This window comes from Lethenteron reissneri, chromosome 65, assembly GCF_015708825.2.
Source record: "Lethenteron reissneri isolate LAM-NWPU_2019-01 chromosome 65, ASM1570882v1, whole genome shotgun sequence".
Lineage (NCBI taxonomy): Eukaryota > Metazoa > Chordata > Hyperoartia > Petromyzontiformes > Petromyzontidae > Lethenteron > Lethenteron reissneri.
Window position 1 is genome coordinate 7769413 of NC_083843.1, and position 127391 is coordinate 7896803.

General features: G+C 48.0%; 2 protein-coding genes across 2 annotated transcripts in view; one reads left to right on the forward strand and one right to left on the reverse strand.

Moving 5' to 3' along the window:
• Positions 1-20049: 20049 nt before the first annotated feature.
• LOC133359551 (E3 ubiquitin/ISG15 ligase TRIM25-like) lies at positions 20050-103126 on the reverse strand. The gene is made up of 6 exons (XM_061577990.1): positions 102358-103126; positions 101990-102085; positions 41886-42119; positions 38092-38114; positions 37587-37690; positions 20050-22106 (listed from the first exon to the last, which is right to left on the reverse strand). Exons 1-6 carry the CDS (start codon positions 102931-102933, stop codon positions 21562-21564), a joined length of 1578 nt encoding a protein of 525 aa, XP_061433974.1. The 5' UTR covers positions 102934-103126; the 3' UTR covers positions 20050-21561.
• A 23570-nt stretch (positions 103127-126696) lies between these two features.
• Positions 126697-127391, forward strand: part of LOC133359457 (choline/ethanolaminephosphotransferase 1-like) — a 20728-nt gene continuing 20033 nt past the window's right edge. Inside the window, exon 1 of the mRNA XM_061577873.1 lies at positions 126697-126828. Within this exon, the coding sequence (XP_061433857.1) occupies positions 126697-126828 (132 nt within the window). The remainder of the gene's footprint in view (positions 126829-127391) is intronic.

Consider the following 127391-nt stretch of genomic DNA (forward strand, 5'->3'; position numbering starts at 1 on the left):
CGGGGGATGCGTCTTGTGACCCCCAGCAAAGGGCAGCTGGGGTGCACGCACGGAGAAAACTGGCCACGTGTTCGCACGTTGGGCCGCCATTTTGCGCGCACGCGGGATATGGCGACGATGCGCTTTGCGCAAAGGGCCGCCATTTTGAGTGCGCGCGAGTTATTGCGAGAACGCGCTTGGCAAAGGGGGCCGCTATTTTGAGCGCGCGGGGAAAAACCTCGGTGGGGCAAATATTCCATCTTTTATGCCTGCCATTGTTGATTGGGTGATGCACGAGTTGTGGTCACATCGGCCTATGGCTGATGGCTGACCTGACAGCCCGGAGGCGAAACCTCCGTGGTATGTCTTAAACTAATGGGCCATGTGCTCATATGGCTCGGGGAGTCATGGTTCAGTTGTGCGGTGGCAGACTGAACCTGGTGTGCCGGGGGCTCACGGGATCTGGGTTAGGGTGTTATTGTCTCTATAAGAGAACATTGCCCCGTGGGGGGAGTCCATGGGGTCTGGCATTGCCGGGGGTGAACCTTCCCTGGGCTATAAAGCATCAGACTATACGAGGCTGGTGTGTGTCCATCGCTGATGGGATAGTAAGGGAGGAGCATGGCCGAGTTGCTGCTCATCCCCGAAATTGCACTAGCCGAGAGTATGGTCAGTGGATGTTGCTGTGGTTTGACGACCACGGTGGGGGTTAGGGCGAGTTAAACGTTACCGCTGGGGAGCGTGGCTCTCTCCACGCGAGGGTGTGCGACTGGGGGCTTTGCTGAGAGTGACCGTGGGTACATGCTGTGTACGTGCAATGTCTGTGCTGGTCCTCAAAGGAGGATTGCTGGTGGGCAAGAGCAGGAAATTTTGTTGTTGTTGTCACGTGTAAATAATATTGTGTTAAAATGTAAATACTGGGGCATCCATCGCGTCTATTTTGGGTATTTATGGGGGTTTTCTTAAGCGGGCCGGATTTACATCATCTCCACTACCCTGGGGCCGGGTGGCTGTCGTGTACGACATGTGGATGTGCGTTGTTGTGCTGTGCCTCAGGGGATTGGATTCTCCTTCTCGTCACAGATCTTCAGTGCCTGCCACACTGGGTGTTACCTGGTGTGCTAACTGGAGGACAGGCCGGTGTTCTGTTCCAGTTCCTGATACCTCCCCTTTCGTTACTTGTGTTGTTGTTCTTATAATCTCCGTTGTGGCTGGGGGACTCCTGATTGTGATGCCTTCGCCCGCATTATTTTGTTCTGTTTCAGCCGAGGACGGCTGGAATTTTCTCTACGGGGGAGGGTGGTGTAATGCGGGCGTAAATGGGCGGGGCGGATATGACGATCCGAGAGGGAGGAGTCAGGGTCACGTGGGGGAGAAGTTATAGCGGGGAGACAGGAAGCCATCTGGGTCAGTCGGGGGAGTGAAGAGTGGTGAACACGTTGGGTGGTCGCCGTGCCTCAGCCTGGTGGCTGAGGGGCTCATGACGGCGCCAGCCAGCGGGGTGGAAGAGAGAGTTGGGGATTGAGGTTGGAGATGGCGAGATCGCCACAGAGGCCACGCAGGGCTGAGGTTGGAGATGGCGAGATCGCCACAGAGGCCACGCAGGGCTGAGGTTGGAGATGGCGAGATCGCCACAGAGGCCACGCAGGGCTGAGGTTGGGAGGTGGCGAGATCGCCACACACGGAGGAACGGGGAGCAGCGGTGGAGCTGCTGTGAGAGCAGCCGGAGGGCTGCACCAAGAGCCTGCAGCGGAGCTGCAGGAGCGCGGAAGGCTACGGGAGCGAGGGCAGCTGTGGAGCTGCCAAGCAGAGAGTCTCAGGAGGAGAGCCGTGTGGGAAGAGAGAACGCGAACTTAAATAAAGGACACGGAGACAGAACCAGGGTCGAGTCCTTTATTACACTTTTTATAATCTACTAAGGATATTTTATTAATTATTTAATAATAATTGAATTGTGATTTAATGGTCCTAATTTGATAATAATTAAATAATTCCCTTTTACAAAGAGCCCATAAACAATTGCTCTTATGGTGATATGCATGGCGAGATGGAAATGAGTGAACATCACCCAATGAAAGAAGTGAGAAGGACATTTGAACATCACTAAAGGGAGAAAGCCATTTTAAACAGAGATGGCTTTAGTGGAGATGTGAAGATGAGCAGTGTCTCGGAAGTCCCCTTGACCTCGAAGGGGAACGAGTTGCAGAGTTTAGGTGCCGCGATTGCCAAGGCACCGTCACCCCCCACGTGTGTAGCCTAGAGACCGTGGGACGGTGAGGAATGCACAAGCTGAGGATCTTGACGATCATGATGGAATATTCGTGGCTGAAGGAGGTCATAGATGTAGGTAGGAGCGAGTCCATTTAAGGCGAGGGCCAGTCGGTTGGCGCTGCCTTTTTCACTTTTGTGTCATTGCCTCTTCCTTCTGCGAGGATCTGTGTTTACGCTTTGCAGTTCTTTCTTGGTCTCATTCTCTCCTTCGGAATATCTGCGAAACGGGTTTATTCCTGGTGGAGATGTTCTCCCTTGTGGATGGCGGCTGGTGAGTAGTGTGTGTGTGTGTTGAATAGTTTGTGTGGATGGTGAGTAGTGTGTCGATGGTGAGTAGTGTGTGGATGGTGAGTGGTGAATACAGTATTTTTTTTAAACCAAGGCTCACAGACAAGAACCAATGATTTTAAAATACTTTACACGGGGTTACAAACCTCACGAGGCACCCCATGGAATGTGCTCAGATGTTTAAGGAATGTAAAAACAAGCCCCACATCACACAAACCTGTCTAGATGTACCTGTAGATTCGCGCCGTTGACTTTAACCAGTGCCAACAATGGACTTTGGAAAAACATGATCACAATCGTAAAAACAAGTAAACCCGTAAAAACAAAGTTTTTCACTCTAAATCCTTTATATGCGTGGCGGCTAGAGTTGTCTCGTCCTTTGGCTTGAGATGGCTGCAATCTATGGGTCAGATGATTGTCTGCCAGTATTAAGCAATTGGTAATTAAATATTTAATTAGTTTTCCCTAAACAGTGTAAAATTTTGGAAAAAAAAATTCACGAAAATTAATTGTCACACACAACGAGTCTGTGTGGAAAATGTCAGCTCGATTGGATCACGGGAAGTGGGTTAAAAAACGAGCGAAAGATTTGCATGGTCCTAAGCAAGCAAGCGAACTTAATATAAAGGATTTAAAAATATATTCGCCTGTGGAGGACGCGGGGATCGATCCCGCGACCTTTGGCATGGGAAGCGAGGGCGATACTAACTGCGCTACTCCACCACGGCCTGTGGAGGGGTTACGCTCTGGGCTCTTGCACTGTGATGTTCAGCCAAAGCCATGAATGCGTTATATTTGAATATATGTAAAATAAATGTTTTTTGCCTAAAAAGTGTAAAATTTTGGGAATTTTTCACGAACAATAATTGTCTGGCACAACGAGTCTGTGTGGAAAATGTCAGCTCGATTGGATCACGGGAAGTGGGTTAAAAAACGACCGAAAGATTTGCACGGTCCTAAGCAAGCAAGCCAGCACGCGAACTTAATATAAAGGATTTAATTAATAACACATCCTGAGATGCGGGCTTTCGATTCCAAGCAGTCGCCTGTGATTAAACGCGGTTCTCCGGTGAAACGAGTTGATGGTTTAAGCCCTATTATCAATGCCAAGCATGAACACAAACGCATTCAGAGTTTGATTATTCGATTAATTTGGACCAAAGTCCAGCATTGTAGAGTCGTGGTTTGACAGCCGTGCGTCGAACATCGACAATGCAGCTGGGGTGGGTTGGTAATTGCTGCCTCCTGGTCGAGATGGGAACATTATTTGGCGATGCATCGTTGGCGGTGTTGTGCAGGTACAACTGTTGTATGTGTTGGAATTATGAAATTTTGATAAAAATAATAAAAATTAATAATTTTCCGAAAAATGCGCAAATCGCATAAATTATGTTAATGCGTGTATTAACATGCACAAATTATGATAATGTGTGTAATTATATGCACAAATTCTGATAATCACGGAGATAATCGTAGTAATGTATGCGGATGCTTGCGATTATGTTAATGTGTGCAGTTGTGATAATTAGGCTTGGTTTCGTTTATCCAGAGTTATATCAATCAGGATAACACGATTATCATCGATTAAACATTTACCGATTATCTTAGTGTGTTTATGTTATTTTAGGTCTCCAGTTTCAGATCTCATCACAGGATACAGTTATCAAGAATAAGATAGTTTTGCATGGACTTGGAAGGAACACTCGAGTCGCTTCTGTGATAACAATTTTATTCTAACAAGCATGTGACATTCTATCATGCAGGTCAAACATGCGTCAATAATTCATGAGCAAGATTATGCAATTGACGAAAATGGATAACTAAAAATACTTCTTCATTTGCGAGACTATGCATTTAACTCAATTGAATAACCAAACTCTTATGCATTTGCGAGATTATGCATTCGACTAATATGAATAACCAAAACTCTTATGCAATTACGAGATTATGCATTTGACTAAAATGAATGAATAAACACTTATGCATTTGCGAGAATATGCATTTGACTAAAATGAATGAATAAACACTTATGCATTTGCGAGACTATGCATTTAGCTAAATTGAATAACTCAAAACTCTTATGCATTTGCGAGATTATGCATTAACTAATATGAATGAATAAACAATTGTGCATTTGCGACATTATGCATTTAACGAACCGAATGACTAAAAACCCTCCTAACAATCGTAACTTCTACCTTTCCACCAGGCATCTCAGTAGTTCCCCAATGTATCGAGCACAACCGGCGACTGGCGGAGTTTTAAAACGGACATGCGACGATTTGTATGAAGGCAATAAAAGCAACTTATTATATCCCAGAGGCTAAAGTATATGTCAATAGATTCATCGGCAAGTATAAAATCCTTTTTAACGAAATGTTTGAGACAAGGGTGGGTGGATGCGTGTTGTGAGAGGGAGTATTGGCTCTGCTTTGATTAATTCCTCAGCGAGATTCTCTGACAAAAAAAACCGATTTGACAAGATATTCTCTCTCTATATATGGGTCGATTCGTAATGAGGATTCCGAGAGTTTGAGTTTGCCTCGACGAATCTATTGATCGCCTATGCGATGAACGGGACAAAAGAAAAAGGCAAGGAAAATAACCTCACTCTTATAACCGACGGACTCTTAATCACTCAATGGGCCGCGATTCCTCATGGCCAGCTGATGGTTCATGTAGTTGATAATCAGTCTTCTGATCATTGACTAGGGTTGATACGATGGTAAGGGTGAAATAGATAGGATAGTCTCACAGGTGAGTGGGGCGTCGATGCGTGTGTGTGTGGGTCTATTGGTGGGGGGAAGTTGTGGGTATGAACGACTTTCGGAGAAGAACCCTCTGGCTTGCGCAGCTGCAGTGAGCGGGTGAGTGGCTCGCTTTCCGACTCCTCCCTCGGCTGACCCCGTACGATGACTGACGGCGCGGGTAGGCGAGCACCTCGGCGTGGCGGCACGGCAAGGGAGCTGGGCTCGTACACTCGTGTGCAGCAGGTGAGCACCTCGGCGTGGCGGCACGACAAGGGGGTTGAGGCTCGTACACTCATGCGCGGCAGGCGAGCACCTCGGCGTGGCGGCACGGCAAGGGGGTTGAGGCTCGTACTCTCGTGTGCGGCAGGCGAGCACTTTGGCTTGGCGAAGCACGTCGCCACCCCGCGAGCCTCGTCCTTCTGGATGACGAGAGCTTCTTCGTTGGCGGTGACGAGAGAAGATGGGGCCGACGCCCCGTACGATCTGTGGTGGGGGCCTGAGCCCCTGACGATCTGAGTTGAATTGATTTTTCCCCGGCTTATATTGAAAAAAATCCACTCAGTCTTCCCGAGTTGTTCGAAGGCCATCATATATCTTTCTGTGGGTTGAACACATCTGCGTCCGTGTGTTTCGTGTGTCGTGTGCGTGTTTATTAGTAAAGACACAGCTGTGTAATCATTCTGGAAGGGGGGGTGGGGAATGTTATTTGCTCGCATGTGCAAATCTTGCTGTCCGTGCTGCGGGGAGACAAAGACGGCCGTGTTTAACTCAACGTGAGCACCCTCTCCTCTCTCCGCGTCTCTTGCGAGAGAAAACAAACAAAAAACAGAGCGAGAAGAAGCAGGCACCCCCGCGACCCCTCCTCGCGACCTTTCCTAACCCTCCAAGCATTCATGGGCCATCTGTTTGTGCTGCGGGGAGACAAAGACGGCCGTGCTTAACTCCAAAGCGCGAGCACCCTCTCCTCTCTCCGCGTCTCTTGCGAGAGAAAACAAACAGAAGAAAAAAAACAGATATCTTTGGAATGTCAGGCACCGATTCCCCCCTGTGACCTTTTTGCTCCCTCTTTGCTTGCCAGACCCCGCTGGAAGACAAAGGTGGCTGAGGAGATGTTTGCAATACATTTATGTGGTCCTGTGTGTTACATTTATTCTTGAATTATATTTTATGAGTTCCTTCGGTCTTAGTATCGTGGTTATCATTCGTCTATGTTTAATGAATATTCGTAATGATCCTCGTCACATTATTATTTTGGGGCTTCGCCAAGTTTAGTTTTTCAGAGATTGGTGTTTTATTCTGAGTTATATTTTAATGTCCTGAGGTTAAGTGTAACTGTTTCCACTTAAGCTTTCTGGAATTCGTACTCTTTAGTTTTTAGGAAGGTCGTGTAGGTAGGAAACATATACTAATAATAAAAATATTATTGTTTGTTGGTTAATTATCTTTGTTAAGTTTCTACTTTTCGGTAAGGAAAACGTTAAGAAAACGCGAGTTGCAACCGTTATTTACTCTGCACCTTATCTGTACAGCTCCAGATGTCTTAGGAGGCTAGTCCATACATCTTTTTGTCCATCTGGATGTCTATGACCTCTCTGTGACTGAATTCTTATCATTTTAACCGCCCTCCGTGTTTCATGGATTCCTGGTGTGCTTGTGAGGAGAAGTGAGTTGTTTTCATTGTTTAATTAAAAAATATATATATATTAAAAAATATATATATAATTTTTTTTTTGTTCTTAATAAAAAAAAGGGTATAGACACAACAATCCGCCCTTTTGAAAATTATCACGGGTCGATTTGGCCACTGGCGAATTTTCAAACAAAGTAAATGCCCTTTTTTTTGTGTTATGAATCCATAAGCCGCCCTCACTCTCGGCGGTTATTCCTTACCACGCGCGTATGTATCACAATCTTAACATGGTTACATTTGAATTGAGCAAAGAAAATAAAACAAAACGTTAAACATCGATATTACGTTACATCGGTTCTCATACATCATAACTACGGCGGATATGATTTTTTTTGTTTTTGTTAAATCCTGGGAAACGCTAGGTAGTGGTTCCAGCGGTTATTTCTTACAACGCGCGCGCAAGTATCACAGTCTTAACATGGTTATATTTGAAATAAGCTAAGAAAAGTAAGGAAGAGGGAGGAAAAAAAAAGTACATTCTACTTGCGGTTACTGTGGCTTCTGTCAGTTGACATGCCCTCCCCCCTTTCCTGTTTTTTTTTTTTTTAGGCCTTGGTTCCTCCTTTGTTCCTGGGCTCGAACGGTATGTGCTTTGTGCCTGCGATTAGTCTTTTAAGCTTGGCATTCATCTTGGACACGTGGTATGCTAGGGTTAGGATAGCCATGGCTAGTATGATCATTCCAGTTGCTCCGGTGATCCCCAGTCCCATCTGTTGATTCCGCTGGTGTCCGAATTCATCGGTTGCCCAGGTGAGGTCAGTTACGTTAATTTCTGAATCACTGATGGCTAGTCTCACGGTGTGGAATTCTTTGCTGTTTAATAGGTTCGACAGGGCGTTGCTTATTTCAAACTTGTGGCTCCTGAATATGTTTACTGTTTCTACATCTGCTTGATGTAGGCCTTTGTCTAAATTATATAATACTTTATCCCCTATGTGTACGAACGTTCCTTTTGGTACCGTGACGAGCACGACAGGGCTTGGTATCAGAACTTTCATGGTAACGGAATGTCGATCGGTGGAAATGGTTGCTGTATCCAGAGGCGTGCTGACTAGCCACTGGGCATCAGCTATCATGGCCACTGTTTCGGTTCTTTCTTTAGGTTTACTTAGTTTGAACTTGCAGGTCTCTCTGGAGCTTTGGGTCGCCAGGCCGCACATTATTTGAGCTGTATTGATTAGGAAGGGTTTGCCTAGGCAGAGCCAATTGACGTCTTTCATTATTTGGCACATGGTTAGGTCGGGCACTAGGTATTTAAGAGGGCTTTCTTCTTGGTAGGCTATTACGGAGGGTGTCTCCATCTTGGAGTAAATGTCATTTCTCCATGTACCCACGTTTAATACTGTTCGTAATCGGTATACCTGTTCGGGTTTGACTAGTGGCAAGTTTAACAGGAACGCCAGTTGTCTGGTTTGGGGGTTCACATATATAGGTGTGGCTGTACCCATGTTAAATGCAATTTGTACTTGTGTTGGACTGATTCTTTCTAGGGAGGCTGTTTGTAGCACGTTTTGTATCATCGTCGGAGTTACCAGATATGAGGGGATTTGACCTTGGATTAGATCACTGATGCTTCCGCTGATGCTACGCAATAAGTCCTGGATTACCCATTGGATTGGTTGTCGAAGATTTTCGTCGTCGTATAGTTCTCGAAGTGTACGCCCCAGTTCTTGGATGGTTAAGTTCAACATGGCTGAATGTAGGTTGACCAGAACTATGGTGTCTCTAAGGGTGGAACCCATTTCGATCAAGTTTTCTCGTTGGTGATGGATTTGTAGGCGGATTTGATGCATATCGAGCTGTAGGTTTTCGATGCCTTGCGTGAGGTGTCCAATTTTCACGGCGTTGGATATAGATACTCCTAATGTGATTAAGGAGCTAAAGCCGGACAGGACTCCGAAGGCCACTCCCAGGCCGATAGACCTCTTGGTCCGTGTGGTGTCGAACGTGGCGGGGGGAAGTATCATGGTTCTCTGTAATTGCTCCAGGATCGTTCTGATATTTAGTTCGCTGTATTTTAGGAAGCCATGGTACCAAATTCGGGTTTCTGCGGTGGCCGAGGATGGTAACTTCCCGAAATGTCTCTCTACTGTCATGGCAGGTTCTAATGAAACATAGACTTGTTGGGTTACTATTTTTGTTTCAGTTACTAGGAAACCGGAAGAGTCTCTCAGCATCACCCCGGATTCTGGTCCTGGCTTGAGTAGGTCTTGGCTGCCTTCTAGCTTGGCGATGCACGTTAGCAGGAGCATGAGCAGGAGGGCTGCCATTTCCTGGAAAACATTTATACGTGGTTTTAATGTGATATCCCCACTCCTTAGTTTCTTCCCCCCCTTATTGTACCGTTACATTTACTTCCCTGGTTCCATCTGCACAGGGTACAACTTGATTTGGTTGATGTGTACCCACTTGTATTGCTGCTCCCTCCCTGTCTTTGTAATTTTTAATTGGTACACGACTGGGGATATTTTGTCAACAATCTCGTATGGTCCTGTCCAGGAAGGGAGGAATTTCCTGCATTTTTGTTTTCTTTTCTCGTAATTGAGGTACAACACCTGATCTCCTAGCTGATATTCTGCATGGCTAGCTTTTTGGTCGTAGTATGCTTTGCTCCCTTGAGCCTCGGCTTGCAATTTGTCTCTGACCATCGCGAACGTGTTCTGTAGGTGGCTGTTCAATCCGGTTATGTATTCCGTCGGTGTCATTGCCGTAGTGACCTCGTCCTCCGCTGGAACGTATAGCAGGTGTACTGGAAGGGTCATCTGTCTTCCGGTCATGATCTCGAAGGGTGTCTTGCCTGTCGCCCGGTTGGGGGTGGCTCTAATGGCCATCAATACTAGGGGTAGTTTTGTGTCCCAGTCGCGTCCGGTAGTGGACACATATTTTTTTAGGAGGCTCACAATGGTCCTGTTGGCTCTTTCCACCTGTCCTGAGGATTGTGGGTGGTATGCGACATGTAGTTGTCTTTTTACTCCCAATGTCTTCCACACTTCTGCAATTACATCGGCTGTGAAGTGGCTTACTTTGTCAGAATCGATGGTTGACGGTAGGCCCCATCTACTGAATATCTGGTTGACCAGTAGGGTAGCTGTCGTCTCCGCGGTGTTGTTGGGGGCTGGTAAGCACTCCACCCACTTGGAAAAGGCACAGGTTACAGTCAGCATGTATTTGTTTCCTTTAGTTGATCTGTTGACAGGTCATATCCAGTCGATTTGTAGGTTAGACCAAGGGAAGTCTGTTCCCCTTTTCTGTAGGGGTGCTCGGTGTTGTGAGTTCGTTGGCTGGTATTTGCAACACACGAGGCAGTTGGACACATGCTTGTGTACGTCTTCACCCATTTTGGGCCAGTAGACCACCTGTCGCAACATCTGTCCTGTGTTCATCTCGCACCGATGTCCGCTACATGGTTCATCGTGGGCGTGTTGTAGCATTGTGTCCCGATATTGCGAAGGAATTACCCATCTGGTTTTTCCGTCTTTTTCGTTTGTGTATACCAGTAGCCCTTTCCGCATTGAAAATCTTCTGACTTGGTTATGCATGGTCTCGAGTTCCTTGTTGTTGTCCAGGTTGTCTGTCGTGATTGGTTTTCCTGTCGGATCCTGGATATGGTCGGCTAGCGTCTTTATTGTTTCGTCCTCTTGTTGCATCCTGATCAGGTCTTCGGGAGGCTGTGTATTGCTCAAGTGAGCTCTGGTCCCAGTTTCTGCTGAGTTCTTTCCGCTTCTTGTGACCAACCCTATAACGACAGAGTCCGAGTTCGTCGGCTCTTCTAGTCTGTTAGGTTTGGGTTGGTCTTCTAGCTTCCATGGGGTGCCTTCCAGGCTTCCTAGTTTTGCTAGGGCGTCTGCTCGGTCGTTCCCCGCCTTCTCCTGGCCTGGTATCTTGGAGTGCCCTTTTACTTTCCTCCAAAATATCTTCATGTCGTTCTGCTGGATCATAGTGTCTATGGCCTCGAACAGTTCTCGATGGTGGATCGGTCTATTCCTATGGTTCTTCATGCCATTTTTCCTCCATATGGGTAGGTGGTTTAGGAAGCTGTATTGTACGTAGTCAGAATCGGTGCACACCACCATGGTCTGTATCTTGTTATCGGCTGCCATTTGGAGGGCAATGTGTACCCCAGCCAGCTCTGCATACTGGTTTGACTTCGGTCCCAGCTGGAACCCCTCTTGGATGCCTGTGAGTGGTCCGGATTCCCACATGATTCCTGCTCCAGCGTGGAGCTTGTTTTCTTTCATTTTGGCGCATCCATCGATGTACACCCTTGGTATGTTGGCACATGTTTCTTTGTCAAAGGGAAGGTGCCGGCTGTCCTCGGGAGGTACCCCTACGTCATGTGCTCCTACGCTGTCTAGGGTGCAATCATGTAGATCGGCAAGTCCTTGGGCTACTGGGCTTTTCTTATTTTTCGCGTATTTTACTGTGATTGGTAAACCTTGGAGGGTCAGTGCCCAATTGGCTATTCGGCTGCTGGTCACGCGGCCCTCCCGAATCTTCTTGCTGTTGAGATATGCTAAGGATTCATGATTTGTTTCCAAGATGATCTTTTCCCCATTCATCAAGTTCCGAAAATGTTGTATAGCCCAGATGTTTCCGAATATTGCCTTCTCACATTCGGAGAACTTTGTCTCTACTCCCCTGAGTGCTTTACTGGCATAGGCAATAATTTGTTTCTCTGCCTCTGGTCTCTGGTACAGTACTGAGCTGATACTGTGGTCTGAGTAGGCAGTCTCTAGGTAGTATTCCTTTCCTTTCTCGGGATAGGCTAGGCAGGATGCTCTTGTGATCTGTTGTTTCAATTCTTTTTCTGCAGCTTCCTGTTCTGGTCCCCACTCCCATGGCTCGTCCTTTTGTAGTAGTTTGACTAAGGGTCGAGTGATCCCTGCATAGTCGTCCACGAACTGTCGGAGGTAGTTGCAGATTCCCAAGAAACTCCGGAGGGTCGGGACTGTGTTGGGCGACTTGAGTGTGAGGAGGGCTTCAATTCTGTTTGTTTGTGGTAGCAATCCCTCAGTGCCAATCTGAAACCCAAGATAGTCAACCCTTTTTCGTGCCCACTGCCCTTTTTGTATTGAGATTTTTGCTCCTGCTTCCTTTAGTTGTTCAAGGGTATGTTGGAGGCTCTTGAGATGTTCTTGCCATGAGGAGCCCTTGACTAGTATGTCGTCGACGTAGACGATGGTGCCTCGCTCTTTTGCGTCGCCCATCACCTTGTGTAGGAATATGTTGAAGTCTGCAGGTGAGTTCGAGTATCCGAACGGGCAGCGATTCCAAGTATACTGTATTCCGTCGAAGGTGAAGGCCAACTTGTATTGATCGGTTTCTTTTACTGGCATGGTCCAGAAGCCATTTGCTAGGTCCATTGTGGTGAGTACCTTTGCGCCTTTTATTTGGTTTAGACCGTGGTCGATTTCTGCCATTGGCCATCGAGATAGGGGAACTGTTTTATTGAGTTGCCGGTAGTCGATGGTGAGTCTCCATTTTCCCGTGGGTTTTAGTACTGGCCAAATGGGCGAGTTGTAGGTCGAGTTGCATTCCCGGATTATGTTCTTTTTGAGTAGGTTCTCCAGGGTTTCTTGGATCGATTCATAGGCGGCCAGTGGAATCTTGTATTGTTTCACGTATACCGCTGGTGCTCCCTCCAGTGTGGGAATGGATACCACATGTAGGTCGGTTTTGCCACAATCATAGGAGTCTTTGGAGAACAGGGAGTTGTATTTTTGGAGCAGTTGTCGTAGCTCGTCTCGTTGAGTGTCGCTCTCTAGGGCGTCTGCTGCTTCAATTTGTTGCTCTATTTGTTCTTCTATTGTAAGGACTCTTTTTTCTTGGTTTGGATCTAGGGCCTTCGTGGTTTCGGGCGGCTCAGTTTGGTGTTTTCTTTGTGTTAGTGGTGGTTGGATCGCCGTTGCTTCACTCGAAGGGGGTGAGCTCTTGCCCTTGGGCTCTCCCTTTGTTTCCTGTTCACTTGTTTGGCCACTAGTGGGCTGTCGATATTCTCTGGAGTGATGGTCCTTCGGAAAAACCGGCCGTAGGTCGGCTTCATTAAGGTCCTTTTCCCGTTCGTTGGTTATCAGTTGAGTGGTACGTATTTCAGCCGGAATCTTATTTTTGTCTTTGATTGTCGGTGGCAGGTCGTTGAGTTCTTGTGCTAGCACTTGGGTTCCTGTGGGGCTTCGTTCTTCTTCTTCGTCCTCTGGATCTCTAGGCCATTCCGGTATTGATTGTGCCCAGATTTGTCGGGATCCAAGGTTCACAATGGGTTTTAGCCGATTCAGTAGTTCGATCCCAATAATCAGCTCTTTTCCTGGGTATTGTACGACATATAGTGGATGGTTCATGTTGATCCCGTTGAACGTGAGCTTCATCATGACTTTGCCCAAAGGTCGCATGTGGGTCCCTTCGCATCCTGAATAGGTAAGCTTACTTGGCATCATCTGTAGTGCTTCATTTTTCCGCTGGAGGGCAGTCTGGAGTTCACCAAATAGGTGATCGGAAATCATTGATATTTCTGCTCCGGTATCACACAGGCCCTGGCTGGTCAGAGTGTCTTGCAGTCTTACTTCCAAGTGGACTCGTCCGCCCGGTCCTACAGGAATTAGTTCTCCCAGATGGTGACCTCTACCCTCGGGTATCACCTCAGTGGCTGCTTCGGGGTTTCTTGAGCTTCCGATGTTCACTTGGGCTATCTTTGCGTTGGGTGCGTCCTCTTCCTGCATGTGTTCTGTTGATGTCCTTGCCTTTGTTGTTTGCATGGGAGTCTTCCTGTTCTCTAGGGGTTCCCTTTCCATCCGGATGTGGTGAGCATATCGATTCCAGTTGGTTGGTGATGGTCTATGCTCTATGGCTAGTGGAGACGGCAGTGGGAGGCGGTATGGTGATTGGTTTGGTGGGCGTCGGCCTCCCCGGGGTTTGGGTGGTCCATCGTTCGCTCTCCACCCCCCGTGGTTGTTCCAGGATTCGCTTGTGTCGGCATTCCCTGGTGGTGGTTGTCGCGGGTGCCAGCTTACTCTTGCCTCGTCCCTAGATCCATTGTTCAGTGGTTGGCCGGTGGGTGTTGGTTCTTGTCGGTTTGGCGCCCTCTCCTGGGGTTTTCCATGTTCGTCCCGTGTGATGCTGCTGTTGTTTTCAGGGGGTTCGCTTCCCTCTAGGTCGAGGCTTTCTTTATCCTTGGTGACGATATGTGTTTTGATTATGTTGGTTGTCCTCCGGCCGTTCACCCAGGCCGTGTGGGCCTTGCTTTCTATCTGGCGTAGGGAGGCCGTTTCGGGGTCTAACATCATTCCTACTATTCTCATGATTTCTGGCCTCAGTGATAGGAAGAACATCACTTTTAATATTTTCCCTTCTTCCTGGGCGTTGTCTACATCGCCTGCGTAATATGCTCTCTTGAGTCGGAGGAGATAATCTCGTGGGTCTTCGTCTGCACGTTGCGTCATTAGTTTTGCCGCGTTCAACCCTTCAGATAGAGTGGAATATTCTCCAAATCTTTTAATTACTGCCTGGCTTAATTGTTTGAAATCGTTCTTGACTCTGTGTGGCAGGGAGGCTACCCATGGTCTGGCATGTTCATGTAAGCTTCTTGACAATAAGCATGCTTTTTCCTCTGACTTACCCAGACCCCGGATCTTAGCCTCCTGTCTTACAATAGCGATGTGAATGTGTATATCTCGATTCTTGTTCTGTGGATCAAAATAGGGAATCCTCACGAGCGCTTTGTCCATTAGCTTGAGGGTTTTACTGTTGAAAGAGTGTTGGTCATCATCGGTGGCGTCGGTTTCTGAGGAGTGCTCACTCGAGTCGTCTCTGCTATCACTGCTATCGCGTTTCCTTTGTCTGTGTCGTGGTTTCGCTTTATCTGACGAGTCGTGTCTGTCTCTTGGCTTGTTCTTGTGTTTCTTATGTTGGTCTCGTGACCCGTGTCTCTGTGTTGGCGTGCGTGGTCTTCTTGATTCGTGCCTGTGTGGTGAGCGTTTTTGAGCTCGGCCTTCACGCCGTCCACCATGGGTGTGGTGTCTGTTCGGCGAGGCGCTTATATTCCGATGTCCTAGCCTGGTATTTGATTTATGTTGGTGTCGTGCGTCGTGACTGTCGTAATCACTGTGGCTGTCATCTGTGGTGCGGGTCGGTTTTTTTTGTGGGTTTTGCGTGGCATGTGTTTCTCTGGTGAGCTGTCTGCACTATCTGGTTGGTCATGCTTGCGTAGTGCGCGTCCCTCTCGCGAGTGATCCCTGTTGGTGGTTCTACGTCGGTCGTGTGTGCATGTCGCGTGTGTTTCTGGCGAGCTGTCTGTACTACCCGGTTGGTCATATTTGCGCAGTGTGCGTCTTTGTGGTGAGTGATCTCTGTGGTTGGTTCTACGTTGGTCGTGTGTACGTGTCGCGCGTGTGTTTCTGGCGAGCTGTCTGCACTACCCGGTTGGTCATATTTGCGCAGTGTGCGTCTTTGTGGTGAGTGATCTCTGTGGTTGGTTCTACGTTGGTCGTGTGTACGTGTCGCGTGTGTTTCTGGCGAGCTGTCTGCACTACCCGGTTGGTCATATTTGCGCAGTGTGCGTCTTTGTGGTGAGTGATCTCTGTGGTTGGTTCTACGTTGGTCGTGTGTACGTGTCGCGTGTGTTTCTGGCGAGCTGTCTGCACTACCCGGTTGGTCATATTTGCGCAGTGTGCATCTGTGTGGTGAGTGATCCCTGTCTTTGAGTTGCTCGTGTTCTTTTTTCTCCGTTTTTATTTGTACTGCATATCTTGCCAATTTTTTCTTTATTTTTCCTTTCCCTCCAGCTTCGGGGTCGTCAGTCTCAATTTGTTTTGTCTGTATCTCTCCCTCCCTTCTCTCGAATTGTGAGGGGTATTCTTTGTGACGGATATTTTGATCGATACCCATACATTTTGTGTGATCTGTCCCAGGATTGCACCCCCGTGGGTCGAAGTGTGACAGGCTGGTGATCCCACTTGTGTGCTGTGTGTCAACATTTGTGGTTTTTGCCAATGTCTCTAGGTAGTATACCTGCTCATCCAGGAGGGCTTGGAGGCGTTCTACCTCGTTTTGCACGCTCCGTCTTTCATTTTTTTTCCTTTCATATCTTTCCTCATTCCAGGCTCTTTCTCGGTCTGTTTGTCGGAGGAGATACGAGTCTAATCTTGCTATTTCCGCAATTTTCACATCATGTTCGCTTTTGGCACATTTTATCAAATCCTTCAGAAGTGTTGCCCGGTGTATCTTAATGTCGTCGATACAGCTCCCTTCCCATACGTCTCTATGCTTATCCTGCTCTGTGGCAGTCCGGCCTGTGCGTTGCAGCACAATTTCCCGATAATCTTCCTCTAGTGAGTCCATCGTCCCTCGGGAGGGCTGATCCCCGTTATTGGGGTCACTCATTTGGGTGCCAGTCTTAGAACCTTGTGAGTCGGATTCCGTTTTCGTGGACTCGAGAATTAATCTTAGCCTTAACATTTCTCGTGTGGCATCAGCTGCCCTGACATTCTTTTTCAGAGTACTTATAAAACAATTGTATCAGAAAATGTAGTCAGTTTGACTCGAGTTATTCTGTTATTTTCCGATTCAGTGTGCGTACCTCTAACACCATTTATCACAGGATGCAATTGGTTCGATACGATATTATCTTAATTCCATTCTTTGTTTCAACCTGCTATTCTGGGTTTTAACCTCAGAGGGCGTTTTTTTTTGTTTTACGCCCGTTAACAATCACAATGCAATGTTTAGTCACGATATTCTGGTTAACACGTAGTGATTCATTCCTTCATCCATGCAAAACACTGTCTGCGAGAGATCCCGGACGAGCCACCCATTTTGTTGTATGTGTTGGAATTAAGAAATTTTGATAAAAATAATAAAAATTAATAATTTTCCGAAAAATGCGCAAATCGCATTAATTATGTTAATGTGTGTATTAACATGCATAAATTATGATAATGTGTGTAATTATATGCACACATTATGCTAATCACGGAGATAATCGTAGTAATTTATGCGGATGCTTGCGATTATGTTAATGTGTGCAGATGTGATAATTAGGCTTGGTTTCGTTTATCCAGAGTTATATCAATCAGGATAACACGATTATCATCGATTAAACATTTACCGATTATCTTAGTGTGTTTATGTTATTTTAGGTCTCCAGTTTCAGATCTCATCACAGGATACAGTTATCAAGAATAAGATAGTTTTGCATGGACTTGGAAGGAACACTCGAGTCGCTTCTGTGATAACAATTTTATTCTAACAAGCATGTGACATTCTATCATGCAGGTCAAACATGCGTCAATAATTCATGAGCAAGATTATGCAATTGACAAAAATGGATAACTAAAAATACTTCTTCATTTGCGAGACTATGCATTTAACTCAATTGAATAACCAAACTCTTATGCATTTGCGAGATTATGCATTCGACTAAAATGAATGAATAAAATGAATGAATAAACACTTATGCATTTGCGAGACTATGCATTTGACTAAAATGAATGAATAGACACTTATGCATTTGCGAGACTATGCATTTAGCTAAATTGAATAACTCAAAACTCTTATGCATTTGCGAGATTATGCATTAACTAATATGAATGAATAAACACTTGTGCATTTGCGACATTATGCATTTAACGAACCGAATGACTAAAAACCCTCCTAACAATCGTAACTTCTACCTTTCCACCAGGCATCTCAGTAGTTCCCCCATGTATCGAGCACAACCGGCGACTGGCGGAGTTTTAAAACGGACATGCGACGATTTGTATGAAGGCAATAAAAGCAACTTATTATATCCCAGAGGCGAAAGTATATGTCAATAGATTCATCGGCAAGTATAAAATCCTTTTTAACGAAATGTTTGAGACAAGGGTGGGTGGATGCGTGTTGTGAGAGGGAGTATCGGCTCTGCTTTGATTAATTCCTCAGCGAGATTCACTGACAAAGAAAACCGATTTGACAAGATATTCTCTATCTATATATGGGTCGATTCGTAATGACGATTCCGAGAGTTTGAGTTTGCCTCGACGAATCTATTGATCGCCTATGCGATGAACGGGACAAAGGAAAAAGCAAGGAAAATAACCTCACTCTTATAACCGACGGACTCTTAATCACTCGATGGGCCGCGATTCCTCATGGCCAGCTGATGGTTCATGTAGTTGATAATCAGTCTTCTGATAATTGACTAGGGTTGATACGATGGTAAGGGTGAAATAGATAGGATAGTCTCACAGGTGAGTGGGGCGTCGATGCGTGTGTGTGTGGGTCTATTGGTGGGGGGAAGTTGTGGGTACGAACGACTTTCGGAGAAGGACCCTCTGGCTTGCGCAGCTGCGGTGAGCGGGTGAGCGGCTCGCTTTCCGACTCCTCCCTCGGCTGACCCCGTACGATGACTGACGGCGCGGGTAGGCGAGCACCTCGGCGTGGCGGCACGGCAAGGGAGCTGGGCTCGTACACTCGTGTGCAGCAGGCGAGCACCTCGGCGTGGCGGCACGACAAGGGGGTTGAGGCTCGTACACTCGTGTGCGGCAGGCGAGCACCTCGGCGTGGCGGCACGGCAAGGGGGTTGAGGCTCGTACTCTCGTGTGCGGCAGGCGAGCACTTTGGCTTGGCGATGCACTTTGGCTTGGCGAAGCACGTCGCCACCCCGCGAGCCTCGTCCTTCTGGATGACGAGAGCTTCTTCATTGGCGGTGACGAGAGGAGATGGGGCCGACGCCCCGTACGATCTGTGGTGGGGGCCTGAGCCCCTGACGATCTGAGTTGAATGGATTTTTCCCCGGCTTATATTGAAAAAAATCCACTCAGTCTTCCCGAGTTGTTCGAAGGCCGTCATATATCTTTCTGTGGGTTGAACACATCTGCGTCCGTGTGTTTCGTGTGTCGTGTGCGTATTTATTAGTAAAGACACAGCTGTGTAATCATTCTGGAAGGGGGGGTGGGGAATGTTATTTGCTCGCGTGTGCAAATCTTGCTGTCCGTGCTGCGGGGAGACAAAGACGGCCGTGTTTAACTCAACGTGAGCACCCTCTCCTCTCTCCGCGTCTCTTGCGAGAGAAAACAAACAAAAAACAAAGCGAGAAGAAGCAGGCACCCCCGCGACCTCTCCTCGCGACCTTTCCTAACCCTCCAAGCATTCATGGGCCATCTGTTTGTGCTGCGGGAAGACAAAGACGGCCGTGCTTAACTCCAAAGCGCGAGCACCCTCTCCTCTCTCCGCGTCTCTTGCGAGAGAAAACAAACAGAATAAAAAAACAGATATCTTTGGAATGTCAGGCACCGATTCCCCCCTGTGACTTTTTTGCTCCCTCTTTGCTTGCCAGACCCCGCTGGAAGACAAAGGTGGCTGAGGAGATGTTTGCAATACATTTATGTGGTCCTGTGTGTTACATTTTTTCTTGAATTATATTTTATGAGTTCCTTCGGTCTTAGTATCGTGGTTATCATTCGTCTATGTTTAATGAATATTCGTAATGATCCTCGTCACATTATTATTTTGGGGCTTCGCCAAGTTTAGTTCTCCAGAGATTGGTGTTTTATTCTGAGTTATATTTTAATGTCCTGAGGTTAAGTGTAACTATGTTTCCACTTAAGCTTTCTGGAATTCGTACTCTTTAGTTTTTAGGAAGGTCGTGTAGGTAGGAAACATATACTAATAATAAAAATATTATTGTTTGTTGGTTAATTATCTTTGTTAAGTTTCTACTTTTCGGTAAGGAAAACGTTAAGAAAACGCGTGTTGCAACCGTTATTTACTCTGCACCTTATCTGTACAGCTCCAGATGTCTTGGGAGGCTAGTCCATACATCTTTTTGTCCATCTGGATGTCTATGACCTCTCTGTGACCGAATTCTTATCATTTTAACCGCCCTCCGTGTTTCATGGATTCCTGGTGTGCTTGTGAGAAGTGAGTTGTTTTCATTGTTTAATAAAAAAAATATATATAGATAAAAAATATATATATATATAATTAAAAAAAAATTTGAATTGTTCTTAATAAAAAAAAGGGTATAGACACAACACAACTAACACAACACATTTATAATAACCGTGTTACAAACCTCCGATAAGCACGGTTGGCTACGTATGGTGCGAAAGAAGTTCAACATGCATGCAACTATACAGCACTAATATACACTACACGACGACACATCATACACTACACTACACACCACACACGATACACTATTATACACTACACATTACACTAAACTACGATACACGACACCACTATACTACATTGACTACATTGACAACATACATACGTTCCGTAAAAAAACCCAATATATTCGGCCAGCATCAGGTGGAGAGATGTTATCTGTCTTGCTTCGTATTCATGAGTTCATGGGTTTAATACCGACCCTGACACCTGTATATTTGGAGTTTGCACGTTCTCCCCGTAGTCGCATGGAATTTTCTCCGGGTCCTCCGGTTTTTTCCTCCACATTTAGAAACATGCGTTTAGAGTATTAAATAATGTAGAGTTAAGTGCTGTTAGTGAGTTTCACCTATGAAGGCCAGCCTGGGAGAGACCTGCCTTTGGATTCCCAGGGGTAATGTTTACTCATTGCACCAGGTAGTAATTTGCGGCTGAGTGGACCTAGGGGAGACCCAAGACCGATTCATATAATCGCTATCAATGATGTTTGTAAACCGGTCATGGGCTTCCCCTAGGTCGACTCAGCCTCAAATTAGTTCCTGGTGCAGTGTGTAAACATCGCCACAGGGGAGACAAAGGCGGTCGTGCGTGGTGCTGGCCACCCACCCCCTCGTGTACCGTTCCGGCCTTCATAGGTGCTCGCTAACAGCACTTGCCCCAACAGTCTGTTCGTGCTATACGGGGGATCTTTGTATATCTGTGTGTATCTGTGTGTTTGTATCTGCGTGTGATAGTGTGTCTGTGTGTATGTATGTGAGTGTGTGTGTATATCTGTGTGCGTGTCTATTTAGCCTTCACAGACTGTTGGGGAAAGGGCTGCTCGTAGCAAGTAGCAGAGCCTGTGGCCAGCACCAAAACAAAAATAGACACAAAGACACACACAGACACAGTAACAAAGAAACACACACAGACAAAGGCATACAGACCAACCCACTACCCCAAAGAAAAATTTCCCCCGTGTAGCCTTAACAGACTGTAGGGGCAAGTGCTGTTTGTCAGTAGCACCTCTGAAGGCTGGCACTGTGGCACACGAGGGATCTGGTAACCAGCACAACGCCCGACCCGCCTTTCTCTCCCCAGTGGCGATGTTTGCACATCGCAGCAGGTACTCATTTGAGGCTCAGTCGACCTAGGGGAGAGCCTGGACCGATTGTGACAATCGTCACTGGTGCTGGTGAACCGGTCATGGGCCTCCCCTAGGTCTACTCAGCCTGAAGAGTTTATGGTACAGTGTGTAAACATCAACACTGGGGAGACAGAGGCGGCCGGGCGCGGTGTTGGCAACCCACCCCCTCGAGTGCCATGCCGGCCTTCATAGATGCTCGCTGACAGCACTTGCCCCAACAGCCTGTTTAGGCTGCACGGGGGATCTGTGTCTTTGGGTGCATGAGTCTGTACGTTGAGCCCGTTTCTCTGCGCTGCTCACATTCCGTGCTCTCAGGACGCACGACTCAGATCCAGAATCCTCACTGAGCTACCATCACCCCACACATACAGTGCGGGATAGAGCGGTTGACTAAACGAGCGGTGGACGGAGTGCAGCAGCTCCATGGAGTCTGCGCGGTAAAATGACAGCAGCCCCGCCTCCCAGTGCAGGTGACACCCGACTCTCCGGGGAGGATCCCTCACCGGCACTGAGGTCTCTACACCACCATGACGCACTGAGCAGTTGTTATCTATACGTAAAACCCAGGACGAGTCGTTGTGTCCCAGCAAGCACTCTTTACCACTCCCTTTCCGTGCGATCGTTCCGTACGCGACTCCAACCATACAGCTCCCCGTCGCACCCCCCAAGTCCACCTCCCAGTAGTGCTGACCCGACGAGAAGCTCTCGGAGCACAGGGCTTGTGACCAGGCATAAAAGCGGTGTGGGTGATTGGGGAGACCCTGGGAGACAGCGGTCCGCGTCACCGTCCTGAGGTCCCAGGAAATCTGAAGTTCGTTGTGGGCCGAGTTTGGGTCCAGAGTCGGTGAGCGTCCGTCTGCAGTAACGATAATCACAGTAGCAGTGGTAACAACAGTACCACTATATCAATAGCACTCGTACACTAACACACACAGACACTCCAACAGAGCAATTCATAATGAGCATTGTTATACTACGTTGTAATGCGTAGCTATCGGTGTGATGACATGTAACGGACACTTTGTCAATCCACTGCTGGATGAGGGCCACCCTACACCGTGCGGGTCGCGGGGGATATTTGACCATACTTCACCAGGCTGGTCACGCGCGTTGGCGAAGTCAGGTGGCGCAGCTGGCGAGAGCCAGAAGTACAGTACAGCGGTGCGTTTGTCTGCCCCGCCACCTGCTGCCCCGTCACGTGGCCCCGCAGCCTGTAGCACCTGCTAGGCAGGGTGGTGGCTGCCCCACCACGTGGCCGCGCAGCCTGTAGCACCTGCTAGGCAGGGTGGTGACTGCCCCGCCACGTGGCCCCGCAGCCTGTAGCACCTGCTAGGCAGGATGGTGGTGGCCGCCCGTGCGAGCCCTGCCCAGGCCCAGCCCCTGTGGGGCTTTGCGAGGTGCCAGGAGGTGGGGCGCTCTGTGCCCTGGGGCAGCACGATTTGGGGAGAATCTCTAATTGCGATTTTTCTGACAGATATTGCGATTTGATTAGCGATTACATTTTTTTAAGTCAAGCTTCAGTTCAATAGTCACTGTGTAATAGATTTAAAACATGTGATGGAGCATGACCACATGATACCATCAAAATGTGAACTGCTCTGTATAATTTAATGCAAAGATGATAACTTAAAAAATATGAATTGCTTCCAACATGTATTTATTAAAATGTTTTAATTGTAATAGAACGATCAAACATAGAACAATTGTTAAGTTAAATAAATAAAGTTTTAATAAAAATTTAAACAATTCCAATAAGAAAGTAATAGGACTTTTCACATCGCAAAAAAATCGCAGCCTTTGCGATTTCCTAATCGCATTGTCTCAAATTTCGACGTCGAATTGAAATCGACTAATCGTTCAGCCCTACTGTGCGGTAGTGTCCGTGGGAGGCAGTTGATCACAGCAGCAGCGTGGATATCAACACCGCCGTAGCGTCTCTGTGTGTGTACAACAAACACAAACATCTCCCTTGTGTCACCTTTCACAGGCTGTAGGGGCAAGTGGTGTTGGTGAGGACCTGTGGAGGCCGGCACGGTACACGAGGTGGGTGTGACAGTGTAGTGATGTACACTCGTGTGTGTGTGTGAGATGATGTAGTGATGTACACTCGTGTGTGTGTGTGAGATGATGTAGTGATGTACACACGTGTGTGACAGTGTAGTGATGTACACTCGTGTGTGTGTGTGAGATGATGTAGTGATGTACACTCGCAGCGGGAAGGCCGCCATTTCCCCACACCCGCCAGCCCACAGTGGGACGTCCCTGCGCTGCATCGTCGACTCCTGTTCGTGCGTGAATTCACGGCGTCTGGCGGGGATTGGGAGGCGTTTGAACGCCGCTTCTCCTGGACGGCACTCTACGCTGGCGTCGGTCTTCAAGGAGATGGCCACCATCTACGACCCGCCGTCCAGTGTTTGGAACACGTTCGTGGAACGACGGTGGGGGGAAACCGAAGACGCCCCTCGCCTTCAGAAACGCCCTTTTGTCGCTGGCTTAGGCAGCATTTCCGAAACTGGAGGCGGCGGGCATAGACTCCCTGGTGATGGGACAGACAGTTGGGGATTGCGCCGATGATGGCAGCCTCGGCCGGTCGGTGCGCGCTGTTTTTGTCTTGTTTTGCTTGATCACCCGTGCCGGTGAGAGAGGCCTGCTGCTCAGTACACCCGTGCTGGTGAGAGAGGCCTGCTGCTCAGCACACCCGTGCCGGCGAGAGAGGCCTGCTGCTCAGCACACCCGTGTTGGTGAGGGAGCCCTGCTGCTCAGCACACCTGTGCTGGTGAGAGGGGCCTGCTGCTCAGCACACCCGTGCCGGTGAGAGAGGCCTGCTGCTCAGCACACCCGTGTTGGTGAGAGAGGCCTGCTGCTCAGCACACCCGTGTTGGTGAGAGAGGCCTGCTGCTCAACACACCCGTGCTGGTGAGAGAGGCCTGCTGCTCAACACACCCGTGCTGGTGTGAGGGGCATTCTGCTCAGCACACCCGTGCTGGTGAGAGAGGCCTGCTGCTCAGCACCCCCGTGTTGGTGAGAGAGGCCTGCTGCTCAACACACCCGTGCTGGTGAGAGAGGCCTGCTGCTCAACACACACGTGCTGGTGTGAGGGGCATGCTGCTCAGCACACCCATGCCGGTGAGAGAGGCCTGCTGCTCAACACACCCGTGCCGGTGAGAGAGGCCTGCTGCTCAGCTCACCCATTCCGGTGAGAGAGGCCTGCTGCTCAACACACCCGTGCCGGTGAGAGAGGCCTGCTTCTCAGCACACCCGTGCCGGTGAGAGAGGCCTGCTGCTCAGCACACCTGTGCCGGTGAGAGAGGCCTGCTGCTCAGCTCACCCGTGCCGGTGAGAGAGGCCTGCTGCTCAGCACACCCGTGCTGGTGAGAAGATGGCGCTGATTATGGTAGCCTCAGCCAGTCGGTGGGCCCTGTTGTGTCTTGTTTTGTCTGTTAATTCAGTGTTCTGCCAAGATTTTCGGAGTTCTCTGACAAGAGACGAACTTCTAAACATCAGGGAAACAACTCCTGTGGACTTATTTCCCACTTTTCTGCTTCCAGCGGCAGAATTAGTGGGCATTCTAGTCACAACCGCGCAAGGCTGCAATCAAGCAGCAAACGCCGCCGAAGGGGTAAACGGTCGGGGGCTCTAGAACGGCTACGCAGACGCGGGATCCGAACAGTGCTTCCGAGCTTTTTCCTCTCCAACGTACGTTCACTATGTAACAAAATGGACGAACTTCAACTACTGATGGTGAAAAACAGAGACTTTATTTTATGCTTCACAGAGACATGGCTGTGTGATTTGATCCCAGACACTGCGTTACAACTGGCAGGCTTCCAACTCGTAAGATCGGATCGGGACATAGCACTCTCCGACAAGACGAAAGGCGGTGGTATATGTTTTTACATTAATAGTGGCTGGTGTGTAGATGTCACAGTGATTCTGCAACATTGTTCTCCGTTCCTTGAATCATTTTTTATAAACTATAAACCTTTCTACTCGCCTCGCGAGTTCGTGTCGTTCATTTTGGTCGGAATATATTTGCTGCCGGGACCTCAGGTTAAAGAGGCCCAACGCATGCTCGCCGACCAGATTCTAAGTGTGGAGCGAGCAAATCCAGATTCGCTGGTTATCGTACTTGGCGACTTTAACAAAGGTAATCTCAGCCACGAACTCCCCAAATACAGACAATTCATTAAATGCCCTACCAGAGAAGGGAACACTCTGGATCACTGTTACACTACAGTCAGTAGAGCCTACCACGCCGTCCCCAGAGCAGCACTGGGACATTCTGACCATGTCATGGTCCACCTAATTCCTGCATACAGGCAGAAACTAAAGCTCTGTAAACCTGCTGTGAGAACATTTAAACAGTGGACCAGTGAGGCTATAGAGGAATTGCGGGCGTGCTTGGACTGTACTGACTGGGATATGTTCACGACTGCTACCAATAGTCTGGATGAACTCACAGAGGCTGTGACGTCGTACATCAGCTTCTGTGAGGACTGCTGTATTCCAACACGCACCAGGGTGAACTTCAACAACAACAAGCCCTGGTTCTCAGCAAAGCTCAGAAGGTTGAGGTTGGAGAAGGAGGAAGCGTTTAGGAGTGGGGATAGAGACAGATTCAAGGAGTTGAAGAACAGGTTTAGCAAGGCGGTGAGAGAGGCTAAACGATTGTACTCCGAGAGACTAAAACACCAGTTCTCTGCTAACGACTCTGCTTCTGTCTGGAGAGGGCTCAGGCAGATCACCAACTACAAGCCCAGAGCACACCACACCACTAACGACTCCCACCTAGCCAACGACCTGAACGAGTTCTACTGCAGATTTGAAAGACAATTGGACTGTCCTGAACTACCCCTTCCAACCCAAGAGGCCCCTATCCCACCCCACACTACAAAACAACTATCTCCATTCAGGAGGGAGAATTTAAAATACTTTTCAAGAGGCAGAACCCACGCAAAGCAGCTGGGCCGGACTCTGTCTCTCCAGCCACCCTCAGGCACTGCGCGGACCAGCTGTCTCCGGTGTTCACCAACATCTTTACCACCTCCATGGAGACATGCCATGTACCAGCCTGTCTCAAGTCCTCCATCATCATTCCAGTGCCCAAAAAGCCAAGGCCAACAGGATTAAATTATTACAGACCCATCGCCCTTACCTCCGTTGTAATGAAGTCTTTTGAGCGCCTGGTCCTGGCACACCTCAAAGCCATCACAGACCCTCTACTGGACCCCCTTCAGTTTGCCTACAGAGCCAACAGGTCTGTGGATGACTTAGTTAACATGGCCCTCCACTTCACCCTACAGCATCTGGAATCCACAGCATCCTACGCCAGGATCCTGTTTGTGGACTTTAGCTCGGCTTTTAACACCATCATTCCTAGCCTGCTTCAGGATAAGCTTTCCCTGCTGAACGTGCCAGACTCCACCTGCAGATGGATCACAGACTTCCTGTCTGACAGGAAGCAGTGCGTCAAGCTGGGATCACAAGTTTCTGCCTCCAGGTCAATCAGCACCGGATCTCCTCTGGGCTGCGTCCTTTCCCCTTTGCTATTCACCCTGTACACCAACAGCTGCACCTCCAGTCACCCGTCCGTCAAACTCTTGAAGTTTGCGGACGACACCACCCTCATTGGGCTAATTTCTGATGGGGATGAGACTGACTATAGGAGGGAAGCTGACAACCTGGTGACCTGGTGTAGCCAGAAAAACCTGGAGCTTAATGCTCTTAAGACTGTGGAGATGGTTGTGGACTTCAGGAAGAATACAGCCCCACTAACCCCCATCACCCTGTGCGACTCCCCAGTCACCAATGTTGAGTCCTTCCGCTTCCTGGGCACTATTCTTTCCCAGGACCTCAAGTGGGAACTGAACATCAGCTCACTTATCAAAAGAGCTCAACAGAGGATGTACTTCCTACGGCAGCTGAAGAAATTTAATCTGCCAAAGACAATGATGGTGTGCTTCTATACAGCCATCATTGAGTCCATCCTCACCTCCTCCATCACCGTCTGGTACGCTGCTGCCACTGCCAAGGACAAGAGCAGACTGCAGCGTATCATCCGCACTGCTGAGAAGGTGATTGGCTGTAATCTACCAACCATTGAGGACCTGCACACTTTGAGGACCCTGAGGCGAGCGAGGAAGATTGCGGACGATTCCTCGCACCCTGGATACTCTGTTCCAGCTACTCCCCTCCGGAAGAAGGCTGTGGTCCTTCAAGACCAAATCCTCACGTCATAAAAACAGTTTTTTCCCATCTGCTGTTGGCCTCCTCAACAAGGCCAAGGGCTTAAAATGACTTTTACACTTAAAATGACTGTTACACTTACTATAACATTTTATCTACATAATTACACCTTTCCATACTTACAACGTGTAATCTTATTTGTATTTTTGTATTTTAAGATTGTTTAATACGGCTAATTAACATTTTACATTTCGCATTTTATAAGGTCTACTTATTCATAATTTAATAGATTTTAGCCCTTTAGTATTACTTATACTTTGTAACGTTAGTATAGTTAGAGTGTATACCTTTTATATAAGTTTTTTAAGATTCCTACTTGTTAAATGTGTAGGGGTGTTAGAGAGAGAGCCGTTATGCATGGCAGCTTATGGGAAACAAACACAGTGGGCGGGGCTACGTGAGTGCACGGGGGGGTGCTCTCAACGACGTCCGCACCGGGCAGCCCGGGGCCCCACCCCTCAGCGGGGGTTGAGTATAAAAGGGGATGTGTCAGAGGGCTCGGGGAGAAATGTTAAGCTAACGAGAAGACTGAAGACATCTTAGCTAGAAGCCCTGGACTCCCCTAGTTCGACGTCCTTATCAGGGCCGAACAGGATCGAGCCAGCGGCGTGGTTCCAAGAGCCAGAGCCGGTGCTCTTGTCAGAGCAGGTCTGGGACTCCGGGTACCTGGCCCGACTTACCAGTGTCGGGCCAGATAGCCTCCCCTAGCCCGTTAGTGGAGGACTAAGAGGCAGGCTAGGGTAGCTAGTGTGTGTATTCCCAGCTAGCCGGTGAGGGGGCCAATACCCCCTCGAGTGTTATATGCCCACTGTTGTGCTGTGAAATAAACCCGTGTGCCTCCAACTCTGGCGTCAAGAGTCGTCAACGGTATTACATCTGGTGTCAGAAGTAAAAATCTACGAACATGGACACGCGCCGGACAGCTCGAGTCAGGATACCGGGGGCGGAGGACACCGCTGCAGTCGGAGAGCCCGGGACGGGTGAAGAGTGCACGGAGCAGTCGGGGCCAGATACGGCTACGCCGCAGCAACAGGAGGGTGGGGATGTGTCGGCAGAGGGGCTGAGGCAGGCGCACGCCAAGCTGATGGAGCTGCTGCACGCCGCTGCCAGCATGCTGGACCACATCACTCAGCTGGGGGCTGCTGGACCGCTACGGGGCGATGAAAGCCGACGACCACAGCGCCTTCCCGCCATTTCGGCGGAACACCAATTTGAAAATCCCGCCATCACCGCAGCTGCAGTTGAGGGCGTGGCCGGCCTGAGCATCGCGTCCAACGGCGGGCATACAGTACCTGCCGCGTCATCGCCAACGGACGGGACGTCACCACGGGTGCGACCGGCGATGCCATCGGTCGTGCGTGCCGAAGCAGAGCCGGGTGAGGGGAACGAGGAAGGGCGACCTTCTGCGGCAGCCGCTGCGCTACATCAGCGACTGCCTCCACTCAAAGAATTTGTGGGCGAGGAAGGCGACTGGGGCGGCTTCCAGCGGCGCTTCCTCGCTCACCAGGAGATGGCGAAGTGGATGGACGCCGAGGCTCTCCGCGCGCTGCCAGCACTCCTCGACAGCGACGCCCTCGCCATTTTAACATCGGCACCGAAGGAGAGGCGCTCTACGCTGCAGATGGCGATGCAGGTGCTGGCTGCAGTTTACGGTCCGCCGTCAGACTGTCGCCAACTCTTCTACGATCGCCAGCGGGGGGCAAAGGAGTCGCCTCTGGCGTACCGCACAAGCCTCCTGGCACTGGCAAAGGCGGCCTTTCCACGGATGGACAACGAAGGTGTTGACGCCATGGTTACGGAGAAGATACTCCTGCTGGCGGACGACTTGGAGATCGTCATCGTCGCACAGGACGACGCGGAGATGTGCTCCCTCCAAGCGGCACGACTCCTCCACGCAAACCTGCTCGTGCAACAACGCAAGGCCAGCAAGGCGGCGAGCGGGCGTACCGTGGCCGCAGCCACCCTCCCGGCGGAGGAGATCTGCACCATCGACCATCAACGGCAGCAGGGAGCGGGAGTACGGGCGGACCGGGGCGGCTCGAGCCATCCCGATCATCCGTCGTCGTCACCAGCGCTCCCGCGCTGCTACAACTGCGGCATCTGGGGCCATGTCGCCTCGGGGTGCCGCTCTCCTCGGCAGCGCGGGACGACACCTCGACGGGACGCCGGCCCTCTTCCCAAGCTCCATCATCATAACCCGGCGAGTCGCGGCACCTCACATGTTTGGCCCACGCACACACCCGCCACACACTCATACACCGCACCGATTGGGGGGCCAATATCGTGCACCATCGCACCAACACGCACCACTCTGGGTACTCAGATTGAACCCAGCCAGTGGTCCGTGTTGGCCCATTGTGTTGTAGCCGCGTCGTCGGGGTCGTCGGCCGTTGTGGGGCACATCGACGGGGTCGAGGTGCGCATCCTGGTCGATACGGGAGCATCGGCGACCATTTTTTCGGAGTTAATTTACAATATTCTCCCTGCCCAGAGCCGTCCTTTGATGCCTGTTAACGTGCCATTCTTTGCTGCTAACGGGGGCTCACTTGGCATCATCGGACAGATTCGAGCCCAAATTTGTATCGGGGATATTAAATTGTCTGGGCCGATTTTTGTTTCCTCCTCGCTGGCGGTTCCGTGCCTGCTGGGGACGGACTTCCTGGCCAAAATGCCGATTAGGATATTAATCAACCAGGGATGCATTGAGCTCCCGTCGGGCCGACGCATGGCGTTTCTGCCATCCCCCGGTACGAGTCGGACGGCGTTCACAACGGTGCCGGCGTTTGTAGATAGAACGGTGCGCGTTCCTCCGGGGGCACAAATGTTGGTTCCTTTGAAACTTCGGCGGCCCTTTGCTAAGGGCATTGGGGCCCAAGGGGTTCTGCTGGGGCCATCTAGGGCCGGGGTTAGTGGACCTCATTTACTTCCGGCCCAGACCATAGTAAGAGGGGACGGAGACCCCTTCATCGCGATCCTCAATGTGGGCTCGCAGACGGTGGTGGTCCCGCAGGGGACCGTGCTTGCTCACGCGACGCCGGTGCCCTGTGAGGAACCCATCGCGAATCACGTGAGTGCTGTCCCTGCGCCGCGACCACATTCGGACAGCGATGAAGGGTGGCTCAAGGCGCTTTGTGCGGGATCGACGGACCTGTCAAATTCAGAGCGTCAACAGCTTAAAACGCTACTGCGGGAATTTTCCGACGTTTTCAGTCGGGACAAATACGATTTGGGGTGCACTCATCTGCTGCGTCACCATATTGATACGGGTGACAGCGCGCCAATATGCCAAAATCCGTTTCGGTTAAGTCTCGCCGAAAAGGACCATGTCAAATCGGCTATTGATGACATGTTAGCCGCCGACATAATTTCTCCTTCCACCAGCCCTTGGGGAGCGCCGATCGTCCTGGTTAAAAAGCAGGACGGCTCGTTGCGGTTTTGCGTTGATTTTCAGGGCCTTAACAAAATTTCGGTTGCCGACGCATACCCGCTCCCACGGATGGACGAATCGCTGGACGCCTTGGCGGGAGCGCGATTCTTCTCCACATTGGATTTACTTTCGGGATTCTGGCAGCTTCCTCTGGACGATGATTCAAAGCCTAAAACTGCTTTCCGTACACCGCACGGCCTGTTCCAATTCAACCGGTTGCCGATGGGACTCCACTCAGCGCCGGCAACTTTCCAGCATTTGATGGAATTGGTTTTGGCTGGATTGCAATGGGATTCGTGCCTGATTTATTTGGATGACGTTATCGTCTTCAGTAAAACTTTTGACGAACATCTCCAGAGGTTGCGGGCGGTTTTCCTAAAGATGCGGGCTGCTAATTTGAAATTCAAACCCCAAAAATGTCATTTGTTATGCGATTCGGTGCGTTATTTGGGACACATCGTGGGGCGCTCAGGTATTTCTACCGATCCCGCCAAAACGCAGTGCATCAGCTCCTGGCCGACTCCCACCTCGGTGGGAGAGGTCAGGAGTTTCATTGGTTTTGCGTCGTATTACCGACGGTTCGTCGCAGATTTTGCGACGATTGCGAAACCCCTACACGCTTTAACATCAAAAGGGGTTCGGTTCCACTGGGGTCAGGAGGAGGAGGCTGCTTTCTGCTCCCTTCGGGATGCCCTGGTAAAAGCTCCTCCCTTGATTTACCCCGATTTTTCTAAGCCTTTTTTGCTCGACACCGATGCGAGCAACACGGGTATTGGGGGCGTGCTTTCCCAGGTGGTTGACGGCGTGGAACGGGTGGTTGCGTACGGCAGTCGGGTGTTGTCTCCGGCGGAGCAAAGATATTGTGTCACCCGTCGGGAACTGTTGGCAATTGTCTTTCATCCAACAGTATCGCCCATATCTGTACGGTCGGCATTTCACCGTCCGCACAGATCATGCGGCACTGCAGTACGCCCTGCGAGTTCAACAGCCATCGGGACAATTGTCCCGATGGTTGGAGATCCTCCAGGATTTTGATTTTGAAACCACCTACCGTAAGGGCGTTCGCCACACCAATGCGGACGCTCTGTCGCGCATGCCAACCACCTCCGAATGTGCATGCCTCCTGGGGTCGGGACGTTGCAGGCCAGCAGGGGACATACCGGTTCCGGTCCTGGCGGCCGCCGGCGACGACAAAACATTGGTTCCTATTTCAATCGCACAACAGGGAAAAGATTCCCTGTTGGGGTTGCCCGTCAATGAATGGGGGCGCCTCCAGATGGAGGATACCTCTCTCCTCGGGTTGCGTCGTCGCGTCGGCTGTGCTGGGCAGGGCAGGGGTGATGCCGACGCATGGGAATTGGTGCATGGTCTGCTGATGCATTGGGACAGAAAATCCCATCGACATCGGCTGGTGGTCCCTTCGGGGTTGCGGGGCAAGGCGGTGTGGGCCGCACATGAGCGCCTCCTACACCTGGGGACCCAAAAGACCCTCGCCTTACTCCAACTCGATTTTTTTTGGCCAGGCATGACGAAGGATGTCGGGGATTTACTGGGGTCATGCCCTCGGTGCGCGCAACGAAAACCGCCAGCACGTGTGTCTAACCCACCCTTGCAGTCAATCAAAGTGTCCAGAGTTAACGAACTCGTCGCGCTGGATATTTTGGGCCCATTCCCCGCCACACCCAGGGGCAATAGATATTTGTTGACGGGTGTGGAGTATCTGGCCTATGGCCTGGCCCCTTGCCAACCAGTCGGCAGCAGCCATCGTGGAGGCCTTTGTTCAGGGTTATGTCCTGGACAAAGGTGCTCCGGAGCGGCTGCTGACCGACCAGGGCAAAACATTTTCCGGTAAATTGCTCAAAGAAGTCTGTGAGCTCCTGGGCACGAAGAAAATTCGTACCTCCCCGTATCACCCGCAGACTGACGGGATGGTCGAGCGTCTGCATCGGACCATCACGTCAATGTTGTCACAGCAGGTGTCGGACTCACAGACCAATTGGGACTTGCAAATTCAAGGGGTATTGGCGGCGTACCGGATGGCCCCCCACGCAGTTACGGGATTTTCACCCTTCTACCTCATGTACGGCCGCGAACCTGACCCGCCTGTTCGTGCCCAGCTGCAGATCCCCGCGCCTCAGGGAAAAACTAAATTGGCTGACCATGTGAAATTTAATTTGGCCAAATTGACAGAGGCACGGGATGCTGCCATACAAAACTCTGACCTCCGTCAGAAAGCGAACAAGCGACTCAGACGGGGTCGGGCGCACATGCTGCAGTGGAAGCCGGGGGACAAGGCATGGCTGCACTGTCCCCAGGTGCCATTAGCAACCTCCTCTAAGCTGGTGCGGCCGTGGCGGGGCCCTGTGGAGGTAGTTGAGGTGTTGCGACCGCAGTGCGTGCGTATCAAATGGGGAAAGCGGCGGTGGTTCGTGCACCCCTCTAGATTAAAACCATTCGTCGCAGTACACATCCCCACTTTACACACGCGTGGCCAAACATGTGGGGGGTCGGCCGACTCACTGGGACCGTCTCCGTCGCTCTCACCTAATGCATTGCCGGCTGTGCCACCTCCAGGTGCATCATGAGTGACGGGCTCACGCCCGATCACCCCTCCTGGGGATGCCAAGGGTCACGCGGCGTCGGATGAGGACTCACCCCAAGACGGACTGTTGCCACAGGACGGTCCGCCACCCGGGGTTACCCCATGTGAGGGGCCCGCTGCAAGGACGCGCGCTAAAATGCGCAGACTGTTGTGAGGACGGAAGATGTGTACATAGGTTGTGTTCATTGTGTGTTGTGTGAATGGTGTGTTCCCCGCTCATTGGATGCGTATGCGTTGGGTTCACCATGTGTTGGGTGTGTGGTGGGTTCCCTGCAAATCGTGTGTATGCTGTTTTACGGAATTCGTATTTATTCGGGGGGGGGGGGTGCATCGGGTTGTTTTCTCTTCTTGCTGTTGCGTTCTTGTTGTGTTCTTGTTGTTGTTATTGTTGAAAAATAGTGAGGCACACGCGCGGTCAGGGGGTAAATGCGCTTTTATTGTCGTTTTTTTTGTATGTTGGCAGCCGGGACGGCTGAAAGCTATGCGGGGGGGGGGGGGGGGGTGATGTAGGGGTGTTAGAGAGAGAGCCGTTATGCATGGCAGCTTATGGGAAACAAACACAGTGGGCGGGGCTACGTGAGTGCACGGGGGGGTGCTCTCAACGACGTCCGCACCGGGCAGCTCGGGGCCCCACCCCTCAGCGGGGGTTGAGTATAAAAGGGGATGTGTCAGAGGGCTCGGGGAGAAATGTTAAGCTAACGAGAAGACTGAAGACATCTTAGCTAGAAGCCCTGGACTCCCCTAGTTCGACGTCCTTATCAGGGCCGAACAAGATCGAGCCAGCGGCGTGGTTCCGAGAGCCAGAGCCGGTGCTCTTGTCAGAGCAGGTCTGGGACTCCGGGTACCGGGCCCGACTTACCAGTGTCGGGCCAGATAGCCTCCCCTAGCCCGTTAGTGGAGGACTAAGAGGCAGGCTAGGGTAGCTAGTGTGTGTATTCCCAGCTAGCTGGGTGAGGGGGCCGATACCCCCTCGAGTGTTATATGCCCACTGTTGTGCTGTGAAATAAACCCGTGTGCCTCCAACTCCGGCGTCAAGAGTCGTCAACGGTATTACAAATGTATGCACCGTCCTGCCATAGTGAATTCCTTGTCTGTGCAAACTTACATGGCCATTAAAACCGTTTCTGATTCTGATTCTGAGTTGAATGTCGCCCTACCTGCTTCGGAGGATGACGATCCAACGTCCCTCGTGATTGCAGGGTGTATTCAGTCTCACCTCGGGTTGAGGAAACGCTCGGGCCACATGGCTTGTGCTGCATCGGCGGAAGGGCGTGACACTTCCGAGAAAGACGATTCCGCCCCAGTTTGTGCCGCCGTGGCCAGCGCCGGATGTCGGAGGCACGCTGCCGAGTGCCATTGGAGACACGACCGGCCTCCACGTTACCTTCCCAGGGCCAGGCTCCACTCGCGGCGTCTGCTTCAATTGCGGGCGGCCGGGGCACGTCGCTGTGGAGTGCCGGTCGCCGCACCAGGGACGTTTTGGGCCACCGTCCACGTCTCCTCGTCCGCCATCGCCTTCAAAGTGTCCTCAGGCGAGTCGCAGTGCACCACACATCTGGCCCTCGTTCTCTTTAGATCGTGTTTATCCGCGTACAGTTATTCCTTCTCGTTGGGTTGCACCGCATGGAGGCTCCGCGGCGTCGGGTGAGAGTTGGCCTATCGGGCGTGACCAGTGGTTGCAGTTGACCCGTCGAGTTGTGGCCTCAGCCGCCGGGTCATTTACGGTCGTTGGTACCATTCAGGGCATTGAAGTGTGGATCATGCTTGACACCGGTGCCTCCGCCACCATGATTTCTGAGTTTTATTTGATTTTTCTTGGTTCTTTTGGTAAAGTCACGTAGAATGGAAATAATAAAATAATAAAAATAAAACATAATAAAACAAAAAATGAGAATTGTTTTATTATGTTTTATTTTTATTATTTTATTATTTCCATTCTACGCGACTACCGAAATAACCAAGAAGATGAATCCCTGCAGTCACGAAAGCTTGAAATCGAAATTTTATTAGAAAGAGAGACACGCAAACTCCTAATATGCAGCAGGCGTCGGGATGGAATCCACGACCTTCGCGGCTAATGGGGGTTCACTGGGAATTTTGGGACAGATAGTGGCGGAGGTATCCATCGGGGGCATTATGTTACAAGGACTCCAGTGGGACTCCTGCCTGATATATTTGGACGATGTCATTGTGTTCGGTCGCACGTTTGAGGAGTATCTTGGCCGACTGCGTGCTGTTTTTCTTAAAATGAGACAGGCTAATCTAAAATTCAAACCACGAAAGTGCCATTTACTACAAAGTCGGTGTGGTACCTCGGCCATATCTTTAGTGAATCGGCTATCACGACTGATCCCGATGAGACTGCGTGCGTGCGCATGTGACCCACCCACAAGTCAGTGGGTGAGGTCTGCAGTTTTATCGATTTCGATTCTTAATTCCGTCGCTTTGTGCCCGAGTTTGCCACCATTGCCAAGCCGCTCTACACTCTCACGGCAAAAGGGCAGAAGTTTCGGTGGGGTACGGAGGAGAGGCGCCTTTGTTGCCATCTGTGACAGCTTGGTGCGCACCCCTGCCCTCTGGTAACCAGATTTTTCATTGCCGTTCATCCTGGACACCGATGCCAGCAATACGGGCATTGGTGCTGTGTTGTCATAAGTGGTGAACGGCGTTAAAAGAGTGGTGGCGTATGGGAGCAGGGTGCTCTCGCCGGCCGAGCAGCGTTATTGTGTAATGCGCCGGGAACTGCTCGCCTTTGTATTTTTCATACAGCAGTACCGGCCCTATCTATATGGCAAAACATTTGAGGTGCGATCCAACCATGCCGCCCTCCAATACACTTTGCGTGTTGACCAACTGTCAGGACAGCTGTCGCACAAGTTGGAAATCCTTCGGGATTATTCTTTCTGAGTTTCGCATCGTAAGGGGACATGTCACACTAACGCCGACACATTGTCGCGACTTCATCCGGGCGGCCATTGTGCCTGTCTGTGTGAGCATCGCGCCTCACTATGGATAAATAAAACTCTAGTGTTTGCCACATCCGACACCAAATGAAATGGTCCGATAGAGGCGCACATACTGAACTTGAGAGGCAACACTATTTATTGTTAAACACAATGTGTAACTTTTAACATTTCACATAGGGTGGTGACCACCGACCTATCCTCGCTAACACACACTATCACTTGCTAACACTCACTAACACTGACACTCTGATACGACTAGCGTGGCCAAGCCAGGAGCGCTACTGGTTGGCCACGCTGACTTGAGGCTTGACTCTTCTTCTCCATGTAATGAGAGTGCGCCACCTACAATAGCCACCTACAGGATAACCAGGGGGTTATTGCAGATACGTGCTATGTTGTCTCGCATCCACCTGCAGAGCCTCCCCTCTCTCCGACACGCCGTCAGCCAGCGGCGAGGCGGAGAGAGAGTGAGTTCCACTGTGGCGGGATGCAAGCGTGAGTCGCATCCTGAGAGCAAGAAAGAATCAGCTGCGAAAGAACGAGGGAGGCACGTGCTGTACTGCAACTTAAGAATAAATATAAGGACGAAGCTTGCACCATGTCGGAGACATTTATTACATTCATGAGGCATCTTCAAGAGGCATCTTCAAGAGGCATCTTCATCCCGGACCCGAACAGCCTCACACCAGGTGCGGAGCCCGCTTATATGCACCTTGGCATATCCGGGCCACACCCCGGCCATGCCCACCTTCGAGAACTCTTGAGAAGGCTCTTCTTCTGACCAGGTGGCACCGAGGTGGCACCCAGGGTGCCCCCGGCCCCCATCTTGATCCGGTCACGTGTCCAGCCGGGTTCATCCAGAGTGTCATGGCCTCACACAACCTCCGCGGTACTGACCCTTGGCCTCCAGACCCCCCGATCTGGCCGTGACGTCATTCCCACATGCAGACGGAGTCACGTCATGTGTATGTGTGTGTGGACCCGCGCGGTTGTGATGCTCCCTCACGTAGTGACGTCACGCGTGTGTGTGTAGGCCCACACGGTATTAACGTTACAAGTGTACATGTACAAGTGGAAAGAGTCCGTGTTACTCACACATGAATGGCAGCAGTTTGATCAGAGCTCCCTGCTGTGCGCCAATCGTGGCCATATCTTCTTTGCTGGGAGATGAGTGTGGAGCTTCCTTCTGAGCGCCTCTCCTATGACACCAGAACCAGCAGTAACTCACAGCCCGTGTCTAACACAGCATCATGACGCACATCAATCATCACACAGCATCATCACACATAGCATCATCACATGCAGCATCACCACACACAGCCAGTGTCCTACAAAGCATCATCCCACACAGCTGGTGTCCTACAAAGCATAATTACACGCAGGAACATCATCACACACAGCATCATTACATCAACATCATCGAGGTACACAGCATAATCACACTCAGAATCATGACAAAAAGCATTATCACACACAGCATCATCACACAAAGCATCACAAGCACAATCATCTTAACACAGCATCATTACACACAGCATCATCATCTCCCACACACAGCCTCACCCAGTGTGTGAATATGTGCGAGTTCATGAGTCCATACCGGTTTGTCTCCTTCAGGTGCACCTGCAGGAGTCAGACACAGGAGGCGTAAGTCAGTTCATTTCGAGTCACGTTAACAACACGGTTATTGGTAGACGCGATGAGGGTGTGCTCAGCCATTCGCGTATCCCAGTGTTGTTGGTTGTGATCAAGACAAAGCCGTGGACTCGTTTGGACTCGATGATTATCATCAGCAAGGTGTCACCTCTCAAACCATTGCCATAGGCAATAGGCATACGTGACACTCAACATCGAGTGGCAGTGATTGTGAACCAACATTCGAAATAATCATCCACCCAGAGCATTGCGTTACCTTTGTCAGTAGTTTAGAAAATTTGGGACGATTTTTGGGCCCGGGTAAAACTATGTGGCCTGGAGTCGGAGGCATTCCCAGTACACCTTGGTGTGCGACAGGGATGTCCTCTGGCTCCCACATTATTTAACATCTATTTCGACCACGTAGTTCGTGAAGCCTTCAACAGCTGTACCAGGGGAATTTCCATCTGGTACAGATACAATGGGAGGCCGATCGATGCCCGGGTGCGGTCAAGGGATGGCTCCCTATTGCTCAACCATGTTATGTATGCCGATGATCTGGTAATTGCTGCTCACTCAGAGGAGGAGTTGGAGGCGCTGCTGGTGAACCTGGAGCTTGCCACTAAGAGGTGGGGCCTTACCATCAGCCCCACCTAAACTAAGCACCTGCCTGGGTATTTTGTACCATCGGACACTCCACCCCAACAACTCACAATTATTGATAGGACAGGTATGGAGAGAGTGGAGAGTTTCCCATACCTGGTCAGTGTGCTCATGACTGGCTCTGGTTTAACAGCAGAGGTCTCACTCCGAACCAGTCAAGCGGCATTATCTTTTCATCGGTTGCGTAACGCTGTGTGGAAGCTACCTGGTCTGTCGCTCCGCACGAAGCTTCAGGTCTTCTCGGCCACAGTCATTCCCTCCTTTCTCTATGCTTGCGAAAAGTGGACCCCCGTAATGGAACGTCTTCGCCGGTTAGAAACATTTAGGCTGGCCTGCCTACGATCCATCCTGGGTTTAACCAGGCTGGATTGTGTGAGGAGCTCACAAATCCTTAAAAGATGTGGATAAAGTCCCATCGGTGAGCTCCTCTGGCAGGCAAGGCTGCATTTGCTTGGTCATGTAGCCCGCATGCCCAGCGACCGCATGCCTAAACAGCTTTTGTTCGGCCGGATCGAGGGGGCTAAACAGGCGCCGCACGGGCTAGAGAAGAGATGGAGTGATGTGGTACAGGAGGACGTGGAGCTGAGTGAACTTGCCGATGACCAGTACCAGCGGTGTTAATATCGGCCTTTGTGGAAGAGGCTCATGAAGGATGCTACTGGGCAGTTGGAGGCAGTCGCCCTCCAACAACAACGGAGGACGGAGGAGCGACGCTCACAACAACGAGCGGAGCGCCGGATGGATAAAGCACACCAAGTTGGCACAGTCGGGGGTACAGGTGGTGCATCAGCCAGTCATCTCAGTCAGTCGACCCGTGGCACCTGGGTCTGCCCCGTGACCTCCTGCTAGCGGGTATTCGACATTTCACGTTCCCTCAACGTTCACATAGCCTGGCACAAGCGTCGTGTTCACATCACCGCCACTTAGTGGCGAATGGCGGTTGTTGTGTCTGTGCGTGCACAAATGCCCCGTGTGTGTGTTTTTTTGTAGTGTCTGTGTGCGTGTCTGTTTGTGTGTCTTTCATTTGTGTGTGCCTCCCCCATGTATGAGTTTGTGTGTTCAATTGTAGTGACTCATTGCGCCTCTTTTAATAAGCAAGACAGGATCAGGACTCAAGGTAAGTGAAAATGCAACGGATTTCTTTCTATTCATGTTACTTTATCTTATGTTTTATTTACTATACAGTTATTTTACAGTGTTACATTAAAATGTACAGTATTTCTTCATATTTATGAGTTTAACAATGCTTCCATTTTTTGTTGAACCAGAACACATTTCATGACACCAACTGGAATGGCATTCAAACAGGGTACATTGTTAGGTTCCGACTTATGAACTGTTCGACTTTGCGAACAGGCCTGGGAATGAGTTGTGTTCGTAAGTCGAGTACTATCTATATTTATAAAATCGTGAATCTGTCTGTCTATCTGTCTGTCTGTGTGTCTGTGTGTCTCCGGACCATACGCACTTTCATTGGACGCCGGTTGCCCCTGCCAATGGCTAGCGACGCCTTCGCTGCTTTCATTGGACCTGGCAACGGCTAGCGACGCCTTCGCCAAGGGCTGCAGTTTCATTGGACGGCGGTTGCCCCTGCCAATGGCTAGCCACGCCTTCGCCACTTTCATAGGCTCCGTAATTAATTAAATAATAGCCATTACTCAGTATTGTTCGAGCGCTAGGGGGGGGGGACCGGCACCCGTACCCAGCGTCAGCCAGGTGGGAAAATCAGGCGAGGCGGGAGGCTCTGCACGGTGCTAGGCCTCGACACCCACCACGCGAATCTAAGGTAAATTCATAAAAGTTTCACGTCCTCTACAGAGTCGTGAGGGAGGGAGAGTGGCGAGGGAGGGAGAGTGGCGAGGGAGGGACTCAGCCTCAAAACGAGCAACTGGTGTGGCGTTTTCACATCGGCACTGGGGAGACAAAGGCGGCCAGGCGTGGTGGATCCAAGTCCCGGGCGAAGCCGGGTCATGTGTATGTGTGTATGTGTTTATGTGTATGTCTGTGTGTCTCTATGTATGTGTGTATGTATGTGTGTGTATGTGTTTGTGTGTTTGTATGTGTGTGTGTATGTATGTTGTTTTTTTTTGTTTATGTGTATGTCTGCGTGTCTGTATGTATGTGTGTATGTACGTGTGTGTATGTGTTTGTGTGTATGTATGTGTGTGTTTGTGTGTATGTCTCTGTGTGTGTATGTGTTTGTGTGTATGTGTGTGTATGTATGTGTGTGTATGTGTGTGTGTGTCTGTGTGTGTGTGTCTGTGTCTGTGTGTGTGCGTGTGTGGTGTGTGGGGAGCGGTAGTGTAGTGGTTAGCGTGCTCTCTGTGTGTCTGTGTGTGTGTGTGTCTGTCTGTGTGTGTCTGCGTGTGTCTGTGTGTGTGTCTGTGTGTGTGTCTGTGCGTGTGTGGTGTGTGAGGAGCGGTGGGTGTAGTGGTTAACGCTACGCTGCGCTACCAACCCGGCGAACCGAGTTCCATTCCCGCTCACGCCCACCACCGGTGACGATTATTTGAACCTCCCCTAGGTCGACTCAGCCTCAAACGAGTAACTGGTGTGGCGTATTAACATCGCCACTGGGGAGACAAAGGCGGCCGTGCGTCAGTGGTGAGGGAGGGAGAGTGGTGAGGGAGGGAGAGTGGTGAGGGAGGGAGAGTGGTGAGGGAGGGACTCAGCCGCAAAACGAGTAACTGTTGTGGCGTATTAACATCGCCACTGGGGAGACAAAGGCGGCCGTGCGTCAGTGGTGAGGGAGGGAGAGTGGTGAGGGAGGGAGAGTGGTGAGGGAGGGACTCAGCCTCAAACAAATAACTGGTGTGGCGTATTAACATCGCCACTGGGGAGACAAAGGCGGCCGTGCGTCAGTGGTGAGGGAGGGAGAGTGGTGAGGTAGGGAGAGTGGTGAGGGAGGGAGAGTGGTGAGGGAGGGACAGTGGTGAGGGAGGGAGAGTGGTGAGGGAGGGACTCAGCCGCAAAACGAGTAACTGGTGTGGCGTATTAACATCGCCACTGGGGAGACAAAGGCGGCCGGCCGTGGTGGATACAAGTCCCGGGCGAAGCCGGGTAGTACAGCTAGTCCTATCTATGAAAGTGCTCTACCTGCAGGAACGTGAGTGAGTCCCTTTCCTCCTGTAGAGCGCGCAGGCGCGTGGCTGCTGCCTTGAGGTCGCTGATCTCGCGCTCATAATGAGCGATGTTCTCCTCGATCCGGGACAGCAGCTTGCCCCCCTTCACATCCACGCGATCCAGAGCCGTCTTCTCATCGTCATCCAGCATCGCCCTCATGCGGGCGAACTCGCCTGAGATATGAGCCTTGGTCTGGACCATGCAATCCTGCAAGGGTGTGCGATGGATGCTATCAATTAATATTCAATGCTATAAATACCAAAATCACATTGTTTTCTGGCTACTCCAAACCTAGTTTGCCCTGCCTCCACATGATGTGTCTGCACTTACATCTCATTGAACAGGTCGATAACTTTTAAGTATCTAGTTCCTTCACATCCATAATATGGTTAGTAAAATAAAAAGTAAAATTGGATTCCTCTTTGGAAATATTCACAACATAAAGTGAAACATTAAATTGTAAATCGAAACATAATTTTCCATACGGTCCCATGATATGACCTAAGATGCATTACTGAATCAACACATACTATAAAACATAGTTCAAAACATCTGAGATATTTTACGAACAAATATGGAAAACAATAACGATTAATAACTTTTGATTTAAAGCTTTCGTGACTGCAGGGATTCATATTCTTGGTTCTTTCGGTAGTCACGTAAAAGGGAAATAATAAAATAATATCAATATTTAACAATAAAAAATTCTCACGACGTTTCCGACTGCAACATAAGCAATCATCATCAGGTGTGAAATCCACAGCAAGAAAATTTGAAAAAAGTGGCGGTTTTTCCTAACGTCAGCAACACAGACAGCGATTTGGCAGTTGGCCAGATGGACGAGTCCATCTATGTTCGGAAAAGAGGAGGGGGGAGCATAAAATGGAATGCGGTCTGAAAGTCACCGTAAGCGTGAACACAATCAATTAAGACCCGACATGGTTTATCAAATCCTTCCAGTGATTGCTAAGCCACAATCCATTTTCTTGGTTGAAATTGTCTCTGTGTTTGTATATGTATATGTTAATAGACTCATGAACCAACCTCTCATGGTAGCCAGATGGATTGCAAGGACCAACACCTCGGCCGTGGCAGATCACTGTTATAATTCAGTGGGCTCACATGACATTGATTTCTCAACATTCTGCTGCTGTGACCCTCACCAGAACAAGTGGATTGAGAAACGAATGAATGAACAAACTCATGCATGCGACAACGCAAACAGGCTCATAGCAATATCGTTGAAGACATATCAAAAGTAGATTCAATTACGTAATTATCTGAATCATTAAAATGTACTACATCAAAAGAGCTAACCACTAATTCATCATGATTCGTGCATATTCAATTTAAAACGTTTTAAATAATAATTGTCTCTACGTTGTGCTGCTTTAGAAGTAGGTGCGTGTCTTGAGAGCAAAAGTGTTTTCTGGCATTCCTTGCACTCTCTTTATAGCCGCATCTCTTGTGTTTATTCTAGCATTCAACAGCCGATTTCCTGTAAGATTTTATCGTCATCTTCAGTAGTTTAATGTCTCGTTTATAATTCAATACAATCGTTGCTCCATACTGCTTTATTTTATCTGATCCATTGCAAGTCATTCGAAAAATCTTGCGACTTGCTTTGAAGTCTCACGAGAGATAAAACATTTTGTGTTAAACGTTTCATTAAAAAAATTACGTTTCAATCACTCGTAACTATAATACTGCAATGTTCTGCACAGTTATTACACACTGACTCAAGCCTAACAGAGTTCACTTGAATCTACGGAGTTTTCCTCAAGGGGAGAGTCACAGACTCCACTCAGGGCGGAGGTCACAGGGCCACAGACAGAGGCCACGCGGGTACCTGCACGTCCTTGCGAGTGGCCTTCATCTGTCCCACGGACGCCTCCGCCTTTTTCCTGTCCTTCTCCACTGCTCGCATCTCCTCACCGACTCTACCCTGCAAGAGACGAAGTCATCAGAAGAGATAGTTCTGAATTGCCCACCAGAAGCGTGGTGAGGAAGTCCGTATGGACTGACTGAAAAAGTCTAATAGACAAGGGACCTGTGGACAGAGAATCAACCCACGGTGATGTTTGTTGTATGATATGTTTCTATTATACTGGTAGTAACCTCCTGGTTACACCAGCCCACGGGGGATTATTCTGTCCGTCGTGCATTACAAATATTGCAGGGGTGGGTGGCGCTGGGTGGAGAGAGGAGGATGGAGAGGGAGGGGCTTGGTTGGGAGGGTGGGGCTGGGTGGGGAGGGCAGGAGGGGTGGGGCTGAGTGAGGTGGGGCTGGTCACCCCGTGGTGCCCTTATAAAACTCAACGTTTTACAGGTAGGAACAACAGGTTCCACACTGCCCACCAGGGATTATTTGTCTGTCGTGCATCGGAATGCAGCCCACCCATGCACCCCCACCCCACCGACCGCCGAGCAGGGCCACGATTGGTTGAGGATGTCGGGGAGGGTGGGGGGAAGGTAAACACGCCCAATCATCCAAATCCCCCCCCCCCCCAAATGCCGAGCGGGACCGCCATTGGTAGAGGCGGGGTGTAAACACGCCCACTCATGCAATCCCCACCCACCGAACACCGAGCAACGCCGTGATTGATTGAGGATGTCGGGGAGGGTGGGGGGGGAGGGTAAACATGCCCACTCATCGAACTGCCCCCCCCCCCCGAACGCCGCGCTGAGTGTGTGTGTGTGAGTCTGAGAGTGTGAGAGGAAGTGTATGTGTGTGTGTCTGAGAGTGTGAGTGTGTGAGTCTGAGAGTGTGAGCGTGAGTGAGTCTGTTAAGGCTATACGGGGATCTTTGTCTTTGTCTTTGTGTGTATGAGAGTGTGACTGTGACTGTGTGTGTGTGTGAGTCTGAGTCTGAGAGTGTGAGAGTAAGTGTATGTCTGTGTGAGTCTGAGAGTGTGATAGTGAGTGAGTCTGAGAGTGTGAGAGTAAGTGTATGTGTGTGTGTCTGAGAGTGTGAGGGTGAGTGTGTGAGTCTGAGAGTGAGTTTATGTTAGTGTGTGTGTCTAAAGTGTGAGAGTGAGTGTGTGTGTGTGAGTCTGACAGTGTGAGGGTGAGTGTGTGTGTGTGAGTCTGAGTGTGTGAGAGTGAGTGTGTGTGTCTGAGAGTGTGAGAGTGAGTGTGTGTGAGTGTGAGTCTGACAGTGTGAGGGTGAGTGTGTGTGTGAGACTGAGAGTGTGAGAGTGAGTTTATGTGTGTGTGTCTGTGAGTGTGATTCTGAGAGTGTGAGGGTGAGTGTGTATGTGTGTGAGTTTGACAGTGTGAGGGTGAGTGTGTGTGCGAGTCTGAGAGTGTGAGAGTGAGTATGTGTGAGTCTGAGAGTGAGTTTATCTGTGTGTGTGTGAGTCTGAGAGTGTGACAGTGAGTGTGTGTGTATGAGTCTGAGAGTGAGTGTGTGTGTGTGAGTCTGAGCGTGTGAGGGTGAGTGTGTGTGTGTGAGTCTGACAGTGTGAAGGTGAGTGTGTGTGTGTGAGTCTGAGAGTGTGAGCAGGAGTGTGTGTGTGAGTCTGAGAGTGTGAGATTGAGAGTGTGTGAGTCTGAGAGTGTGAGAATGTGTGTGTGTGAGTATGACAGTGTGAGGGTGATTGTGTGTGCGTCTGAGTGTGAGAGTGAGTGAGTATGTGTGTGAGTCTGAGAGTGAGAGAGTGTGTGTGTGTGAGTCTGAGAGTGTGATGGTGAGTGTGTGTGTCTGAGAGTGTGAGAGTGAGTTTGTGTGTGTGTGTGTCTGAGAGTGTGAGAGTGAGTTTGTGTGTGTGTGTGTCTGTGAGTGTAAGTCTGAGAGTGTGAGAGTCAGTGTGTGTGTGTGAGTCTGAAATTGAGAGTGTGTGTGTGTGAGTCTGAGAGTGTGAGAGTGAGTGTGTGTGTGTGTGTGAGTCTGAGAGTGTGAGAGGGAGTGTACGTGAGTAAGTGTCTGAGAGTGTGAGAGTGAGTCTATGTGTGTGAGTCTGAGAATGAGAGAGTGAGTGTGCATGTGAGTCTGAGAGTGTGAGGGTGTGTGTGTACGAGTCTGAAAGTGAGTGTGTGTGTGTCTGAGAGTGTGAGTGTGTGTGAGTCTGACAGTGTCAGGATGAGTGTGTATGTGTGAGTCTGAGAGTGTGTGCGTGTGTGTGTGTGTGAGTCTGAGAGTGTGAAAGTGAGTGTGTGTGTGTGAGTCTGAGAGTGAGTGTGTGTTTATGTCAGTCTGAGAGTGTGAGAGTGAGTTTGTGTGTGTGTGTCTCTGAGAGTGATTGTGTGTGTTTGAGTTTGAAAGTGTGAGAGTGAGTGTATGTGTGTGTGAGTTGAGAGTGTGAGAGTAAGTGTATGTGTCTGAGAGTGTGGGTGTGTGAGTCTGAGAGTGTGTGAGTGAGTGTGTGAGTCTGAGAGCGAGTTTATGTGTGTGTCTATGAGTGTGAGACTGAGAGTGTGAGAGTGAGTATGTGTGAGTCTGAGAGTGTGAGAGTGAGTGTGTGTGTGAGTGTGTGTGTTTATGAGTCTGAGAGTGTGAGAGTGAGTTTATGTTTGTGTGTCTGTGAGTGTGGGGGTGTGCGTGTGTGATTCTGAGAGTGAGTGTGTGTGTGTGTGTGAGTCTGAGAGTGAGAGTAAGTGTGTGTGTGAGTCTGAGAGTGTGAGAGTGTGTGAGTGAGTCTGAGAGTGTGTGAGTCTGAGAGTGTGTGAGTCTGAGAGTGTGAGAATGTGAGTGTGTGAGTATGACAGTGTGAGGGTGAGTGTGTGTTCGTCTGAGTGTTAGAGTGAGTGAGTGTGTGTGTGAGTCTGAGAGGGTGTGTGTGAATCTGAGAGTGTGAGGGTGAGTGTGTGTGTCTGAGAGTGTGAAGGTGAGTGTATGTATGTGTGAGTCTGAGAGAGTGAGAGTGAGTGTGTGTGAGTCTGAGAGTGTGAGAGTGAGTTTATGTGTGTGTGTGTCTGTGAGTGTGAGTCTGAGAGTGTGAGGGTCAGTGTGTGTGTGTGAGTCTGAAATTGAGAGTGTGTGTGTGAGTCTGAGAGTGAGTGTGTGTGTGAGTCTGAGAGTGTGAGAGTGAGTGTGGGTGTGTGTCAGTCTGAGAGTGTGAGAGTGAGTGTGTGTGTGTGTGTGAGTGTGTGAGTGTGTGTGTGTGTGAGTCTGAGTGTGTGTGTGTGTGTGAGTCTGAGTGTGTGTGTGTGTGTGAGTCTGAGAGTGTGAGAGTGAGTGTGTGTGTGTGAGTGTGTGTGTATGATTCTGAGAGTGTGAGAGTGAGTTTATGTTTACGTGTCTGTGAGTGTGAGTCTGAGAGTGTGAGGGTGAGTGTGTGTGTGTGATTCTGAGAGTGAGAGTGTGTGTGTGGGTCTGAGAGTGAGAGTAAGTGTGTGTGAGTCTGAGAGTGTGAGATGTGAGAGTGAGTGTGTGTTTGTGAGTGTGTGTGTGTATGAGTCTGAGAGTGTGAGAGTGAGTTTATGTTTGTGTGTCTGTGAGTGTGAGTCTGAGAGTGTGAGGGTGAGTGTGTGTGTGTGATTCTGAGAGTGAGAGTGTGTGTGTGGGTCTGAGAGTGAGAGTAAGTGTGTGTGAGTCTGAGAGTGTGAGAGTTAGTGTGTGTATGTGAGTGTGTGTGTGTGTGTCTGAGAGTGTGAGAGTGAGTCTATGTGTGTGAGTCTGAGAGTGTGAGAGTGAGTGTTTGTGTGTCTGAGAGTGTGAGCGTGAGTGTGTGTGAGTCTGACAGTGTGAGGGTGAGTGTGTGAGTCTGAGAGTGAGTATGTGTGAGTCTGAGAGTGCGAGGGTTAGTTTATGTGTGTGTGTGAGTCTGACAGTGTGAAAGTGAGTGTATGTGTGTGAGTCTGAGAGTGTGAGAGTGTGTGTGTGAGTCTGACAGTGTGAAGGTGAGTGTGTGAGTCTGAGAGTGTGAGAGTGAGTATGTGTGAGTCTGAGAGTGCGAGAGTTAGTTTATGTGTGTGTGTGAGTCTGACAGTGTGAAGGTGAGTGTGTGTGAGTCTGAGAGTGTGAGATTGAGAGTTTCTGAGTATGAGGGTGTGAGAATGTGTGTGTGTGAGTATGACAGCGTGAGCGTGAGTGTGTGTGCGTCTGAGTTGTGAGACTGAGTGAGTATGAGTGTGAGTCTGAGAGTGTGAGGGTGAGTGTGTGTGTGTGATTCTGAGAGTGAGATTGTGTGTGTAAGTCTGAGAGTGTAAGAGTGAGTTTATGTTTGTGTGTCTGTGAGTGTGAGTATAAGAGTTTGAGAGTGAGTGCGTGTATGTGTGTGTGAGTCTGAGAGTGTGAGAGTGAGTGTGTGTATGTGTGAGTCTGAGCGTGTGAGAGTGAGTGTGTGTGTGTGAGTCTGACAGTGTGAAGGTGAGTGTGTGTGTAAATCTGAGAGTGTGAGCGTGAGTGTGTGTGTGAGTCTGAGAGTGTGAGATTGAGAGTGTGTGAGTCTGAGAGTGTGAGAATGTGTGTGTGTGAGTATGACAGTGTGAGGGTAAGTGTGTGTGCGTCTGAGTGTAAGAGTGAGTGAGTATGTGTGTGAGTCTGAGAGTGTGAGTCAATTTGTGTGTGTTAGTCTGAGAGTGTGAGTCAATTTGTGTGTGTGAGTCTGAGAGTGTGAGATGTGAGAGTGAGTGTGTGTGTGTGTGAGTGTGCGTGTATGAGTCTGAGAGTGTGAGAGTGAGTTTATGTTTGTTTGTCTGTGAGTGTGAGTCTGAGAGTGTGAGAGTGAGTGCGTGTGTGTGTGTCTGAGAGTGTGAGAGTGAGTTTATGTGTGTGAGTCTGAGAGTGTGAGCGTGAGTGTGTGTGAGTGTGACAATGTGAGGGTGAGTGTGTGTGTGAGTCTGAGAGTATTAGAGTATGTGTGAGTCTGAGAGTGTGAGTGTGAGTTTATGTGTGAGTCTGAGAGTGTAAAAGTGAGTGTGTGTGTGTGCGTCTGAGAGTGTGAGTGAGTGTGTGTGAGTCTGAGAGTGTGAGCATGAGTGTGTGTGTGAGTCTGAGAGTGTGAGATTGAGAGTTTCTGAGTATGAGAGTGTGAGAATGTGTGTGTGTGTGAGTATGACAGTGTGAGGGTGAGTGTGTGTGCGTCTGAATTGTGAGACTGAGTGAGTATGTGTGTGAGTCTGAGAGTGAGTTTGTGTGTTTGAGTCTGAGAGTGTGAGTCTGAGAGTGTGTGTGTGAGTCTGAGAGTGTGAGAGTGAGTTTATGTGTGTGTGTGAGTCTGAGAGTGTGAGAGTGAGTGTGTGTGTGTGTGAGTCTGAGCGTGTGAGAGTGAGTGTGTGTGTGTGAGTCTGACAGTGTGAAGGTGAGTGTGTGTGTGTGAGTCTGAGAGTGTGAGCGTGAGTGTGTGTGTGAGTCTGAGAGTGTGAGATTGAGAGTGTGTGAGTCTGAGAGTGTGAGAATGTGTGTGTGTGAGTATGACGTTGTGAGGGTGAGTGTGTGTGCGTCTGAGTGTGAGAGTGAGTGAGTATGTGTGTGTGTCTGAGAGTGTGAGTGTGTGTGAGTCTGATAGTGTGAGGGTGAGTGTGTATGTGTGAGTCTGAGAGTGTGTGTGTGTGAGTCTGAAAGTGTGAAAGTGAGTGTCTGTGTGTGAGTCTGAGAGTGTGAGAGTGAGTGTATGTGTTTGTGAGTCTGAGAATGTGAGAGTGAGTGTGTGTGTGTGTGTGAGTCTGAGAGTGATTGTGTGTGTGTGAGTCTGAAAGTGTGAGCGTGAGTGTATGTGTGTATGAGTTGAGAGTGTGAGAGTAAGTGTATGTGTCTGAGAGTGTGGGTGTGTGAGTCTGAGAGTGAGTGTGTGTGAGTCTGAGAGTGAGTTTATATGTGTGTGTGTGAGTGTGAGTCTGAGAGTGTGAGAGTGAGTGTGTGTGTGTGAGTGTGTGTGTGTATGAGTCTGAGAGTGTGAGAGTGAGTTTATGTTTGTTTGTCTGTGAGTGTGAGTATGAAAGTGTGAGAGTGAGCGAGTATGTGTGTGTGTCTGAGAGTGTGAGAGTGAGTTTATGTTTGTGTGTCTGTGAGTGTGAGTATGAGAGTGTGAGAGTGAGTGCGTGTGTGTGTGTCTGAGAGTGTGAGAGTGAGTTTATGTGTGTGAGTCTGAGAGTGTGAGAGTGAGTGTGTGTGTGTGAGTGTGTGTGTATGAGTCTGAGAGTGTGAGAGTGAGTTTATGTTTGTGTGTCTGTGAGTGTGAGTCTGATAGTGTGAGGGTGAGTTTGTGTGCGTGAGTCTGAGAGTGTGTGTGTGAGTCTGAGAGTGAGTGAGTGTGTGTGTGTGAGTCTGAGAGTGTGAGTGTGTGTGTGTATGAGTCTGATAGTGTGAGAGTGAGTTTATGTGTGTGTGTGTCTGTGAGTGTGAGTCTGAGAGTGTGAGGGTCAGTGTGTGTGTGTGAGTCTGAAATTGAGAGTGTGTGTGAGTCTGAGAGTGAGTGTGTGTGTGAGTCTGAGAGTGTGAGAGTGAGTGTTTTTGTGTGAGTGTGTGAGAGTGAGTGTGTGTGTTTGTGAGTCTGAGAGTGTGAGAGGGAGTGTACGTGAGTAAGTGTCTGAGAGTATGAGAGTAATTCTATGTGTGTGAGTCTGAGAATGGGAGAGTGAGTGTGTATGTGAGTCTGAGAGGGGGAGGGTGTGTGTGTAAGAGTCTGAAAGTGAGTGTGTGTGTGTCTGAGAGTGTGAGTGTGTGTGAGTCTGATAGTGTGAGGGTGAGAGTATATGTGTGAGTCTGAGAGTGTGTGTATGTGAGTCTGAAAGTGTGAAAGTGAGTGTCTGTGTGTGAGTCTGAGAGTGTGAGAGTGAGTGTATGTGTATGTGAGTCTGAAAATGTGAGAGTGAGTGTGTGTGTGTGTGAGTCTGAGAGTGATTGTGTGTGTGTGAGTCTGAAAGTGTGAGCGTGAGTGCATGTGTGTATGAGTTGAGAGTGTGAGAGTAAGTGTATGTGTCTGAGAGTGTGGGTGTGTGAGTCTGAGAGTGTGATAGTGAGTGTGTGTGAGTCTGAGAGTGAGTTTATGTGTGTGTGTCTGTGAGTGTGTGAGTGTGTGTGTGTGTATGAGTCTGAGAGTGTGAGAGTGAGTTTATGTTTGTGTGTCTGTGAATGTGATTCTGAGAGTGAGAGTGTGTGAGTCTGAGAGTGAGAGTAAGTGTGTGTGTAAGTCTGAGAGTGTGAGAGTGAGTGTGTGTGTGTGAGTGTGTGTGTGTATGAGTCTGAGAGTGTGAGAGTGAGTTTGTGTGTGTGTCTGAGAGTGTGAGAGTGAGCCTATGTGTGTGAGTCTGAGAGTGTGAGAGTGAGTGTGTGTGGGTGTGTGTGTCTGAGAGTGTGAGCATGAGTATGTGTGAGTCTGACAATGTGAGGGTGAGTGTGTGTGTGTGAGTCTGAGAGTGTGAGAGTATGTGTGAGTCTGAGAGTGTGAGTGTGAGTTTATGTGTGAGTCTGAGTGTGAAAGTGAGTGTGTGTGTGTGAGTCTGAGAGTGTGTGTGTGTGTGTGAGTCTGACAGTGTGAAGGTGAGTGTGTGTGAGTCTGAGAGTCTGAGCGTGAGTGTGTGTGTGAGTCTGAGAGTGTGAGATTGAGAGTTTCTGAGTTTGAGAGTGTGAAAATGTGTGTGTGTGTGAGTATGACAGTGTGAGGGTGAGTGTGTGTGCGTCTGAGTTGTGAGACTGAGTGAGTATGTGTGTGAGTCTGAGAGTGTGAGAGTGAGTTTGTGTGTGTGAGTCTGAGAGTGTGAGTCTGAGAGTGTGTGTGTGAGTCTGAGAGTGTCAGAGTGAGTTTATGTGTGTGTGTGAGTCTGAGCGTGTGAGAGTGAGTGTGTGTGTGTGAGTCTGACAGTGTGAAGGTGAGTGTGTGTGTGTGAGTCTTAGAGTGTGGGCGTGAATGTGTGTGTGAGTCTGAGAGTGTGAGATTGAGAGTGTGTGAGTCTGAGAGTGTGAGAATGTGTGTGTGTGAGTATGACAGTGTGAGGGTGAGTATGTGTGCGTCTGAGTGTGAGCGTGAGTATATGTGTGAGTCTGAGAGTGTGAGAGTGAGTTTGTGTGTGTGAGTCTGAGAGTGTGTGTGTGAGTCTGAGAGTGAGTGAGTGTGTGTGAGTCTGAGAGTGTGAGAGTGAGTGTGTGTGAGTCTGAGAGTGTGAGTGTGTGTGTGTGTGAGTCTGAGAGTGTGAGTGTGTGTGTGTGAGTGTGAGAGTGTGGGGGTTAGTGCCATATTTTCTGTCCGTCTGCTACAGCAGAGGTGTAGGGAATTCCAAAAAGACCTACATCTCTGCTTTATTGACCTGGTCAAGGCCTATGATACCATCAGTAGGACTGGGCTCTGGGTTGTTCTTCGTGCTTTCGGAGTCCCTGACCCTCTGCTCATGATCATTAAGGACCTTCATGATGGTGAGCGGGCCCGGGTAAAACTACGTGGACGGGAGTCAGAGCCTTTCCCTGTACACCTTGGGGTGCGACAGGGATGTCCTCTGGCTCCCACATTATTTAACATCTATTTCGACTGCGTAGTTCGTGAAGCCTTTAATAGCTGTACCGGGGGAATTTCCATTTGGTACAGATATAATGGGAGTCTGATCGACGCCCGGGTGCGATCAAGGGATGGCTCCCTATTGGTCAACCACGTTATGTATGCCGATGATTTGGTAATAGCTGCTCATTCAGAAGAGGAGTTGGAGACGCTGCTGCTGAGACTGGAGCGTGCCACTAAGAGGTGGGGCCTTACCATCAGCCCCACCAAAACTAAGCACCTGCCTGGGTATTTTGTACCATCGGACACTCCACCCCCACAACTCCCAATTGGTGATGGGGCAGTTGTGGAGAGAGTGGAGAGTTTCCCATACCTGGGCAGTGTGCTTATGACCGGCTCCAGTTTATCAGCAGAGGTCTCACTCCGAATCAGTCGAACGGCAATATCTTTTCATCGGTTGCGTAACGCTGTGTGGAAGCTACCTGGTCTGTTGCTCCGCACGAAGCTTCAGGTCTTCTCGGCCACGGTCATTCCCTCCCTTCTCTATGCTTGCAAAACGTGGACCCCCCTGGTGGAGCATCTTCGCCAGTTGGAAACATTTAGGCTGGCCTGCCTACGATCCATCCTGGGTTTAACCAGGCTGGATTGTGTGAGGAGCTCACAAGTCCTTAAAAGATCTGGGCAAAGTCCCATCAGTGAGCTCCTCCGGCAGGCAAGGCTGCGTTGGCTGGGTCATGTAGCCCGCATGCCCAGCCACCGCATGCCTAAACAGCTTTTGTTCGGCCGGATCGAGGGGGCTAAACGGGCGCCGCACGGGCTAGAGAAGAGATAGAGTGATGTGGTACAGGAGGACGTGGAGCTGAGTGGACTTGCCCATGACTGGTACCAGCGGTGTCAAGATCGGCCTCAGTGGAGGAGGCTCGTGAAGGACGCTATTGGGCAGTTGGAGGCAGTCGCCCTCCAACAACAACGCAGGGCGGAGGAGCGACGCTCACAACAACGAGCGGAGCGCCGGGTGGCTAAAGCACAGCAAGTTGGTACAGTAGGGGGCACAGGTAGTGCATCAGCCAGTCATCTCGGTCATCTCGGTCAGTCGACCCGTGGCACCTGGGTCTGCCCCGTGACCTCCTGCCAGCGGGCGTTCGACACTTCACGTGGCCTCAAGGTGCACTTGGCCTGGCACAAGCGTCGTGGTGACGTCACCGCCACTTAGTGGCGAAAGGCGATTGTTGTTGTTGTGAGTCTGAGAGTGTGAGAGGGAGTGTGAGTCTGAGAGTGTGAGAGTGTGTGTGTGAATCTTAGTTATCTGCAATGTTTTACAGGTAAGAAAAAGAGGTTCCACACTGCCCACCAGGGATTATTCGTCTCTCTGTCGTGCATATCCGGAATTCCGCCCACCCATGCACCTCCCCACCGAACACTGAGCTACTCCGCGATCGGTTGCGATGTCGGGGAGGGTGGGGGGAAGGGTAAACACGCCCACTCATCCAACTGCCCCCCCCTCCCTGAACGCCGCGCTGTCCAACCAAGTTCACGCCGGCTTGTGCCCGCCTTCACAGTCGGGCATATTTGCGGAATACACCACGCCGCCGTTGACCCTGGCCATTGTCCGAGCAACCCAACGTTACTACCAGCTCCCTCCGCAGGAATGTGTTACCCAGGTGACAGTTTTTATCAGCTTATGTAGTGGTATCAGAATCAGTATATGTATTCATACTGGAGGAATCCGATGAGCTATAAACCTCTTTTTCACAAATGTCCAGTTGGGGTGGGTAAGAACGTTACAACAACAAACTATACAAGAACATGATAGTAGTGCAAAGTACAAGGAAGGTAAACAGATCATCCAATAACATACACATACAACTAAGCCATCCCCATCCTACCAGGCAAAGCCCACCGAGGTATTAATAAAAAATATTTGAAGCGACCTGGCCACAAATGATAACTCATTAAAGTGGTCTATCATGTGGAAATGTATAGCTGCCAAATAATCTCAATGCATGTTTTTTTCTGCACCTCAGTGGTTCTCTTTGTTGGCATGCGGGCCTCACCTTCCGTGTCTTATGCTCGTCCTCCAGCGTGCCAACATCATGTCCTCTGTGTTCTCCAGTGAGCGCGCAGACTGTGCACACAAGGCTCACGTCTTGCTTGCAGTAGAATATGAGCTCCTGTTTGTGCCTCTTGCACTTGCGTTCTTCAGGGTTCACATCTGGTGAAGCAGCAGCCATGGCCTCAGTCAATCGCAGCTGCTCTATGAGGTTGGCGAGTGTCACGTTCCTGGTCAGCTGGGGTCGTCGAGGGAAGGTCTTGCGGCACTGCGGGCAGCAGTAGGTGTCTGTCTCCTTCCAGGCGTCCTCCAGGCACTGGAGGCAGAATGAGTGGCCGCAGCTGAGCGTGGAGGGGCAGTCAAACGTGTCCAGGCAGATGGTGCAGGTCAATTCACGGTCATGTTCTCAGCGGGAGCTGCGTTCGCCATGACCCGAGGATGCACCCAAAATAGTTCGTCACTGTGGCTGAGAGAATATATTTCAACAAAAATATTTTATATTTATAATATCGTGAGATGTTGATTACCATTGACTAGGTGTGTACTGTTCAGGAGACGCTGTGTGAGCAGCTCACACAGCGAAGACGAACATGGAAATGAACTTGACTTCACCTGTTGTTTAGTTATGAATACCTTGAGAAACGCCCTGGAATGTTCCACACGGCGGACATGCTCACCTGTGTAGACGTGGCGTTACAGTCACGCACTGTATTAGCTAAAACTGCTTTTTGTGTTTATTTAGTTGTCCTTCCCCTGCACTTCCGATTAGCATGGTTGGCTCCGTACGGTGTGGAAGAAGTTCAACATAGTTTTGACTGGTCTTGAGTGATATAATTTTTGTACAAACAAAACCCAGCAGCAGCAGTCAGGGCGATAGCGATAATGGTTTGTCCCACATGTCTTATTCTCTCCTGAAATCTGTGAAACGGGTTTATTCCTGGGGGAGATGTTCTCCCTTGTGGATGGCAGCTGGTTAGTAGTGTGTGTGGATGGTGAGTAGTGTATGGATGGTGAGTGGTGAGTAGTGTGTGTGGATGGTGAGTGGTGAGTAATGTGTGTGGATGGTGAGTGGTGAGTAGTGTGTGTGGATGGTGAGTAGTGTGTAGATGATGAGTGGTGAATATTTTTTGTATCAAGGCTCAAAGACAAGAAACAAGGATTTTTTTGTTACGTTACACGGGGTTACAAACCTCACGAGGCACCCCAATGGAATGTGCTCAGATGTTTAAGGAATGTAAAAACAAGCCCCGCATCACACAAACCTGTCTAGATGTACCTGTAGATTCGCGCCGTTGGCTTTAACCAGCGCCAACAATGGACTTTGTAAGAACATGATCACCATCGTAAAAATAACACATCCTGAGATGCGGGCTTTCGATTCCAAGCAGTCGCCTGTGATTAAACGCGGTTCTCCGGTGAAACGAGTTGATGGCTTAAACCCCATTATCAATGCCAGGAATGAACACAAACGCATACAGAGTTTGGTTCTGCGATTCATTTGTCCAAAGTCTAGTGCTGAGCATTGTAAAGTAGTGGTTTGACCGCCGTGCGTCGAACAAAGGGTCAGGCTGTGTGCAATGCCACAGTGGAACCGCACCTTGTACAGACATTTGTGATGTAAAGGTGAACTTGTCTTTTTTTAAAATCCTTTATATTAAGTTCGCTTGCTTGCTTGCGCACTTTCGACCGTGCAAATCTTTCGGTCGTTTTTTTATTTAAATCCTTTATATTAAGTTCTCTTGCTTGCTTGCTTGCGCGCTTACGACCGTTCAAATCTTTCGGTCGTTTTTAACCCACTTCCCGTGATCCAATCGAGCTGACATTTTCCACACAGACTCGTTGTGCATGACAATTAATTTTGGTGAAAAAAAATTTGCTAAATTTTACACTTTTTAGGAATTTTTTTTTAATTTAATTACCAATTGCTTAATGCTGCCAGGCAATCATCTGACCCATAGGTGGCAGCCATCTCAAGCCAGAGGACGAGAGGACTCTAGCCGCCACGCATATAAAGGATTTATAGTGAAAAACTTTGTTTTTACGGGTTAATTTTTTCCCAACCTTCTTAATAAAAAAATTTCTTGCAAGGCCTGTTTGTTAAAGCTTCACAGTCTGTAATCGTGTTAAATCTTTATTAACTAATATTATTACTGGCTTCATGCATCCTCTGTTCATCTGTCAATTATTTTTTTGTTTTTGTTATTCTTACGACACCGTTTTATTCTGAGTGGATGGTGGTTGTATGTATGCTGAACTTCTATGTCACCGTACGTAGTCAACCGTGCTAATCGAAGGTGTGTGGTTTAGTTTGTGGGTGAGTGGTTGGGTGAATGGGTGTGTGGGTGAGTGGGTAGGTATGTATGTTGAACTTATTTCGCAGCTTACGTAGCCATTCCTGGTAATCGAAGGTGCGAGTGAGTGGGTGGTGGAGGTTGAGTGAGTAATTGGGGGGGTTATTTGGTGAGAGGGGAGACAGATGGGCAGGAGGGTGGCGTGAAGGGTGGGCGAGCAGGCGGTGAGAGAGGGCTGGAGAAAGGGTGGCTGGGAGGGCGTGCGGTTGAGTGGTTGGGTCCCTGGGTGGGTGGCGTCAAGCTTAACAACAGCGAACAGCCTCTGGCTAAACAAACATAGAGGTTCATTTAAGCTCATTATCTGTACGACTTTCACCGTCCATTTTACTATTATGCGTAAAAAAATGGAGTATTTGAATCTTCATAACCTAAATAATATATATTCATCACCTACTGTTAATGTTAAGATTTTACATCCTGGAATCGCTGAGTTTGGACGATTCCATAAAACACGTTCTTTTTTTATTTTGCCAGGTAAGGCCCACTGAGGTTCATAGCTCTTTGCAGAAACGACCTGGCCACAAATGATAGCTCAACGACGTGGCTTATTACGTGGACATTTTTCGCAGCCAAACACTCTAAACGCACGTTTCTGAGTGTGGAGAGAAAAATTGGAGAACCCGGAGACAAATTCACGCGACTACAGGGAGAGAGACAAGCAAACTCCAAGTACATGTACAGGCGTCAGGGCCGGGATCGAACCGACGACCTCTTGTATACCGGGCGAGGTAGTTAACATCTTCCAGCCACCGCAGCGAGATGTAAAAAAATCACAGAGCAGCGACAACGAACAAGGAAACAAACTGACTTCACCTGCAGACGCGCCCTGGAATGTTGCACGCGGCAGCCCGTACTCACCTGTGTAGACGTGGCGTCACATTCACACACACAGTGTCAAGGTTAATAAGTCGCAATTGATATATTTTTACAAAAACCCCACGGTAACCATGAAAACTGTAATGGTTTGTTCTACAGACTGGTTACACCGGATTGAGTGATGCTGGGGTTTTCACTGTAAACCGCACCGTGTAAATTCTTATTTAAGCTTTAAAATTATAAGTAGGCTTTCGCGACCAATATTATTTCACCCGACACAACCAATGAGTAAGGTTTGTCACGTAAACAAAAAAACATTTCCGCTAGAGTGAGGCTGTGCGTTTTGCCCAGCAAACCACACAGCTGTTAGTTCGTATTCAAGGTTTACATAAAAAGATTCCCCTAAACCGTAAGTAAAATAGAAACCAAACAACTCAATATTTCAAGAGCCGCAATGCAACGTGGTGTGAGTACGAGAGACGGTGGTGGTGGTTCTTGATAAACAAGAACGCGGTGTGAATACGAGACACAGTGGTGGTGGTCCTTCATAAATAAAAACGTGTTGAGTACGAGAGACGGTGCTGGTGGTGGTCCTTGATAAATAAAATGTCTCACGAAGCAGCGGTCCCTCAAAGGGCCACACGCCGCTCTGGAGCCACAGGTTGCCGACCCTGTGCCCTGAATCAACTGGCGTGACGGTCAAGTAATGATAATAATTTCATTATTATGTAATTGGAAATGGATAATAATAAAATATTGATTGAGCGATTTTTTATGTATTACTAACTTAATTATAATTAAAAAACGGTTTAATACTGGCACTTACATAATAATTAAATAATCAAATAGTTTGTGTGCTATAACACTTTGACGCTAATAATGCAAAAAAAGTATTTAAAATTAAATAATACGTTTCTACTGATTACATAATCATTCAGTAATGGTAAAATTATAATAATTAACATTTACAAGGTGCCTTTAAACAATCGCTCTCGGGGTGCTATGCATGGTAATGCAGAAAATTGTGAACATCACCCAAGGAAAGAAGTGAGAAGGAGATTTGAACATCACTAAAGGGAGAAAGCCATATTCTTGGGTTTTTTCGGTAAAGTCACGTAGGTAAAAATTTAAAATTAAAATTAATAAAAGTAAAATAAAATAAAAAATAAAATAAAAATCACGACGTTTTATTAATTTTTTACCTACGTGACTTTACCGAAAAAACCCAAGAATATGAATCCTTGCAGTCACGAAAGCTTCAAATCTAGGAGAAAGCCATTTTAAACAGACAACTTTAGTGGAAATGTGAAGCTGAGCAGTGTCTCGGAAGTCCCGTTGACCTCGAAGGGCAACGAGTTGCAGAGTTTAGGTGCCGCAATTGCCAAGGCACCGTCACCCCCCACGTGTGTAGCCTAGAGACCGTGGGACGGTGAACAATGCACAAGCTGAGGATCTTGACGATCTTGATGCAATATTCGTGGCTGAAGGAGGTCATGAATGTAGAAAGGAGCAAGTCCATTTAAGGCGAGGGCGAGTCAGTTGGCGCTGCCTTTTGCACGTTTGTGTCATTGCCTATTCCTTCTGCGAGGATCTGTGTTTACGCTTTGCAGTTCTTTCTTGGTCTCATTCTCTCCTTCTGAAATCTGTAAAGCGGGTTTATTGTTGGGGGAGATGTTCTCCCTTGTGGATGGCGGCTGGTGAGTAGTGTGTGTGGATGGTGAGTGGTGTGTGGATGGTGAGTCGTGAGTAGTGTGTGTGGATGGTGAGTAGTGTATGTGGATATGGGGTGGTGAGTAGTGTGTGGATGAATGGTGAGTGGTGAGTAGTGTGCGCATATGAGATGGTGAGTAGTGTGTGTGGATATAGGGTGGTGAGTAGTGTGTAGATGATGAGTGGTGAAATATTTTTGTATCATGGCTCACAGACGAGAAACAATGATTTTGTGTTTCTTTACACGGGGTTACAAACCTCACGAGGCAACCCATGGAATGTTCTCAGATGTTTAAGGAATGTAAAAACAAGCCCCGCATCACACAAACCTGTCTAGATGTACCTGTAGATTCGCGCCGTTGGCTTTAACCAGTGCCAACAATGCACTTTGTAAGAACATGATCACAATCGTAAAAATAACACATCCTGAAATGCGGGCTTTCAATTCCAAGCTGTCGCCTGTGATTAAACGTGGTTCTCCAGTGAAACGAGTTGATGGTTTAAGCCTCATTATCAATTCCAGGCATGCACCCATACAGAGTTTGATTATTCGATAAATTTGGTCTAAAGTCCAGCTCTGAACATTGTAGAGTGGTGGTTTGACAGCTGTGCGTCGAACATCGACAATGCAGCTGGGGTGGGTTGGTAATTGCTGCCTCCTGGTCGAGATGAGACACAGCTATTGTGCTGTGACGGTTCCACCTGAAGACGGAAGCTTGTGTTGCCTCCGAAACGTCGTGATTTTTATTTTTATTTTATTTTACTTTCATAAATTTTTATTTTTATTTTTTACATACGTGACTTTACCGAAAAAACCTAAGAATATGAATCCTTGCAGTCACGAAAGCTTCAAATCTAGAAATGAGAACAGCATTTGGCAATGCATCGTTGGCAGTGGTGTGCAGGTACAACTAACAAAACACATCTTCTTGGTTCTTTCGGTAAAGTCACGTAGAAGGGAAGTAATAAAATAATAAAAATAAAACATAATTAAATAATTCTCACGACGTTTCGGCCACAACGCAAGTAGCCGTCCTCAAGTGAAACCAGGTCTGTCGAGGCGACAGCGTCTGAATGAAACAGCACACGTGCTTGGAGCATATATATAAGCTGGGTTGGAAGGGGGGGGGAAAGGGGGCGCCTTGACAAAAGAATTTGCATATCAAAGGAAATCCAGCATACACATGGGAAATGCAGGTATGTGATTAGTACTACTTGCATTTCCCATGGGTATGCTGGATTCCTCTTGATATGCAAATTCTTTTGTCAAGGCGCCCCCTTTCCCCCCCACCTTCCAACCCAGCTTATATATATGCTCCAAGCACGTGTGCTGTTTCATTCAGACGCTGTCGCCTCGACAGACCTGGTTTCACCTGAGGACGGCTACTTGCGTTGTGGCCGAAACGTCGTGAGAATTATTTTATTATGTTTTATTTTTATTATTTTATTACTTCCCTTCTACGTGACTTTACCGAAAGAACCAAGAAGATGAATCCCTGCGGTCACGAAAGCTTTAAATCGAAATTTAACAAAACACATTTACAAAAACCGTGTTACGAACCTCCGATAACCATGGTGGGCTACTTATGGTGCTAAAGAAGTTCAACATACATGCAACTATACAGCGCTAATACAGTGCGGGAAACAATATTTGATCCCCTGCTGATTTTGTACGTTTGCCCACTGACAAAGAAATTATCAGTCTATAATTTTAATGGTAGGTTTATTTGAACAGTGAGAGACAGAATAACAACAACAAAATCCAGAAAAACGCATGTCAAAAATGTTATAATATGATTTAATTTTAATGAGGGAAATAAGTATTTGACCCCTTTGCAAAACATGACTTAGTACTTGGTGGCAAAACTCTTGTTGGCAATCACAGAGACGTTTCTTGTAGTTGGCCACCAGGTTTGCACACATCTCAGGAGGGATTTTCTCCCACTCCTCTTTGCAAATCTTCTCCAAGTCATTCAGGTTTCGAGGCTGACGTTTGGCAACTCGAACCTTCAGCTCCCTCCACAGATTTTCTATGGGATTAAGGTCTGGAGACTGGCTAGGCCACTCCAGGACCTTAATGTGCTTCTTCTTGAGCCACTCCTTTGTTGCCTTGGCCGTGTGTTTTGGGTCATTGTCATGCTGGAATACCCATCCACGACCCATTTTTAATGCCCTGGCTGAGGGAAGGAAGTTCTCACCCAAGATTTGACGGTACATGGCCCCACCCATCGTCCCTTTGATGCGGTGAAGTTGTGCTGTCCCCATAGCAGAAAAACACCCCCAAAGCATAATGTTTCCACCTCCATGTTTGACGGTGGGGATGGTGTTCTTGGGGTCATAGGCAGCATTCCTCCTCCTCCAAACACGGCGAGTTGAGTCGATGCCAAAGAGCTCCATTTTGGTCTTATCTGACCACAACACTTTCATCCAGTTGTCCTCTGAATCATTCAGATGTTCATTGGCAAACTTCAGACGGGCATGTATATGTGCTTTCTTGAGCAGGGGGACCTTGCGGGCGCTGCAGGATTTCAGTCCTTTACGGCGTAGTGTGTTACCAACTGTTTTCTTGGTGACTATGGTCCCAGCTGCCTTGAGATCATTGACAAGATCCTCCCGTGTAGTTCTGGGCTGATTCCTCACCGTTCTCATAACCATTGCAACTCCACGAGGTGAGATCTTGCATGGAGCCCCAGGCCGAGGGAGATTGACAGATCTTTTGTGTTTCTTCCATTTGCGAATAATCGCACCAACTGTTGTCACCTTCTCACCAAGCTGCTTGGTGAGAAGGTGAAAAGATTACTGCAGCTACATACTATTAACATTCCTTCCCTTTATTAATGCTACCCCTATCCCCTCCCATTGATGCTGCTAATCCTGCATAATGCACGGGCATAATATGACTTTGAAACCCCCTGCCCACCTCCTACGCATTTAACAAGTAGTGATTAATCCCATATTTGCATTTCCCATGAATATGCTAAATTCCTCTTGATATGCAAATTATTTTGTCGAGGCGCTCTTCCCCCTCCAACCCAGCTTAAATATACGCTCCAAGCCTGAGGTGTTTCATTCAGACGCTGTCTTCCCGACAGACCTGTTCTTCATCTGAGGACGGCTACTTGCATTGTGGCCGAAACGTCGTGAGAATTGTTTTATTATGTTTTATTTTTATTATTTTATTATTTCCCTTCTACGTGACTTTACCGAAAGAACCAAGAAGATGAATCCCCGCAGTCACGAAAGCTTTAAATCGAAATTTAATTCGATCATGTACATAGTTATTAATTAGCATTTTGCCCATCCTAGGATGGAAGCTCTAATTTTCACGAAAACAATTAGCGGAATATAATTGTATCTTGTGTACATTTAATGGCAGTGAATCAAAAGCACAAATGAGACTTACCTGTTGTTTCAAGAGCAGAAGAAATAAGTGAAAAAAAAATAACCCATAAAAACAAAGTTTTTCACTAACAGGTCCCTGCGGGGTGGGCTGGTAGGAACGAATAACCAAAGAATATAAACATAATGTATTATTACACTTGTTTATCCCGGAAAGCCTCACTGAGTCTAAAGGTTTTTGTAGGGTCCTGCCAAGTGTTTGCAGTAGGGGGCGATGGTGCTACACCTAATCGGACGATACGAAGGGAGAGTTTGAGGCCTAGTTCTAGGCTTTAGGCCTAGCTGTAGGCTTTAGGCCGCTGTGAGTTAATTTTTAATTTAAATGTTTTAATTTTTAATGTAAAAGCTTTAAATTTAAATGTTTCTATTTAAAAACATCAGGGAATGTAACATTGTTAAACATTAACTCCATTTCACACATGCGGGGGTATGATACGAAGGGAGAGTTTGAGGCCTAGTTCTAGGCTTTAGGCCTAGCTGTAGGCTTTAGGCCGCTGTGAGTTAATTTTTAATTTAAATGTTTTAATTATTAATGTAAAAGCTTTAAATTGAAATGTTTCTATTTAAAAACATCAGGGAATGTAACATTGTTAAACATTAACTCCATTTCACACATGCGGGGGTATGATACGAAGGGAGAGTTTGAGGCCTAGTTCTAGGCTTTAGGCCTAGCTGTAGGCTTTAGGCCGCTGTGAGTTAATTTTTTTATTTAAATGTTTTAATTATTAATGTAAAAGCTTTAAATTAAAATGTTTCTATTTAAAAACATCAGGGAATGTAACATTGTTAAACATTAACTCCCTTTCACACACGCGGGGGTACGATACGAAGGGAGAGTTTGAGGCCTAGTTCTAGGCTTTAGGCCTAGCTGTAGGCTTTAGGCCGCTGTGAGTTAATTTTTAATTTAAATGTTTTAATTATTTATGTAAAAGCTTTAAATTTAAATGTTTCTATTTAAAACATCAGGGAATATAACATTGTTAAACATTAACTCCCTTTCACACACGCGGGGGTACGATACGAAGGGAGAGTTTGAGGCGTAATTCTAGGCTTTAGGCCTAGCTGTAGGCTTTAGGCCGCTGTGAGTTAATTTTTAATTTAAATGTTTTAATTAAAAGCTATCTCAGGGAATTATAAGGGAATGTTACACTTGTTTAGCCAGGAAAGCCTCACTGAGTCTAAAGGTTTTTGTAGGGTCCTGCCAAGTGTTTGCAGTAGGGGGCGATGTTGCTACACCTAATCGGACATCGGACGGATGGACGGATGGACGGACGGACGATATAATCTATTGTAGGCTGGTTCACTTCGTTCCTACCAGTATAAATCCTTTATATGCGTGGCATCGGGGCGGCTGGAGTCCTCTCGACCTCTGGCTTGAGATGCCACCTATGGGTCAGATGATTGTCTGCCACCATTAAGCAATTGGTAATTAAATATTTTTTTTTTCCCTAAACAGTGTAAATTTTGGGGAAAAAAATTTCACGAAAATTAATTGTCACGCACAACGAGTCTGTGTGCAAAATATCAGCTCGATTGGATCACGGGAAGTGGGTTAAAAAATTACAGAAAGATTTGCACGGTCGTAAGCAAGCAAGCAAGCACACAAGCACCCAAGCAAGCAAGTGAACTTAATATAAAGGATTTAAAAAGTAATGCACTGTGATGCTGCATAGACATATTTATTTCCTTCACTTTCTATAAAGAAACGTCAACTTTTGTATACATTTGGATAAAAGTTGTTTAATGCCCGTGCAAACTTTTTGTGTGTTAGTGTAAATTTCCACGCGGGCATGAATATTTATTAAGTGGGGGGGCTCTTGTGCATTGACGTCACGCACGGATGTAGCACTGTGATGCGTAGATTTATTTTTACCGTCACTTTCTGTAAAGAAACGTCACATTTGAAGCAACTTTGCGTAATAAATTATTTAATTCAGCTCGACCTTTCTCTGCGTTAGTGTAAAAATCCACCCACTCATGAATGTTAATGAGGGGGGTGGGGCTCATATTGAGTGACGTCACGCGTAGGACGGGCATACATTTCTGGGTGATTATAGTAGGTAATAATGAATGTCAGTAGATATATTTCGAAAGAATGTCTTTAAATACTGGGAACACTTATGAAGTACCAACATGAAATAATGTTGCATCTTTTTATTCTGTTCAGAGTGACATATATAATTTTCACAAAATTTATGACTCAAGAACAGTAGAGCACATAATGCGTTGCTATATAATGAGTCATGCTACTGCATTTCATTCAGATCGTTTATGTGTGTGTATGTTGAACTTATTTAGCACTGTATGTAGCCAACCGTGCTAATTAGAGGTGTAATAAATTAACGGTTATTCTTAGAGTTTAAATCTAATGATTGCGAGGGTAAATATGTCAAATGCTTTAATACGGTGCTGGTTAATGTTGCTAACAATATTGTGTAATTTAGTTGTAAATCTGTGATAAACGATGATCTCCCCGAGAGGCTGGTGGATGATGGGCGCTCACATCGTGGATGGCGTGGACTCAGAGGCCTCGTGTTGTGCTTGTTGTGGTACGGGTTTGGAGTTGAGAATTAAACAGAACTGATCTTGAAGGAGTCTCCAGGTCCGTCGTGCCGACACCATCGTCCACTTGTAGACCATCTTAAAAATAATTAAACTTACAGCAACTGAACTGGACAGAAACTAAGCATTTTTTATTTATTTTACCAGGAAAGGCTTACTGAGCTATATAGCTCTTTTTCAGAAGCAACCTCGCCACAAATGATAGCTCAACGAAGCTCAATGTCAGTCGAGTTCTGCAAGCCACGATGAGAGGGCTTCAGGACAGGGTTCGTGTTGATTTTTAACTTCTCTGTTTAAGGAGTGCAGAGCACTGTGGTTAATTTTATGGTTCTATAGTTTGAGTTGCATGACCACAATTGCAATCCTGTGGCTTGTTTTTAATTTTCCATTCACAGAAGGAGAAGTGCACATTGACCTGTTTATGTTCTGATGCGGTTGATAATTCTGTGAGTGTCTTTGAGAAGGAATGTCAAAGCCAGGAGGTGCGGGTCTCGAGGTGTTTATTCTGGACGCCGTTTCACTCTTTAGCAGCCATCAACCAGATCTGGGTGAGATACTAGGATGGTGACAGCTCAATCCCATAAAAAGGGTCAAGACTCGAATTTGTGGCAAGGAACGTTGTTGAGGTCTTGGTTGATGTGGCCGGTGGTTGTCGTTCACAAGCAAATGTGTAAAATCCCCGTTGCAATCAGCCTCGTAAACCCAAGGGCGCTCTGAGACTGGCGAGTGGCACACTTCACTCTGCACCACTACCCGTGGCTGCAGCCCTCTCCACGATCCCGCGAGCGAACATCAGGTGAGGCACCACCATATATATGAATGCGTTTGTATGCACGTGGAAGGATACCGGATTACCCTGGAGAAAACCCACGCCTGCGATATGGCTGCACTCTTACCCATTTTGAAGGGGACATGATTTTAGTCCGCAACTTTGATGGAGAATGCAGAGTACTGCACCTACTCGACTCCCATGGAAAGAGAATTTCACAATATTTGGACAATCAACCAACCTCACCTCCACATTGAGGGATTACAGGCCACATGCATAGCCACCACTAATATCAAGTTGTCACACTTCCACCACCCAGCCTTCTAGTTACGAAGAAACTCATCCACACTTGAGCCCATACACCCCAGCACAGTCAACATATTTGCAGATTTATTTTTAATCACCCAGAATACATTGACCCTTGACCCAGACTACAATGTGATTTCAATTCACAAGTAACCCAGAATGCAATCAAGTTTATGTACAATCAAGTCCCTTGATTTAACCCGGCGAGAACTCAAGAGACCAGGATGAGTCTCAGTTGACAATAGTGACCTGGGTCACAAAAATAAAAATGAAAGCAAACAAGTCAAACCCATGCCAGCAATGAAGCTAATATAAATCTCACACATAGACCAGAGCACAATGCGATTAGCTTTCACACAATTGGTACGATATAACCAATGCATCTCAAAGCATGTATGCATTGTTAAACAGCCTGAGACTCGAGGTTGGGTTCACACCGGATTGGTATCTCACATTGAGTGGCGCCCCGGTGGTGAGATGTTTACTCTCTTGCCTGATAAGCAGGAGGTCGTGGGTTCAACCCCAACCCTGGCCCCTGCTATATATTTGATATTTGCAGTATCTGTCTCTATGGTGTTCACATGGATTTTTTCCGAGTCCCCTAGTTTTTCCCACCACACTCAGAATCAGCGTCACGCATTTCAAGTATTTGACTCATAACACTTTCCACGTCATGATAAGCCACTTCGTTGGGCTATAATTTGCGATTGCCAGGTCGCATCATTAAAAGAGCTACACAGCTCAGTGGGGCCTGACACCTGGACAAATAAAATAGTTTTGTAGTAGTTTTGTTTAATAGTTTAGTAATAATAACTCGACTTGTAACGTGCCACTGGCACACACGATTCACTCTCGATGAACAGAAAGAGAGGGGACGACTCAGAGGCGCGAGGAGGAACCACAGAAACAGGAAGACTTCTTCACAATTCTCGAAAATCATCTGATGAAGCCGTAACGTCACAGTACTCAAGTTGTAAATATCATGGGTTTACTCTCCAACACACAACTGGTGTGCTGAACTTGTAACTAAATGGCACACTTTGTTTACCTGAAACATTCTTACTCATTGGCTGTGTCGGGTGGTGGTGGGGTAAAAACACATTTATATTTACACGATCTAACCCAAGCGAAAAAAACACTTCATGACTAATATTGGTCGCGAAATCCTACTACTTGTTAAACTTTTCCACTCTTACCTAAAACCCTGTGCCACATTAACATCGATGACTGTGAAGGAGTGAACAGCGGTGCAGTGTCAGTGTGTTATTAATGCGTGTTGACACAACATTAGTCGTGTTTTAGTGTAAGGTAGATCTTCACTTTAGATAAAAAATCAGGCGTTTAATTATTTAACCCACTTCAAAGTAAAAAAAAGGTTCCAATTTTTTTAAGCAGACGGAGGCGTTATTCTATGAATCGATGGTTGTGGCTGAAAGTATAAGTCTAAGGGTAGATAATTAATACAATAAACAAGAAAATCTTTACTATTAATAATATTGGTCGCAAAAGCCCTCCTAACTACTACTGCTACGTGTTAAAATGCCTTTTGTCTATCTATGCCCTGCAAAAAAAAACCAGTTTGGGTACAGGGGAGGAGGTCACTTTAGCCCTGGTTATAAGAAAATTGTTTTAGCCCAGCGATGCTCGGCACATACCAAGAGTAGTTCCCCGCGAATGATGTCATCTCATTCCCACCCCTGGTTTCTCGCCCAAAGAACGAGTGACCGCGAGGGGATGGTGCGCGTCACCCCAAAGCATCACGTGACGCATGTTCCCAGCACACCCACAGTGGAACTCTGACCTGTCGGCGTTGAGCGCCACGAGGCGTGCGGTGCAGTATGAGGGATGGTGGGGTCAGAGAGAACATTGTCTCCTTCCGCCCTCCCCCACCAGTGCGCTAACCACTGCTTCACCCCACACTACACACATGTCTCTCTATTCACTAAAAACAAGATCCCCCACGAAGCCTTAACAGACTGTTGGGGCAATTGCTGTAAAATAGCGAGCAGCAACTATGAAGGCTGGCACTGTTGCACACGAGGGGGTGGGGTAGCCTGCACTATGCCCAGACACACAGAAAGACACATACACAAAGACACAGACAAAATAACAAAGACACACAGACAAAGGTATACACACACCAACCAAAAGACAAAGATCCCCCGTATAGCATTAAAATACTGTTGGGGCAAGTGCTGTTAGCGACCACCTATGAAGGCCGGCAAGGCACACGAGGGGGTGGGTGGCCAGCACCATGCCCAACCCGTTTTTGTCTCCCCAGTGGCGATGTTTGCTACACATCACAGCAGGTACTAATTTTAGGCTCAGTCGACCTAGGGGAGACTCAGGACCGATTCTGATCATTGTCACTGGTGTTGGCGAACCTGTCATGGGCGTCCCCTAGGTCGACTCAACCTCAAATTCGTTCCTGGTGTGCTGTGTAAACATCACCACTGGGGCGATAAATGCGGTCGAGCGTGGTGTAGCTAACCACCCGTCGTGTGCCGTCCCTGTCTTCAAATGTGCTTGCTAACAGCCCTTGCCCCAACAGTCAGTTAAGGCTTCACGGGGGATCTGTGTCTGTGCGTTGTGCCCGTTTCTCTGTGCTGCTCACACTCCGTGCTCTCAAGACGCACGACTCAGATCCAGAATACTCACTGAGTTACCAACACCACCCACATACAGTGCAGGGTAGAGAGGCTGACTAAACGAGTGGTGAATGGAGTGCAGCAACTCCATGGAGTCAGTGCGGTAAAACGACAGCAGCCCCGCCTCCCAATGCAGGTGACACCCGACTCTCCGTGGAGGATCCCTCACCGGCACGGAGGTCACTACACCACCATGACGAACGCAGCAGCTGTCGTTATTTTTATGTAAAACCCAGGATGAGTCGTTCCCTCCCAGCTCGCACTCTTTACCACGCCCTTTCCGAGCGATCGTTCCATACGCGACTCCAACCTCATAGCCCCCCGCCGCACCCCCCACGTCCACCTCCCAGTAGTGCTGACCCGACGAGAAGCTCTCGGAGCACAGGGCTTGGGACCATCCATTAAACCGGTGTGGGTGAACAGGGCGGCCCTGGGAGACAGCGGTCAGCATCACGGTCCCGAGATTCGAGGAAATCTGGAGTTTGTTATTGGCCGAGTTTGGGTCCAGAGTCGGTGAGCGTCCATCTGCAATAACGATAATCACAGTAGCCGTGTAACTACAGCACAACTATAACAATAGCACTCGTGCACTACCACGCACATACATTACAATAGAGCAATTCATAATGAGCATTATTACGCAACATTGTAATGCGTAGCTATCAGTGTGATAACATGTAACGGACACTTTGTCAATGCACTGCTGGAATAGGGCCACCCTACACCGTGTGGGTCGTGGGGGTATTTGACCATACTTCACCACGCCGGTCACTGCGTGTTGGTGAAGGCAGGCGGCAGAGCTGGTGAGAGCAAAAAAAGTACGGTACAGTGATGTGTTTGTCTGCACTGCCATCTGCTGCCCGCCACATATCCCCGCAGCCTATAGCACCTGCTATGCATCGTAGTGGAGGCCCATGCTAGCCCTACCCAGGCCCAATCCCTGCTCGACTTTCCAAATTTTGAGGAGGTGGGGCGCACTGCGGGCGCTCTGTGTGGTAGCGCTGTAATCAGATTAAATGAATCCACCACAGAATGAACGATTAATTATTTTCATGCTTTAGGCCCATATATGGAGTCATTTGGCGTGGCTTTGCCAATATAAAGAATGCTGGCATAAAAATCGACGTTTTTTTAACGTTCCAATGCTCGATTAAACGGGAATTGACCGATTTTAAGGCCCCAAAGCTTGATCCATGCTTGATCTATTCTCTAACACTGTCAGATCTCGATCCGTGCTCGATCTGTGTTTGATTCATGCTCGATCGGTGCTCAATCCATGCTAGATCATTGATCAATCTATGCTCGATCTGACTCGATCAGTGTTCGATCCGAGTGCGATCGATGCTAGATCCGAGCTCGTTCAGTGCTCGAGCTGTAATCAATCCGTGTTCGATCAGAGATCGATCCGAGGTCAATCCGAGCTCAAATCGTGTTTAATCCGAGCTTGATCCGTGCTCGATCCTTGCTCGATTCGTGCTCGATCCGAGATCGATCCGTGCTCGATAATTGCTTGACCAGTACTCTAACTGTGCTGGATCCGAGCTCGATGCGAGCTCGATCTGAGCTCAATATGAATTTAATTACGCCACGATCCAAGCTCGATTCTGTGCTCGATCCGTGCTCGATCTGTGTTCAATCTGAGCTCAATCCGTCAACAATCCGTGCTCGATCCGAGCTCAATCCATGCTCAATCTGAGCTTGATCCGATCTCGAACAGAGCTCGATCCGTGCATGATCCTTGCTCAATCAGTGTTTGAACTGAGCTTGATCTGAGCTCGATTAGACCTTGATCCGTGTTCGATACATGCTCGCTCTGTGCTCCATCCGTGCTCAATAATTGTTTCATCCATGCACAATCCGTGCTCGATCCGAACTCAAACCATGCTCGATCCGTGCTCTATCCGTGCTCGATCATTATTCTATCATTGCTCCATCCGTGCTCGATCCGAGCTCGATCCGTGCTTGATTGTAGTTCGATCCGTGCTCAATCTCTGCATAAATTGAGACCGATCTGAGCTCTATCTGTGCTCGATCCGTGCTCGATCTGAGCTCGATCCAAACTGGATCTGAGCTCGATTAGAGCTCAATCCATTTCAATCCATGCTCGCTCCGAAATCGATCCTTGCTCGATCCGTGCTCGATCCAATATCGATTCGAGCTCCATCCGAGTTTGATGCGTCCTTGATCATTGCTCGATCCTTGCTTGATATGTTCTCATTCAGAGCTCAATCCGTGTTGATCCCAGATTGATCCATGCTCGAATCGAGCTCGATGTGAGCTCGATTAGAGCTTGATCCGTGTTCAATCCGTGCTTGATACATGCTAGATAATTTCTCAATCTGGGCATGATCCGTGCTTGATCTGTGCTCAATCCGAGCTCAATTAGAGCTTGATCGGTGTTCAATCCGAGTTTAATCTGAGCTCGATCCGAGCTTGATTATTGGTCGATCCGAGCTCGATTCGTCCATGATCCAAGTTTGTTCGGTGCTCGATCCTTCCTTGATTTGAGCTCAATCGGTGCTCGATCGGAGCTTGATCCGTGCTCGAGCACAGATTGAGCTCCGATCGAACACAGATCGAGTTCCAATCGAACACCAATTGAGCACCGATCAAGCACCCATCGAGCACCGATTAAGCAGTGTTGAGCTATGGCATTTTAACTTTGTTGGTCTATGTAATCGAGCATGGATCAAGCTTTGATGTTGAGATTTCAGTTTTTAAAATCGTTTATGTCATTCCTGTCACATGATTTCTGAGAATATTTTTTGGATTGAAAAGCCCATCTTACGCCGCCCCTTGACGATGATTAGCAATACTGTAGTTATTTACACTCGCTTGTTTGTCTGCTAAACATAAACACTTAGAAATTGTCGTGGGGAGCGATAGTGCAGTGCTTAGCGTGCAACCCGAATTTGATTCCCGCTCACGGCCAACACCAAGGATGTATTATCTGAATTGGTCCTGGGCCTCCCCTAAGTCGACTCGGCCTCAAATGAGTACATATCCGGTGTGATGTGCAAGCCTCCCCACTGTGGAGACAAAGGTGGCCGGGCATCGTATTATATTAAAATGGATAAGGCAGCAACTGCAGCAGCAGCAGCAAGTGCAGCAGCAGCAGCAAGTGCAGCAGCACCAGAAACTGCAGCAGCAGCAGCAACTGCAGCAGCAGCAAAAACTGCAGCAGCAGCAGCAACTGCTGCAGCAGCAGTAACTGCAGCTCCCTTTGATGCTGTTAATCCTGCATAATGCACATGCATATGCAGTACTAATCACATTCCTGCATTTCCCATAAATATGCTAAATTCCTTTTGATATGCAAATTCCTTTGTCAATGCGCCCAGCTTATATATATGCTCCAAGCTCGTGTGCTGTTTCATTCAGACTCTGTCGCCTCGACGGACCTGGTTTTCACCTGAGGACGGCTGCTTGCGTTGTGGCCGAAACGTCGTGAGAATTGTTTTATTATGTTTTATTTTTATTATTTTATTACTTCCCTTCTACGTGACTTTACCGAAAGAACCAAGAAGATGAATCCCTGCAGTCACAAAAGCTTTAAATCGAAATTTAATGCAATACATACCAAATTCACACTGTTTTCTGGATTCTCCAAACCTAGTTTTTCCTGCCTCCACATTTTGTCTCTGCACTCACATCTCATTTAACAGGTCGACAACTTTTAAGCATCTATGTCCTTCACATCCACAATATGGTGAGTAAGATAAAAGTAAAATTGGATTCCTTTGCGGAAATAAATACAACATAAAGTTAAACATTAAATTGTAAATCGAAACATAATTTACCATACGGTCCCATTATATGACCTAAGATGCATTCCTAAAACAAATGTACCCACCCAAAACTTTCTAAAAAACTTCGATCCATACAACTGAGATATTTTATGCACAAATATGGAAAAAATAACGACTAATAACTTCATAAAATTACCTATTTTTAAAACTACTTTACGTTACTGGAATGTTCATTTCTCTCAGCATAGGCTGGGCTCTCTACCCTCCCTCCACCGTTTCAAATTTCTCCTAGCTCAAAATGCACACTTCAGCTGCTGTACCTGGACCTAACCCTTTTGCTGTTGCTTTTTGCATTTCCATGATGTTTTTTTTTTATTCACTCGATTGAACCAAGTCGGCCACTGCATCGCACGCTTTGAGGTGCACTTCTGTGGCCGTCTGGAACATTCTTCCTTCCAATATTAGGAAGCCACTGAAGCTGCGCACTTTTATATCATCTAGATTGACAGCTCATTTCTATATAACTGCTTTTTGTGTTTAGTTTGTTGTCCTTCCCCCGCACCTCCGATTAGCATGATTGGCATACATACAATAATTTTCGCTTCACTTCGCGCTCATCTGTTCTCGAACCATTAATTACCCCTTTTTTGTGCAATACCCTGTTGTTTATTTTGTTAATATTGCTATCTTCACTGGCATTCCTCAAAAGTTGCAGAGATTCGAAGGTAATACCAAACGCAATTAAAATAACACATCACATAAAGTCTGTTAAAGCTAACCAAATACTACACAAAGCCAGCGAATTATTATTACCAGAGAGAATTTTCTCACATTTTGGAATCTCTAAGGAACTTGCACTTAAATATAATCAATGGTATACCCATGCATTATTGGAAAATAATCGATACTATAACACAATAATCGGCTGATAATGTATTTAATAGATAAATAAACTAATCAAATTAAGAAATTCTCTAGACTTCATAACAAACAAGTCCCAACTAAAAACGAACAATTTAAAAACAAAACTGTAATGAACTTAACTAACACTGTTTTATCCAGCGACATGATTTACGTCCTTTCTAAAGGCCTTAACTTTGCCATTACCCCAAGCACAATTCCAGTAAATGAGATAATTTCTGAGGTAGAATCAGCGGAAAGACTACTTCCACGTAATGAGGCAGAGATGACTAGACACGAGGTTGCCGAACTTATTGAGAATAGCAAAGTACCAAAAATAAATATTAGCTCTAACGAAGCAAAAGCCTTAAGAGAGCACAGATTAATTAAATATATTTAAATTCTGGCAGCTGATAAAGGCAGCACTACTGTAGTGATGTCACGAGCCGATTATGATAATAAAATTAAAGATTTACTACAGGAAAGTGTTGTGTCTATACCCTTTTTTTATTAATATTAAGAACAATTCAAAAAATATATAAAATTGTTTTTTTAATATCTATATATATTTTAAAATTAAATAATTGAAACAACCCACTACTCCTCACAAGCACACCAGGAATCTGTGAAACGGGGAGGGCCATTAAACGCGGTTTGGCACAAACACACGCGTGCCATAAAAGTACGTATGGCGGGGTCTGGCCTCGGGATGACCCACGCAGGAGGAGCAAGGAGAGAGTCAAAGGGTCGCCAGGGGGGGGTTAGTGCCTGACATTCCGAGGGCATCTGTTTCTCTTGTTTGTTTTTCTCTCGCAAGAGACGCGGAGAGAGGAGAGGGTGTTCACGTTTTTGAGTTAAACACACGCGCAGGGTGCTCCGACGACGGAGCACAGCCGTCTTTGTTTCCCCGCAGAACGGACAGCAAGATTTGCACACGCGAGCAAATAACATTTCCCATAGGGAGATCAAACCACGATGAAATACCGTGAACACGGTTACGGCATACCTTGAGTCGCTTGCAATCAAATCACAATGATACTAAGCAGCCAAATGAGTCATTTTAACTTCCAAACCAAAAACAACTTAAGCTGTGTGAGACAAAAGATATAACGCCCAGAGCGAGGGAGGGGATCATTAAGCTCGCTTAACGCGTAGGTTTTCGCGACAAATATTATTCATAATCAAAAACGTGTATTATGATTGTGATTCTGTAACCTCGGTGCGAACGCGAATCGTCGGTCTGGTTTAATGGATAACTCGTGTGTGGGCCAGTTCACGAGGAAGCCCCACCCCTCCTTCCAGAATGATTACACAGCTGTGTCTTTAAAGCTAATAAACACACACGCGACACATACGGATGGACACGCACACAACACACACGGACGCAGATGTGTCCACCCCCACAACAAAAATATATATTGCCCCGGCCTTTGAACAACTCAGAAAAACCGAGTGGATGTTCCCGATATGAGCCGAGGCAAAATCCATTCAACACATCTCGTCTCTGGGGCTACGGCCCCCACCACAGATCTTTCCGGGGCTTCGGCCCCCACAGCTCACCAGGGCTCCGGCCCCCACATCTCTTCTCATCGCCGACAACGAAGAAGCTCTTCTGTCATCCAGAATGACGATGTTCGCGGGGTAGCGACGTGCATCGACAAGCTGAGGTCTGCACCACCTAAGAAGAATCGCTACCCTGAGTCACCGAGCTGCGAGGGAAGCTGATAGAGATTCCAGCTATCACTCTCAAGCCAACAAAGACACCCAACGTCCACCCAGCAACGAACGAAGCATCGTTCATCGCCAGAGTGACGACCAGCGAACAACCTGTAGGAAGGGCGGAGATCGCCAAGCGTCGACCAAGCGAGCATCGCAAAGGACGAGCAGCAGCAGATGAGCAACAAGAGCCATCGTTCATCGCCAGAGCGCTCCAAGCCAGTGAGCGCACACAGCCGCGTCGTCCAGAGCCTGAGCCAACACAGCCTGAAGTAAAGGCGAGTGTCCGTGTGAAGTTGGCAGCGATCAAGGAGAGAGCGACGACGATATCATCGCACACCGCCGAAGGCGAGCATCGTGCCGACTCAACAATCGTCCAGCAGTGGAGAAGCCTGGAGCTGCCACCAAGAGAGAGAAAGCGCCATCGAATGCGCCGTGTGTTTGATACACACACCGACCAACACCCAGTGAGAACAGACAAGACGTCCAGCAGCGACGACAAAATCATCGCGCAACACGACGGCGAGCGTCGTGCCAACTCAATCGAGCAGTGGAGAGAGAAAGCAAGACGGTCTCGCTGTGGCCACGCCCAAGCGAGAGGAACTTGTCTGGCGGCAGGTTGTATCCTACCACACCACACAAGTTAACGACACAACTCCCGGCTCTAAGAAAAATTTAATTAATTTTACAAGGGGACAACGCACACACAACACGCACACGAATAAGATTTCAAAAAGTTATCTTTGCGTTTCAAGAAGGGTTGCCATTTCAAGGTGGTGCGTTCAAATCAACTGATCGTGCAAAGCAGTTGCTGCCGTCGAGTTACATGAATAAAAGTTTTAGTCATTAATTTTCGTTAATTGCATAATCTCGCTCATGAATTTATTGACATATGTTTTTGCCTTGCATGCTATAATGTCACATGTTTGTTTAGAATAAAATTGTTAACACAGAAGTATCTCGAGTGTTTCTTTCCAAATCCATGCAAAACTGTCTTATTCCTAAGAACTGTAGCCTGCGATGAGATATGAAATTGGAGACCTAACATAACATAAACACACTAAGATAATCAGTAATCAATGATAATCGTGCTATCCTGATTGATACAACTCTGGATAAACGAAACTGAGCTTAATTGTCATAACTGCGCACATTCACATAATCACAAGCATTCACATAAATTACTACGATTATCTCCGTGATTGTCATAATTTATGCATATAATTACACACATTAACATAATTTATGCGATATGCGCATTTTTTGGATTTTCATAAATTTTTATTATTTTAATGAAAATTTCATAATCCAACATATACAACATAATGGGTAATCGTCCGGGATCTCTCGCAGACAGTGTTTTGCATGTGTAAAGTAGTAACTCGGCAGGAGACGACTTCACGGGTAGCACACTCTTTATTTTCACCAACTTGTAGTTACACGGATGACTAACACCCTACTTCGTTACACGGGTGACCAACACCCACTTAGCTACACGGGTGACGGACACCCACTCAGCTACACGGGTGACTAACACCCTACTTCGTTACACGGGTGACCAACACCCACTTAGCTACACGGGTGACGGACACCCACTCAGCTACACGGGTGACTAACACCCACTCAGCTACACGGGTGACCAACACCCACTCAGCTGTACTGACACGGGCTCTTACGCCCCGTAGCCTTCCGGGACACACCCAGCCGGGGTGCCCGTCTCGGCTCTGGGTACCACCGTCCCGACCCACACGGGCGTCGGACCACGGTCCCCCCAGTCTCGGCTCCGAGCCACACAGGGCCCCGGTCCCCACAAGGACGGCGGGACTAGGGGTCTCGGGCCACTACCTCCTCCACCCCGTCTTCGGTCTTCAACTGGTTAACACTGACCACGAGTGCTCTCGCGCGTCTCCCTTTATACCCCTCCTGCGGACGTCGCTGAGAGTACCCACTTATCTGACCAATCACTGCGCACTCGCTACGATCCTCTTTTCCCAGCTTGTGTGAGCGCGCCTTACCACCGGCGCGCGCGTCCATGCCACGCCCACATCGCGTGCCCAACCCCGCGCCCCGTGATCCATCACTGTCGGCGCACGTCAATACCACCACTACACATGGATGATGGAACGAATCACTACGTGTTAACCAGAATATCGTGACCAAACATTGCATTGTGACTGTAAACGGGCGTAAAACAACAAAAAACGCCCTCTGAGGCTAAACTCCAGAATAGCAGGTTGGAACAAAGACAGTGGAATAAAGATAGTACCATATCGAACCTGTGATAAACTGTGTTAGAGATACGCGCTCTGAATTGGCAAATAACAGAATAGCTCGAGTCAAACTGACTACACTCTGTGAGATAATTGTTTTATATGCACCCTGAAAGGGAATGTCAAAGTAGCTCCTGCCACACTTGAGATGCTAGGATTAAGAATAATATTTGAATGGATTGCGGGATACTGGGAACATGTATTAAAACGTACCGACCGATCTGTTACAAAGCAGGACAGTCAGAGAGACATATGGAAAGGGAGCTGCATCGATGACACGAACACACCCCGAGGGAAACTAATTGACTGGATAAAATATTACGAAGGCGAACACGATGTAAAAACTGCAGGAAAGGCAGGACAGGACTCACCCCTTTTCACACAGGCATACAGACAGGGATTGGGGAATGAGGAAAAATTCGGAAAGGAAACGGGAGAGAAATCGTCTCTAATAAACGAGGAAAAATGTCCTCACACCCTCAAAAGGGAGGAGAAATCAGTGCTCGCGACACCAGCGAAACTCACAGACGTTGATCCACAGACTAAATATGAAAGTAACAGTAAATCACACTCTTGGGTACGTGGACATAGTCCAGGGACAGATCGCACAAAAATTATGGGTATCAAACAATATATCCTTGACAAAGAAAATCCCTCACAATTCGAGAGAAGGGATGGAGAGATACAGATGCAAATAAAAACAGGTGGGACTGACAACTTCGAAGCTAGGGGGAGGCAAAATGTTAAAGTAAAGTTGCCAGGATATACTTCACTAAGGGCAGAGGCAAAAACTGCAGGAAAATGGCAACACGCCCGACACAGCACAGATCAAAGTGACAGCTTGTCTGATGATAACTCGTCTGCCAATGACTATGACGACGATCAACTTTTGGAATACTCGTTCAACAGTAAAACCCTTAAATTGATGGACAAAGCTCTCGTCAGAATTCCCGATTTTGACCCACACAATAAGTCCATGGATATACACACACATATTGCAACAGTAGAAGAGGAGGCAATGATTAGAGGGCTGATGAGACGGGATGAGAAAGCGAGTCTGTTGAAAAGGAGTTTACATGGAGAATCTATACCATGGGTAAAGTCGCTACCATACGAGGTTAGAAATGATTTCAAACAACTGAGTCTGGCAGTGGTTCGGAAGTTTGGAGAATATTCGACACTCACTGAGGGGTTTTATGCGGTAAAATCGATGACCCAGGGCATGGACCAAGACCCACGTGACTACATTTTACAATTTAAAAGAGCGTATTACGCAGGCGATGTGAATCGGTACCACGAAGGGGACCATATGTTCAAGATTATGTTTTTTGAATCCTTGAGCCCAGAGATTACAGAAAGTGTGAGAGTGGTTTTGAATCCGGAAACCGCCTCCTTACGCCGCATAGAGAGCAAGGCGTACATGGCATGGTTATACAGAGCTAACAATCATAATTCGGATCCAGAACACAGGGAGAGGGATAAGGAACCCAGCCTCTCAGAGAGAAATAAAAATCACCGAGCAGTCCCACAATGCAAGGAGGAGCGAACACGCACGCACATATGGCAAAATAACCCAGAGAGAAGTTGGCACGAGAATGAGAGCGGCACAATGCCGAACATTCAGGGAAATCGCAGAATGTGGAGGCCAAGGGCAGAATCATATCAGCAGCCCATGCCCCGACATACGCAAGGTCAAAATTACACACAAAGATGGCAAAGTAACAATCCAGAAAGAAATTGGCACCCAAATGGGAGAAGCACTGGGCCAAAATGAACGAAAATCGTAGGAGGGGGAGGTTCAAGGCAGAACCATATCAACACCCCATGCCACGACACACGCGAGGTCAAACACAATCGGTCCAATTCCGACCGATTTCCCCACCGGCTATACCAGGAGAAAATAGAGAAATGACCCAAAATGCGGTCCAAATACGTGATGAACCACCCACAGGGATTGAGAGCGAGCGGCCCATATGCGCCCCGCCCGCTGAAGTTTTGTTAAACCCTGGCCCCATTGGAAAATGCAAGCAGGCTGAAAGTGACAGGGCGGACAAATACCGCCATGATCGGGAAACGTTAAATGCATACGATGCGGTAGGAAACGGGAACAGTGTTCCCGTAAATGACGCGCAAATCGAATACAAGGACAGGGCTGCATTGAAGCGTGACCGGACGGTAGATAACAGACAAATAGAAAAACTGGATCGCCCGGAAAAAGGTAAAGCCACCCAACACGTCGCAGGAGCGCGCGATAATGGTGCAGGGAGATGGAACACAGAGACACGCCCTTTGGAGTACAGGCGTCAGCATTTGAATGAAAAATATCCAAATGAAACAAAAATTTATGTGGATCGGAGTGCTGAAATGGAGACGAATGTCCATGACGTATCGGGAATGATGTTGAAATCCAACCCACTCGTAAAAACCAAAAGGGCAACATTACGAGGCACGGAATTAAATCGACACACTGACTCGGCAAATGTGCATGTAATCGCAGAGGGAGCGAATACCACTGATAATGGAGTGCAGAAGTTGGTTGTGTGCGCGAGTTCTGGTTATGTGCAGCACAATTTTACACCACACACTCCCACGACGCGAGAGAGTGAAAGAGGAAATTACAAAAACGAACCTGAAAACCGTGATCGAAAGATCAAAGTGATAAGCACTACGAACCAAGTTAATAATGTTGGGAGATTGCATGAAAGAGTCAAGGGTTACTCTAAAATATCTGGCCATGAGAATATTGTTAATGGACAGGAAAAGGCTATGGACGAACCAAGTCTGAAGGACAGTGCATGGGGAGCAGCATGTCCACCTAAAATTAAAAGTGGCAAACCAGATGATAATAACTTGGTAAAAAGATTGCAAGGAGGTAACAGGAGGAAAAGAACGCAGAAATGCGTTCGAAACCGCTACCTAGCGCTTCCCAGGATTTAACAAAAACTAAAATTAATATTCATCATAGGTATGATGGATAAGAACCGATGTAACATGTGGTATCGATGTTTAACGTTTGTTTTATTTTCTTTGCTTATTTCAATTGTAACCATGTTAAGATTGTGATACGTACACGCGCGTTGTAAGGAATAACCGCCGAAACCGCTACCTAGCGTTTCCCAGGATTTAACAAAAACAAAAATTAATATTCGCCGTAGTTATGATGGATGAGAACCGATGTAACATGTGGTATCGATGTTTAACGTTTTGTGTTATTTTCTTTGCTTATTTCAAATGTAACCATGTTAAGATTGTGATACGTACGCGCGCGTTGTAAGGAATAACCGCCGAGAGTGAGGGCGGCTGATGGATTCATAACGAAAAAAAGGGGCATTTACTTTGTTTGAAAATTCGCCAGTGGCCAAATCGACCCCTGATAATTTTCAAAAGGGCGGATTGTTGTGTCTATACCCTTTTTTATATTAATATTAAGAACAATTCAAAAAATATATAAAATAATTTTTTTTATATCTATATATATTTTTATATTAAATAATTGAAACAACCCACTACTCCTCACAAGCACACCAGTAATCTGTGAAACGGGGAGGGCCATTAAACGCGGTTTGGCACAAACACACGCGTGCCATAAAAGTACGTATGGCGGGGTCTGGCCTCGGGATGACCCACGCAGGAGGAGCAAGGAGGGAGTTAAAGGGTCGCGAGGGGGGGTCTGTGCCTGACATTCCGAGGGCATCTGTTTCTCTTGTTTGTTTTTCTCTCGCAAGAGACGCGGAGAGAGGAGAGGGTGTTCACGTTTTTGAGTTAAATACACGCGCAGGGTGCTCCGACGATGGAGCACAGCCGTCTTTGTCTCCCCGCAGAACGGACAGCAAGATTTGCACACGCGAGCAAATAACATTTCCCATAGGGAGATCAAACCACGATGAAATACCGTGAACACGGTTACGGTATACCTTGAGTCGCTTGCAATCAAATCACAATGATACTAAGCAGCCAAATGAGTCATTTTAACTTCCAAACCAAAAACAACTAAAGCTGTGTGAGACAAAGGATATAACGCCTAGAGCGAGGGAGGGGATCATTAAGCTCGCTTAACGCGTAGGTTTTCGCGACAAATATTAATCATAATCAAAAATGTGTATTATGATTGTGATTGTGTAACCTCGGTGCGAACGCGAATCGTCGGTCTGGTTTAATGGATAACTCGTGTGTGGGCCAGTTCGCGAGGAAGCCCCACCCCTCCTTCCAGAATGATTACACAGCTGTGTCTTTAAAGCTAATAAACACACACGCGACACATACGGACGGACACGCACACGACACACACGGACGCAGATGTGTCCACCCCCACAACAAAAAGATATATTGCCCCGGCCTTTGAACAACTCGGAAAAACCGAGTGGATGTTCCCGATATAAGCCGAGGCAAAATCCATTCAACACATCTCGTCTCCGGGGCTATGGCCCCCACCACAGATCTCTCCGGGGCTTCGGCCCCCACAGATCACCAGGGCTCCGGCCCCCACATCTCTTCTCATCGCCGACAACGAAGAAGCTCTTCCGTCATCCAGAATGACGATGTTCGCGGGGTAGTGACGTGCATCGACAAGCTGAGGTCTGCACCACCTAAGAAGAATCGCTACCCTGAGTCGCCGAGCTGCGAGGGAAGCTGACGGAGATTCCAACTATCACTCCCGAGCCAACAAAGACACCCAACGTCCACCCAGCAACGAACGAAGCATCGTTCATCGCCAGAGTGACGACCAGCGAACAACCTGTAGGAAGGGCGGAGATCGCCAAGCGTCGACCAAGCGAGCATCGCAAAGGACGAGCAGCAGCGGATGAGCAACAAGAGCCATCGTTCATCGCCAGAGCGCTCCAAACCAGTGAGCGCGCACAGCCGCGTCGTCCAGAGCTTGAGCCAACACATCCTGAAGTAAGGGTGAGTGTCCGTGTGAAGTTGGCTGCGATCAAGGAGAGAGCGACGACGATATAATCGCACAACGCCGAAGGCGAGCATTGTGCCGACTCAACAATCGTCCAGCAGTGGAGAAGCCTGGAGCTGCCACCAAGAAAGAGAAAGCGCCATCGAATGCGCCGTGTGTTTGATACACACACCGACCAACACCCATTGAGAACAGACAAGACGTCCAGCAGCGACGACGGAATCATCGCGCAAAACGACGGCGAGCGTCGTGCCAACTCAATCGAGCAGTGGAGAGAGAAAGCAAGACGGTCTCGCTGCGGCCACGCCCAAGCGAGAGGAACTTCTCTGGTGGCGGGTTGTATCCTACCACACCACACAAGCTAACGACACAACTCCCGGCTCTAAGAAAATTTAATTAATTTTACAAGGGGACAATGCACACACAACACGCACACGACTAAGATTTTCAAAAAGTTATCTTTGCGTTTCAAAAAGGGTTGCCATTTCAAGGTGGTGCGTTCAAATCAACTGATCGTGCAAAGCAGTTGCTGCCGTCGAGTTACATGAATAAGAGTTTTAGTCATTCATTTTCGTTAATTGCATAATCTTGCTCATGAATTTATTGACGTATGTTTTTGCCTTGCATGCTAGAATGTCACATGTTTGTTTAGAATAAAATTGTTAACACAGAAGTTTCTCGAGTGTTTCTTTCCAAATCCATGCAAAACTGTCTTATTCCTAAGAACTGTAGCCTGCGATGAGATATGAAATTGGAGACCTAACATAACATAAACACACTAAGATAATCAGTAAATGTTTAATCAATGATAATCGTGTTATCCTGATTGATGCAACTCTGGATAAACTAAACTGAGCTTAATTGTCATAACTGCACACATTAACATAATCACAAGCATTCGCATAAATTACTACGATTATCTCCGTGATTATCATAATGTATGCATATAATGACACACATTAACATAATCTATGCGATATGCGGATTTTTTTGGATTTTTATTAATTTTGATTATTTTAATTAAAATTTCATAATCCAACACATACAACAAAAGTACCTACATTAAAATTGAACGAAATCCAACTAAAACTTTCGAACGTAAGACTACTGCAATCATTGCAAATTTATTAATCCCCAAGACTGAGCCATACCAAATTAAGCCAAGGGCCTCAAAACCACCTAGACTGTATGGGCTACCAAAGATTCATAAAATCGGCATCCCATTACGACCCATAGTAAGTACAATTGGCTTTGTCACATATAAATTAGCAAAATATAAAACTAAACAAATACAGCTCTACATCGGTAGGACATCTTCATTCATAAGAAATTCTGAACATCGTGTGAATGTGATTAAAGATTTAAACTTAACCCGAATGATATTTTGGTGAGTTTTGATGTAATTTTTCTATTCACTAAGGTTCCATCTTCTTGTTTCTTTCGGTAAAGTCACGCAGAAGGGAAGTAATAAAATAACAAAAATAAAACATAATAAAACAATTCTCACGACGTTTCGGCTACAACGCAAGCAGCCGTCTTCAGGTGAAGAATGAGACACTACCAAACTAGGAGCTTATATATAAGCTGCATTGGGGGTTGAAGAGCGCCTTAACAAAAAGAATGTGCATGTGAAGAGGGATTTAGCATATTCATGGAAAATGCGTAGGCGTTGGGCGGGGGGGTGTCAAAGTCATATTATGCCCATGCATTATGCAGGATCAGCAGCAACCAAGGGGGGTGCAGGGATTAGCAGTAACAAAGGAAAGGAATGTTAATGATATGTAGCTGCAGTTACTCAACAACCACGTAGAAAACTAAAGTATAAACTACATAAAAAACTAAAGTATAAACTGCATCGCACCATCAGTATACTTACTATACTCTATAATAAGCTGAGTTACTAACAGCAAGTAATACATTACAATTTTACCTCGTAAAAATTCTATAATATGCTTCCATCTAAACCTTATTCTCTTACATCACACGAGCATATACCGTACTATATACTGCCATAGATAAACCCAACATTAAATTATATACTGTATTGCTGTAAACCAACCTATATCTTATACATTTAATATCACACTATGTATTATTCTACACACCCTAATGTGTATCGAAATGGTTTATTACGTCCTTCCAATGATTGCTGAGCCAGAATCCATCTTCTCGGTTAAAATTGTCTCTGTGTTTGTATATGTGGATCGCCTCATGAACGAATCTCTCATGATAGCCAGATGGCTTGCAGAGAACCTCTGTCTTGGAGAAGTCAATATCATGTGAGCCCACTGAGTTGTAACAGTGATCTGCCACGGCTGAGGTGTTAGTCCTACCGTGTTTCAGGTCAGCTTTATGTTCACGGATGCGGTCCGAGACATGTCGTTTGGTTTCACCAATGTAACTGCTACCACAGAGGCAACTTAGTTTGTAGACGCCAGGGTACTGTATGTCTGGAACCACATCTTTTACAGACGGTACCAGATCACGGATTTTATGTACTGTGTTGAATCGGACCTGGATCTTGTGTTTAATCAGGATTTTGGAGATCTTTTTTGTGACCCCAGCAATGTAGGGTAAGGTGATGGTCTTGAAAGGCTCCTCAACAGGATCCTTCTTGATGGTTGGAGTGATGGCTTTGCGGATTGTATAGTCGGAGTAACCATTTGCCTTAAGAGCTTGGCGTACGTGTTTGAGTTCACTGGAAATGTGTTCATGGTCGGAGATGCATTGGGCTCTATGATATAGAGTCTTGATGAGGGAATTCTTCTGGGATGGATGGTGAAGAATTCCCTCATCAAGACTCTATATCATAGAGCCCAATGCATCTCCGACCATGAACACATTTCCAGTGAACTCAAACACGTACGCCAAGCTCTTAAGGCAAATGGTTACTCCGACTATACAATCCGCAAAGCCATCACTCCAACCATCAAGAAGGATCCTGTTGAGGAGCCTTTCAAGACCATCACCTTACCCTACATTGCTGGGGTCACAAAAAAGATCTCCAAAATCCTGATTAAACACAAGATCCAGGTCCGATTCAACACAGTACATAAAATCCGTGATCTGGTACCGTCTGTAAAAGATGTGGTTCCAGACATACAGTACCCTGGCGTCTACAAACTAAGTTGCCTCTGTGGTAGCAGTTACATTGGTGAAACCAAACGACATGTCTCGGACCGCATCCGTGAACATAAAGCTGACCTGAAACACGGTAGGACTAACACCTCAGCCGTGGCAGATCACTGTTACAACTCAGTGGGCTCACATGATATTGACTTCTCCAAGACAGAGGTTCTCTGCAAGCCATCTGGCTATCATGAGAGATTCGTTCATGAGGCGATCCACATATACAAACACAGAGACAATTTTAACCGAGAAGATGGATTCTGGCTCAGCAATCATTGGAAGGACGTAATAAACCATTTCGATACACATTAGGGTGTGTAGAATAATACATAGTGTGATATTAAATGTATAAGATATAGGTTGGTTTACAGCAATACAGTATATAATTTAATGTTGGGTTTATCTATGGCAGTATATAGTACGGTATATGCTCGTGTGATGTAAGAGAATAAGGTTTAGATGGAAGCATATTATAGAATTTTTACGAGGTAAAATTGTAATGTATTACTTGCTGTTAGTAACTCAGCTTATTATAGAGTATAGTAAGTATACTGATGGTGCGATGCAGTTTATACTTTAGTTTTTTATGTAGTTTATACTTTAGTTTTCTACGTGGTTGTTGAGTAACTGCAGCTACATATCATTAACATTCCTTTCCTTTGTTACTGCTAATCCCTGCACCCCCCTTGGTTGCTGCTGATCCTGCATAATGCATGGGCATAATATGACTTTGACACCCCCCCGCCCAACGCCTACGCATTTTCCATGAATATGCTAAATCCCTCTTCACATGCACATTCTTTTTGTTAAGGCGCTCTTCAACCCCCAATGCAGCTTATATATAAGCTCCTAGTTTGGTAGTGTCTCATTCTTCACCTGAAGACGGCTGCTTGCGTTGTAGCCGAAACGTCGTGAGAATTGTTTTATTATGTTTTATTTTTGTTATTTTATTACTTCCCTTCTGCGTGACTTTACCGAAAGAAACAAGAAGATGAATCCCTGCAGTCACGAAAGCTTTAAATCGAAAACTAAGGTTCCAGTTAATACAGGTTTACCTAAAGATATTCCAAAACTAGCTGACCATTGTTTAAATAACAGTTACTTCTTATGGAGAGGTGATTTCTTTAAACAAAAGGAAGAAGCAGCAATGGGCTCTCCTTTATCTCCCGCTGTAGCAAATCTGTACATGGAAAACTTTGAAACTAGAGCACTTGCCTCAAGTACATTAAAACCATATTTTTGGTTTAGATATGTTGATGACCCTTTTGTTGTCTGGCCACATGGTAAAGATACACTTAATTAATTTCTAAATCATCTCAATGCACAAAACCCGGCCATCCAGTTCACCATGGAAACGGAGGTAAATAACACACTTCCTTTCCTAGATATTTTGCTTGGACGCGGCCTAAATGGTAAAATAACACACAGCGTTTACCGAAAGGGAACGCACACCGATGCCTATCTGAATGCAGATTCACATCATCATCCAGCTCATAAATCCTCTCTTATCAAGACGCTCATACATCGGACTAAAACAGTGTCAGATGGTGAAAGTCGAGGGATAGAGATTAAACATGTTAAATAAGCACTAGGAGAGAATGGCTACAATAATGCTCAAATCACGATCGCAAAGCAACACTGTTGAAAATGATCAGATTATTAAAACAATCAAAAGACCTTATATCTCAGGAGTAACTGACAAATTAGCCCGTGTTTTGCCAAAGCAAAACATTCAAGTAAGATTTGGTACAGTACCCAAAATAAAAAAAACTAATATCTTGTACCATTGGAACCTCCTTTGCCAGTAGCAAAATATGATAATTGGTTTTTACCCTTTTATCTGGCAACAAAACTGACACCTTTTTTACAAGGAGTCATGTTTGCATTGACTACAATACCTGCGGTCGGAATGCAAAAAAAACACAACTTTGATAATGTATGCACCGTCCTTGAAATTGATTGGTCCACACCCGAGACAGCTTTTCTTAGAGCCTAGTCTCACATGGCGTCATCTGGTCCAACACCATGTGAGACTAGGCGGTCGAGGTCATCTTCTTGTTCCAGAGGCGGCCGTGTTACCTGCTACCAGTGCGGCCTGTCAGGCCAGGTGGCTTCGGGCTGCCGCGTCCCACGTCGGCACCTTCCGGCATCACCGCCATCCCGCTCTTCTCTATGACCTGAGGTGAGTTGCGATGCACTCCACACTCGACCCCTGGCCTCAATTCACCCATCCAGGCAAATTGGTACGCAGCCCAATCGTGCATCAGTAGGGGAAAGTCCTACGCGTAATCACGACCGAGTTGTGGCTGCGACTGAGGGTTCGTCTACGGTGCTTGGGTCTATCGAGGGTGTGGAGATAAGGATGCTGATCGACACGGGTGCATCGGCACCTCTCATTACGGTCCCGATTTTTTACATTCTGCCCCCTAAGTGTCGGGTTCTCGACCTTGTCGATGTGCCGTTTGTTGCTGCTGATGGTGGTTCGTTGGGTATCATCGGTCGGATCACAGCCGAGGTACGCATCGCTGATGTTAACTTGTTGGGATGTTCCCACATCACGGAAAGCACCATGTGGATGTCTGTGTGTAATACCAGTGCTAGCGGGGCTTGGCGAGCACTGGGAGAGTTCGGGCACCATGCACTGTGTATGGTGGGGGCTCCCCCGAGGGGGAGGCGGTGAGTGTCAGCCAAGAGGCAGGGTTGCCCCGGGGCCGTAATACTCTGGTTGACCCTGTAGACACGTGATCCAGAATGTCCACACAGGGGGCCCCAAGTGTGGGGACTAGTGGGTGATCACGTGTCCGGGGAGAGCTCTTGAGAGGGATCGAGAGGGAACGAGAATGCTCGAGAAGGCGGGCGGGGCCGAGGGCGGAGCGGCCCCGACCGTAGGGGGATATAAGGCAGGTCGCTGAGAGGGACCGGGGTCGCTGCATTCTCCAAGCTGGAATCTCAACATCTACAAGCGGAAAGCTCTACGTCTCAAGCTGAAGCTCTCCGTCCTACGAAGCAACCACGTGGTCAGAGACCCAAGTGAGAGATCGACCCTTCGTAGCAGTAACTCGGTGTAGTCTGGTAAAGTGGCAGTTACCCCTTTGTGTTACGGTGTTACAAATACAAGTGTTGCTTCTAAAAGGAACAACGTCTGCGACTCAGTTGGACTCACTACACAAGAAACGCTGTACCACGTAGGCCGTTAATTCAACAAGAAGCAAGAAGACGCACACACACATAACGTGCATATCGGGACGAATAACATTGTTCCAGTTTAACACGTAGGCTTTCGCGACCAATGTTATTCATAATCAACGTTTTTTTTGGGTTTAGATCGCGTTATTTATAAATGTGTCGTAACCCTCCACCACCCGACACGGCCAATCAGTAAAAATGTGTCACGTTGACAAAGACAAATAGTTCACTGCTTTAGCTCACCGGTGTGTTGTAGCCACAACATTTACAATTTGAGTACGACGTTTCGCTGGTAATTGCATCCAGCATCATCGGGCAATTCGCCAGAATGGTGAGGCTCTGCTGTGTCTCCCGTTCTTATATAGAGCAGCAGCAGAGTGACGTCATCATTAACTCATTAACTCATCAGGTGCAAAATTCAAGGGGGGAGTGATTGTAATTATATACTAGATTAGTAATCAGGCTATTGTTACGATGCGAGTTGTAGATTAGTAATCATTTGAATGTGTTTTATTGTGATTATGCTACATTAGTAATCAGTTAGTGGTTGTTTCCCTTATAAGGAATTGTAATGTATCTTATTTAATAATACGCTTCCAGGCTGCACTAAGCCTGTAGCTGTCTGAGCGATTAAAGTTATTTCTGTTTCTCTCAATTTCAATCGATTCTCTAACTAGTCTTTGCCAGTAGTAACTAGTTTTACACAACACTTCCACGTTGTCAAAATCAATTGAGTGTCCCTGTTGGCATGCATGTTTTGCTACTGCCGACAGTTGTGTTTGTGATAGTTTAATATTTATCTGGTGTTCTTTTAGTCTTACACTAACGTTACGCCCTCTCTGTCCAATATAGCATCTGCCACATACACAATTAATCCGATATACACCTTCTGTTGATAATATAGGTAATTCGTCTTTAGTGCACGTTACTAGTTGTTGAATTTTGTGTATTGTACCAAATCTTACTGTAATGTTTTGCTTTTGCAAAACACGGGCTAATTTATCAGTTACTCCTGAGATAAATGGTATTTTTATTGTTTTAATAATCTGATCGCTTTCAGCAGTGTTGCTTTGCGATCGTGATTTGGCTTTTAGTGCTCTGTTAATTTGAGCATTATTGTAGCCATTCTGTCTTAGTGCTTCTTTAACATGTTTAATCTCTCTCACTAGACTTTCACCATCTGACACTGTTTTAGCCCGATGTATGAGCGTCTTGATAAGAGAGGATTTCTGAGCTGGGTGATGATGCGAATCTGCATTCAGATAGGCATCAGTGTGCGTTTGCTTTCTGTAAACGCTGTGTGTTATTTTACCATTTAGGCCAAGTAAAATATCCAGGAACGGGAGTGTGTTATTCACCTCCATTTCCATGGTGAACTGGATGGCCGGGTTTTGTGCATTGAGATGATTTAGAAAATCGTTAAGTGTATCTTTACCATGTGGCCAGACAACCAAAGTGTCATCCACATATCTAAACCAAAAGGATGGTTTTAATGTGCTCGAGGGAAGTGCTCTGGTTTCAAAGTGTTCCATGTACACATTTGCTATAGCAGGAGATAAAGGAGAGCCCATTGCTGCTCCCTCCCTTTGTTTAAAGAATTCGCCTCTACATAAGAAGTAAGTGTTATTTAAACAATGGTCTGCGAGTTTCGGAATATCTTTTGGTAAACCTGTATTCTTTACCAGTGTATCAAGTAATTTAAGCGACTCGCTCACTGGAACCTTAGTGAATAGCGAAATCACATCAAAACTCACCAAAATATCATTAGGGTTAAGTTTAATATCTTTGATCATATTCACAAGATGTTCTGAATTTCTTATGAATGATGATGTCCTACCGATGTAACGCTGTATTTGTTTAGTTACATATTTTACTAATTTATATGTGGCAGAGCCAATTGTACTGACTATAGGTCGTAAAGGGATGTCGACTTTATGGATCAAATTGTAAATGTTGTGGCTTCAACACACCGGTGAGCTAAAGCAGTGAACTATTTGTCTTTGTCAACGTGACACATTTTTACTGATTGGCCGTGTCGGGTGGTGGAGGGTTACGACACATTTATAAATAACGCGATCTAAACCCAAAAAAAACGTTGATTATGAACATTGTTCCAATAAGTTATCTTTGTGTTTCGAAAAGGGTGGCCATTCCAAGGTGGTGCGTTAACCATTAGTTGATCATGAAAAGCATTGTTCTGCCCCTTGAGTTACATGAATACGGTCGTTTAGAAGTATTTTAGTCATTCAATTCGTTAATTGCATCATCTTACCAATGCATTTGTAGTAAGTATATATGGAGGCTTGACGACAGGATCGGAGGCACACTTATTTATTATACCAACACAGTTATTACAGGTCACTTGGCTACAGGGATTTCTCGACAGCTAACCCCTCTAACCTATACCAACTCCTCCACTACGGGACTAGGGGAGGCTATCTGTCCCAGCTTGGTTAAGCTGGGATCCCGGCTCCCTGAGTCACCAGACCAGCTTCGTCTGGGCTCTCGGGGCCACGCCACCGGCTTGCCCTGGTCGGCCCTTAGAAGGACAGCGAGCCAGGGGAGCTCCGGGGCCTATACTAGCAGGTCTTCGTTCTTCTCTGGTTAAAGCTGAGTCCCGACTCCCGAGCCCTTTGGCTCATCACCTTTTATAGGACTTGCCCCCAAGGGGGGGCCCGTGGGGGATGCACATGCGGACGTCGGTGCGAGCGCCACCCTTGTGTACGGCCGTAACCCCGCCCCTTGTGTTTGTTGGCCATCCGTGGCCATGCATAATCACACGACACCATTCGTAGCCATGCGCAATTACACTTCTACATCACCCCCCCCTGTACAGCTCGCAGCCGTCCCTGGCTGCAAAAAAAATCAGAATAAAGGTGTATCCCTCACGAACCCCCGTGTGTGTGCCTCGCGTAAATTATTTTTAACAAGAACAAGAGAACCTTAACAGAACAACAAGAGGAAGAGAGACAGAGAGAGAGAAAAAAAATATCCCGACGCACCCTCCCCGAATAACCACCCCAAAACCAACAGATATATACACTCCGGACGCCACCCCTCCCATTGTCCGCAAGGCCCCCCAACGGCCGACCTCACAACACCCTCCCCATTGTCCGCAAGGCCCCCCAACGGCCGACCTCACAAAAGTCTGCGCGTTTTGGCGCGCGTTCTCGCGGCGGGCCCGTCACTAGGGCCCGTCCTGGCACGCTCAGTGACGGTTGCTGACGGTCCGGGTGCAAGAGAGTCAGGCGTCGCTGCCGAGTGACCCCCGACCCCTCCGGGAGGGGTTGGTGAGCGTGGGCCCGTCACTCCTGTTTCACCTGGGGACGGAACAGTTGGCGTCAGGTTAGGCGAGTGCAGCGACAACGGGGAGTCGGCGACACCCTCACACGTTTGGCCATGCGTGTGTGTGTGTGAACCACGGGGCGGCGCGACGAATGGTTTTAACCTTGAGGGGTGCACATACCACCGGCGCCTCCCCCATTTGACGCGAACACATTGCGGCCGCAAAACCTGCACGACCTCCACTGGCCCCCGCCACGGCCGTACCAATTTCGACGAGGTTGCCAGCGGCACCTGAGGACAGTGCAAGCACGCCCTGTCCCCTGGTTCCCATTTGACCACCTGCACCCGCCCCAACCGAAGCCTTTCGTTCGCCTTCTGGCGGAGTTCAGAGTTTTGCACGGCCGCTTCCCGCGCCTCAGACAATTTAGCGATGTTAAACTTAACGTGTTCGGACAAATTAGACTTCGCCTGGAGCGCCGAGAGCTTCAGCTGGGTCGCCACAGGGGGGTTAACTTCGCGCCCATACATTAAAAAGAAAGGGGAAAATCCGGTGGCCGCATGGGGAGCCATTCTGTAGGCCTGCAACACACCGGCTATACGGAGGTCCCAATCCGTCTGGGAAACCGACACCTGCTGGGACAGCATGGACGTGATGGTCCGATGCAGCCGTTCCACCATCCCGTCAGTTTGTGGGTGATACGGAGAGGTCCGAACCTTCTCCGTACCCAAGAGGTCGCACACCTCACGTAGGAGTTTACCAGAAAAATTCCTACCCTGGTCAGTAAGCAGCCGTTCCGGAGCACCCTTGTCGAGGACATAGCCCTGGACAAAGGCCTCCGCGGTGGCTGCTGCCGACTGGTTCGCCAGGGGCCAGGCCATAGGCCATCTCGTGAAGTATTCAACCCCCGTTAGTAAATACCTATTGCCCCTGGGCGTAGCGGGAAATGGGCCAAGTATGTCCAGAGCGACGAGCTCGTTAACCCGGGAAACCTTTATGGACTGCAGCGGAGGGTTGGACCCCCTCACAGGTGGCTTCCTCTGCGCGCATTGCGTGCACGACCCCAAGAGATCCCCCACGTCCTTTTCCATGCCCGGCCAGAAGAAATCCAGCTGGAGCGTGCCAAAGGTCTTGTGAACCCCCAAGTGCAGAAGCCGCTCATGAACAGCCCATACGACCTTACCCCTTAAAGCAGCAGGCACCACGAGCCGCTGGCGCCGGGTTTTTCCATCCCAGTGCATTAAAAGACCCTGGAACAACCCCCACGAGTCAACGTTTGCCACCCCCTGGCCAACCCCCCCGGCGCGACGGCGCAGAGCGAGGAGGGAGGTGTCCTCCATTTGGAGGCGTCCCCATTCCGCGACCGACAACCCCAGCAACGAATCCCTCCCTTCTTGCTCGATAGGACCCGAAACCGAAGGCGCATCGGCAGCGGCCACGAGGACCGAATCGGTGGTGACGTTCGGAGGCCTACAACGCCCCGAACCCAAGAGGCACGCGCACTCCGAAGTGGGTGGCAATCGCGACAGGGCGTCAGCGTTCGTGTGGCGGAGACCCTTACGATATGTGGTGACAAAGTCATAGTCTTGGAGAATCTCCAACCATCGAGACAACTGGCCCGATGGTTGTTGAACCCGTAGGGCGTATTGTAGGGCCGCATGATCTGTACGGACGGTGAACCGCCGACCGTACAGATACGGGCGGTACTGCTGAATGAAATAAACAATCGCCAATAATTCCCGACGGGTAACGCAGTACCGCTGTTCGGCTGGGGACAGTACCCGACTACCGTAAGCCACCACATGCTCTACGCCCCCAATGAGCTGGGACAGCACGCCCCCGATGCCCGTGTTACTTGCATCTGTATCGAGCAAGAAGGGTTGTGAAAAATCCGGGTAATTCAACGGCGGAGCCCCCACCAAAGCATTTCGGAGGGCGCGAAAAGCAGCCTCCTCCTCCGGCCCCCAATGAAACCTGACTCCCTTGGACGTCAAGGCATGCAATGGTTTCGCAATCGTAGCGAAGTCAGCCACAAATCGCCGATAATACGACGCGAACCCAATGAAACTCCTGACCTCTCCCACAGAGGTGGGAGTCGGCCAGGAGCTGACGCATTCCGTTTTGGCGGGATCAGTGGATATCCCCGAGCGCCCAACAATGTGACCCAAATATCGCACCGATTCGCGGAGTAAATGGCACTTCTGTGGTTTAAATTTCAAATTGGCAGCCCGCATTTTGAGAAAAACAGCACGCAACCTCTGGAGGTGTTCCTCGAAGGATTTGCTAAAGACGATGACATCGTCTAAGTAAATCAAACACGAATCCCATTGCAAACCTGCCAAGACCAATTCCATTAACCGCTGAAAAGTTGCCGGCGCAGAATGTAAACCCATCGGCAAGCGGTTAAATTGGAAGAGACCTTGCGGTGTACGAAAAGCAGTCTTAGGTTTCGATTCGTCATCCAGAGGAAGCTGCCAGAATCCAGATAGCAAATCGAGGGTGGAAAAGAATCGCGCACCGGCCAAGGCGTCGAGCGACTCATCCATCCGAGGAAGCGGGTACGCGTCTGCCACAGAGATTTTGTTGAGACGCCGAAAGTCGACACAAAATCTCAGTGAGCCGTCGTGTTTTTTCACCAAAACGATCGGCGCGCCCCACGGGCTGTTGGAAGGGGAAATGATATCGGCGGCTAGCATGTCATCAACAGCCGATTTGACATGATCCTTTTCGGCGGGACTCAACCGAAAGGGATTTTGGCGGATTGGCGCGCTGTCACCCGTGTCAATATGGTGTCGCAGCAATTTTGTACAACCAATATCAAATTTGTGTTGACTAAAAACGTCAGCAAACTCGCTTAGGAGAACTCGCAGCTGCGCGCGCTGCGAGTCGGACAGGTCCACTGAACCCGCGCAAAGCGCATCCAGCCATCCGTCATCACAGTCCGAATGCGGTCGCGACGGAGGATCGGTGGATACCTGACCCACGAGTGGTTCCTCATAGGGCACCGGCGTTGCGTGTGCAAGCACGGTCCCTTGAGGAACCACGGCCGTTCGCGATCCCACATTAAGGACTGCAATGAAGGGGTCCCCATCCCCCCTCACCATGGTCTGAGCCGCGAGCAAATCGGGTCCATTGACCCCGGCCCGAGATGGACCCAACAAGACCCCCCGATCCGCAACCCCTTCATCAAACGGCCGACGCAACCTAAGAGGGACGAGCATCTGAGCCCCCGGAGGCACGCGCACAGTTTTTGTGACGAGCGCCTGCACGGTGGCAAACGCCCGACGCTCCGTGATGGGGGAAGACAGAAATGTAACGCGTCGGCCCGATGGGAGCTCAATGCACCCTTGGTCAATAAGGATACGGATGGGCATTTTGGCCAGAAAATCCGTCCCCAACAGGCACGGAACCGCGAGTGAGGAGGAAACCAAAACAGGCCCGGATAATTTGATGTCCCCAATGCAGATAGTGGCGCGGATTTGGCCAATAATGCCCAGCGAGCCCCCGTTAGCGGCATAGCACGGCACGTCAACAGGGAGCAAGGGACGACTTTGAACGGGAAGGATGTTATAAATCAAATCAGATATAATGGTCGCCGATGCCCCTGTGTCAATTAAAATCCGCACCTCTACCCCATCAATGTGACCGACCACGACCGATGATCCCGCCGACGCAGCAATGACACGATGGGCGAGCTCCGACCACTGACCCGGTTGGAGCGCTCGCCGCATTACCGAACAATCGCGCGCGACGGACGGGGAATTTGGAGCCCTGTTTAGTTGAGCGCGTGAGTGTGTGTCGGATGTGTGCGTGGGCCAAACGTGTGAGGTGCCGCGACTCGCCGTATTTCTCTGCTGGAGCTTGGGAGGAGACGGCGTGGCGTCCTGACGAGGTGTCGCCCCGCGCTGACGGGGAGCCCGGCATCCTGACGCAACGTGGCCTTGCAGGCCACAGTTGTAGCAGCGTGTGAGCGCCCCAGATGTCCTGGGCTGCTCCTGGCGGCTCGGTCCATTCCGAGCCTGCGGTGCCGCCGATCTCCATTCCCCTCGCCGCTCCACCCCGCAGACCTCCTCCGATGGGAGGGCGGTGGCCGCCATGGCATGGCCGGCCGCCCCCTTTGCCGCCTTTCGGCGCAGGGACCGCAAGCCCCCGTGGATGTGGCGCGCGACCAGCAGGGACGACATCTCCGCGTCGGCCTGAGCCAGGACGTTGACGTCCAGCTCATCAGCGAGTAGCAGCAGCTTCTCAGCCACCATGGCATCCACTCCTTCCTCGTCCATCCTTGGGAAAGCAGCCTTCGCCAGAGCCAGGAGAGCCGTCCGGAAGGCCAGGGGTGATTCGTTGGCGCCCCGACGCCGATCGTGGAACAGCTGCCTGCAGTCCGAAGGCGGCCCATAGACGGCTGACAGCAGCTGCAACGCCAGGTGTAGAGTGGCGCGCTTTTCCCTCGGCGCCGAGGTGAGGGTAGCCAGGGCGTCGTTGTCCAGCATCGCTGGCAGCGCGCGTAGAGCCTCGGCGTCCGACCAGTTCGCCATCTCTTGATGAGCAATGAACCGCCTCTTGAAACCGCCCCAGTCTCCGTCAGCGCCGACGAATTCTTTAAGAGGCGGCAGACGCTGCTGTAAGGCGGCGTCCGTGGCTGCAGAACGCTCTCCGTCGTTCCCCGCCGATGATACAGTGTGGGCGGGCCGTGAGCATGGCATCGCCGGTCGCTCTGATGTTGACGCGCCGGCCGGCGTTGATGATGTCACGGCTTGTGCTTGGCGCTCAGCAGACACGTGACGCGGGCCGGCCCCGCCCACCGCTCGTACTGTAGAGATGGCGGGAAATTTGACCGCGAGCCGCGTCGGGGTGGCGGGAAACGTCGCCCCGCGCCGGCTGCCGTCGTCGACCCGCGCTGCTCCTCCAGCCCCCAGCCGCGTGATCTCCTCCAACGCGGCGGCCGCGGCATAGAGCAGGTCCGCCAGGCGGGAGTGGGCCAGCCGGAGTCCTTCGGCCGACGCATCCCCCTCCTCCTGTCGTAGCGGCGCGGGCGTACTCGGCCCCGGCTGCTCCGATTCGACCCCGGCCATCTCTGGTGGTGATTCGGCCGCGGCGTCTTCCATCTCCGACTCCCTGGTACGTGTCGTCCCTCGTGTGTCCATCGTTGGACGTTTTACTTCTGACACCAGATGTAGTAAGTATATATGGAGGCTTGACGACAGGATCGGAGGCACACTTATTTATTATACCAACACAGTTATTACAGGTCACTTGGCTACAGGGATTTCTCGACAGCTAACCCCTCTAACCTATACCAACTCCTCCACTACGGGACTAGGGGAGGCTATCTGTCCCAGCTTGGTTAAGCTGGGATCCCGGCTCCCTGAGTCACCAGACCAGCTTCGTCTGGGCTCTCGGGGCCACGCCACCGGCTTGCCCTGGTCGGCCCTTAGAAGGACAGCGAGCCAGGGGAGCTCCGGGGCCTATACTAGCAGGTCTTCGTTCTTCTCTGGTTAAAGCTGAGTCCCGACTCCCGAGCCCTTTGGCTCATCACCTTTTATAGGACTTGCCCCCAAGGGGGGGCCCGTGGGGGATGCACATGCGGACGTCGGTGCGAGCGCCACCCTTGTGTACGGCCGTAACCCCGCCCCTTGTGTTTGTTGGCCATCCGTGGCCATGCATAATCACACGACACCATTCGTAGCCATGCGCAATTACACCTCTACACATTTATAGAAAACTACTTTCGCCATGGGCACATGTTTCTTTAATACTTTTTATATGAATATTGTCACATTAATTTTTAAGGACTTTTTCCGATCACTGTGTATGCTCGCATTAGCCGATTGTTAACAAACGTCACCATTGAGGGTTTATTGTAAGAATTAATGAGTAGGATATCTCCAGGAGTACTGTTATGACAATTGCTAGCATAAGTGTTCGCATATTACAGTGTTATGTTTTTATATATTAAAGTTGCTTAACGCAGTTAACACACTAAAACATAATCAGTAAAAGTTAAAGCGAGAATCATTGTATTATAACGATTGGTAATACACCCTGGACAACGAAACATAACGTAATTAGCATAAATTAATAATTTACATAATTCCATACATTTGCATAATTTAGGGAATTTACACATTGTTCGATTTTTATTTAATTCTAATTTTTTTCTTTCTTTTTCAAGACCTAATATATATAACGATGCCCTTTCACAAGTCCTGGTTAATTGTGAATTAATAGTGTGGTATGAATGCACCATGTCCCACAAGGGAGCATTTGAGGCTGTCAACACAACTTTGCAGGACCTTCGGGACAATTCCAGGATTATGGGGGGGGGGAACTGTTTTCATGGCTGGTGACTTCTGACATACCTTACCTGTAGTACTTTGAGAAACCAAAGCTGATGAGTTAAATGCCTGCATCAAGTCATCATTGCATCGATATCCTCGGGCCATTTCCCACCACTCTGAGGGGAAATTGATTTTTGATCGTTGGGGTGGAGTACCTGTCCCAGCGGCTGGTGGCATGGCCTCTGCCAGATAAATCGTCTGCGTCCATCACGGATGCGTTCCTTCATGGGTATGTGCTGGACAAAGGGGCCCTGGAACGTCTCCTTACGGACCAGGGTCGACATTTTTTTCCTAAGTTATTAAAGGAGGTGTGCGATTTTCTGGGCACAAAGAAAATCCGGACTTTGCCCTGCCATCTTGAGACTGATGGGATGGTAGAGTGCCTGCACAGGACTCTTACGTCCATGTTGTGCCAATAAATTAATGAGGCGCAGTCCGATTGGGATTTCCCTGTTCAGGGTGTTCTCGTGGTGTATAGAATGGCCCCTCACGCCTCAACTGGGTTCTCCCCGTTTTTTCTTATGCACGGGAGAGAATGTCACCCGCCCCCCCATGGAAGCCCAGTTGAACATTGAGCCAAGTAAAAAGATGGACGCTGTGCCTGGACTCATGCACCTTAAGCGATTGACGGAAGCGCGGGAGGCATCCAGAGGAAATTCAGCCAAGCGGAAAGCCGCAAATAAAAGCTGGCAGGGCTCAGGGAATCCAGAAACCCATGGAAACCTGGGGAGAAGCCATGATTGCATTGCCCCCAGGTACCTCTGGGCACAATCCCATAAATTGTATAAGCCATGGCGGGGCCCGGTTGAGGTGATTGAGGTCAGGAGGCTGCAGTGCATACGAATCTAGGTTGGTCACAGGCATTGGAACGTGCACCCATTGTGGCTGAAACCTTATTTCCCGTCTTGCCAGGTTGTTTCATCCCCACTACCCGAAGGCCCGGTGTCTGATGTATCCAACGAGCTCGGGTGTACGACCATGGGGGTTGGGCCTCTAGCGGGAATCCGTTCTTTTGCCTACAGGATCCCAGCCCCTGACACCCGCGGAACCACTGACGGCACTGTCCACAAAAGGAATGGGGAGGATGGAACGGCCGCCATCCACTTCTGCTTCTTTTTTCCCTTCATCTTCTTCCCGGGAGGGGCTGCGCCCATTAGGCCATTTACATATCGTCCTGGGGGTCCACAGGAAACCCACGCTTGTCCCGCCTGGGGGCTTGGCGACGAGGACCCATTCGAAAACTGTAAGGTTTATTCCAATGCCATCTGGCGAGTGGCCGCAGGCGCGAGCCGGGCCGTGGCTGTGGGTTGATCTGAGGTCCTTCCTGTGCTCGCAGGCTGCGGCATGCTGATGGTCGTCGGGTATTGTTGTATCCCTGGGGGCCGGGTTTATTGCTGTGCGTTCACGATTGTTATTTGTTCCAGTTATTATTGTCCACTGGTATTTCGATTCGCGGGTGGGATGGAGGTTGTTGTTGTTGTTTGCGTTGTCCCGCTACGCGAGGTATGGAGGTCAGCTGGGACGGCTGATTTTTTCACAGGGGGGGGGGGTTGACGTAGTCACATGTAATGGGTCACTATGGCGCATGGTGCTGGTTGCTGGCAGAGAAGGGGATCTGCAGTTTTAGCAGCCCTGTCTGCTAGCAGGTCATGTGATAAGCCAGAGAGAGGGATGTGGGGCAAATGTGATAGAGGGGGCACGTGCGGTAAAGCCCGGGAACCTTCTAGTAAGTTCTAGAAGGGGGGCGTGGCCAAAGGCAGATCAAGGCCACGCTGAGTGGATATAAGGGGGACCCCGAGCGAAGGTTCTGGGCAGTTGTTTGGAGTGGATCCCGTTGTGCTGCTGGAGTCTTCATCACCGTCTTCACCTCCTCGGCGTTATTAGTCAGGCAGCCTGTTAGCTGTACTGACCATAGTGTAGTTACTCCTTGTACCTGTGAAGGTTGTAATAAATAGCATGCCTCCTACTACTAGTGTATCTGAGTGACTCACTACATTCGTAACCTTATCGTGGTGGTGAGGTTTGTGTGTTCCAATGACCCTCAGAGCTATGTCGCCTGGAGTATTGTACTCCTGGTAGATATGGGGGGAGGTTCCAGACAAATAATGGTCCCAAAAAAAATCCCTTTTGAATGGTTAAAAAATACCAAAATCAGAGAACCTCACCCAGACAAGGTATACCAGGACAATTCCCTGGAGCCAGGCCTGGGGGTGGTGTTCACCGACAAGCGCCTGGTGGCCTGGTGACCCTCACGTAACCCGGTCGAGCCCTGCCCGAAATGGCATTGTGGCGCCGTCCTGTGGGCCCACCATCTGCAGGACGATGGATGAGGGACAGATGCGATGCCAGCATGGCAGGGAGAGGGATGGCCTCAGATGAACTGGACCTTGGCAATGGACACTCGCTATTGGGACGTGGAATGTCACGTCACTGGGGGGGGGGGGCAGGGGGTGGTGGAACTAGCCGGCACTGATGGAGGAGGTGGAAGGGTATTGAATAGATACAGGTCTATCTCCGTTCCCACCTTCATATATTATAATGAGCTTTGGGTAATGACTGAAAGGATGAGATCGCGGTACAAGGGACTGAAATGAGGTGTCTCCACAGGGTTGCTGGGCTCACTCTCCATGATCAGGTGAGGAGCTTGGTAATCCTGGAAAGCCTCAGAGTCAAGCCGCTGCTCCTCCGGATCGAGAGGAGCTAGTTGAGGTGGTTTGGGCACCTGGTAAGGGTGCCCCCTGGTAGACTCCCCCTGGAACTCTCCTGGGAACGTTCCACTGGGCGAAGACCCCGGGGTCGACCCAGGACACGCCGGTAGAACTATGTCAATCGGCTGGCCTGGGAACGCCTGGGAATTCCCCAGGAAGTGCTAGAGTCTGTCACCAGGGAAAGGGATATCGAGATCGTCCTACTCAACATTCTGCCGCCGCGACCCTCACCAGGACAAATGGATTTAGAAACAAGCGAACCAACAAACTCGTGCATGCGACAACGCAAACAGGCTTATAGCAATATCGTTGAAGACATGTCAAAATTAGATGCAATTACATAATTATCTAAACCATTAAAATGTTGTACATCAAAAGAGTCAATCACTAATACATCATGAATTGTGCATATTCAATTGAAAACGTTTAAATACTAATTGGCTCTACGTTGTGTCTGCTTTAGAGGTAGGTGCTTGCCATGAGAGAAAAAGTGTTCCTGCATTCCTTGCATTATCTTGAAGTCGCATCTCTTGTGTTTATTATAGCATTTAACAGCCGGTTTCCTGTAGTATTTTATTATCATCTACACTCTTTTAATTTATTGTTTATAATTGAATACAGTCTTTGCTCCATATCGCGTTATTTTATCTCACCCATTGTAAGTAATTCGAGTTATCCTGCGAAATGCTTTGCAGTCTCATTTAAACTTTTCTTCCACAAACGTTGCATTTGTTTACATTTACATTTAAAGCACCCATTGCCATAATAATTCAATATCCTGCACAGTTATTACACATTGACTCAAGGCTAACAAAATTTACTTGAGTCTATAGAGTTGTCCTCACATAGAGAGTTACAGACTCCAAGCAGGATGGAGGTCACATGGTCACAAAGCCCACGTGTGTTACCTGCACGGCCTTGCGAGTGGCTTTCATCCGTTCTACGGACGCCTCTGCCTTCTTCCTCTTCTTTTCCACTGCTCGCGTCTCCTCTCCAACTCCACTCTGTAAGAGACAGTCACCAGAGGAGACTCCACTCCCTGAGCTGCTCCCTCTCAGCCCCACTCCACACGGAGCCCTCCACAGTGATCGTTCTATAACTGCCCACCAGAAAAGAGTCCAAGGAAGTCAGCTTGAAAAAAAAAAGAGCGTGAAGAGAGAATCATCCCATCTAGATAGATTTTATTTCATGAAATGTTATTGTTGCACTTTTATGGGCTCAGGTCATGGTATTGTTCGCTCATGAGTGGCTCCCAATCAACCTACGCTGGCCTCACCTTCCGTGTCTGATGCTCATCCTCCAGTGTGATGAATTTATGACCCGTGTGGTCACCGGCGATGGTGCAGTCCCTGCACACGAGGCTGAGATCTTGCTTGCAGTAGAACTTGAGCTCTTCTTTGTGCCTCTTGCACTTGCGGACTTCAGGGTTCACATTTGGTGAAACCAGGACGTGGTCATTAAACTTTTTCTTCTCCAGGTGAGGCACAAGATGCTCCCTGCAGAAGGACGTGTCGCACTTGAGGCAGGTCTTCACTGCAGGCGTCTTTCCTTCTGGGCAGTTTTCACAGAAAACAACACCAGCAGCAAAAGAAACAGCAGCCATGGTCTCAGTCACTCGCAGCTGCTCTATGAGATTGGCGATCGTCACATTCCTAGTCAGCTGGGGTCGTCGAGGGAAGGTCTTGCGGCATTGCGGGCAGCAGTACAAGTCTGTCTCCTTCCAGGCGTCCTCCAGGCACTGGAGGCAGAACGAGTGGCCGCAGCTCAGCGTGGAGGGGCAGTCAAACGTGTCCAGGCAGATGGAGCAGCTCAACTCACGGTCCACGTTCTCAGCGGGAGCTGTGCTCGCCATGACCCGAGGATGCTCCCAAAGTAGTTTCTCACTGTGCCTCAGAGAATATATTTCAACAAAAATACTTAACGTTTATAATATCGTGAGATGTTGATTACCATTGACGAGGTGTGTTCTGTTCAGGCGACACTGTGTGCGCAGCTCACACAGCGGAGACGAACAAGGAAATGAACTGACTTTACCTGCAGTTACGTTATAAATATCCCGAGACACGCCCTGGAATGTTCCACAACGCAGGGCTCACCTGTGTAGACGTGGCGTTACAGTCACGCACTGTGTTAGGTTTGTACAACAAAACCCAGCAGTAGCAGCAGCCCGGGACACATCGATAATGGTTTGTCCCACAGGCTGATTGACCGGCTAGGGTCAGGCTGTGTGCATTGCCACAATGGAACCGCACCTTGAACAAACATTCTAATGTAATCGTCTTAAACCTTTGTCAACTAATATTTTAACTACTGGCTTCATGCTTCCTTTGTTCATCTGTCAAATGTTGTTTTTATTCATGAAATTCCTAGGAGACCGTTTTATTCTATGTGGATGGTGGTTGTGTGTATGTATGTTGATCTTCTTTCACAACGTCCATAGCCAAAAGTGCAAATAATTATTAAACTATTATAATAGTTTAATTATAAGTTGATAATGATAAGTAAATGGAGATTTAATAATAATTTAATATTTATTAAATATTTTTGTTACTAATAATTCCATAATAATTATATAATCATTTAGTAGTAATAATGAAATAACAATAATAATTTCATAATAGCATTTAGTAATGATAATTAAATAATAATTTGATGATGCCATATAGTAATAATATGAGTTTTAAAATAATTAAATAATTGTTTTATTCTAACGTCATAATAATAATTTGCATTTATAAAGGGCCCTTAAACAATGCCTCTCAGGGCGCTCTGGGAAAGAAGTGAGAAGGACATTTGAACATCACTAAAGGGAGAAATCCATTTTAAACAAAGACGGCATTAGTGGAGATGTGAAGATGAGCAGTGTCTCGGAAGTCCCGTTGACCTCGAAGGGCAACGAGTTGCAGAGTTTAGGTGCCGTGATTGCCAAGGCACCGTCACCCCCCACGTGTGTAGCCTAGAAACCGTGGGACGGTGAGCAATGCACAAGTTGAGGATCTTGACAAATTTCGATTTAAAGCTTTCGTGACTGCAGGGATCCATCTTCTTGGTTCTTTCGGTAAAGTCACGTAGAAGGGAAGCAATAAAATAATAAAAATAAAACATAATAAAATAAAATAATTCTCACAACGTTTCGGCTACAACGCAAGCAGCCATCCTCAGGTGAAGAATGAGACACTACCAAGCAAGGAGCTTATATATACGCTGCGTTGGAGGTGCAAGAGCGCCTTAACAAAAAGAATGTGCATATGAAGAGGAATTTAGCATATTCATGGGAAATGCGTAGGAGGTGGGTGGGGGGGGTTTCATAGTCATATTATGCCCATGCATTATGCAGGATCAACAGCACCAAGGGGGGGTGCAGTAGCATTAACAAAGGAAAAGAATGTTAATAGTATATAGCTGCAGTTACTAAACAACAACGTAGAAAACTAAAGTATAAACTACATAAAAAACTAAAGTATAAACTGCATAGCACCATCAGTATACTTACTATATTCTACAATAAGCTGAGATACTAACAGCAAGTAATACATTACAATTCTACGTCGTAAAAATTATATAATATGCTTCCATCTAAACTTTATTCTCTTACATCACACGAGCATACACCGTACTATATACTGCCATAGATAAACCCAACATTAAATTGTATACTGTATTGCTATAAACCACCCCTATACCTTATACATTTTAATATAACACTATGTATTATTCTACTCACCCTAATGTGTATCACACTGCTATATGTTTACTATACAATTACGATACTATATATTACTTTGTACATTGTATTAAGCATATAAATGTTATACTATTTGTTATTATACGCTGTACCATTGACCGTCGTATCAATGGGTGAGTCGTGGGGGGGAAACTTGCAGCGGAGCAAAGAATCCATTCCCTGCGGAGAATACAATGCCAGTGAGTGGAACGCGGTCTGAAAGTCACCGTAAACGTGAACACAATCAGTTAAGATCCGAAATGGTTTATTACGTCCTTCCAATGATTGCTAAGCCAGAATCCATCTTCTCGGTTAAAATTGTCTCTGTGTTTTTATATATGGATCGCCTCATGAACGAATCTCTCATGATAGCCAGATGGCTTGCAGAGAACCTCTGTCTTGGAGAAGTCAATGTCATGTGAGCCCACTGAGTTGTAACAGTGATCTGCCACGGCTGAAGTGTTTGTCCTACCGTGTTTCAAGTCCGCTTTATGTTCACGGATGCGGTCCGAGACATGTCGTTTGGTTTCCCCAATGTAACTGCTACCACAGAGGCAACTTCGTTTGTAGATGCCAGGGTACTGTATGTCTGGAACCACATCTTTTACAGACGGTACCAGATCACGGATTTTATGTACTGTGTTGAATCGGACCTGGATCTTGTGTTTAATCAGGATTTTGGAGATCTTTTTTGTGACCCCAGCAATGTAGGGTAAGGTGATGGTCTTGAAAGGCTCCTCAACAGGATCCTTCTTGATGGTTGGAGTGATGGCTTTGCGGATTGTGTAGTCGGAGTAACCATTAGCCTTAAGAGCTTGGCGTACGTGTTTGAGTTCACTGGCAATGTGTTCCTGGTCGGAGATGCATTGGGCTCTATGATATAGAGTCTTGATGAGGGAATTCTTCTGGGATGGATGGTGGTGGGAATCCGGTTTTAAGTAAGCATCCGTATGGGTGGCTTTCCTGTAGACAGAGTGGCTCATTGAACCATCAGGTCTCCTTTTGATTAGGACATCCAAAAAGGGTAGCTTGCCATCTTTTTCGACTTCCATGGTGAATCTGATGGCTGGGTGTATGGAATTGATGTGGTCGAGAAATTGGTCGAGAGTAGGCCTGCCATGTGGCCAGATGACAAAAGTGTCGTCTACGTACCTCTTCCATAAGGTCGGGCGTAGAGTGGCAGTCTGGATGGCGTCAGTCTCAAATTTCTCCATCAAGATGTTGGCTACAACCGGAGATAGGGGGAGCCCATTGGGGTGCCCTCCGTTTGCTTGTAGAAATTTCCATTCCAGGTGAAGTATGTATTGGTTAAGCAGTGTCTCACCAAGGGGGGGTACCCCAGCATTCAATCCTTGATGAACCAAGTCTTCAATGATTGCGATGGTGTCAGGTACAGGAACCTTGGTGAATAAGGAAACCACATCAAAACTGACAAGCAGGTCGTCTGGGGACAGGGCAATCCCCTTGATTGTCGATACCAGGTCAGTAGAGTTTAGTACCGCAGAGGTGGTTTTTCCAGTGAAAGGCCGTAGGATTTCAGACAAAAAACGAGCCAATTTATAGGTGGGGGAGTTGATAGTAGAGACAATGGGACGAAGAGGTGTATCTTCTTTATGTATCTTTGGCAAGCCGTATAATCTTGGTGGCCTGGCTGCAGAAGGTTTCAACGAGAACTGTTTGGTCTGATCAATTAATGCGGTTGAATCAGAAATGATTTTGTTGGTTTTAGTGACGAGGCTGTTGGTGGGGTCTCTTTTTATTTTTGTATAGCTGCCATCGTTGAGTAGTTCTTGAATTTTGTTGTTGTATTCTATTTTGTCCATGATGACAGTGGCATTGCCTTTGTCGGCTGAGAGGATGACAATGTCATCCCTCTTTTTTAATTGAGCTAATTCAAAACGCTCATCTTTGCTGATGTTGCTAGCTGGCATCTTAGCGTTTTTGAGGGTTGCAGAGATTTCAGATCTCGCTACGTCTGCAGCGATGTGACTCAAGCCCTTGAGAGCCACATCTACTCGAGCAATTATATCATTAACTGGTATGTGTCTAGGTGTGACTGCAAAGTTTAGTCCTTTAGCTAAAACGGATTTCAGACCTTCAGAAATAGAACTGTTACTGCGATTAATTACGACTTTGTTAACATCTAGCTTTTCAATGTGTGGGTCCGGTTTCTTGTTTGAGAGGCGGTTGAATTTGGAAATCAAGTTGTCCATACATTTAGTCGACATAGCGGCAGCTGAAGAGGCAGTCATTTTTTCTACATGTTCCCAATCCGATGTGGACATTGTTGCACTCAAAGATAAGTGTGATTTGTAGAGTGTCTTGTCTAACTGATCTAGTTCGGTGCGCGTAAGTCTGATTTTCTCTGAGATAAGAGCTAAGCTAGTTCTAGACAGAATTCGTTTCGCATTAGTTAATGTGTGGGTCCGGTTTCTTGTTTGAGAGGCGGTTGAATTTGGAAATCAAGTTGTCCATACATTTAGTCGACATTGCGGCAGCTGAAGAGGCAGTCATTTTTTCTACATGTTCCCAATCCGATGTGGACATTGTTGCACTCAAAGATAAGTGTGATTTGTAGAGTGTCTTGTCTAACTGATCTAGTTCGGTGCGCGTAAGTCTGATTTTCTCTGAGATAAGAGCTAAGCTAGTTCTAGACAGAATTCGTTTCGCATTAGTTAGACAAGACACTCTACAAATCACACTTATCTTTGAGTGCAACAATGTCCACATCGGATTGGGAACATGTAGAAAAAATGACTGCCTCTTCAGCTGCCGCTATGTCGACTAAATGTAAGGACAACTTGATTTCCAAATTCAACCGCCTCTCAAACAAGAAACCGGACCCACACATTGAAAAGCTAGATGTTAACAAAGTCGTAATTAATCGCAGTAACAGTTCTATTTCTGAAGGTCTGAAATCCGTTTTAGCTAAAGGACTAAACTTTGCAGTCACACCTAGACACATACCAGTTAATGATATAATTGCTCGAGTAGATGTGGCTCTCAAGGGCTTGAGTCACATCGCTGCAGACGTAGCAAGATCTGAAATCTCTGCAACCCTCAAAAACGCTAAGATGCCAGCTAGCAACATCAGCAAAGATGAGCGTTTTGAATTAGCTCAATTAAAAAAGAGGGATGACATTGTCATCCTCTCAGCCGACAAAGGCAATGCCACTGTCATCATGGACAAAATAGAATACAACAACAAAATTCAAGAACTACTCAACGATGGCAGCTATACAAAAATAAAAAGAGACCCCACCAACAGCCTCGTCACTAAAACCAACAAAATCATTTCTGATTCAACCGCATTAATTGATCAGACCAAACAGTTCTCGTTGAAACCTTCTGCAGCCAGGCCACCAAGATTATACGGCTTGCCAAAGATACATAAAGAAGATACACCTCTTCGTCCCATTGTCTCTAGTATCAACTCCCCCACCTATAAATTGGCTCGTTTTTTGTCTGAAATCCTACGGCCTTTCACTGGAAAAACCACCTCTGCGGTACTAAACTCTACTGACCTGGTATCGACAATCAAGGGGATTGCCCTGTCCCCAGACGACCTGCTTGTCAGTTTTGATGTGGTTTCCTTATTCACCAAGGTTCCTGTACCTGACACCATCGCAATCATTGAAGACTTGGTTCATCAAGGACTGAATGCTGGGGTACCCCCCCTGGTGAGACACTGCTTAACCAATACATACTTCACCTGGAATGGAAATTTCTACAAGCAAACGGAGGGCACCCCAATGGGCTCCCCCCTATCTCCGGTTGTAGCCAACATCTTCATGGAGAAATTTGAGACTGACGCCATCCAGACTGCCACTCTACGCCCGACCTTATGGAAGAGGTACGTAGACGACACTTTTGTCATCTGGCCACATGGCAGGCCTACTCTCGACCAATTTCTCGACCACATCAATTCCATACACCCAGCCATCAGATTCACCATGGAAGTCGAAAAAGATGGCAAGCTACCCTTTTTGGATGTCCTAATCAAAAGGAGACCTGATGGTTCAATGAGCCACTCTGTCTAGAGGAAAGCCACCCATACGGATGCTTACTTAAAACCGGATTCCCACCACCATCCATCCCAGAAGAATTCCCTCATCAAGACTCTATATCATAGAGCCCAATGCATCTCCGACCAGGAACACATTGCCAGTGAACTCAAACACGTACGCCAAGCTCTTAAGGCTAATGGTTACTCCGACTACACAATCCGCAAAGCCATCACTCCAACCATCAAGAAGGATCCTGTTGAGGAGTCACAAAAAAGATCTCCAAAATCCTGATTAAACACAAGATCCAGGTCCGATTCAACACAGTACATAAAATCCGTGATCTGGTACCGTCTGTAAAAGATGTGGTTCCAGACATACAGTACCCTGGCGTCTACAAACTAAGTTGCCTCTGTGGTAGCAGTTACATTGGGGAAACCAAACGACATGTCTCGGACCGCATCCGTGAACATAAAGCGGACTTGAAACACGGTAGGACAAACACTTCAGCCGTGGCAGATCACTGTTACAACTCAGTGGGCTCACATGACATTGACTTCTCCAAGACAGAGGTTCTCTGCAAGCCATCTGGCTATCATGAGAGATTCGTTCATGAGGCGATCCACATATACAAACACAGAGACAATTTTAACCGAGAAGATGGATTCTGGCTTAGCAATCATTGGAAGGACGTAATAAACCATTTCGGATCTTAACTGATTGTGTTCACGTTTACGGTGACTTTCAGACCGCGTTCCACTCACTGGCATTGTATTCTCCGCAGGGAATGGATTCTTTGCTCTACTGCAAGTTTCCCCCCCACGACTCACCCATTGATACGACGGTCAATGGTACAGCGTATAATAACAAATAGTATAACATTTATATGCTTAATACAATGTACAAAGTAATATATAGTATCGTAATTGTATAGTAAACATATAGCAGTGTGATACACATTAGGGTGAGTAGAATAATACATAGTGTTATATTAAAATGTATAAGGTATAGGGGTGGTTTATAGCAATACAGTATACAATTTAATGTTGGGTTTATCTATGGCAGTATATAGTACGGTGTATGCTCGTGTGATGTAAGAGAATAAAGTTTAGATGGAAGCATATTATATAATTTTTACGACGTAGAATTGTAATGTATTACTTGCTGTTAGTAACTCAGCTTATTGTAGAGTATAGTAAGTATACTGATGGTGCTATGCAGTTTTTACTTTAGTTTTTTATGTAGTTTATACTTTAGTTTTCTACGTTATTGTTTAGTAACTGCAGCTACATACTATTAACATTTTTTTCTTTGTTAATGCTACTGCACCCCCCCTTGGTGCTGTTGATCCTGCATAATGCATGGGCATAATATGACTATGAAACCCCCCCCCACCCACCTCCTACGCATTTCCCATGAATATGCTAAATTCCTCTTCATATGCACATTCTTTTTGTTAAGGCGCTCTTGCACCTCCAACGCAGCGTATATATAAGCTCCTAGCTTGGTAGTGTCTCATTCTTCACCTGAGGACGGCTGCTTGCGTTGTAGCCGAAACGTCGTGAGAATTATTTTATTTTATTATGTTTTATTTTTATTATTTTATTGCTTCCCTTCTACGTGACTTTACCGAAAGAACCAAGAAGATGAATCTTGACAAACTTGATGGAATATTCGTGGCTGAAGGAGGTCATGAATGTAGGGAGGAGCAAGTCCATTTAAGGCGAGGGCGAGTCGGTTGGCGCTGCCTTTTTCTCGTTTGTGTCATTGCCTCTTCCTTCTGCGAGGATCTGTGTTTACGCCTTGCAGTTCTTTCTTGGTCTTAATATATCCTTCTGAATATCTATAAAACAGTTTATTCCTGGGGAGATGTTCTTCCTGGTGGATGGAGGTTGGTGAGTAGTTTGCGGATGGTGAGTGGTGAGTAGTGTGTGTGGATATTGGATGGTGAGTAGTGTGGGGATATCGGGTGTTGAGTAGTGTGTGGATGGTGAGTAGTGTGTGGATGGTGAGTGGTGTTTTTTATCAGGGCTTGCACACAGACAAGAAACAAGGATGTAAATTACTTTACACGGGGTTACAAACCAAACGTGGCACCACATGGAATGTGCTCAGATGTTTAAGGAATGTAAAAACAAGCCCCGCATCACACAAACCTGTCTAGATGTACCTGTGGATTCGCGCCGTTGGCCTTAACCAGCGCCAACAATGGATTTTGTAAGAACATGATCACCATCGTGAAAATAACACATCCTGAGATGCGGGCTTTCGATTCCAAGCAGTCGCCTGTGATTAAACGTGTTTCTCCGGTGAAACGAGTTGGTAGTTTAAGCCCCGTTATCAATGTCAGGCACGAACACAAATGCACACGCAGTTTTGTTCTGTAATTAATGTGTCCAAAGTCCAGCATTGGCATCTTTGAACTGACGTACATCAGAATCGGAATATTTATACTGCAGGAGGAATCCGATGACCTGTAAAGCTCTTTTCAACAATTGTCCAGTAGGAGCACGGGGTAAGAACGTTACAACAACAAACAGTACACAAACATGATAGTAGTGCAAGAGTAGTGCTTGAGATACGCGTCACACGCTGAAGTCGGTGTGCGCGCATGCGGCGTACAGTGGGAGCAAATGAGGACACAGGGCGCTGATTGGCCGGTCGTTGTTGTCCCAAAGGAGGTGACATGATGTCTGAGGATGGTAGCAGGTGGCAGGGAGTAATTAAGGGTGCAGGGCGCTGATTGGGCGAGAGGGTGTTGTTGTCGCGGAGTGGCGCCACAGTGTCTGGAAAAACATGCCACGTGGCAGCGGGGGCTGGGGGCGAGTGGCGTTGCAGGGGATGCCCCTGATTAATTTGGAATTATTTGGCTCGGGGATAAATTCAGGGGTTTTGGAGGAAACGGGAGTTCGCGCCTGGGAAGAGACAGAGGATGGAAGAGTCTGAGCAGCAGAGCTAGTAACAGTATAGGGTAGCAGCGGAGAAGCGTAGGGTAGCAGTGGAGAAGCGTAGGGTAGCAGTGGAGAAGCGTAGGGTAGCAGTGGAGAAGTGTAGAGTAACAGTGAGACGACGAAACCAGTAGGAAGCGGCTGGAGCGTGGGAAGAGAAGCTGATGTAGTTACGACAAAGTGGGACGGCGGAGCTGATAAAGAGCAGCCAAACTGGCGGAGAGAGTGGAGAGGAGAGTCGACGGAGGAGTGATGGGGAGCGAGTGAGGCCGGCGGAACGCGTCGAGCGAGCGGAGAGCGTGGAGGAGACTGTGGATCGGTGTTAGAAGGAGGAACGTTGAGCGATGTTGGATGGAGGAGTGTTGAGCGAAATACGCGAAATAAAGTAATGAGGAAAGACAAGAAGCTGTCGTGTCGGTTCGAGCACTACACAAGTACAAGGAAAGTTAACAAATCACCATAACACATCTATAGTAGTTTAACACGTAAGCCTTCGCGACCAATAACCATTATACAGTTTTATTGGGTTAACCATCTAACCCAGGCATGTCCAAAGTCCGGCCCACGGGCCAATCATGGCCCGCGGTCAGATTTCATACGGCCCGCAGCTTCGGTCTTATAATGTGATATTTATGGCTCGCTAGCTCTGTCAGAATAAATAAATCATAAAACTTTAAAGATGTAATTCCTCCTTTCACCACACGGTGGCACCACCATTCTAATGCTATCTGGCTCTGCATCCGTGCCGCGAACCCTTCTCGAATAATTTATGCCGTGGCGACTGCAAAAAAAAGAGAAAAGTTGACAGTGAGGGCCGCCGCTTTCAGGAGCAGTGGGAATTACAATACTTTTTCACTGAAAATCAAGGCAATTGTGTTTGTCTAATTTGTAAAGAGACGGTTGCCTTGTTTAAGGATTTCAACATAAAGAGACACTACGTGACTAAACATGCTACAACATACGACAAGCTAACAGGGAGTGACCGCGCTGAAAAAGTGAAGCAACTCCAAGCTGCTCTGGCATCGCAACAGCGATTCTTCACGCGGGCCTGTGAGTCAAAGGAAAACATCACCAAAGCCAGCTATGAAGTGGCCATGTTAATAGCTAAACATGGCAAACCTTTTACTGAAGGTGCGTTTATCAAAGACTGTGTCATGAAAATGGTGGAGAACATTTGCCCCGAGAAAAAGCAAGAATGTATTAATGTTTGCCTGGCACGCAACACTGTGGCACGGAGAGTTGAGGACATATCGTCAGATATCCAGAGACAACTGGGGGACAGGGGAGTGGCTTTTGATTATTTCTCATTAGCCTGCGATGAAAGCACCGATGCATCTGACACTGCACAACTACTTATTTTTTTAAGAGGAGTTGATGACAACATGAACGTGACAGAGGAGCTGCTTGACCTCAAAAGCCTTAAAGGGCAAACCAGAGGAACAGATTTATCCGTTTCTGTTTGTGAAGCTGTTGATGATATGAAACTACCATGGAGTAAAGTTTTTGGGATCATTACCGATGGTGCGCCTGCTATGGCTGGTGAGCAAAGTGGATTGTCCACACTGATTTGAAATAAAGTCAGCGAAGAAGCAGGTAACGCTATTAAACTTCACTGTATCATTCACCAGCAGGCTCTCTGCGCCAAACATCTAACATTTGACGATGTTATGAAACCAGTGGCAAAGGCAATCAATTCTATTCGCTCTAAAGCTCTATACCACCGACAGTTTCAGCAGTTATTGTGTGACATCCAGGCTGAATAGGGTGACGTAATATATCACAACGATGTGAGGTGGCTAAGTCGGGGGTCCGCACTGCAGCGATTTTTCTCTCTCAAGGAGGAAATTGGAATTTTTTTGGGTGAGAAGAGACAACCAATGGAAGAACTGTCCGATCCTGTATGGCTGGCAAATCTGTCTTTTTTGGTTGACATAATGAAGCATCTGAATGCGCTGAATGGTAATCTTCAAGAAAAAGATGCAGTGGTGAGCCAGCTATACACTCACATCAAGGCCTTTGGAACCAAACTCAAACTTTTCCAAAGACACTTGTCCCAAACAGAGCCTGCACCGCACACTTCTCAGCTTTGAAAGAGGTCATTGACAGTTTCCCACAGCACAACATCGGTGCGCAAATGAAGAGTTATGCAACAGCTATCGCATCTCTTTCTGTGGAATTTAACAAACGCTTTCGGGACTTTGCAGTTATTGAAAAGGACATGTTGCTTTTCTCTTCTCCCTTCTCCGTGGACCCTGATGATGCTCCTCCACAGCTGCAGTTGGAGCTCATTGAGCTGCAGTGTGATGATGAGTGCCGCGGAAAACACCAGCAGTGTTCTCTTGTTGACTTTTATCGACAGCTGGACAAAAGCAGGTTTCCAGAAATGCGGTCATTCGCTAAGAAAATGCTGAGCTTATTCGGCTCCACATATTTGTGTGAGCAAACATTCTCAGTCATGAACTTAAACAAGAACCGATTGAGGTCAAGGATGAGTGACTCCCACTTGCGTGACATTTTACGCATCTCAACCACTGCCCTCAAGCCAGACCTGGTCTCTTTACTGAAATCTAAAGGTGACAGCTGTAAGTAGAGGATTGGTTCTGCTGGCTTTGGCCACAGCCAATGGGGAGATGAGTCGGGGGCGTGGTCCCGAGAGCCTACGAGGGAGCCTAGAATATTACATGGAGGCTAACCATGATTGGTGGAAACGTACCACGTGACCCGGGTATTAAATAGGGGTGGAGACGAACGACACGTGGTCAGAACGGGAACGAACGGAGGAGGAGGCCACGTGTGAGCGGGGCTCCGGGTTGCCACATGGCGGCGCGTCTCTCTCTCTATCCCTCTCATGCTGCCTGTCAGCAGCGTGAAGGAAAGCTGTAATGCAAGTTGAATAAAAGACCGGATTCCTAAAGTCGCCTAAGCAACCTTTATTACATTGGTGTCAGAAGTATCTCTTGAAACCGTTTGGACGATTCATCTAAAATGTCCAAGCACCTCAAGAAGAGAAACCCACTGGACCCTTCGTCGGAGGAAGAGGTTGAGGCAGATGAGGACGAGCTGCTGAGAGCTGCGGGTCCTCTGCCTCCGGCTGCTGCTCTCCCCGACGCCGCTCATCGCCGACAGGCTGGCGAAGCGACTTCTTTGACTGCGGACGAGGGGTGGCGTCGACTGGTGGAGCAGATTGAATCGTTCCGTGCAATTTTTCTGAATCTGGTGACGGCGGTCGCATCTTCAGCCGCCCTCGGTCGGCCGCATGGAATTCAACCAAGGGCCGATGATCAGGATTTTCAGCGGGAAACGACGTCCACCATTGCTTCTGCCAAGGAGGGAGAGGCCTCCATCTTGGGCGGGGCTGCTGCAATGAAGCCGCCGGACGCCATCTTGGGAGGGGCTGCCGACACGCGGCCGCCGGACGCCATCTTGGGCGGGGCTGCCGCCACGCAGCTGCCGGACGCCATTTTGACGGAGCCGCGAAATACGCGGGGAGCAGGATTGGAGACGCTCGAGGCGTCGGACATTCACCGCGGACATCGTCTTCCTCAAATCAAGGAATTTGTTGCCGGGGGCGATTGGAGTGCGTTCACGTGGCGGTTCGAGTCAGCCTTTCGGTCGGTGCGATGGACGGAGGCGGAGGCACTGGAGGCTCTGCCCACGCTGCTGGATGATGTCTCCTTGGCGGTCTTCCGATCCATCCCGGCGAGCAAGAAGAAGACGCTGCGTGACGCTTTCACTAAAATGGCAGAGTTCTACGAACCGCCGACGGCAGCTACCAGAAAATGTATGTCATGTCGTCGAGGACCAGAGGAATCGCCCTTGGCTTACCGAGGGGTGCTGTTAGCGCTTGCCATGGCCGCCTACCCCGACTCATCAGCTGACCTCCTAGATCCTCTCATCCATTCCAGAATGATTGAGCTGGCCCAGGAATTGAACATCTCGTTGCCGGTGTGCGGCCACGAACCGCTCACGTCTCAATGGGCGGCGCGCTGCTTGGACGCCAAGTTCAACCTAAAACGCTGGGATCAGATGGCGGCATGGACGGGGAATCCAGAAATAGACGGTCCACCATTGGGGTGGTCTCCACGTCGGGTCGTCCACAGCTCCAATGACTCCAGCGACGACGAGGTGATGGCTGTTGTTCCTCGCTGGGTCCCGAAACGCCGGCCGCGCGAGCAGTGTGATGGGGCCGGACGACCACGTGCAGGGACCGGGAAGAGCGACCGCTGGGCGACGGCGGCCACGTGTTTTAAGTGTGGCCGACGAGGCCATTTCGCCCGGGATTGCCGCTGCCGACTTCAGCCTTGTCAGCTCCCGTCTGGCCGGCTTCCATCTCCTCCACCAGACGCGGATCCACGGCACCCTCGGGCAAGTCGGCACACATCGGACACCCGGCAGGTCTTGTCACATCACCCATCCACTCGCACACATGTTTGCACTCCGGACGGTAATTAATTATGGTGCACCTGTGTCGATGCCGCACTCTGCGACACAATGGAAAAATTGGCCCGTAGAGTGGTAGCAGCCGCATCGGGGTCCTCGACGGTACGGGATACCATCGATGGGATCGATGTTCGTATTTTGGTGGACACTGGCGCGTCTGCCACCATAATTTCCGATGTTATTTTTCATCTCCTGTCCATTCCTACGTCACGGATCCGACCGGCTAATGGCGCGTGCGTTGCTGCTAATGGGGGTAGCATGGGTATTTTGGGGCGAATTGATGTGCGCATTGCTATAGGGAAAATCACCGCGGAGGGACCAGTTTTGATCTCACGTTCACTTGCCGTCCCATGCCTATTGGGCACCGATTTCTTGCGCCGCATGCCAGTTAAAATACTCCTCGACCAAGGTTGCTTGGAAATGCCATCGTTATACAAGGCATCATGTTTGCAATAACCACAACACAAGCAGTCAAAATGCTTACCCCGAGCTCTCAATACTCTAATAGTGCGCTGTCTTTGAGTTGTAGGCCTTTTGGCGTCATCTGGTCCAACACCAATGGAGACTAGGCTCTAAGAAAAGCTGTCTCGGGTGTGGACCAATCAACTTCAAGGACAGTGCATATCATTATCATCATCAGAGTTGTTTCTTTTTGTTTGCATTTTGACTGCTTGTGTTGTGGTTATTGCAAACATGATGCCTTGTATAAAGGTGTCAGTTTTTGTACCAGTTGAAAGGGTAAAAACCTATTGCTATATTTTGCCACTAGTAAAGGAGGTCTCATAGTCTAAATGTCAATATCGAGGTCTGCAAGCCACGATGAGAGGGCTTCAGTAGAGGGTTCATGTAGATTTGATATTCTTCCGTTTAAGGAGTGCAAACCACAGTGGTTTATTATATGGTTCTATAGTTTGGGTTGCATGGCCACAAATGCAATCCTGTGGCTTTTTCTGAAATGTTCTATTCACGGAGGGAAATGTCAAAATCTGCCGATTGAGGTTCTGATGCGGTTAATGGTTCCTTGAGTGTCTTTGAGGAGGAATGTCAAAGCCAGAAGGTGTGATGTGTGAGTCTTGAGGTGTTTATTCTGGATGTCCTCGTTTTACACTTTGCCAGCGTTTGGCAAGATCTGGGTGAGATTCTAGGATGATAACTGCACGATCCTAGAAAGGGTATCAAGACTCGAGTCGGTGGCGACTAACATTGTTGAGGTCTTAGTTGATGTGGTACGTGGTTGTCGTTGACAAGGAAACGTGTAAACTCCCTGCTGCGATCAGCCTCGTACCATGAGGTTCCGTTGACACCAAACCCAAGGGCGCTCTGAGACTGGCGAGTGGCACACTTCACTCTGCACCACCACCCGTGGCCGCAGCCCTCTCCACAATCCCGCGAGCGAACATCAGCCGAGATGCTGCCCAACCCCGAGAAGAAACGAGGATCACAGCCGACCCGGATGATGATGCTAAAGATAGAGCTACTGCTGCTGATGATGTTGCTCCTGCTGATGTTACTAATTCTGCTGATACTGCTGATGATCAAGTTAAGTTTTTCAACGAGGTGAAAACTCAGGAGTCAGGGATGAGTCTCAATTGCAAGAGTGACCTGGGTCGCCAAAATAAAGGAAGCAAAACAAAACACACGACAGCAATGAATCAAATAGAAATCAGACAGACCAGACCACAATGTGATTAGCGTTCACGCAATGACACAATTGGTTCGATATAATCAACGCGTCAAAAAATAATCTATGCATTTCTAAACACCTGAGAATCAAGGTTGGGTTCACACCGGATTGTTGTCTCACATTAAAGAGTAGTCATAATAATAAACCAACTTGTAAGGCGCCACTGTGCGCCAGATTCACTCTCGATGAGAGAGGGTGACTCAGAGACGAGAGGAGGAACCACAGACGAGAAGGAAGATAGCAGCAGCCATGCAGTGAGCCGGCGCTATCAACAATTTCCCGAGCTCTACAATCCTCTGTATATTATGGTGTCATCAGCCAATTAACAAGTTACTGCAAGGGAATGGCGCGTATCTCCCGAAGTTTCACGTGAAGCGTGTTTCCAGTACTTGCTTGCAGTGAGCTCTTGGCTACCCCACAGTGTGCTAATCACCACTCCACCCCACAATATCCACGCATGACCCTCTATACACTACACATGCATTCACATATCCATAGAATCCAAACCAATTCCAGAAATAAAACCCAATATTGCCAGAAAAGTAACATCACACACTGGCGAAAATTAAAACCGGTTCTGGGCCTTCCTTAACTCCACTCAGCCTTAAACGAGTACCTGGTGCAATGTGGAAAACACCGGAGTTGTGATTCTGCCACGTGCAGAGCGACTCCACTCTCGCCAGCTCCCTTGGGCCAATGACTGCAAGTCCCTTGAGGGTGGCTACAGGCGCCCTGCTGTGGTGGCTGGCCCCGAGCGAGGGCTCCTCCCCTTGCCTCTGGGCGCCTTTCTCTCTCTCGTTATATCGGCCCTCGAGCCTCTGAGATCGACCTCGTGTTACTTCGGCCAATCCAGAATCCGAGCCCGTGGCTATGGGGCACCGCGTGTTTCTCAACTCCAAAGGGGAAGTCTGCAGACGCTGAATTAAATTTTGGCTTGACAACGGCTGTTCCCGATTTCTGTCAGCAGACAATATTGGACTATTTTATTTTTGCTACCTTTGCTTGATAAGTCGCACTTCAATAATGTACGTATTTTCTATTCATATTTAGTAGATTTCCTATACTTTGCACTCCTATCGCTTTTTGTATTGTAAAAACAATAAAATCACAATTGATTTTATTGTTTTAATTTTGTATTAATTTTAATTTCATTTTTTACCTACGTGACTTTACCGAAATAACTAAGAGTATAGTCCCAGCACCACCAGGAGTGCGGCTCCTTGCTTTCAGAACTCGCAGCTTTTGGACCCCCACCTCTGAGCAGAAGCCTCTCAAGTTCATTTATTAGGTAGAGCCCTGTGAGCCATTCGTCTCCTGAATCGGGTGCAACCGCAACAACCAAAAAACTAAAACATGAACAAGAAAACATCTTAAAGTGACTACGTGCAAACAGAAAATCCAAGAAAAACAGCAAAATATTGCAGAAAAAGCACCGTACACCAACACTGGAGCCACCCTGTGTCCACCCCCGTTAGGCACAGCTCCCATCAGCCCCTCTCCCCTCAGTAGAGCTCCCCCTACACCTCAGCCAGTAGCTCGGCCAACCTTGCAGTGCTCACTAACATAACTTGCCCCAACAGTCTGTTGAAGGCTATATGGCGGGTATTTGTATTATGTCTGTGTAGTGGGTACAAAACTCGAGGAGACTTCTCTCTTCTGGATGCAGCACGTGTATTTAACATTCACGTAACACATAGGGGTACGGCCCCTTCCACCCGATACACTAAGGAGGCATTTCCTCCAGACTATTCTGCCCTCACACTGATTAAGCTGTAACCCTATTCTGGTTAAGCTCTAACCCTACACTGATAATTGGTTTTTTACCCTTCTATCTGGCAACAAAACTGACACCTTTTTACAAGGAGTCATGTTTGCATAGACCACAATACCTGCAGTCATAATGCAAACAAAAAACATAACTCTGATAATGTATGCACTGTCCTTGAAGTTGATTGGTCCACACCCGAGATAGCTTTCCTTAGAGCCTAGTCTCACATGGGTTGGACCAGATGACGCCAAACCCATGTGAGACTAGGCTCTAAGGAAAGCTATCTCAGGTGTGGACCAATCAACTTCAAGGACAGTGCACATTATCAGAGTTATGTTTTTTGTTTGCATTATGACTGCAGGTATTGTGGTCTATGCAAACATGACTCTTCGTAAAAAGGTGTCAGTTTTGTTGCCAGATAGAAGGGTAAAAAACCAATTATCATATTTTTACTGGCAAATGAGGTTCCCATAGTGTAAACCCTACACTGGTTAAGCTTTTGTCCCGACCCTAGCCAGTGGTTTGGGTTCTGCCATTTGGGCTCTTCGCTTCGGGTCTTCCAGGTGGCAGCTCCAGGTCTCTGGGGTGGCTCTTCGGTCTTCAGGTAAACGACGACTACCGGTCCCGTTTAGGGGACTGGCTTTTACACCGGTTTCTGGCTCACTCTACCTCTAGCCACTCCTCCCTTCTGGAACCATCTGAAGGGGCCTGAAGCGTGACGTTATCCTGCATCCCCCCTCTTGGGGGTCTGGGGTCTGTACCCCTGGTCTCGAGCTACACTGGGGTTTACCTCGGCCTAACGGACTCACTCATCTTCATCGGCTTCCCTTCTGCCCCCTGTTGGCTCAAGGCCGTTACTACAGCGGCAGTTACACTCAACGTTCAACGACGCCGCTACACTTGTGTGCATGTATGTGCGTTGTGCCTGTTCTCTGCGCTACCAACACTCCGTGCTCTCAGGATGCACGACTCAGATCCAGAATCCTTACTGAGTCACCAGCATCACCCCATACACCCAGTGCAGGGTGGAGAGACTGACTAAATGAGTGATGAATGGAGTGCAACAGCTGCATGGAGTCGGCACAGTAAAACGACAGCAGCCCTGCCTCCCAGTGCAGGTGACACCCGACTCTCCGGGGAGGCTCCCTCATCGGCAGTGAGGTGCCGACACCACCATGAACCATGCAGCAGATGTTGTCATTTTTATATAAAACCCAGGAGGAGTCATTCTGTCCCAGCTCGCACTCATCACCATACCCTTTCCGTGCGATCGTCCCGTACGCGACTCCAACCCGACACTCTCCCACGGCCCCCACGTCCACCTCCCAGTAGTGCTGGCCCGACGAGAAGCTCTCGGAGCACAGGGCTTGGTAATAGCGATCAAATTGTTGTGGGTGATCGGAGCGACCCTGGGCGACACCGATCCACGTCACCGTCCTGAGATCCGAGGAGGTCTGGAGTTCGTCATGGGCTGAGTTTGGGTCCAGAGTCGGCGAGCATCCATCTGTTGTAACGATAATAACAGTATCTGTGTAATAGCACAACTATAACAATAACACTCATGCATTAACATACACGTATATTATAATACATACATTCATAATATAATACAGGCATACCACGTTTAGCACTACCTCATACAGCGCTGATTCGTTATAGGGCTGTTCCCGAGCAAATCGTTATTTAAATAGTTATTTGTGTACAGTATTTCTAAACACATTACACAAGGATGAAAAGCCCTACTTTAAAGCAGTGTACGCCCATTTAGGCTCTCTGCCCACAGCCAATGAACGAGCGCTATCATCATGCTTGAGTTGGCGCGGCGTTCACTCTCCACCAATGAGCACTTTCCTCTAAAAACGGGGGCGTCAAGTCACAGATTGAACTGCACCACTCACGGGGAGAGGGGGGTGTCTGGTCATAGATTTGACTGAACCACCAGGCGCAAGTTGTAGCTCCCACCTTGTCTTACAGTGCTGCCAAGTTCACCATATCCGGTCACACTATGTACTGGTGAATGCACTGTTTATCTTACTTACATTTTCGTACCATAGGTATTGATCAATACTGTTTATCATTTGTATTATTGATCCAATAACCTAATGAACCCCTGATCTGTTGTTCGTACATGATAAATTATGATGTCAAGAACGCATCTCCATAGAGCCTATGCTATAATGACCCCGTATAGCGCTGATTCACATAGTGCTCCCGTTTCCAGGCACGCACCCCCCACGCTAAATGGGGTATGCCTGTACATAACTACCAATGTAATACCATGTACAGCACTTTGTCAATCCCCTGCTTGATGAGGTCTCTGTGCCATGAGCAGGTTTTAACTTGAGTTGGTGGGTTCACAGTGCAGCGCGAGAACTGCTAGACTACCGCTACCCACATACACACTCCCACTTATCCATACACGCACAAAGACACAATTACAACAACTGTTGTTCGCCAGTAAGTGGTGGTGACGTCACCACGGCACTTGTGCCATGCTAGGGGCACTTTGAGGCCACGTGAAGTGTTGAAGGGCCATGGGTTAACTTGCTGAGATGACTGGGAAGTGCACCAACTATGCTCCCCATTGGGCCAATTTTCTGCGTTTTAGCTACCTGGTGCTCCACTCGTTGTTGTGAGCATCACTCCTCTGCCCTTCATTGTTGTGCCCGTTTCGGCTCATCTACCCGGCTGTAGAAAAGCTATTTGGGCATGCTTTGACTGGGCATGTAGGCGATATGACCCAACCAGTGCAGCCTTGCTTGCCAGAAGAGCTCACTGATGGGACTGTGTCCAGATCTGCAACGATGTGTAAACTCACACAATCTAGTCTGGTTAAACCCAGCATGGACCGTAGGCAGGCCAGCCTGAATGTTCAAACCAGCGCAGATATTGATTTAGAGGGCTTCACGTTTCACAAACATAGAGAAGGGAGGGCATAACTGTGACTGAGAAGACCCGAAGCTTCATGTGGAGTGACAGACCAGGTGGCTTCCACACAGCAATACACAGCTTATGAAGAGATAATACCGCTTTGGAGTGAGACATCAGCTGCCAAAATAGGCACACTGCCCAAGTTTGTAAACTTCTCCACTCTCGATTTAAAGCTTTCGTGACTGCAGGGATTCATCTTATTGGTTCTTTTGGTAAAGTCACGTGACTTTACCGAAAGAACCAAGAAGATGATTCTCCACTCTCGCAATTGCAATTACAAAGGCAAAGACCCATACATGTGTAGTGGGCTCAATGAGAAGTAGACGACGTAGTCGGAGGCACACTTATTTATTATAACGTTCACTCAGCACAGGCAAATGTATACAACACTCGAAGGGGTAACGACCCCTTCACCCGTCTAACAGGGAGACCCCAGTAACTCTAACCGGCTAGCCTACTCCCAGGTCCTCCACTCGAGAGCTAGGGGAGGCTAGCTGATCCAGCTCGGGCCAAGCTGGGATCACGGCACCTTTAGCCACCAGACCTGCTCTTACAAGAGCATCGGCTCTGGGCTCTCGGGGCCACGCCACTGGCTTGCCCTGGTCGGTCCTTAGAAGGACAGCGATCCAGGGGAGTCCCAGGGCCTATCTAGCCGGTCTTCTCTCTTCACTGGTTTAAGCTGAACACTGAACCCCGAGCCCACCGGCTCACCGCCTTATATAGCAACTCCCCCCCGAGGGGTGGGGCCGTGGGGGATCACAGCACCGTTACAGCCCCCCAGGGCTAACCGATGCGGACGTGAATGTAAGCATCCTTCCGCGTGCGGGCATAACCACCCCTTGTGTGTTTGTTCGCCCTCCCGTAACACTCCTACACATGTACAAGCACAAATACAGAATAACAGACACGCACACGTGGCAAGAGTCAGTGGAACTCACACATGAACGCCAGCAGTCTGACCACAGCTCCCTGCAGGGCGCTGATCATTTCAATGTCTTCTTCGCTGGGAAATGAGTGTGCAGCTCCCTTCCAAGTATCTATCCTGTGAGACCAGAACTAGCAGTGACCCACACAGCCAGTGCCTTACACAGCATCACATAGCATTGTCATCACACAGCCAGTGCCTTACACGGCATCATCATCTTAACACAGCAGTATCACATACAACATCATTACACACAGCATCATCATGCACAGTATCCTCACACACACATCATAACACACAGCATCATAGCACACAACCTGCGTCTCACTCAGCATTATCCCACAACCAGTGTCTTGCATAATACAGGCAGTCCTCGGCTTACAGAAGAGTTAGGTTCTCGAGAATGATCCGTAACGCGAATTTTTCGTATGTTGGACACTGAATAATTTTCCCGCGAAATCAAGATAAAATCCCATAGCCGGAAATAGTTGTGCCTGCCCTACCAGATTACGAGTTCGATTCCTCTCAGTACTGCATCGAGCTGTCGTCCATTTTGTTTCACTACCTGTATCGCTGTACATACGCCCTGCACTTCCTATGATTCTTTAATTTATACTCTTTGGCTCCTTCAGTAAAGTCACGTAGGTGAAAATAAAATAAAATTAAAATAAAAATTACTAAATCACGACGTTTTGAAGGCAACACAAGCTTCCGTCATCAGGTGGAACAACCCCAGCAAAAAAATGTTTTAATCTTGATTATTGTGGAAAAAAACTTCTAATCTAGAATTCTTTAATTTCATGGAATATCTACGCTAACACTATCCATAATTAAACTAATGAAACATACACTCTATCCAATTGTTTATGAATGCCACTAAACAGTTTAATGTTAATTGTTAACAAAAAGCAGTCACTTCCGAATGTTAATTTACCGTGCATTAGGCTAGGCCTAGACTTCTCCGATCGCTGTTGGCTGAGACCATATGCAATAGAAGTGTAATTGTGTTAAATAAAGTACATACCCTAAATAACTCATGAAATAAACTTAACATGAAGAAAACTATCAATAGAAACATGGGAAAAATATAGTTCTAAGCGTACAAAATAAACATTTACGTAATGCTACAATGGAAAAAAATACCTAACGCTACAAAAAAATTCCCATTTACCTTAATCCTAGTGAAGCTCGGGCTTGGTGAAGGCAGTGTTTTGGTGAAGCGAGGCATAAAGCGGGGCTTACGCCTCGCACCTCGGTATACGCCCACAACCTCAACAACGCTACACTATATTCTTGGTTCTTTCGGTAAAGTCACGTAGAAGGGAAATAATAAAATAATATAAATATAAAACAAAAAAAATTCTCACGACGTGAGATTATTTTATTATTTCCCTTCTACGTGACTTTACCGAAAGAACCAAGAATATGAATCCCTGCAGTCACGAAAGCTTTAAATCATGCTGCACTATTTGTGCTTACGTAACTAACGCAAAAATTCCGCAGATTTTGTTTTTTACATGATTAATGGGAGCATTTCCGTAAAGTGGGATTTCCACAAGTCGGGTCTTCCGCAACCCAGGACTTACTGTACAGTAATACCGGGGTTAACTAATCCTCTGGGAGCTATCCTCCTTCATAGAGGAGTGCAAGGAGGAGGCCTCTATCGCCACCCCTGGAGCCGGTGCAAGCATCGCATCTAATATTGCGAGAAGATACTGCTGAGCATGATCATTGTGGTGACTAACTGAAAAGTGGTGATCTGTGATTGCTGTGTTTTTGCATCTTAAAAGTGATTGTGGTGAGGTAGCATAATGCTACAGGCTCAAACAAATCGGTGTAAACTCGCAAAAGTTTGAAATCCTGTGGGACTCGCCATGCTTTGGTCAATAATGGGAATATCCCCATATCCTGAAGGATAGGCAAAGTAGCCTTAATGGCCAGCAGTGACTAAGGTTACCTTATCTAAGAGTGTGTGTGTGTGTGTGTTTAACACGTAGCAAGCTTTTAACGACCAATATTATCTATAATAGGTTCTTTTGGTTAGATCACGTGAACATAAATGTGTTGTTAAACCCGCCACCATCCGAAATTAGTAAGGGTTGTCACGTAAACAAAACATGCCAATTCGTCTGGATCACTGTTACACTACAGTCAGTAGAGCCTACCACGCCATCCCCAGAGCAGCACTGGGACACTGACCATGTCATGGTCCACCTAATTCCTGCATACAGGCAGAAACTAAAGCTCTGTAAACCTGCTGTGAGGACATTTAAACAGTGGACTAGTGAGGCTATAGAGGAATTGCGGGCGTGCTTGGACTGTACTGACTGGGATATGTTCACGACTGCTACCAATAGTCTGGATGAACTCACAGAGGCTGTGACGTCGTACATCAGCTTCTGTGAGGACTGCTGTATTCCAACACGCACCAGGGTGAACTTCAACAACAACAAGCCCTGGTTCTCAGCAAAGCTCAGAAGGTTGAGGTTGGAGAAGGAGGAAGCGTTTAGGAGTGGGGATAGAGACAGATTCAAGGAGTTGAAGAACAGGTTTAGCAAGGCGGTGAGAGAGGCTAAACCATTGTACTCAGAGAGACTAAAACACCAGTTCTCTGCTAACGACTCTGCTTCTGTCTGGAGAGGGCTCAGGCAGATCACCAACTACAAGCCCAGAGCCCCCCACACCACTAACGACTCCCGCCTAGCCAACGACCTGAACGAGTTCTACTGCAGATTTGAAAGACAATTGGACTGTCCTGAACTACCCCTTCCCACCCAAGAGGCCCCTATCCCACCCCACACTACAGAGACACTATCTCCATTCAGGAGGGAGAAGTTAAAAAACTTTTCAAGAGGCAGAACCCACACAAAGCAGCTGGGCCGGACTCTGTCTCTCCAGCCACCCTCAGGCACTGCGCGGACCAGCTGTCTCCAGTGTTCACCAGCATCTTTACCACCTCCATGGAGACATGTCATGTACCAGCCTGTCTCAAGTCCTCCATCATCATTCCAGTGCCCAAAAAGCCAAGGCCAACAGGATTAAATGATTACAGACCCATCGCCCTTACCTCCGTGGTAATGAAGTCTTTTGAGCGCCTGGTCCTGGCACACCTCAAAGCCATCACAGACCCTCTACTGGACCCCCTTCAGTTTGCCTACAGAGCCAACAGGTCTGTGGATGACGCAGTTAACATGGCCCTCCACTTCACCCTACAGCATCTGGACTCCACAGCATCCTACGCCAGGATCCTGTTTGTGGACTTTAGCTCGGCTTTTAACACCATCATTCCTAGCCTGCTTCAGGACAAGCTCTCCCTGCTGAACGTGCCAGACTCCACCTGCAGATGGATCACAGACTTCCTGTCTGACAGGAAGCAGTGTGTCAAACTGGGATCACAAGTTTTTGCCGCCAGGTCAATCAGCACCGGATCTCCTCAGGGCTGCGTCCTTTCACCTTTGCTCTTCACCCTGTACACCAACAGCTGCACCTCCAGTCACCAGTCCGTCAAACTCTTGAAGTTTGCGGACGACACCACCCTCATTGGGCTAATCTCTGATGGGGATGAGTCTGACTATAGGAGGGAAGCTGACAACCTGGTGACCTGGTGTAGCCAGAACAACCTGGAGCTTAATGCTCTTAAGACCGTGGAGATGGTTGTGGACTTCAGGAAGAATACAGCCCCACTCACCCCCATCACCCTGTGCGACTCCCCAGTCACCAATGTTGAGTCATTCCGCTTCCTGGGCACTATTCTTTCCCAGGACCTCAAGTGGGAACTGAACATCAGCTCCCTTATCAAGAGAGCTCAACAAAGAATGTACTTCTTACGGCAGCTGAATAAATTTAATCTGCCAAAGACAATGATGGTGTGCTTCTATACAGCCAT

What these genes read in the sequence shown, in the direction of transcription:
- LOC133359551 (XM_061577990.1), bottom strand. Translation starts at nt 102,933, where the DNA reads ATGGCGAGCACAGCTCCCGCTGAGAACGTGGACCGTGAGTTGAGCTGC. An exon ending in ACTCACTCACGTTCCTGCAG is followed by an intron (nt 38,115 to 41,885) that starts GTAGAGCACTTT and finishes TGACTCCTGCAG; the next exon opens with GTGCACCTGAAGGAGACAAA. An exon ending in CAAACTGCTGCCATTCATGT is followed by an intron (nt 22,107 to 37,586) that starts GTGAGTAACACG and finishes TCGTTACTGCAG; the next exon opens with ACGGACGCTCACCGACTCTG.